Here is a 128,896-nt window from a genome sequence, read left to right as displayed (position 1 = left end):
GTAAATAGGGATATCAAATAGAATACATAAGTTAATTGATTCATACAAGATTTTCCCCTGTACATTAGTGTTTTGACTACCTCTTAAAGCATCTGAACTCTAGCTCCATTAACAGAACGAAGTGCAGTAAACTGTGGATAAAACCAGTCCTATACACAGTGTCTATTTACTTCTCATTCTTCCTCTTGACTCAATTTGGCTATGTGTTCAGTCTTGAAAATGCACAATGCACAGTTCTTTCTGATCATTGTCCACTTGCCCTTGTTTTTCAAAACTCAACTTTTCCTTACATATTTTACATCATTTTTCTCAATTTTTTTAAAAAAGTTGTGAAATAAATTCTATGTATATTTTGATATATATATATATATACCATATATTTCTAACTGTGCTAGTATTTTCATTAGGGTTATTATTTTTATAGTGCTCTGGTTGTAAAATTGCACTGCTTTTACATTGCTTTCTTCCCATCACTAATTTTCCCTAAATTCTGCAAGTTGTATTTATCTAACTATTTATTTATTTTAAAGATTTTATGTTTGTTAGTTTTAAAGATTTTATTTATTTCTCCTCACTTCCTACTTGTTTGCTCTCTGTGTCCATTTGCTGTGCGTTCTTCTATGACTGCTTATATTCTCATTAGGTGGTTCCGGGAACTGATCTTGGGACCTTCTGGAGTGGCAGAGAGGCTATCATTCTCTTGCGCCACCTCAGCTCCCTGGTCTGATATGTCTCTTATTATCTCTTCTCTGTGTCTCTTTTTGTTGCATCATCTTGCTGCGGCAGCTCTCTGTGTTGGTCCAGCACTCCTGTGTGAGGCAGCACTCCCATGCAGGCCAGCACTCCACATGGGCGAGCACTCTGTGTGGGTGAGCTCACCACACAGTCCAGCTTGCTTTCACCAGGAGGCTCTGAGTCTCGAACCTGGCCCTCTATATGGTAGATGGGAGCCCAATTGCTTAAGCTACATCTGTTTCCCTGCAAGTTATATTTAGTGCATGATTTTGCAGAATATGAATTTTTTCAGGACTATGTACATTGTTAAAAATAAACAACTGCATACTTGATATTAGATTTCTAAAATTAAACTACTAAAATAAAACACACATCATTCATATCTGAAGCAAAGACAAACTGAGTGAATATTTATCTAGGAAGATACAAACCCATTCTGGACAACTATAGAAGAAAATTGGAAAGGCCTAAGAAGTCTTTTCTTCTAATGCTACCTAAAAAGTCAGTGTGAAATAAGATTTATTGGCTATTGTTTAAAGATATGCTTAAAATATGAAGATTTTAAGGATAAAGTATAAACCTAATGTTTTGAGGACTGATCCATTTTACTGATTTTTATATAATATTGTATATTCACAATACCTCTTGTGTGACTGTCCCCAAGACTTGAGATGATATTCAATGACACTAGTTTCGAAAAATATTAAGATTCCAGATACAAAATTCTAGGTTGAAATTAACTGACACTTCTGCAAGCTCCACTTCCTCAGTGGCATTGGGACTGTCCTGCCCTGATATTATTGCCATGTAGCCTTCTGAGTTATCTGACTGATAGCTCAGAAAACTCAGCCTTGACATTTTGCTAATGGAGTCAAGAGAATAGCATAAGTTACAAGTGTTTTACGTATTTATCTTATGTAGAGGTGCAGTCATTTCTAAATTTAAAAGATACAATGAATAAAAGAGTGAATAAAGGAATTAGTGCTCTCCTTTGTATTTTGGGACCTCAGAAAGTAAGCTAAGTGGCTCAGAAACCATGCCAAAATATTACCTGTTGATACTCAGCATCATCCTTTCCCTTTTAAGTTTCTGCTTGCAGGAGGCATTTTCTCAGATTCTTTTTTTAGCAGTACTACAACTTAAATTCTACCAATGGGAGGCACAGGTGCAATAGTTGGGAGAAGAGAGGAAAGGAAAAACCATTAACCTCAGCAGTAGCTGCAAAGGACCTTGCAAAGGGCAGATATGATGTTTTGCCACAGCAGTGTCTGAGAGTCAGGTAGTCCTGAGACTTACTTTGGTGCCACAGGTAAAGGAGTTCAATGGTGATGGTTTCTGTGATTCCTACTCTTCCTAACACTTTGAAATATATCAGTTGCTCTTAGACCTTTCCTTCCCCAGCCTTACTGATGATTGTGTAAACCTCTAAGTCTTTGTCTATTAAATCCTTTCTATTTGAAATACCTAGTTCTTTTTACTCAATCAAAGCTTTAATTCTGTTCCTGACTGCCTGCTGAATATACTTAGAAATGAAAATCATGGAAATACAACTTAGCAAAGTTATACACATGCGTGCGCACGCACGCACACACACATCTATCCACCTACTTTTAAAGTATGTTTAAAAAAGTAGTTTGTTAATTGAAATATAATGACATGATATAAAATCTGTCTCAATAATCTACCATACTGTAACAAACCACGAAAAACCTTGAAAAACAATTGTTTCTGACAAAGGTCTAACCACACCATGTGGAATGGTGTGAACCATGTTGAGAAAGGCTGTAATGGAATAAAAGCTCTTATTTTGGATTGTGTTCATTTTCACGAACCTGACAATCAGTAACTCAATGGCAAATGCCCTTGTTTGGGGCAGTTTTCCCAAAACAAGAAGTTTGGATGCAGACAGACCAGGGTTCGTATGATTTTGTGAGGTCATTCATGTTTCAATCTTTTATCTTTCTGTCTGCCATCCTTTGTCCTAATGCCCACCGTCTCATGGCTGAAGATGGATATTTTACCCATTAGCCTCCAGGAAGGAAAGAAGGCTTACAATTTATCAGGAAGGCAAAGATTCTCCCAGAATCCCTATCACATTTCTCCTAGCAACTCATTAGGTGGAACTGTGTCTCATGGCCACTTCCAGGATTTTAGCTTATACTTTGTTTGGTACCCTAAAAAAATCATGGTTCTGTCATTAAAGAAGGGGAGAATGGATATCAGGCACACAACTTGTGGTGTTTTACAGCATAAAGTATAAGAACAAACAAAAAAAATGTAAATGATACCTTCAGAAAAACATTTTAAAAAATAGTGCTTGTATGCCCACAGTGTAGTAGAAACAATGAAAGCAAATCCATCACTTCAATGAAAAAGTAATGATCATCAGGATTACATTCAACTGTACATAATAGGAAAATCCCAAATAGCTGCAATTTAATCAAGTTAACATTCATGTTCATTTCTTCCTCTCGAAAAGAAGTCTGGGGGTAGGAATTTCAGGACTATTATTGTGGTTTCATGATGTCACCAGGGACCTTGATTTTATCTTCCTGATCCTCTATCCTCAGCACTCAGCTTCTGAACACAAGATCACTTCTTATTCCAATATGACTGCTGGTGCTAAAGACATCATTTCTCTATTCCAAGCCAGGAGCAGTAGGAGGGAAGAGGACAAAAGGGCCCTTCTCTTGCAAAATCAGTTCCTTCTAAGGAAACTCCTACAAGTTGCTCACAATACTTCTTATATTTTATTGGCCATAACATAGCTACATGGCCATTCCCAGCTGCAAGTCAGGCTAGGAAAAGGGGGCTTCTGGTGGTAAACATAACTACCATAAAGTGAGCTTGGTTTCTATTACCATATAAGAAGAGGAAGGTGGATTGTTTCAGTTAATGTATCTGTCATCACCATTTATAGGATTATCTTCAAATACATAGGATTGCATGTGGATTGAACCTTATAATATATTGCTCTAAGAAATTTATTCTTGCTTAATGTGCAGTTTCTACCTAAATTATCCAGTTAATTGCCTGAATTCTAAACATCACTTGGCTGGTGGAGATCTTTCTACAGAATGCATTTTTGGAACGATAAATGCTAGAACAAAAGACTCCTAAATTAAGCAGAGCAATAGAAAGTAGAAAGAGGAAGAAAGAGAAAAAGGGAAAAAAGGAGGTGGATTGGAAATAGTAAATAGATGGCACTAGTTGATTGTCAGAATAAGATTATATTTTTCTTTCAAGTGACAATAACATACTTTTTTCATCATAGAATGAACATCTTAAAATAAATAGGGAAAACATATATGGATTTCAAATATAATCCATAGTTTTTCCAGAAGTTTTAAATTTCTTTTTAAGCATCAACTCTCAAAAGTTAGGAAACATATTGGCTCCAAATCCAGCCATTTAATGTAAATAAAATCAAGCTTAATGTTTTAAAAATCATATTATACATTTTGTTTTTCTCCATATTATTGGCCTTTTTCTTTTAATTCTTAAAGTAAAAATATGATGATATCCTAGTTGCCACTCAACATCCATTCTCTTGAACAGAAACCCAGACTGTGTCCCCAGCTAGAAAACTATTTGCTAACTTCCCTTTTGGCTAGGTGTGTCGTGTAACTAAGTTCTGGTCCACAAAGGGAAGTGCTGTGTGAGACAGCTGAATACAGCCCTTTTTTCTTATTCCTCAAGTCTACAATGCAGCTAGGATCCCTAGATCTCCAGGAGTCATCTTGGGCCATGGGGTGACTTTAAGAATGGAAGCCTTGCACAAGGCTGATGAAAGATTAAGATAGAAGGAACCTGTGGAAACATTTTATATGCTTTGGGCTGCTTTCTTCTGAACTTCTTAGAGAGAAGAGTAACTTCTATTTTAAGACTTTGTTATTTCCACTCTCTGTTACTAGCAGCTGAACATAATTCCTAAATGATATATCCATTGAGTTATTAATTGAAAACATTTTAAAATTTTAGGGTTAAATTTCTAGATATGTATAATGGTCTCTCTCAGTGTGTCTCTGTCTCTGTCTCACTCTCTCACCCTCATAAACCACTTCAATCTGTAAGAAAGAAAACAAAGAGTTATGTGAAGTTGTGCCAGTAATACATTATCTTCCAATTGCAATTGTAAGGGCTAATGCTTTTGTAGTGGGAACTGTGGGAAGATTAAAACTAGAGCATTACTAAAGAATTTTTGAGCGTGTGCATATGGAGTACAAAAACACAGTAAAGGAAAGGAAGGGAAGATATTATAGAAATGAAATGCAACAATAGAATGTTAGCTATTTTTTTCTTTATTTTTTGCAGATTTAGTTAAGTGCAAAATTGATAGCAAGAGAAGAATGAAAGATTAAAGCAAAGAACAGTGGAGATAGAATAGTTAAGGAAAAATAATTTTTTGCTCTTCAGAAGATGTCCAATTCTCCCCATCTTTTAAGATTCAGTTCTTCTATGATGCCCTCACCCATTCCCTTGTAGGGATTAATCTCTGTCTTTTATGCATCTATCAGGGTTATCACTGGGATACAGCCAGTGAGGTGTTTGCCTCAGGTGCAAAACTTAAAAGGCCATCAACAAACTCAATAATCAAAATAAATAATATTTTAACACAAGAATTTAAAAAATGAAATTGACACACTAGGGCATGTGGACCGGTCTCCAAGTATAAACCTTTAAATACACTTAGCTTTTATTTCCATTAAGGCACTCAAATAGTGCTTTGTATGAAATTCCTCTCCCAACAGGACCAGACTCATTTTTGTGTCCCCCATGCTCCTACTTCCCTGTTTTAAGCATTAAGTCCTTTGTATTAGGGTTCTCCAGGGAAATAGAACTGACAAGATACACACACACACACACACCCAAAAGCATGCATATGCACATATGTATGTATGTAAATATGAGATTTATTACAGGAAGTAGCTCATGTTACTTTGGAGATTGATCAGTCTGAATTCCACAAGGCAGACTACAAGTTGTGATCTCCCATGAGGCTTTCAGTGAATTCCCTAGGAGAATATGACTGGCTGAAGTAGTGACAGAAATTCTTCTGAATGCTGAAATCATTCGTTCTTCCTTTTAAGTCTTCAAATGATTGGCTGAAACTTCTCTCATTGCTGATGGCAATTATCTTTATTGATTATAGATGTAATCAGCCATAGATGCAATCAACTGACTAATGATTTAAATCCATGAAATACCCTCACAGTAACAACCAGGCCATTACTTGCTTTACTAAACAACTGGACACCATAACCTAACCAAGTTGACACAGTAATTTAACCATCATAGCTTCTTAATAAATATTCAGTTGAATCTCATGAAGAACTTTGCAATTGTTTATACTGTACTAGGGACGGTGGGATTAAGTGGTCATCATTGAATCAACTTTAGCAAAAGAATAACAGAGTGATGAATGTTTTGAAGGTACTTATAATCCAGTACTATAGGAAAATCACCTGGCTTCTCTTTGACTAAAATCCTGGCTGGCTTGGAGAGTTAGGGAACTCTAAACTACTTTATAGTCATATAACACTTTGCCCTATGTAAAGTTCTGTCATTTAATCCTCACCTTAATCCAGCAAGGTATGTATTATTTTCCTTATTTACTGTGGAGGGATTGAGAAATTAAATGATTTGCCCAAGAAATTATGGGTAGAAAGTGTCAGAGTTGGGGCTCTAATGCAGGTTTTCTGTCTCAAAATCTAATGCCCTTTCTGCTACTCCAAATACTGTCTCAGGTTGACTAAGGAGAAACCATTTATACAGCAACTATAATAGCATCTGTAGTAACTACAAAAAAGAATGTAGGTAGCACTCTAGCAGCAGTATATTTTAGTAAATGTACACTTCATGATTAAAATCTGATTTTTATGTCTCATGAAGTAGCCTGACTTCAGAAATAGGATGGGACGTTTTATGGTATTTTGTGGTAGAGACCAGGGCACTGCATACTGAAATCCCAAGGACATGGGAAATTGAGGAAATTGCTTATTTTTTTTAGTTGAGTGTTAGTTTCTAATTACAACTTTACCACTAATGTGTGTGTGATATTCTGCAAAGCACATAAATCATTCCTTTGCTTCTTTAAGAAACATTTGGGAAAGTCTTTGAATGCTTCAACTGGAAAAGATATTTCAATGTGCAATATTATTACAGTTCTCAAGAGTTAGAAGTTTATTAAGGTTAACAGGCTTCTTTCTCATATTTGGAGAAAAAATATAGTATAAAGTATATGGCTATACTTTAAAACTCCACACCATAAATTTGAGAGACTATAACTGCTTCAAATATAATTTCCATCAGCAAATAACAAACACATAATCAAAACCCAAAATATCCATTATTAGCCAATCTAGTCGATTTCCTATGAAAATTATAGATGCCACCCATTGATTACTGCCCAGAGGATTAAAAACGTCATCTTTTTCTAGGCTAATAGCTGAGTTCCAAGGAAAGCCTCAACTTGATCTTAAAGAAATTCAAAGTCATTTATTCTGGTGAATCGCAACCACTCGTTAATAACTATTGAATATCCACAGGGTGCTTAGGCATCTGAATCAGAAAAGGTGATTTATTTGCATCATTCGAAGGATTTTTAAGGGAAGACTAAAGAGGTGCTCAAGTCTTAAAGATGCAAAGTGGAATGTGCTTCTCTTACTTAAATTGCCCCAACCTAGAAGAAATTGAGTTCTGGTTTTCAAAGCTTCAGAGGTTTCTAACCCTCAGAGCCGACTTTTGAAAGCGAAGACCCCATTGGGTGCCAAGCGACAGGAGGGCAGGTGGTCAGAACATGGCCCCAGTGCGGGCCTCAGTTTGGGTCAAGCCGTCCCTGGGCTGAAGCAAGGCCGACTGCAGCAACGGCAGCCCTGACCCGCCAACCCTCTTTCCTCCCCTCCCCCCCTCACCCCCACCCCTAACACCCGGCTCGCACCACGTCCCGGTCGCCCAGCCCCGACCGGTTCTCGCGAGATCCGGGCAGCTGAGCGCTCGGGGCCTTTTCAAATCGGGATCCGTTACCGCTTCCCCGGCCGCCGCCATTGTCGGGCTCGGAGCCCCTCAGCTTAGGCTGCAGAGGCAGCGGCTGCGGGATGGCGGACGCCGACAAGCCGGTGGTTCCTGGGACCGCTGGCGAAGACAGCCCGCATCAGCAGCTCGCGGAGCCTCCGGGCGAGCTGCGGCGAGGACCGCACCCGCCGGAGTCCGAGAAGCAGCAGCAGCACAGCAGCAGCTCCAATGGCGTTAAAATGTATTGTCTTTTCCTCTGGGGACCGGGGCGACTGTGGGGCGGGCGTCGGACCGGAGGGCCGGGGTGGGCCTCGGTGGGGCACTACTAGCTCCTCAGGCCCCGGCCCGCCTTCGGGCCGTTGGCGGCTGGAGGAGCAGGTGCAGCCGGGCCGATCCCAGGCCCTGGTGGCTTCGGGCCCGGCAGCCTGCGGGCCAGGGGTGGGGGCCGGGGGTCCTGCGCAGCTACCTGATTTCTAACCCCATTTCCCTGACATCGTCAGTAGAACCTTTGAGGAAAGCTCTGCGACCGCCTCGGTTTGTAGGAAAATGGCCCCCCTTTTAAAGGACAGTACTTAGTGTTCATCACTAGGGAGTATCTAGGGATGACATCATCGGACATTGCTTCTTATCACTGAGAATGTATTTAAAAAGAATATTCCCTCACCCCCATCTTAACGGCCTTATTCTGAGCTTTATGGATTCAGTGTTTTTTGTTGTTTTCTAAAGTGAATATTCATTTCTGTAATTTATTTACCTTGAAGGAAGTTTAATAATATGCCGTTAGAAGGGATCTGTTTTGTTATCTTTGAATTAGCTAGAGGTATTTTTAAAAAGGGAATGTGTTGTGCATTGCTTTTTCTTTTTTCTCCCTAATGTTTGTCAGCTGTACAGGCTGGTTTAAAAACTCATGTGATGGTAGGTTCTTAATTTTGGTATAATGGTAAAATAAGAAAACCACTGCTTTAAAGGCTGCAGCTGCCGTCATTGGCAATAAAGAGTTTAGTTGACTCGAATCCGTAATAATTTCTAGTTATAAGCATACATTATGAAAATTGTTTCCCTTTGTTCTTGTCATGTGGGGGACATGAAATCAAGCATTTGTTTTCATATGCCCAACCCTTTTAACCTGAAATTGAAAATACATTAATAATTTAGTGAAAGCATTCTTTTCTTTATGCCTCAAAATAGAAAGCAGTAAACAAAATGTCATTTTGGCTTTTCTCTCATATAAAAATGTTTGAAACGATATCATAAGCCCTGGACCAGTTGTTGTAAAGGTAGTTGATTGCAAATGAGATGGGGTAGCTCTCCTCAGCTGGGTTGACACTCTTATTATCGAGTGGGTTAGAACAGGATAGGCAGCATCTTCTAGGCAGAATATTGGTGTAGGTATAAAAGATCGGATCTCAGTGGCTATTTTTCCCAGATGGAAAACACCTTAATAACTGAGGAACCAGAAAGTGAGTCAAACACTTTCTACCTGTCAAAATGTGGGGGCTTTTAGGGGTTTGGCATCATAAGTAGCAATGAAGAATAGTGGGATGATAAAATATATGCTTTTAGTTTATAACTAAACATGGTCATGCCACCCCTTTTCTCCTGGTAACATTAATGAAAGGGACAGCCTTTAATTACAGACAGAAGCTGCACTAAATTTGGGTATGATTAGTGTGATAGCGTCTGTACTGTGTGAAGCTAGTTATCTGAACCTCCATCAGATCTAAAGTTCTCCTATAATCCCTTTTAATGTTCCACCGTGGTTTAGCAGACAGGAGAGGTGGGAAAATAATCTTTTCCACATCTAATTGAGGAAAATGTAAGGTGAAGAAATTAAGAAATGCTATGAATAAATACAAATGCATGCTCTTTCCATTGCTTATAATTCATCTCCTTTTCTCAAAAGTTGACTAAATCAGGGCTTTCTTGTACTGTCTCTTCCATAGGAACATATGCTAGTCCATAATGAGTCACTTAAATTGAATAACTAGAGACATTACACATATCATCCTAAACAATCTTTTTTGATCCTATCAACCAGTAGGAGTAGTTAACAACCCACACGTAAATTTGAGTTGATAGATATGTTTTTTAATGATAAGAATTTATAGTTGATGATAAAAGTGATGACCAGATTATTGCCTTAAAATATATATAACTTAGAAATTAATGGAATGCTGCTTGTCATGAAGACTGAAATGATTTTGAGGTTATTCCCTAGTCATTTTGGACAGAGATCATGCTTTTGTCTTTGTGTATCCACAGCCTAACATTTAAAGGGCCTGGTAAATATTTTTCAGAGAAATAGTGGTGAACTTTTATGATCATGAAACACAAATGCAGAGGATTTAGTTGGCACATTCACATCATTAGTTGAAAAATTAAAGATCTTTTTTCTTAAGTCTATTCCTTTCCTTTACATCAAAATAGTGTAACAGCTCCCCTTTTCTTAAAAATGAATAGGAGAAAAGAGTTGTTACTATTCATGTGTGATTCAGTAACATCTCAGAGTATATGAAGATTGAGAGTTATATTAGGGTATTTGTATAAAATATTAAGCATTGGAGCAGGGTTCACTAGCAGAATAGTAATTTTAATCATATTAGGACAAAGGAGTGGAACTTAGCCTAATTTTGGAACTGGACTAATGTTTCATACTATTATAGCACTACACTTCTAAAATCACATCTTAAAACTATGCTTCTTCATTTGATGTTTGATTTTGTTTTTTTTTTCCCCAGAAATTTATGTTATAATTTGGGCAGGCATAATTCAGTCTTAAAAGTAGATAACATTTTTGTGACTATTTTAGAAACCTCAAGTATGTTAAGAGGGAATTTGCCTAGATGCTTTGGGAATCGGTTCATGGAATTCTGAATATAGTGCCAATAATTTGGAATTATGTAGTATCATTTCCTTAGGTGTTTTCATATATATATATTTAACTTATTTTCTGTAGTATACTTGTGACATAGAAAGAGGTCAGCAATTAATTATAGATTAGGTTCTTAACAGACCATACTTCTAGCCACAAAATTAATCTGCCTTCCATAGATTATCTTAATTTGCTCATTGTAGGTGAGCAGTGTAGCTGTATTTTTAAATTATCGCTAATTGGGGAAGACTTGAAGACATCCTTCACTCTCATTCTTTGAGAAAATGTTTTAAAAAGGATTTACGAAGAATTTATGTTGGTGTCTGTTGTGCTGAGAACCCAGAAAAAAGATAGCTGTGCTTTTTGGGTCCTTGCTGCCATTTTCAGAAGTGTAATTCATTACTTCACACTGAGGAGAGCTTGGTAGGTTGGATAGTGAGAACAAAGCAAATTTGGCCCTCATGTCTCTTCCTTGATTTTAGCAGGGTTTTTTTTTTGTTTTTTGTTTTGGCAGACAGCAGCACCATCTGTGCTCAGATGAGTATGGGGTCTTAATTGATTGTTCATTCAAAAATTAATATTTATGAAGCATATGTTAAGTATAGTCACCATTTTAGAGTCTGCTGATACCAAAACAGATAGTTTTTGTTCTCACAGAGCGTACAGTTTATATTTATGGCTCTGTTGCTACTTGCTTAGAAGAATAGTGTCTAAAAAGTTCAGTATGCTATTAAAAAGTGATAACATAAATATGAGGTGCCTGTGGAACCCTGAAATGTATAGAATTCCACAATGCTTGACTTGGAAGATAATTTAGAACCTGGGTTTCTAAGTCTGGTTAGTTGCCAGAATAATCTAATAAGCTTTTAAAATTTTAGATTTCTTGGTATCATTCCCAGAGAATTTTATTAGTATATGTTTTTGAAATATTTCTTTAAAACTGAAGTTTAAAAAATTTAGTTTTAAATTCATTAGAGTAATTAGGAATATAAAAGAAACCTGTTATTACTTCCATTAAACAGAGATTCCTTTTGAAAAGTAAGTTGCATTATTCTTACATAAATCCAGAGTTTTATCTATAAGATTTGCTTTAAATGCATGCCTTTGTCTTATGGAGGGCTGGTGGATAGCATCATATAGTTACACTGAGATTACAATTTGGTAAATTATTTTTTTCCAGTTAAGGCAACATTTAAAATGTTGATTTATGAAGTTTTTATTCAGATTGTATTAAAGCATTGCTCACCCCCCATATAGGTTGTCTACTAATAAAAATAGCATAATTCTAGGAGACCCCATCCTTGTTTATAGCTAAAACCCAGAAAACAATCAGCATGTTCATCAAAATTGAAAATAGAAAGAATTTGAGTCTTATTTGAGTGGATGCATTTATAGCCATATCTGTATATTTTAATCATTTTTTAAGCAGGGAAGAAGAAATAGTTCTGGGAAGAAAATGTTGGGCAAGATGAATGAATTTTTTCAGGGTCTCATTATGTAAATTAGTGTTTACATACTGAGGCCTAGAAATTTAATTCTCCTCCGTGAAAGGTAGCAGTGTCACATATTCTAAAAGTAAAATCACCTATTTCCCCTGCCCCCCAAGGTCCAATAACATTTAAGTAGAATGATTATTTACAGCAAGTATTTGCAACATGGAAAAAATGGTGATTGTTATTTGAGTTTGATAATGTTCCCAAACCCTTGTTTTAAAATGGGCTTCTGCTTTGCTGATGTCTAACTTGGGATTTGTGGAGGGATTTATGAAGTAAGGTGATAAATTTTTAGAAGCACACTGAATTTTTTTTTTTCTAATTTATAGGGAGAATGATGAATCAGTGAAAGAAGAGAAATCTGACTTAAAGGAAAAATCTACAGGAAATAAGAAAGCAAATAGATTTCATCCTTATTCAAAGGACAAGCATTCAGGCACTGGAGAAAAGAAGGGTCCAAATCGTAACAGAGTTTTCATTAGCAACATCCCATATGACATGAAATGGCAAGCTATTAAAGATCTAATGAGAGAAAAAGGTAACTATCTCTGAAATAACCCACTGTTGGATAGTCTTCATATAAGAGGAGGGGGAGGGAACTAGCAAACTTTAAAAATTCCTCTGAGCCACACGGACTCAAAATTATTTCTTGACACCTGAATTAATCTTTTCCACTTCTTTCACTTGACACAATTTCACTACAAGGTAGTATGGATAAATGAAGTATTTTTCTTTTTGCCATTTTAGAGGGATTGTAGTGAGCCAGCATATGCATGCCACCAAGAATTTTGTTAAAGGGATTGCTTTGTCTAGTTGCAGTTTTTATAGATTTTTAAAGGACTATTGCATTAGTTAAGCAATACATTTAGCTTGTTAAAGTATGAATAATAAGGCCTGCTTTTATTTATTTTTTCCCAAAAGCTGATTTGTTATTACCTTGGTGGAATCTGGAATCTGGCTGTGGAATTCATTTTGTTTGCATTGTCATGACTGCCATGATGCTGTCTTTGCAGTTCTATATTAAAATTGCTTTACTGCTGTTGCAGTTTTGTTTTCAGAAGAATCTGAAAACCTTCATCTTACATATATATATATATATATATATGGTTGGTTTTGGGGAAAATAATTTTAATACTTGATCTTGTAAAAGTTAGTTTTGTTATCTCTTGAAAAATTGAGTTTCAACAGTCCTGCAAACTCTGTACTTGGCTTTGAGGCTGTTCTCTTCCAATCAATCAAAAAAAATTGTATTGGTGTATCTGTTGTAAGGTGACAACTATTTGATTGGTTTTATTTATTGACTTTATTTAGAAAGTGTGTGGCTTGCTGTGAAGCATGACTTGTAAATTTAGTTTACTGATGGCAAACATGATTGAAGACATTCAGGTAGAAAGTCACCTTAAAACAGCTGTTGTGTGTAGGCTGACCAAAGTTATTTGAAAAGAGCTAATGTTGATGTTTTTAATATGATAGGCTAAGGGACCATTTGTATGTATATGTGCATTTGTTCACCAACTATATCATGCTGGCCAAAATATGATCTGTAGTATGAATTTGGTTAATATGGTTGTTAGCTTTTTTAGAGAATGTGGATGATGTACATTTCTGAAAATTAGTTAAATTTACATAGCCATTGACAGGAGGTATGTTGGTCTGGTTTTGATTGTTGGTGAATAATAGGTGCTTTTCTGTAGAGTTGTGCACAGGTGTGCAGTAAAGCAAGATATTGGTGTTTAAATGTATTGTTTCTTGGTATCTTCCTTTTGTATGTCTTATGTAGTTGGTGAGGTTACATACGTGGAGCTCTTTAAGGATGCGGAAGGAAAATCAAGGGTAAGTGCTGTGGGCAATAATCTGCTAGAGGTTTAAAAGTTCCTCAGCAGTTTACCTTTTGTATACTTCTGTACCAGTTTTTGGAAACTTAAGTTTCATTTTGTTTTACTTTATTATGTAAGATTTGAGGCTTTACTAGCAAGTCTGACACTTACTCAAACCAAACTAGCTGCCTGGAAGGGCTGGGTTTTGTAAATGCTTATAAAGAACATTCACTTTTCTAATGCTCTAAGGTAATGCTTCTCCTTAGCCAATAGATTTTAACATGAGTTTTTTTTTTTGTTGTGTTTTGATGTCTTCAGGATAATTTAAAAGTCACTGAATTGATAATATCCCCTAAGAGGAAGTTCTATTAGAGGCCTATAGCTTAAAGGTGTTCATTCACAATGTATTTTTTACTGAAGAGCTTAATTGGTAGCCTGCAGGACTACATAAGAGGCAGTGCTCTGATAAATTGGTATGAATGGCATCAATAATTAAATTGATGTAGAAGGAATTGGTTGATAGATTTTGATTTTCAGCAACAAGAATGAAATATACTGAGGAAAACAATAGAAAGTTTTAAAAAATGTTTGCAGCAAAGACCAGTGGATGAATGAGAAATAAAACCTTTGTCAGTACATTCATATGGCATTTTAAACAATAATAATTACAAGGAATTATTTAAAAATGATACTACAAATTTATTTCTTTAGCATAGGTGATTTTTTACAAACATAACACTGGTTGCTGTTGAATTATGTGTAGCCGGTTTCCTCTAATAGAGAACTTTGTTAAAAATGAAATTGACATTTTTTTTCTACTTGGATTTTAAGAGAATTGAATGTACATTAAAACATTTTTGTGCATAATACATTTTGAAATTAATTGTAAAGATAGGTGTTTCGGAGCCTTGAATTATTTTTTTGAATTACTTTCAATTGAATTTGTGCATTTACTTTGGTTTTGATTGAAAGAAAAGTCATCTAAAAGTAAAAACATGCTCCAAGCTTGTTAATTGCTTGGTTATACTATCTTAAATATTAAAATAGATTCACTTTTTAAATTTACAGAAAATTTGTGGTCACTTGCCTGTTATGTTCTGGAGGCATAAAAGATTTAAAATATTATTGATTGCCTTTCAATGACTTAAATGTTAGATACTGCTGTTAACTTCGTCTACTGATCTAAAACTTTTTTCTTTTGCATATTTTGACAAATCTACCTGGATATAGGGTTGTGGGTAAGAATTTTTTTTAAAGTATCTTAAGTCAAATTTAAACTTCTGATTGGGGAAAAAAAATCAGTACTTAACATTTCTTATAAATTTTTGTCTCTATTTTAAGTGTGGTTGAATTCAAAGATGAAGAATTTGTAAAGAAAGCTCTAGAAACTATGAACAAATATGACCTTAGTGGAAGACCCCTGAATATTAAAGAGGTAAGATTTCTTATATTTGGAATAATTTAAAACATTTGAATATCAGAACATGTTTTCTTTGGACTTTCATTTTGGTAAATTTGTCTGACTTTTATAGCATACATACTTATATTGATGCTGATATTGCTTGTACATGATTTCCTACTTGCCCTTAGGCAGTCTCTTATATATTTGACTTACTCTAAGTTGTTATAAGCAGAGGTGCCTAATTTTAAAAATCTCAGGATCCAGAAATTTAATGATGGCGAACTTTAGATGCTGACTGTATTTGGTATAGACCTTTTCAATTTTTAGATTGTGTTGTTTAATTTGAGAAATATAATAGGTATTTTTTTGATAATTGTGTTGCTTAATATTGCAAATAATTACTTTATGAATTTGAATAAAATTGATGCTCATTTTTAATGTATTTATCCTGGAAACCATGCCAAAATAAAATTTAAGAAAAGTTATAGGGGAATGGATGTAGCTCAAGTGGTTGAGTGCCTGCTTCCCATGTATGGGGTCCCGGGTTTGATTCTCAGTATCTCCTAAAAACAAACAAATGACACAACCAAATCATTGGGGAACAGATGTAGCTAAGTGGTTGAGTGCCTACTTCCCATGTAAGAGGTCCTGGGTTCAATCCCTCGTACCATCTGAAAAAAAAATTACAAATTTCTTAGTGAAGTTTATGACTAGACTTTGGAAACCCCTAAAATGAAAATGTTCCCTGTGTATGGAATTGTAGCAGTATAAATATGTTGACAAAAGATACTTAAAAAGATCAGAAGATACATAAAAATATATTTATGGTTAGGTGCAGTTGACCTAGGAAATGACAGATAGCAGTCATTTTCATGGATTCCTTTATTTCATATTGTTAAGTCTCTCTGAATAATTTGAACACAGCCCAGTTCTGCACTGATCCTTGCTAAAGTCTATGTTAAAAGGAATACAGAAAGCAACTTTGCCATTCTGAAGAGTCCCCACCAACATCTTTTCAGGTCTCTGATCCATTTTGAGTTGAGAGTTACAGGGGTCTGTGTCTAGATTCCCTTTCTTGCCATGTGGATGTCCAGATATCCCAGTACCATTTATTGAAAAGACCTTTCTAATAGGATTTTTATTAATATGAAGATTAAATAAAAGACATGGTAAAGAACTCAGGATCTGGTATCAGAGAACCTGTGTGACCAAGTACAAGCTACTTAAACACTCTGTTCTTTGTTTCCTTATCAGTACAATGGAGATAAAAACAGGTTCTACCTAATAGTGTTATAAGGATTCAAAAAGTTAATACATGTGAACTACTTAATAAATGTTAGCTATTTATTATAATCATAATATATAAATCACTTAACACAGTTATAAAAATATTGTAACTATATAATAAATGTTAGCTATAATAATAATGATTGTTGTTATTATTCCTGTACATGGTAAGAATTTTACTGGTAATTATTCTCTTGTTCCGAAATGTGAAGTGGTAATAGTTTAAAATTAAAGGCCATGCTACCAACAAATACAAGCATCTCAGATCCCTTTATTGGAGTTAACTCCCCAATTCCTCCAACTTTTATTTCCTGTTTCAGCCTGGGATTTATTTATTTTTTTTAAATTTTGACAGGGAAATGGAGAATTAGCAGGGAAGGAGTAGACTGCTATCGTCTATGCCAGCTCATTTATTTGGTGTCTTTTATGCATAGGCAGAACCAGTATTTCAAAAATGGGTTGGTATCCTAAATGATTTCCCATAAGAATGGTGTTTTTGTAGACTAGCCACCACTGTGGGAAATTACTGTTTTGATGATTTCACTTTTCTGTTTTATGGTTTCTCCTATTCCTCTTCATAGGACAAGTATTATAGATTCTCGGCGTCTTTTTTCTTTTTCTTTTCCTTTTTTTTAATTGGAAAAACGTTTATTGGATATTAAAGACCAAGACCATGTTGTTTGTGTTCTTTTAAGTTTTAGCACTTTGTGATCCTTAGTAATATTTCCTAGTCCCAAGAATAGAGTTATATGATATGTAGTTGATATAGTATGCCTCTATTTTTTACTTTTTTTAAAGGAAAAAAATAGTGTTTTTTTTTCCCTGTAAGAAAAGTGAAAAATAGGTGAAGGATGAGGCATTCTTTATTCAGTGAATTTTTCAGTTTTGACATCAGTAAAGGTGCAGTCCCTTTCCTAGGAATATCTGACTTAATATGTGTGGCCAGAGGCAATGCTTAGAATTACTAGTGAGATGGAAGTCTAAGGAACGGTATATTTCCAATGTTTTTAAGAAATCTTAGAATTACTTTTTTTTGTTGTTGTTACATTGAATGGGGGTTTGCAGCGGTTGTAATATAGGACCTTTAATAGCCGTAATAGTGACTTGCAGACTGAAGTCAGAGAGGGTGTTAGATAGTGATGTATTATATATGATATACACACATAAAAATTAAAACATAGTATTATGTTTTATTAATAAGGACAAACGATCCTACATAATGCTTCAAGAAATATTTTGTCCTACTTTGTCTTACTCCACAGTCAACTACTATTTTAAATTTTATGTTTGTGCAAGTTTTTGAAACTTCAGACCTAAAGCACTTAATATTTGTTAACCTAACATTTTATAGTGTTCTTCAAAACACTTATTTTCTTCAATATTTTATTTCTTTTTGCTGAGGCACTACCTTGGAAGCCAGAATATCTTTATTCTGTCATTACTTTTTCTTTCTGTTTTCTTCTTCCAGCTGTCTTAGAGAATTTATTACAGTCATCCAACTTTGTTTTTGTGTTCTCAGACTGAAGCCAGCAGAGTAGATTTGATAGTTAAATTTACTATAATCATTTGGCATTGCAGGACAGTCCTGGTATTTGTGTGTTTTTTGTTTATTTTTTGCATTCTACCTAATGGGATGAGTGAGAAGTACATTTCAACTTCCTTTTTTGGCTTTGCTTAAAGGGTAGAATATTTCGCTTATAAACTTACGGTACCTTTTTTTTAATTCACCCCCCTTGTGTCTTGCTTGCTGTCTGTTCTCTGTGTCTGTTTGCTGTGTGTTCTTCTGTGTGTCTGTATTTATTTATTATTTATTTCCCCCCACCTTGCAGCTTGCTTGTTTTTGCTCTGTGTGTCCATTTGCTGTGTGTTCTTTTGTGTTTTTTTTGTTTTTGTTTTTTTTAAACTTGTCTCCCTTTTTGTTGGGTCACCTTGCTGAGTTGGCTCTCCATGGCCCGTACCCCATGGCACCTGCAGGCCGGTGGCTGTCTGCGGCGTGTGGGTGAGCCTGCCCTCAGCAAGGAGACCCTGGGACGTGAACCCAGGGCCTCCCATATGGTAGATGGGAGCCCAACTGATTGATCCACAGCCACTACCCAACTTAAGGTACTTTAACATCCTACATAATACTTCAAGAAATAGTTCCCCTGCTATGTCTTACTCCACAGTCAACTGCTATTGGACACTTAGCCTTCCTTTATCTTTTCTTCCTATCTTAGATCATGATCATTTTTGAGGAAGGAAAGAGGTTAGAAGATAGATAATTTTATTTCAGTCATGAATAAAATTTATGGATTAGAATTGTTTGCTGTTTCCCCCATTCATGGGTCTTATAAAAGTCTGTTCCACTATTGAAAAGTTTTGAATTAGTCTGAATTTGGCATTGCATTGGGGGCATTCAGTGGTAAGAATTCATTATTGCATTTTGGAAAGAAAAGAGTCACAGTAAGTTCTCTGCCTCTCTTTGAGTTATGTGTATTTATGTTGTGCCATATACTTGTATACTAGTGTGAGGACAAAATTAAATTTGTTTCAAGTTCATAAGTGACTTTAGTGATTGGTAGTTGACGTCTTTGGAGACCAAAATCTTTATCTACAAGTTTTTATGGGACTCAGTTTTCTGGGTGAAAAAAACAAAACTCACTTTTTAAGAGGGTCAGTTATTTGAGTCAAATGGGCATAGCTACTATAGAATTTGAAGTTGTTTTAATTATAAATAAACTGATGTATCTAGTGGCATTTAACATTCCTTATGTTTTATAGGATCCTGATGGAGAAAATGCTCGTAGGGCACTGCAACGAACAGGAGGATCATTTCCAGGAGGACATGTCCCTGATATGGGATCGGGGTTGATGAATTTACCACCTTCCATTCTCAATAATCCAAACATTCCTCCTGAAGTTATCAGTAATTTGCAGGCTGGTAGACTTGGTTCCACAATTTTTGTTGCTAATGTAAGTTTAAGCTTTACTTTAAAATTTTGTCATTCAGATATATAATTGTAATCAGTAGTTTATTTCATTAGAAGAATGGGTTATAGGTTTATGGAACGTTCTGCTTGTTTTTAACTGAAGTTAGTGAAATAGTAAGTACTGTAAACACAAACCTAATTTAAGTGTCTATATCTCAAGTTAGAGTGTAAATACAGCTATTGACAATTTTTAAAAGTGAGAACTGTGGAATTTATAAACATTTAAGCAGTTCTTGAAATTATTTACTTTTGTTGTGTGTTTTTGTTCATATTGGTGGATAGACTTATTGTGGTTTTGATATTTGATATTTCTGAATATGCATGTTGTAGTTGGGCTTGCCATTTGTTCTAAGTTTTTGAAAGTTAGTGAAATCAAAGGTATTCTCCAAAATTTCTCTCAGTGAAAGATGTTCAAGTTTCAAATGTACAAATGAGGATTGAGTAGTTGAGAGACTATTTTGAGAATTAAAAAATTAAGGATAACATAAGTATAGCTTAACTCATTTTAAGCATATTTTTAATTTGAGCATTACTGATAAACATACAACAAAAATTATAATTTTCTATAGGTTTGAGAATTTAGAAGAGATTCTTTTGTATCATTTATAAATGTGGGGAGAGGGATTTATCAGGTATGTAATTTTATGTTAAGCTTGACTTCAAAGTTGGTTGGAAGAAACTAAAGGAAGTATTCAGCATAGCTGGAACTGTAAAGCGGGCGGATATTAAAGAAGACAAAGATGGCAAGAGCAGAGGAATGGGCACAGTCACTTTTGAACAAGCGATTGAAGCAGTTCAAGCAATTTGTATCCTGATTTACATTTTAGCATTATTTAAGGAGTTTAAAGAAGCTTGGTAACATTTTGTAGGGGCCATGGAATTTAAGATTGCTGGACTTAAAAAACTTATGTTTGATTAGCTGCCAGCTCATAAAACCCCTACTATGTCCAGGTACTAAAGTCACTCTTAAAGCTTGAATTAGCTGTATTAAACAAGCCTAGTAAGAACTTTTTTCTACCGTGCTTGTCTGCCACAGCTAATTGTATGTATACATGCTTTTGACAGTTATATAATCTATCGTATATTAATGCAGTTCCTTTAAATGAAGCATTGTTAATTTTTTTCAGTGGTTGAATTTAAAATATTTTATTTATAAAATAAAATTATAAAGCAAGAAATGGTTTTTTTGAGTAGACAATACTAGATAAATGAAATATATTAGATGTTAATTAAGACTGATAGTCTGACTCTTTTTAAGATTATTAAAACTTAGTGTATGTTAAATATAGTTCTTAACTGGCTTTCCTTGACTTAACCAACAGCTATGTTTAATGGGCAGTTTTTATTTGATAGACCAATGCATGTGAAAATGGTGAGTTTCCTATATATCACTTTAACCTTCCATCCTGTTTAAATCTTTTATTTGCTCTCCTCTACATTACAGTTCTTTTTAGTTACATCTTAATAACTTTTTTGCAATTAGGATGACAAGTCTGTCCCTCATGAAGACTACCGTTCACATGATAGTAAGACACCACAATTACCACGTAAGTAAAAGCTATTTTTAGAAATAATGGAGATGCTTCTTCTTTGCCTTTTTATATGCTAAGTAAAATTCTTAGTGCTAACATCCGAAGTTGCCCACAGTTTGGGGTTAGTTTCAAATGATGGAGATAGTTTGGTGTGGTTTATTAGGAAGACTGAGAAGAAAAATGTTAGGTGCCATTTTTTTCTGTAAGGTAGTTTTACGTGTGTGTTGATTATAAAGCAACACGTATCAAAAAATGTGGCAAGTTATATAAAAGGGGGGAAAACTCCTGTAATTTTACCATCCATATTTTAACATTTTTGTGTATTTTCTTCCAGTCTTTTCTTCCATGTATATTTTTTTATGTAGTTGTAAACTACCATATAAATGATTTTGTGTTGTTTAACCTTAAAGGATAAACATTTTTTTATGTTAAAAATTCTTTCCAAATATTTTTATTACCTGTGTGGTAATCTAGCATATGGATTTTCCACAATTGTTTAACTTTCACTATTACATACGTTCAGGTGTTTCAACTTTATTTTTTTAAACCAACAGAGTAAGGCATATCTTTTTGTATACAAACCTTTGTTATGTTTTTTAGTTGTTTGCTTTAAATATTCTGAGGTAGATTTGCAGGTTCTTAATGGGTGCCCATTTAATCAGTATTATCAAATTGTTTTCCAAAGAATTATAGAACAGCATTATAATGTATTTAACATCAGTGTCTTGATTCCCCATTTGCAAAATGGGGATAATGATGGCACCAACTTCATGAGCTTAGCCTGAATTTCTGGCATAATGTAAACATTCAGTGGGCAGATTTTATTTGATAGACCTAAGCATGTATTATTTTACTGTACCTTTTTCTGGTTATTATATTGTAAAGTATTGTAATATATTTCAAATGTATGGATGGAAAAATAAAATAATGATGAGTCATGTAGCTATCGTGCCATATTTGTTTTAGAAATTTTCTCTTTAAAAATCTAAAATTTAACAGTAAAATTTAAGATCCCCTCTCCTTCCTACTGCCACCTTCCACGATATACCTAACCCAGAGAAAACTTAAGAATTCAGTGTTGGTCACTAAGGTTTTTATAATTTTACTACCCATTTATATATTCATGATTTATGGAAACACATAATATTGTTTACATGGAATTGTTTTTCTGGCTTTAAAACTTGTTGAGAATGACATCATATTGTACATATTCAGCAACTTGGTATTTTGGGTTTAATATTGTTTTTGAGATTCATCTGTGTTAATTGATGTAGCTCTGGTTCCTTCATTTTAACTGCTAATGCCACATTTTCTCAATTTTCCTGATTTCTGCAGGTTATTCTTATTTTTATTACAATACTGCAATGAATATTCTTGTTTATATATATGTGTGAGAGTTTCTTAGTTATATATACCTGGAAGTGGAAATCTTGGCTCATAGGTAATGGACACCTAAACTTTACTTGGTATTGCCAGATGCTCCTTGAAATGGTTGTATAGATTTATGCCACACACAGTGATTTTTGATATTTTTCCATTTCTTTAAATCCTCAGGAATCTTTGAGTTAAATGTTGTCATTCCATTTGTTTTTTTTTTTTAAAGATTTTTAAAAATTTCTCTTCCCTTCCCCTCCCCCACCCCAGTTGTCTGTTCTCTGTGTCCATTTGCTGCGTGTTCTTTTTGTCCACTTCTGTCAGCAGCACAGGAATCTGTGTTTTTTTGTGTGTGTGTCATCTTGCTGTGTCACCTCTCTGTGTGTGCGGCGCCATTCCTGGGCAGGCTGAACTTCTTTTGCGCTGGGCGGCCCTCCTTACGGGGCTCCCTCCTTGCGCGTGGGGCTCCCCTACATGGCACGGCACTCCTTGCGCACATCAGCGCTGTGCGTGGGCCAGCTCCACATGGGTCAAGGAGGCCTGGGGTTTGAACTGTGGACCTCCCATGTGGTAGACGGACACCCTCCGCTTCCCTTGTCATTCCATTTGAATTTGGATTTTCTGGGTCAGTTTTCTGGTTATTTGTGAGATTTAACAACTTTTCATATGATTATTTGCTTAATATTAATATATGTATAACAGTTTATTTGGTTTAATATTTGCCTGTTACATTTTTCCCAATCCTTTTATTATATTAAAAGTTTTATATATAGAATTAGATTTTTAAAAAATCAGTCTGACATTCTTTTCCATGAAATTGAGTTTAGTTTATTCACATTTATTGGTTTGTTTTGATTATCATTCTATTTGTGTTTTAATTTTCTATTTTTTAAAAATACTTTCGTCTTTTCTTTTTAGTGATTATCCTGGATATTTTAATATGTCTACTTAGAAGTTTGAAGTTAATATAATTATTCTCTTAGTGAATAGTAAAGTGACCTTCATATACTTTAATTCTGATCACCTCCCTCCTTAATTATATGCTAATTCCCATTACGTAGTTTAGCTCTATGTTGTTTGTTATTAATCCTGTAAGTTAGACATTCTTTACCATTTTTTTGACTTAGCATTTTTCTGTATTTGCAGGCTCTGGCATAAATTTTTTCCCCCTGAAGTATATCTTTCAGAAGATCTTTTAATGAAAGTCTTTTTGTTAGTAAATTCTTTCAATTTTGGTTCATCTATAAATGTCTTGAGAGCTAGTTTCAGCAGTTATGTAGTTTAAGATAGTTATTTTCTCTCAGCACTTTAAGAATATTCCATAGTCTTTTGTCTACCATTGGTGATCTTAAGTCAGATGTCAGTCAAAATGTCTTTTCTTTATGTGTAATCTATGTTTTTTGCGTAGCTGATTTTAAGAGCTTTTTCTTTGGCATGCAGTTTTACTGTTTATTGGACTTTCACAATCTGAGAGTTCAGTTATTTTTTTAACATGAATTCTGGGGAATTCTAAGCCATATGTCTTTGGATATTGTCCATATATTTTTTTCCTTTGTAGGCTTCTCTCCTTCCCACAAGTTAGCCTTCTCACTCAGTATCATCTTTCGAGGTGCTGGCTTTATGCAAGGGATTCCAATCTACTTTTCCCCTATTAATACTCTTAATATTTATTTAGATAAAAATAAGCATCCTATTATATTGCATATCCATTCTTTTCAGAATGTACATTTTAATATATTATTCTCTAAATATGAACTTATATAATAAGACTTGACAGAATTAGACTTTGATAGAATTAGTTTGTTTCAGTGAAGTTAATCATAATAGCCCTTCCACTCCTTTCTATTTTTCCCTCTTTTTCTTCTTCCCTTTGCTCAAATTATTATAACTTGACAAGTGGAAACCTTCTCATTTCCTATTAAAAATGCCTTAGATATTCTTACTTTTTTGTAAAAATAAGATTTCCCAGATATATTCTGATTTTTCCTGACCTAAGGAAACAGTCTGCCTTCAAGGAGTCCTGGTTCCTTTTAGTAACCACTTACATCAGATGAAAACATGGGTGCTACATGTACACGTGAGCCTTGGTGAAGGTGAGAAGTGCTATTGTTTCTAGTTAGACCATATTTAGGGACTGAGTTGAAAAATATATTTCCCTTAAAGTTAGGAAGTCATGATGTACTTTCCAATTTAATATAACATACTGCTGTGCTTGTTTTAAAGAAATATATTAGTAATATATGGTTTTCTCAGCCCTTAAGATGTTCTCATACATTGACTAGCAAGAACTTTAAAACCATATTCAGATGTTGTAGAGTAAAAAAAATCATACTCATATGTTATACCATTTTAAAGTTATCAGATTTTCTCTCACAGTCTGTTTTCCACTAACTTAAGCATTTTAAGAAAAGTAGTAAGAATTTTGGATTTAAAGACAGAAGGCATCAATACTGGTGTTAGAGACAAGGCATCAGTACTAGTCAGAACTTAATTATATAGGAAAATGACATTGAGCTTGTAACTTTGAGGTCTCAAAAATGTCCTCATCTTGTGGATAAATAGTTGTGAAATCACTTATGGTATCATATGAATGTTAAGAAATACTTAGTACGATGTTAAAACTAGGTAATGTCACATTTGCTTCATTATGTTTTCATGGTTGTTGATTTTTCATATTGATTTGAACCATCTTAAAAGTAATTCCTAAAATTTTAATTAGTTCTACAGATTTGGGCAAAATGCTCATTTTCAGATATGTATGCCATCTATGAGGTGATATAATAAAAGTTTCTCTTGGTGCTTCATTAGGCCTTTTTGGTGTGCCTTTAAGTAGGGTATGAGATGGACCTGCTTCCATGAACACTTTTCATTAATAACAGTATTGTAGTGGGGTTTCACCGTGCTATTTTCTCAATGAAAATGAGAGTAAGTGCTCTTATTTACAACAGACATAATAGCTTTTTTTATTTTAGTGCCAGTTAGCAATATATGGTCTTGATAATCTTTTTCATATATATAATTTTATTTTTTTAAAAGATACTTCGATTACACAGAATGTTACACAAAAAAATATAAGGGATTCCCTTAAGCCCCACTCCCCACACTTCCTACCCTTCCTCACATTAACAACTTCTTTCATTAGTATGGTACATTCATTGCAATCAATGAACACATTTGGAGCATTGCCACTAAGCATGGATTATAGTTTACACTCTCTCCCACTCAATTCTTTTTTAGTTTTTTTTCCTCCTGTTCTTTTCCTCTCCCACTTAATTCTGTAGGTTATGGCATGATATATAATGGCCTGTATCTGTCATTGCAATGTCACTCAGAACAATCCCAAGTCCTGAAAATGTCCCCATATTAACTTCTTTTTCCCTCTCCCTGCCTTGGACACCTCCAGTGACCCTCTCCACATCAATGATAACATTTCTTCCATTGCTAGAATCCCAATAAGTCTATAGTAGAATACTAGTAAGTCTACTCTAATCTCTATTTTATTCCCCAATCCTGAGGATTCTGGGATGTTGATTCCTACTCTACCTCTAATTAAGGGGAAACCTTCATCCCATTATGGATGATGGATGGGACTCCCTTGCTTGCAGTTGTAGACTCTCTCGGTTCCTTGGTATGGTGGTTGTCCATCCTCACATCCTTGTTAGTTGTCCTGGGTGGGTCCAGTGAACTGGAGGGTAGGTGTTGCAACTCTGCTGAGGCTCAGGGCCCAGCTGGCACATGGACAGCTCAAAGATTCAAGTCTCTTGAGTATACACTTACCAACTCTAGCACCAACTATAGGTTCAAATGGAAGGGTCAGAAGAGGCACCTGTAGAGATGTCACAGCTGACCCCAACTCTGTCACACTTGTGAACACAGACTCCAAAGTAGGGCCTACTGGTGAGGCACCAAACTCCAGAGCTATCTTCCATGACTGTAGGTATCTCCAGAACCCTCAGGAGTCCCACTATTTGGGGTAGTATCTACTTTGGCAGACTGTGAGATCCTGCTGAGACATAGCTCATAAGCGTTACCTCTAGGATGACCTCCTGACTCACTTTGAACTCTCTTAGCCATATAAACTCATTTGTCTTTACCTTTCGCCCCTTTTATTCAAGGTCTTTTTCCAGTTGCATTGCTTGTTGGTGTTTGGTAGTAATCCCTCGGTGCCAGGGAAGCTCATCCCTGGGAGTCATGTCCTTCCCTGTGGGGAAGGTAATGCATTTATATGCTGAATTTGGCTTAGAGAGGGGCCACATTTGAGCAATATGGAGGCTCTCAGGAGGTAACTCTTAGGCAGGCTACAGCACTAGGTTAAGCTGCAATTTCAAAGCAAAGGCTCAAAAGTATAATTATCAATATCAAGGGCCCACCAATGGACCATCCTCCTTCACTAGTCATTACCCTGCACTTGAAGGATTGTTGCTATTCCATTGGAGAAAGCAGCAGAGCTCCCCAGGATGGGAATTCAGTATTCTTTTTGGTATTGTGTGAATCTCCACCCACTGTGACAATGCCCCATGAACATTTGGACACATTTATATACCTTATATGTATGCCTTGGTGAACTTCCTCCCATGTTTGAAAATGTTATTTGTGTTTTAGGTGGTCTTGGAGGCATTGGAATGGGACTTGGTCCAGGTGGACAGCCTATTAGTGCCAGCCAGTTAAACATAGGTGGTGTAATGGGAAGTTTAGGTCCAAGCGGTGAGTATGCTTACTTTCTTAGTTTATTTTTAAATGATTCATTTGCTAAATAGTAAAGCTTGCATTCAGTAGTCTAAAGTGCCTTTTAAAGGACTCTATTATAGTTAGATATTTAGGTCTTCACTTTATCTGAAAAAGAAAGGAAACCTTGAGAGCAAAGTTTATGTGAGAGAAGGTGGGCAAAGGCCAGGTTTCCTTTGAGTCCAGCTGTGCTGTAGCAGGCTTTTTAGCACTGTGGATTTTTTTTTTTAATCATTTTATTTTTTTCTTCCTCTTCTCCCTCTCCCCCACCCTGCTGTTTTTTTTTTAAGATTTATTTTATTTATTTCTCTCCCCTGTCCCTCCTCCCACCACCAGTTATCTGTTCTCTGTGTCCATTTGCTGTGTGTTCTTCTTTGTCCGCTTCTGTTGTTGTCAGTGGCACGGGAATCTGTGTTTCTTTTTGTTGCGTCATCTTGTCGTGTCAGCTCTCCATGTGTGCAGCACCATTCCTGGGCAGGCTGCACTTTTCTTTCGCGCTGGGCGACTCTCCTTACGGGGCGCACTCCTTGTGCGTAGGGCTCCCCTACGTGGGGGACACCCCTGCGTGGCAGGCACTCCTTGCGCACATCAGCACTGCACATAGGCCAGCTCCACACGGGTCAAGGAGGCCCGGGGTTTGAACTGTGGACCTCCCATGTGGTAGACGGATGCCCTAACCACTAGGCCAAGTCCGCTTCCCAAGCACTGTGGATTTTGAGATGTCTTTAAGGCAAGAGGAGACTACTTATCATATTGCCCTTGTATTTCATAGATATATCATATTTGTGGAATGACTGAGGTGTAACCATTATCACAATCAACTTACATTTTTCTGTCCGATTAGGAAGGTAGCTTTTCATGTCATTTGGCTTCTTACCTGGACTTGTAGTTTATCTTTGAATGTCAGTTTTCAAGCTTTTTGTTCCCAGTGCCCACTTATACCCTTAAAAATTGTTGAGGGTTCCACAGTTTCACTGTTTAGGTGATTTTATCAATATTTACTATATTACTAATTAAAACTGAGAAAAACATTATAAATATATTAAAGAGTAACAATAAATTACATACATGTTAACATAAATATCACTAAGAAAAAATAAGCTGTATTTAAAAAAAAAATTTGTGAGATGTGGCACTGTTTTACCTTTTTGCAAATCTCTTTGATATTTGTCTTAATAGTCATGTTACTATATCTGCTTCTGAGTTTAGTTTGTTGCAGTATCACACAGCATGTAGTCTCTTAAAAATGCCACCTTACACTCAATGAGAAAATGAGAATAAAGTAGTCAAATTATGTCTTGTTATGAAAATAGTTTTGGACTTTTGGACACTTAATCTCTGGATACATGTACTGAGAACTGGTGTTTTAACTGATGCACTATTAAATACTATCAGATTTCTGCTTTTGTTGAGATGCTATTGCCACATTTTTAATTATGAGAATGTTTATGGTAATCATGCTGATCCAAACAGATGGAGATTTCCTTCCTTACTCCTAGGCCGGCATATCCCTCCAGTCCCCTAAACAGATCTCTCTTTTTTTGAGGTACTGGGGATTAAACCTGGACCTTGTGTATAGAAAGCAGGTGCTCAACCATTGAGCTATACCTGTTCCTGACTTTTTTTTTTTTTTAACTGCTCCTTAGCTTCCATGTTTAGAGTACTTCATACTTACTGGCTTGATCTCTAAATATGCTATAGATATGTTTCTATGTCTGTGCTGTGAATAAAGAAACCTGTGGTAGTTTTGTGTTCTGCCAAAAAAATAAAAATAATGATTATCTAGTCCTAGATATTCTCTCATGGAATATTGTAGGAGTAACCAGTGCCTTTTGTTTTCTTATGTAATACATGTTCAAAGAGGCCATTTTGAAGTTTTGCAGCTAGACAGCTGCCGTGCATGGCACTTTAAACCATCCCTCCTGCACCTTGCTTCTACTCTGTGTTGGTTAGACTATTGGTATCTATTTTGCTGTACTGCATAACGTCATTCATTAATCATGATAATAAGGTTTACTGAAAGTACATACTATGTATTTTATTTGAGGTATGGGAATGGATGGTCCAGGTTTTGGAGGAATGAATAGAATTGGAGGAGGTATGTATAAGCATTTTATTTTTTTGTGTGTACCATCACCATTTTTTAATAAACTAGAAATCATGTGGAGGAATTCCAAGGGAAAAATGTCATGGTATGTTTCCTAAAGACTGATAGCAAAATTGAGTCTGGTTTATACTTAAGGAAATATGGAAAAAGATGTTTAAAGAAGTAACTGTGCAAGGTAGGGTGGATAAAAAGCTTACCGGTGACTCTTAACATTCACAAAATGTAACATTCCATTATAAAACTATCAGATCTCATAATTAAACTTTATTCCATAGGAATTGGGTTCGGTGGCCTGGAAGCAATGAGTACCATGGGAGGATTTGGGGGAGTTGGCCGAATGGGAGGTAGGTAAATATACACAATGGAATCTTTAAACTACGTTTAGTTTTCCCTATTATTAAAATTTTCTCCCCTTCCTGTAGGAAATGGGTGCTGTAGAAATTTTGAGAGGGCATATGGGCACTAGAGGGATAGGGACTGGTATGGCAGGAGTGGGAATGATATGTGTGGCATATGAGGTAAGTTAGGTAAATCACAATTTTCTTTGTATGTGTGACTTTTGCCTTTCAGCTTAGTTGTATTCCTAAATGATTTCTCTTTTATCAGTATACTTTAAAAAGGTTTACTTTATTGTAATCTTTTCAGAGCTATACCGTGGTGCGATGACTAGTAGCATGGAGAGAGATTTTGGACGTGGTGATATTGGAATAAATCGAGGCTTTGGAGATTCCTTTGGTAGACTTGGTAGGGCTGCATACTTCTCCTTTTCTTGCAGGTTATATTGCTTAAAGTTTATTTTTCTCTCTTTTCGTGAGAAATTTGAATTTTATATTGGCTTCCTCAGTTTATTACCTGATGAAAACACCCTAGGGATTTTAATGTACTAACTCTCCTTTTCAGTATCTTACATATTTGAACCTTACTTCCAGAAGACTGTGATCTTTTTAGTTACTATACAACTTCTGAGTGTAGTGTCTTGGGAATTTTAAAGTATGATTATTTAAATTAATTAGTATGTTATTTTTCCGTCCTTGTTTAGGCAGTGCAATGATTGGAGGGTTTGCAGGAAGAATAGGAGCTTCTAACATGGGTCCAGTAGGATCTGGAATAAGTAGGTTTAAATTTTACTAGAATTTATTCAGTAATATTTCAGTGCTTGCAAAAAACTGCAGGAATAGCTTTTGTAGTGTAGTAATACCTTGTTCTTATATATTAATATGTCTTGTAATAATTCAGAGAAACTTTGATAGTTCTTGAGTTACGCTTTCTGTTTGAGCACTGAAATTTCTGAACTGTTATAATTTTATTTCTTTGACATTTCTAAACTAACATACGAGGGTTAACTATCAGCATATCCAAGAACATCCTTTCTAACTAAGCAATCTGAGGTTTTCTTTGATTATATGTCAGGAACAACTTTGACTCTAGCACCAACTTTGTTTCTTTCTTTAGTCTCTGTAACTGGCTGTTGGTGACTAGCTTATTTCATCTATGAATTACCACAGCTGTAACACTTTTAAACCACTGAGAATGAAGGCTAAGGATAAAAGAAGTGCTTATTTCCTCTCAAACATTTTTTCTTAAAAGAATAAAGAGTAGTTGAAACACTGGGGAATGTGGAATCTTTCCCATCTGTTTCTACTATCATATTTTTAAGCCTTATATTCTTCCCCCTTCCCCCCTCCCCCATCCTCGCACCCCCAAAACATGGTTTAGTTTTTGGCTTCTATTGCTTACTGAACAATGTCTCAATGAGCTCTTCCTACTTTATTGACATCTTTTAATTGATAAATTCCCACAAATAAAAAATACAGCATATGTGATCTAAGAGTAAATTCTAAAATTATGTCAGCTGAAGACATCTGCTTCCATTGTGCCTTGCTCCCCATTTTATTCCCTATCTCATTTTTTTTAGCCATGGCCATTTTCCTACTAATCCTAGTTTTCCTACCTTCCTCTGTTGCCTCATTATTTACACTTCTGTTTCCCTAAGTTTACATTTGTTACCCTATGTTAATTTTTAGAAGTTCTGTGTTTGGCAGTAGTAGGTATAAGAAAAAAGGGTAAGTTTTGAGAGTGGGTGGGATTGGTGTAAAGAGGTAGGATATAGGGTCAAAGCATAAGAAGGAAGCTGTGTTGAGCTAGGAGATAAATTCTTAAGCTCTGTGGCTAATGGCAAGTGACTCCATTTCTTCTTCCCTCCACAAATTCTGTATAGTATCAAGATAAGTTGTGTTTTTCCATGGTTATTGAATATTGAATTGATAAGAGAAGAAAAATTTTAAGGGAAACAGAAGTGAAGATTTTGAGGTAGAAGGTAAGGTAGGAAAGGAATATTACACTAGAGAGTATAAGAATAAAAACAATTGTAACATTAATGGATAAAATGATTGGTAGAGAATTTATGTAATTTATACGTGTTTTATTAATAGAGTTATAGAGATTTATATGTATGATATAGGGGTTGCAGTTAATGTTTCCCAGTTAACCAGATGAATACCAAATTAAATTTGGTCTTGGAAAATTCTTACATTGTCTATATGGAATTAATTTTGTTTATATATTATCTAATTACATGAATCAAGTAATTTTCTCTCCTCAGAACTGATTCTCTCCTTCCTCTTTCTCTCCTTTCTCCTCCTCTTTCTCCTTGTTTTTGAAACAAAAACACAAATCTCCCTAATTCTCCCTTCCCTCCCTGAAAATCCAGGTGGTGGAATGGGTGGCATGAACAGTATGACTGGAGGAATAGGGATGGGACTTGACCGGATGAGTTCCAGTTTTGATAGAATGGGACCAGGTATAGGAGCTGTACTGGAAAGAAGCATCGATATGGATCGAGGATTTTTATCGGGTCCAATGGGAAGTGGAATGAGAGAAAGAATAGGCTCCAAAGGCAACCAGATATTTGTCAGAAATGTAAGCAAATAAATGTAATGGATACCTAAAATTATTATTTTTTCTCGTATTCTGTGTTACTAATACCTCTTTTCATTCTAGCTGCCTTTTGACTTGACTTGGCAGAAACTAAAAGAGAAATTCAGTCAGTGTGGTAAGTATGCCAATGACAATGATATGTCGGCACTTATTTTGGAGAAAAAATTGGTTTAAAAATTTTTAAACACTGTGTTGAGACCTTTATTTTTCTAGATGCTTATTCCTGGATGGTGTGCCAGGTCTAAATCTGCTTCAAATAATTGAATGATTTTGTCATCCTCTCATTTAGTACAGTGCAAATTACTACTATATTATAAGGGTTGGGGTAGAGTCTGTGGTTGTCTTCTATGGATAAAGAAAGTGCTTATTTTATTGCCTGATTGTTAAGTTAATGTATTGTCAAGGTTTGTATTTATAAAGGTTTTTTTCTCATGAGAAATAGTAATGAATGGTATATTTACTTCCTTGTTTGTAGTATAGTGCAGGGCTTTATCAGTATGATTCACCAACATGCTGACATCCAAATGATGTGGAATTAATAGAGGAAATACAATATATTCTGTATTGCCTGAACAACACAGGAAACCCACTGCCAGGAATGCTTTAAATATATTTACATTGTGGTGGCCCTTCTAGTTTTTTTATAAACTTCTTTTGTAACCTTAATATATTTATCAGGTCTGTAGAAGATTAGGTAGTGTATTAGAGAACTTAACAAACTTATTTATTTTTACTATAAAATACCTAAAATTAGTAGGTGTCTCACCACTTTTCCGTGTGTGTGTGTGTGTGAGAGAGAGAGAGAGAGACATACATACATACATACATTGGGGCAATTACCATGGGTGGTACAATATAGATTTCCTGCTAGTGGTTTTCTGCTATTACAGAGAATCTCAGAGACTGTGTTCATAATAGTAAATTATGGAGGTAGCATATAATGACTGAAAGAAAGGGCTCAACCTTATAGAGTTAATGGCAAGCTAAGACTATTTGGAATATGTATTTAATATTTGAGTAAATGAAATGGCTAAGTTTAGTGTTTTCCCACAAAAATAGCCATTGTGGCCACTATTAGTTAATATTAGTATATCTACTTTTTTTTTTTTTTTAAAGATTTATTTATTTCTCTCCCCTTCCTCCTCACCCCCCCCCCCCCCCCAGTTGTCTGCTCTCTGTGTCTATTCTCTTTGTATTCTTCTGTGACCGCTTCTATCCTTAGCAGCAGCACCGGAAATCTGTGTTTCTTTTTGGTGCATCATCTTGCTGCATCAGCTTTCCGTGTGTGCTGCGCCATTCTTGGGCAGGCTGCGCTTTCTTTCGCACTGGGCAGCTCTCCTTACGGGGCACACATGGGGCTCCCCTACACGGGGGACACCCCTGCATGGCAGGGCACTCCTTGTGTGCATCAGTGCTGCATATGGACCGCTCCACATGGGTCAAGGAGGCCTGGGGTTTGAACTGCGGACCTCCCATATGGTAGGCAGACGCCATATCCATTGGGCCAAGTCCGCTTCCCAGTATATCTATTATGTTTTCCCCATACTTTGTACCCAACTCTAGTTTACCTTTTACTATCTTTTCATGTGTCATTTGGCCATTTGTATTTCCACTTTGGAAAAATGTCTATTTAGTTCTCTTATTTTTTAATTGGGTCGTTTGTTACTTTGTCATTAAGATTTATGATCTCTTTATATAACATGGCGCTCAATCCCTTAACAGATGCATGGTTTCCGACGATTTTTTTCCCATTTGGATAGGCTGCCTTTTTACTTTCTTGACAGTCTTTTGATGAACAAAATTGTTTAATTTTGAGGCAGTCCCGTTTATCTATTTTTTCCTTTTATTGCTCATGCTTTGGGTTTAAAGTCCAAGAAACCACCACCAACCACAGCATCTTGAAGATGTTTCCCTACATTTTCTTTTAGGAGTTTTATGGTTCTAGTTTTTATATTTATGTTCTTGATTTATTTTGAATTAATTTTCATATAAGGTATGAGATTAGGGTCCTATTTCTTTCTTTTAATATGGATATCTAGTTTTCCCAGCACCATTTTTTAAAGAGGTATTCTGACCCAGCTGAGTGGGTTTGACAGCCTTGTGAAGAATTGCTTGGCCATAGATGTGAGGGTCTGTTTCTGAACTCTCAGTTTGATTCATGTTGGTCGATCTGTCTTATCTTTCTTTTTTTTTCCTTCTATTTTTTTTTTAATGTTACATTCAAAAGATATAATAGGTCCCCACATAGCCCCCACCCCCCTCACCCCACTCCTCCCAAATCAACAACCTCTCATCATCATGGGACATTTGTTGCATTCGGTGAATACATTTTGGAGCACTGCTGCACCACATGGATAGTGGTTTACATTGTAGTGTACACTCTGCCCCATTCCACCCAGTGGGCCGTGGCAGGACTTACACTGTCCAGCATCTTTCCCTGCAGTACCACCCAGGACAACTCAAAGTCCTGAAAATGCCTCCACATATCTCTCCTTCCCTCTCCCTACCCTCAGCAGCTGCCGTGGCCACTTTCTCCACATCAGTGATACAGTTTCTTCCATTACTAATCAAAATAGTTCCATAGTAGAATATCAGTAAGTCCATTCTCATCCATACTCTCTTCCTCCATCCTGTGGACCCTGCCATGGTTATGTCCACTCCACCTCTTTATCGAGAGGGGGCTTAGATTCCACATGGATGATGGATGCAATTCTCCTACTTGCAGTTGTAGGCACTCTTGGCTCCCTGGTGTGGTGGGTGACCAGTACCATACTGTTTTTACTGCTGTAGCTGGATAATATTGCTTTAATGTCTGGAAGTGAGAGTCCTCCAACTTCTTTCTTCTTTTTAAATGTATTTTTGGCTATTCGAGGGTCCTTACCCTTCCAGATAAATTTGCTAATTGACTTTTCCAATTCTAAAAAGGGATATTGAAATTTTTTATTGGGATTGTGTTAAATCTGTATATCAGTTTGGATAGAATTTGATATCTTACTATTTCACTTACCACCCATGAATATGAAATACCCTTCCATTTATTATGATTATCATTGTTTTCTTTCAGCAGTGCTTTTATTGTTTTCTGAATACGGGTCCTTTATGCCCTTGGTTAAATTTACTCCTCAATGTTTCATTCTTTTAGTTGTTAATATAAGTGGAAATTTTTTTCTTCCTCCTCAGATTGCTCATTAGTAGTGTATAGAAACCCTATTGATTTTTGTTATCCTCCCACTTTGCTGAAATCATCTATGAGTTCTAATAGTTTCATTGTGGATTTTCTAAGTATAGGATCATATCATCAGCAAATAATGAAAATTTTGCTTTTTCCTTTCTTATTTGGGAGCGATTTATTTATTTCTGAGGTACCAGGGATTGACCCTGGTGCTTAACCAGTGACCTACACCTGCTCCCTTGGATGCCTTTTAATTCTTTTTCTTTCCTAATTGCTCTAGCTAGAACTTCTAGCACAGCATTGAATAACAGTGGGGAGAGTGGGCATCCTTGACTTGTTCCTGGTCTTAGTGGGGAAGCTTTCAGTTTTTGTCCATTGAGTACAATGTTAGCTATGGGTTTTTTATATATGGACTTTATACTATTGAAAGTTTCCTTTTATTCTTATCTTAGAGTGTTTTTTGTGAAGAAAGTTGTTGTATTTTGTTAAATCCCTTTTCTGCAGTAATCGAGGGACTCATGGTTTTTTTTCATTTTATTAATGTGGTGTTTTATACTTACTTTCTTATGTTGAACCATACGTGCATACCTGGTATAAAGCCCACTTTATTGTGATGTATAATTTTTTTAAGTGTTTTTTGGATTTGATTAGCAGATATTTTTTTGAGGATTTTTGCATCATACTCATTGATGAAATTGGTTTATGATTTTTTTTGTGCTCTCTTTATTTGGCTTTGTTATTAGAGTGATGCTAGCTTCATAGAATGAGTTTGGTAGCATTCATCCTGTTCAGTTTTTTTGAAGAATATGAGCAAGATTGGTATTAGATATTTAAATGATTGGTAGACTTCATCTGTGAAGTTGTCTGGTCCAGGACTTTTCATTTTTGGAAAGTTGTTGATGACTGTGTCAGATTCTTTACTTGTGATTAGTTTGTTGAGATATTCTGTTTCTTCTAGGGTTAGTGTGATATGGTCATGTGTTTCTAGAAATTTGTCCATTTCATTAATGTTGTCTAGTTTGTTGGCATACAGTTGTTCATAGTATCCTCTAATGATCTCTTTTATTTCTGCTGGGTAGGTGAATTTCACCTTTCTCATTTTTTATTTTATTTGCATTTCTCTTTTTTCTTTGTTAATCTAGCTAAGAGTTTTATCAGTTTTGTTGATCTTCTCAAACCACCTTTGGTTCTGTTGGTTTCACTGTTTTTATTTTCTCCATTTCATTATTTCTGCTATAGTCTTTATTATTTCTTTACTTCTGCTTGCTTTGGGATTGGTTTGAAGTTCTTTTTCTAATTCCTTCACATGTGCAGTTAGGTCTATGATTTTAGCTTGCTCTTCTTAATACAAGCATTGAGGGCTGCAAATTTCCCTCTTAACACTGCCATTGTTGTATCCCATAATTTTTTGTATGTTGTATTCTTGTTTTCTTTTGTCTTGAGGTATTTAATGATTTCTCTTGTAATGTCTTCTTTAACCCACTGATTATTTAAGTGTATTGTTTAATCTTCATATATTTGTGAATTTTCCCTTTTTCTGCATGTTATTTCCAACTTTATTCCACTACGATCAGAGAAGGTGTTTTGTGTAATGTCTGAGATCTGACTTATGTCACAACATATGGTCTATTCAGAAGAACGATCCATGAGCATTTGAGGAGAATGTATATCCTGCTGTTTTGAGATGTAATGCTCTGTAAATGTCTATTAGATCTAGTTTATCGTATTATTCAAGGGCATGTATCTTTAAAAAGGCTGATGATTTGATTAGAGAATCCCAAATATATAAATAAACTGACCCATTCAGAGCTGGACCTCACATTAGTTCACCTTGTGCTAATAAAGTCAAATGGGCATCGTCTTTGAACCTTGCTCCCATATTATTTATATAATCCAGCTGTATTCTGGCTTTCTGCTGCAGAATAATGCAAGTCTATTACATTTTAGAATTGCAGCCGAAAGAAAGCCCCTTCTCAACTATTCCTGCTATAAACCATGTAAACAAATACAACTTTGTTTCATAAATTTCCATTAAATAATATTCCTATGTCAGTGTACATATCAGCTGTGTTGAAAATAGCCACCTGTAGTAGATTTTTTAAATTAAAGCATTTGCTGCATCAAGCATGACGAATGGACTTTAACTCTAGAATAACTTCAGGAAAAATAAAGTAGTAACAGTGTAATATATGAGGAACATTCATTGATAGTCATTCATTTTCTTTTGTTTGTAAAGAAACACCAGAACTGCTTTTGTCCCTTAAGTCATATCTGCTTTTTCATGATAGAATATCTGGTCTTCCTTTTTCTCCTGGGGTTATTTTAACTTTTCTCTTAGGCAATTGATGTTATTGAACTATTTATTAATACCTGAATTTGGTCTGTTTTTAGAAATGCTTTTATATTAGCACTTCCAAATTATATCCCACAAAATATTAATAACTTATATTAAGTGAAGTCAAAAGGTTTCTTTTACTGTGGGATAAGTCATTTTTATTACTAGTATAGATAACACCTATTAGGAGTTAATAGGAAGGTAGTTGAAGTCAGAGCTCTTTTTTTTTTTATATTACATAGAAGTAATGTATTACAAAGAAGTAAATTTAATGTTATGAAGTATATCTTAACACATGAAGTAAAAGCCTTACTGATAAGTACCCAGCTCTCACGTAAAAGAAGATTTTATATGTGATACTCTTTTGATTGTTAGTATAAAATAAGAAACTAGGAAAAGTTTCAATCTTCAGTTAAACCTTACATAAAGTCACAGAACTATGGGACTAGAAAAGAGAGGAAAATAGAAATTTACCATCTCATCTACACATTTGGAAGTAATTTTGGAAGGCCACTGAGTACAGCTGAGAAAATCATACCTAAGAGATAATGAAACAGTCTTAGTTAAATATTTAAACGAGTAAGAAAAGCAAACGGAGTAACATTTCTAAAACTAACCACCTAATTTCTGAAAGGCTATTGATGACATTACTGTTCTGTTTTTTAATTTATTGAAGTATATCACTCATACATAAACAATAATTGTATAGTAAAAGTTGTGAACTTACAAAACAAATAGGCATAACATCATACAGGGCTTTCATACCTCACCCTACCATCAATAATTTGCATTGTTCTAAAACATTTCTAACAAATGGTGAAAGATCACCCTCAAAATATTACTACTAACAAAAGTATCTTTCGTTTGGTGTATTTTCCCCTCAACCCACCCTAATATTGTTATTATTTGTCATCCATACATGAACATACATAAGCAATAAGTGTATAGTAAACGTTGTGAACTTACAACACAAACATGCACAACATCATACAGGAATCTCAAACATCAAACCCACCACCAACACCTTGCATTGTTGTGAGACATTTGTTACAAATTATGAAAGAATATTGTCAAAATTTTACTATTGATTATAGTCCATATCTTAACTTAAATTTCCCCTCCAACCCACCCCATCATTTTTAAAAAATATACTTTATTACAGAAGTTGTGAACTTAAACAATCATGCACATGTGCAGAATTCCCATATAACCTCCCTCCATTAACACACCACACCATGGTGGAACATTTCTTATAGATTATGAGATATCATCAAACTGTTACCACTAACCATGGTCCATAGTGTACATTTGGCACACTCTTTCCATACTCCCCTATTATCAACACAGTGCATCTTTGGCATAGAAGCGTGAATATTATGGTATTGCTGTTAACCATGGTTAATAGGTCACTCCAGTTGTATTTTTCCCATGCTTCTCCACATTCCCACCACCCTGCAGTAGTGATGTATATCTGCTCTAGCTCACAAAGGACACTCTTGCATCTGTACCATCAATCACAATTCTCATCCGCCTCTAGGTTCACTGTGTTATTCAGTCCCTGGATTATTCTCTAGCTTTCTTTGAATTGACACTTACATCCCTAGGCTAACCTTTCTAGCCACATTCCCATTTATAAACCAGCTGTTACTGTAATGTTACCATGAACTCTATACATTTCCACACTTTTGCAGTAAAGTTAATTAAAACTTCTACATGCATTAAGCTTCAGTAGTCCATCTTAGTTTTCCTCCTATCTCCTTAAAGAATCCCACACTTACTACCAGGTCTTGAAGCTATTTTCCTATATTTTCTTCTGGAAGTTTTATGTTTCTTGCTTTTATATTTAGGTTTTTGATCCATTTTGAGTTAATTTTTGTATATGGTGTGAGATAGGGGCCTTCTTTCCTCCTTTTGGCTATAGATATCCAGTTCTCTCTGCATAATTTGTTGAATGGACTATTCTGCCTGAGCTGGGTTTGACAGGCTACTTAAAGATCACTTAACCATACATGTGAGGGTCTGTTTTTGAACCGTCAGTTTGGGTCCATTGATCTCTGTGTCTTTCTTTATGCCAATACCATGCTGTTTTTACCACTGTAGCTAGGTAATATGCTTTAAAGTCTGGAATTGAGAGTCCTCCAACTTGGCTTTTCCCTTTTAAGGTATTTCTGACTATTCAGGATGCCTTACCCTTCCAAATAAATTTGATAATCATATTTTCCATTTATTTAAAAAATGCTGGTGGAATTTTACTGGGATTGCATTGAATCTGTATATCAATTTGAGTAGAATTGACATCTTATTATATTTAGTCTTCCAATCTGTGAGCATGGAATAGTCTTCCAATCATTCAGGCATTTTTAAAATTTCTTTTAACATTGAGTTGTAGTTTTCTGAATAGAAGTGCTTTACATCTTTGGTTAAGTTTATTAACAAATATTTGGGTTTTATCTGCCATATTTTATTTTCACCACTCTTCTGAGACTTTTAATTTTATAAATATAATCTTCATTTCTAAACTCTCTTCCAGGCTTCTCTCTCCTGTCTTTTCTTTTCGGGCTATAGCACACTCTTTAGTATTTCTTGCAAATACAGTCTCTTTGTTAAAAACCCTCTGTTTCTGTTTATCTGTGAATATTCTAAACTCACCCTTATTTTTGAAAGACAGTCTTCTGGATATAAGATTCTTGACTGGAAGTTTTTCTCTTGCAGTATCTTATATATATCCTACCACTGTCTTCTTGCTTCCAGGGTTACTGATGAGAAATTGGCACTTAATCTTATTGGGTATCCCTTATATGTGATGCATTGCCTTTCTCTTACTGCTCTCAGAATTCTCTTTTTGTCTTTGGCATTTGATATTCTGATAGTATGTATCTTGGAATTGGTCTGCTCGTATTTATTTGGTTGGGAGTACGCTGTGCTTCTTGGACACGGATATCTGTGTCCTTCAATAGGGTTGGGAAATTTTCTACCATTATTTCTTCAAATATTCCTTCTGCCTCTTTTTCCTTCTTTTCTCCTTCTGGAACACCCATGACACGTATGTGTTCATGTCTTTTGCTGTTGTTTAGTTCCTGATACTTTGTTCAATTTTTTTCATTCTTTTGTCTGTTCTTTATGTTTGCTTTTGGAGGCCATGTCTTCAATCCTTTCTTCTGCCTCCTCAAAGCTGTTATGTGACTCCATTGTATTTTTTTTTAAAGATTTATTTATTTATTTATTTCTCTCCCATCTCCCCCCCCCACCCCGGTTGTCTGTTCTCTGTGTCTATTTCCTGTGTCTTCTTCGTCCACTTCTGTTGTTGTCAGCGGCATGGGAATCTGTGTTTCTTTTTGTTGCGTCATCTTGTTGTGTCAGCTCTCTGTGTGTGCAGCACCATTCCTGGGCAGGCTGCACTTTCTTTCACGCTGGGCGGCTCTCCTACGGGGCACACTCCTTGCACGTGGGGCTCCCCTACGTGGGGGACACCCCTGTGTGGCACAGCACTCCTTGCGTGTTTCAGCACTGCATGTGAGCCAGCTCCACATGGGTCTAGGAGGCCCGGGGTTTGAACCTTGGACCTCCCATGTCGTAGGCGGATGCCCTATCCATTGGGCCAAGTCTCCTTCCTCAGTTTCTCTCTTTAGCTTAGTGCTTTCTTACCCTTTCTCCCTTGCTGTTTGTGTAATAGGACCCAAGGATGTAGTTGGTTCTCTAATCTATGGAGCCTCAACTGCCCATATTGCCCGAGGGAAGCTTCTCCCACCTTTCTTCTTTGCCAGGGATAGGGACAGAGCCACAGCCATGTGTAAAAATCCAAGTCATGCAGGCTTAGACTGTAGTTGTCTGAAGAGATTGATGAAATGTCATGCCCCTTTCTCGCCTGCTTGGGGTGGGGATGGAGCTGCAGGTGTGGGCAGAAGTCCATACTGCATGGGTCCAAGATGACCGCCATTGACCCAGTAGACTTCCAACTATTAAGTCTGTGCCAGCCAAATGTACTTGCAATTTCCTAGAGAGGTTGATGCAGGTCCTGCCAGTTTCCTCCATGCCAGAGGTGGGGTTGGAGATTAGGCTAGGGCTGCATACAATCTGGGTGGAAAAAAGCAGAGTCCCTATGATAGCTGTGATCTTCAGTCAGTCTGGCTTCCCCTCATGTGCGGGGAGGGGGGAGTCTAAGTGGTGGCTACCACACCCTTTCCGGCTGTTATTAGGGGTATATATTAGCCAGCCGGATTTACTATTCAGTAGCTGAAATCAATGCCCAGCTGTCTCTTCCTCCCATGTTTTTGGGAAATGGAGCTTCCAACTCCATCTACAGACTAGCTACTGAGTTGGCTTGCACTGCCAGAGTAGGATAATCAATGGTCTCAGCGGTATGGCCTATAGTTTCCTGGAGAGGCTAGTGTAGGTTCCCCTAGCCTCTTCCCTGCAGGAGGTGGGGCTGGGACTTAATCTAGACCTTCAATTTGATCTAGATGGAAAGAAGCTGGTCCCTACCAGTACTGTGATTTTCAGTCAGTTCTTCCCTTCATGCCATAGGTAGAGTTAAAATGGTTGCTATTGGCCTCATTCTGATTTGACAGTTTCAAATGTTAGCTGTTCTTTGGATTATACTTTAGCCTGTCGAATTTACTGATCAGTAGCTGAAGTTGATGCCCAACCGTCCCTCCTTCCCCATTTTTGGGAAATAGTTCTTCCAGTTCCAGCCATGGCCTAGCGCCCAAGGTGGCTTGTGCTGCCGGTCACCAGTCTCCGTGGCAACGAGTACTTACGAATCTTCTCTGCAGATGGGCAGTCCCCTCCTTCCTTTATTTCAAGGATGTTGCAGGATGCTCTTCTGGTCTTCTGGAGCCCCCAAACAGGTGCTTTCGAAAGCTCTGCGTGATTAATAACTTCCCTGGGGAAGCAGATGTGGCTCAACTGATAGAGTGTCCGCCTACCATATGGAGGGTCCAGGGTTCGATACCCAGGACCTCCTGACCTGTGCGGTGAGCTGACCCATGCACAGTGTTGCCACGCACAAGGAGTGCCATGCCATGCAGGGGTGCCCTGCATAGGGGTGCCCTGCATAGGGGTACCCCATGTGCAAGAAGTGTGCCCCGCAAGGAGAGCTGCCCCGTGTGGGAAAAAAAAAGCGCAGCCTGCTCAGGAGTGGCGCCACACACACGGAGAACTGATGCAGCAAGATGACGCAAACAAAAAGAGATGCAGTTTTCCGGTGTTGCCTAACAGTGCAAGTGGATGCAGAAGAAGACAACAGGCAGGGGGCAAGGGGAGAGAAATAAATAAAACAAATCTTTAAAAAAAAAAACAAATAACAAAAAGCAAATAACTGCCCTGTAGCAGGAGCTGCCTCTAGGAGCTCCTTTTGCTTTGAAGGTTCTAAGAAGTTTCCTTGTTTGAGTGAATCCTACTTTTGCTAATAAACCTGTGGTGGGATACTTAACATTAAGAAAAATCTTGAGTTTTTAGGTAAAATTAGAATAAGGAAGAGTCTTTAACCTTAAAAACCCTTGAAAAGTCTCTGCAGTCCCATTTAGAATCACTCTAAGTGCTGTCATTTACCTGGGTATGATTTTTTCTAGTCACCAGCATGCAGGATATTAAGAGGACTCTAGTAATTGCTCTGAATCTATTTTTCAAGGTTTTTTTTGGGTATAATCTTCAGTTTCCTTTTATGATGCTTATTAGAAAGTGTGATTCCTATGTTTTTTTACCAGTTATGGGTTAAGTGTGGCTTGAATCTACTTTAACCGTTAAAGACTGCCTGGTTTGGGTTATAAGATCATGGTTTTTGCTCAGTATGGCATTTATTATCTCATACTATTTAATTAGTATTGAGTAGGTAAGGAATTGACTTCGTTGGTTTTTTCACTTTTTAATTTTTTTATTTTTAAAAGCAGCAATAAGGTGGGGATGAAAAGAGAAAAGTAGAAAGGTAGTCCAGGTTGTTAAAGTCAGAAGTCATTTAGATCAACACTTGAAACAGGAGCAAAAAAAATCTTCCTCATGCATTGTGATTAAAAATAGATCCCATCATTTGGGGGCTTATGTATTGAGAGACTCTAGTTTTACCTTTTCCCGTCTTCCTTTTTTCCCCTTTGTATAGCTTGTTCTCTGATTTGGTTGCCAGGCTAAAATTATTCCCATAGTGATCTGGCAACTATGTTACTTGAAGTCCTCTAGCTTGATTTGTTTTGACATGTGCATCTAAAGGGAAGGGAAATATTAAATAGTTATATACCATAATGTATGACCGGCTTGAATTGGGTAATCAGGTATCTTAGTTTGCTTGGAAATACTTTACACCTGTTATTTCTATGTAATTATTAATAGCTCCCTCTTTTAATAGTGTTCTGATTTGGATGATAAATTTTATGGCCACCTTGTATATTGATAAATGACATTGATTTTCTTCAAATACCAGTCTCTAGAGTCATCAGTGATATTAACTGTATGAGGAACATTTGTCTGGTTTTCCTCCTGGGAGCTTCTCTCTTTTTAGCTTTATTGATTTAAATCTACTGTTTCTCTTCCATGACTAATTTTCATAACATATTTGTGTCACTCATCTTTTAATTCAAATTGTGATATTGAATAAATGGTTTTGGCTTTCTGGTTGGTAGAAATTCAGATTTCTGGCTAGTTCCTACTGTTTGCAGGGATGAAAGAGTGAAGAGATAGATGGGAAGGAAAGTGAAATTGGTGAGACAGAAAGCAACTACATATATTCTAAAAATACTTTAATTCTGTTTAAATTTGTAAGGCATGGTGATTTGAAGTGATTTTTTGTGCTAGCTTGCTCTGTTGCAATAAAGTTAACTTGAGAAATAAGGGATTTAACAAACAAACTAAAATACATTCAATACTAAGCAAATTTACCCTGATTCCAATTTTGTATATTCTAACGTGTAAGTCTATTTCCTTATATTAATTGCATTATATTCAGAAAATAGTGATGTGAATAATACTATATATGTTATTTCTAAATCATTAATGTTAATATTTTTAACCAAATTTACTTAACACTTCATTGACTATAAATAAACTCAAACCTGTAGAGTGAATTGGAACCAACTAGTAATAATTCTGTAATTTTTCTTTTACAGGTCATGTAATGTTTGCAGAAATAAAAATGGAGAATGGAAAGTCAAAAGGCTGTGGGACAGTCAGATTTGACTCACCAGAATCAGCTGAAAAAGCCTGCAGAATAATGAATGGCATAAAAATCAGTGGCAGAGAAATTGATGTTCGCCTGGATCGTAATGCATAATTTCAAGCCACAGTTGGAACATTCCTCCATCTGTTTTGCTGAATCTCCAAGTAAAAGTAATTTTTTAAGAAATACTGTATGCTTACAAAAGCTGTAAAAATGAACTTTTAAAACTCCCACCAGCTTTTAACAGTATAGTGTTAAAAATATACTGTAATTTTTGTTAATCTCAAGTTTGGGTTTTTAAAAACAGCAAGTCTGGTCATTCAGTTTAAATGAATGGTTATACTGTTTTTAATCAAATAAGCCATTTTCTTGTTATTGTCATAGTGGGATTTGTTTGTTCAAGTTTCCCTAACTTTTATCAATTTATTGTAAGGTAAAACATGTATTTTTCTTCCCCCCAGAACTTCTGTTTTTTTTATATATGTAGATATCCTTGAAAAGAAAGGGTCCAGACAAATTAGAATGTGATTTCAGTTAGTTTTTAATTACTTTTCTTTGGTCATAAAGAATTACTGTATCTTTTAGATCTTTACGTTTAGGATTTTTTTATTTGACTTAATGAAAAAATGGATTTTGCCTTTCTCTATCTGCCCATCACTCACATTTGCCATATAACACTACTAATATCAGTCTCCACAGCCCATTTTATTATTTCCAATAATTCCAAGTTCATATAGAATTGATAATGTAGTAAGCCCCAAATATAATAATAGGCAGACTATTCCCAACTTTCTGTCTAGTTTCCAGCCATTGAAATGAACTGCTGAAAAAAGAAAAATAATTGAAACATTTAGAGAGATGGTTATGTAAGTCAGTCCTTTGCTCTTTACTTCTATAGGAGTTGATACGTTTATAAATGCAGTTTTAATAAACCATGGAACACCTAGGCATAGCATATCAAACACGTTGGATCCCACGATGTTAGACATAGCCATATCTCCTTTGCCTGCAGAAGAAAAGCATATTGTTAAAATGTGCATAAAGATACTGTATTTTATTAATAAGTTCCATAAAAATATACACTGGATCCTTTTTTAGGTTTATTCATTTTGGAATATTGTACTAGAGCAAAAGTCTTACTGAATTTGTATTTTTTTTACTTTTTTGGGTTAGTATTTAAAGTCTGAACATTTATTTATCTAATAATCTTTATTTATTAAAGTTTTTTTCAATAAGGTATGTAGATAACTCGTTGCTTTTCATTCTGATTTAACATGGTTAGGATTTTTTCCCCTTCATTAGAGAACTTATGGGTTTTCAGAACCATCACTCACAAAACACAGGATTCCCATATACTGTCCTACCACCAACACCTTGCTTTGGTGTGGAACATTTGTTAAAATTGGTAACAGCACTTTTCTACAATTGTACTATTAATGTCCATGGTTTAACTTAGAGTTCACTGTTTGTGTAGTATAGTTCCTTGAATTAAAAAAATTTTTGTTATATATATAATTTCACATTTTCCCTTTTAATCATATTAGATACATTTTCAGTGCTGTTAATTACTTTCACAATATTGTGCTATCATCGTTACCATCCATTACCTAAACATTTCCAATATTTGAAATAGGAACCCTGTACGTTTTAAGCCGTAAGTTCCCATTCCCTATCCCTACCCTGTCCCCTATTAACCTATATGCTGAATTCTGACTCAGAGTTTTCTTATTCTGATTGTTTCAAATCACTGAGATGATACGTTATTTGTCCTTTTGTGTCTGGTTTATTTCACTCAACATGATGTCTTCAAGGTTCATCCATGTTGCATGTATTGGGACGTCAATTCCTTTTTGTGGATGAATAATATTCTGTTGTATGTATATACCACATTTTATTTATCCATTCATCGTTGATGGACATTTGGGTTATTTCCATCTTTTGGCAATTGTGAATAATGCTGCTATGTACATCAGTGTGCAGTTATCTGTTCAGGCCCCTGCTTTCAATACGTTTGGATATATACCTTGTAGGGCATTGCTAGTCATATGGTAGTTTTATACTTAGCTTTCTGAGGAACTGCCAAACTCCCTTCCATGGTAGCTGCACCATTTTACATTACCACCAGCAGTGAATGTGTCTTTCTGTTTCTCTGTATCCTCTCCAACATTTGTGATTTTCCAAATTTTAAAAGTTAATTTTTTGGTCTTTTTTTAAAAAAGATTAATGGATCACACAAAATGGTTTTCCAGTTTTTTAGTACCAGCCATTCTAATGGGTATGAAATGGTATCTCATTGTGGTTTTGATTTGCATTTCCCTGATTCTAATGACATTGAACATCTTTTCATGTGCTTTTTGACCATTTGTATATATTATTTGGTGAGATGTCTGTGTAACTCTTCGCCCATTTTTAAATTGGGTTATCTTTTTGTTATTAAGTTGAAGGATTTCTTTATAAATACTGGATATTAATCCTTTATTGGATATGTGGTTTCCAAATATTTTCTCCCATTGTGTAGGTTATCTTTTTACTTTCATGATAAAGTCCTATGAGGAAAAAAGTTTTTTATTTTAATGAAATCCCATTAATCTCTTTTTTCTTTTTTTACTTATGTTTTGGGTGTAAAGTCTAAAGAAACCATTGCCTGACACAAGGTCCTGAATACGCTTCCCTGCTGTTTTTTGTTTTTGTTTTGTTTTGTTTTGTTGTACTGGGGCCTGAGATTGAACCTGGGACCTTGTATGTAGGAAGCTGGCACTCAACCACTGAGCCACATTGGCTTCCCTGAGTTAGTTTTTTCATTTGTTTTGCGTATTGTTTTCTTCCCCCCACCCTCCCCAGGAGGCACCAAGAACCAAACCTGGGACCTCCCCGGGAGGCAGACACTCAGCTACTTGAGCCACATCTGCTCCCACTATGTTTTCTTCTAGGAGTTTTATAGCTCTGGTTCTTATATTTAGGTCTTTGATCCATTTTGAGATGGTTTTTGTTTATGGTATGAAGTGTAAGGGTCCTTTCTTTTTCTTTGCAAATGGGGATCCAATTTTCCCAGCAACATTTGTTGAAGAGACTATTCCTTCCCAGTTGAGTAGTCTTTGCTGCTACCTCAAAAATCAGTTGGCCATAAATGTGTAAGTTGATTTCTGAGCTCTCAGTTCTAGTCCATTGGTCAATATGTATGTCCTTTTGTCGGTACTATGCTGTTTGGATTACTGTGGTTTTGTAATAAGTTGTTTTTTTTTTTTTCGGCTCCCCTGTAATAAGTTTTAAGATTGGGAAGTATGTGTCTTCTAAATTCATTCTATTTCAAGAAGGCTTTAGCTCTTTGGGTTATACATTTAATAATAGACTTTTCCATTTCTGCAAAGGAGATTGTTAGACATTTGATTGAGGTTGTTTTGAATGTATAAATTGCTTTGGGTAGTATTGATAGCTTAGAGATAATTTAGTTTTCTAAATTATGAACAAGGAATATCTTTCCATTTATTTAGGTCTTCTTTAATTTCTTTAGCAATTTTCTGTAGTAGTCTACGTACAAGTCCTTTATATCCTTGTGTTAGATTTATTCCTGGATATTTGATTCCTTAAGTTGCTCTTGTTTATGGAATTTTTTTCTTGATTTTTTTATTGTTTGTATATAGAAAAAACGATGGATATTTGAGTATTAATCTTGTACCACCCACTTTGCTCAATTCATTTATTAACTCTTGGAGCTTTTTATTGTGAATTTTTCAGAATTTTCCATATATAGTATTATATCATCTGCAAACTGCAAAAATAGTTTTACTTCTTCCTTTCCAGCTTGGATGCCTTCTTTTTCTTTTTCTTGCCTAATTGTTCTGGAATGGACTTGCAGTACAGTGTTGAATAACAGTGGTGACAGTGGACCTCTTTGTCTTGTTTTTGATCTTAGAAGGAAAACTCATTCTTTCACTATTAAGTAGGATGTTAGCTGTGGGCTTTTCGTATATACTCCATATCATATTGAGGAAGTTACCTTCTATTCCTAGTTTTCTAAGTCTTTTTATCAAGATTTTGTTAAAAATGTCTTTTCTGTGTCAGTTGAGATGATTGTGTGGTTTGTTTTCTTCATTCTGTTAATGTGTTTGAGTACATTAATTTTCTTATATTGAACTAACATTGCATATCAGGGATATATCTTACTTGATTGTGGTGTATAATTTAAATATGCTGTTGGATTTGGTTTACTTGTATTTTACTGAGAATTTTTGTATTTATAGTCAGAAGAAACATTGCTGTGTAGTTTTCTTATCTTGTGGTATGTCTGTCCAGTTTTGGTTTGAGGGTGGTGGTGGCCTCATAGGGAGTGTTCCCTCCTTTTTAATTTTTTGGACGTGTCTGAGCAGAATTGGAGTTAAATCTTCTTAGAATGTTTGATATAATTCCCCTGTAAAATGGTTTGGTCCTGGGCTTTTCTTTGTTGGGATGATTTTGATTACTGATTTAGGCTGTTTAGTAGTAATTGGTTTGTTGAGTCTTCTCTTCTTGAATCAAGGTGTTGTTACTTTGAGTGTTTCTGAAAATTTGTCCATTTCATCTAGTTTGTCTGATTTATTGGCATACAGTTGTTCATAGTATCCACTTTATAGTCCTTTTTATTTCAATGGGGTTGGTAGTAATGTCCCCCTTTTCATTTCTGATTTTTGTTATTTGTATCCTCTTTTTTGTCAGTCTAGCAGATTCTATTGTGTAATTGTTTTCTGTTTTATTTATCTCCAATCTTTGATATTTCCTTCCTTCTGCTTGCTTTGAGTTTAGTTTCTTCTTTTTCTGGATTTTTAAGTTTGAGGTTAGGTCTCTGATTTGAAGTTGTTCTTTTGTAATGTAAGCATCTAGAGCTATAAATTTCCCTCTTAGTTCTGCCTTCACTGCATCCCATAAGTTTTGGTATGTTGTATGTTCATTGTCATTGGCCTCAAGATATTTCCTAATTACACTTCTGATTGCCTCTTTAACTCATTGGTTGTTTAAGAGTATGTTTAATTTTTACATATTCATGAATTTTCCCTTTCTCTGTCTGTTACTGATTTCTATCTTCATTCTTTTGTGGTCAGGGAATATAGATTTTAGGATTTCAGTAGTTTTGAGTTTTTACTGAGACTTGTTTTGTGACCCAACATGGTGTATCCTGGAGAATGATCTTTGTGTACTCAAGAAGAATGTGTATTTTGTTTTCATTGGGTTTATTATTCTATATATGTCTGTTAGGTCTAACTGGTTTATATGTAACATTCAAGTCCTATACATCCTTATTGATCTTCTGGCTAGATGTTTTATCCATTATTGAGAGTGGTATATTAAAGTCTCCTACTGTTAATGTAGAACTCTCAATTTCTCCCTTGAAATCTGTCAACATTTGCCTCATGTATTTTGGGGCTGTGCTGGTAGTTGTATATATATTTATAATTTTTATATCTACCTGTTGAATTGTCCCCTCTGTCAGTATGTAATGACCTTTATTGTTCATTGTCTCTAATAACTTTTTTACTTCAAGTCTTTTTTATCTGATATTAATGTAGCCACCCCAGCTCTCTTTTGAATACTACTCGCATGGTATATTTTTTCCATCCTTTCACCATCAACTTATGTTCTTTGACTTTAAGGTGAGTCTCTTGCAGACTGCATATAGTTGAGTCATGCTTTTTTTTTTCTTTTTATCAGTTCTGCCAATATTCGCCTTTGGACTAGGGAGTTTAATTATTTACATTTTAGCAACATTATTGATAATACAGGACTTTCTTCTTCCATTTTGCTCACCTTTTTAGTCCCTCACTTCCTTTAAATCCTACTTTAATATATGCTTGCTTTTTTGTGTTGTACCATTGAGTACCTTCTTATTTTTTATTTAGATATATTTTTCATCTGTTTTCTTTCTGGTTGCCATGGGGTTACAATTTAACATTCTACATATATAACAATTACATTTGGTTTGATAACAACTTACCTTCAGTAACATGCATATATGCTTTCCCTGCACCTCGCTGTATCCCCACCCATTTTCTTGTACTTGTTACTGCTTATATCTTAATATATTGTTTGTCCAAAACCTAGATTCATCATTGCTTTGAATGCATTTGAATTTTAGTACCTGTAGGAAATAAGAAATGATGTACCAAACATTACAGTACAATAATACTGGCGTTTATAATTACCCAAATGCTTACCTTTACTGCAGGTCTGTTTCTATGCTGTTTGCAACCACTGCCTAGTGTTCTTTGTTTCAGTTTGATGAACTCCCTTTTGCATTGCAAGAAGGTCAGGTCTAGTGGTGATGTTTTTGTTTATTTGAGGATCTCTTAATCTCTCCCTCATGTTTTGAAAGAGTCTCATTGAATATACTATCCTTGGCTGGCAGTTTTCCTTTAGCACTTCTTGTATTTCAGCCTACTGTTGTCTTGCCTCCATAGTTTCTTATGAGAAATCTGCATTCAATCTTACTGGGATTCTCTTGCATGTAACCTGTTGCTTTTCTCTTGCAACTTTCAGAACTTTCTTGTCTTTTGCATTTGGTAGTATAATCAATATATGATGGCATGTATTTTTCCTCATGTCTTTACTGTTTGGTGTGCATATTCACATCTTTTGCTAGGATTGGAAAGTTCCCTGTCATTATTTCTGTGATTATTCCTCCTGCCCCTTTCTTTTTTCTCCTTCTGAGACTCCCATAGTGCATATATTGGTGCATTTGATGGTGTCCCATGACTAGTTTTGGCTATTTTTGCTGTAGTATTTTTTCTTTCTGCTCCTTAGCCTGACTCATTTCAAACGTCTTGTCTTCTAGTTTACTGATTCTTTCTTTTGCTAGCTCCATTCTGCACTTGTAACCCTCCTGGGCTTTTTTCAGTTCATTTTTTTTGGCCTTCAACTCCCAAAAGTCTTTTTTGGTTCCTTTTTAAAATTTCTGTCTCTTTACTTAGAGTATCATATTGTTCATTCTTTGTTTTTCTCATATCCTGTAGTTCTTTCTCTGTACTTTCCTTAAGCATTTTTTAAGATCAGTAAAACCATTATGTCTGCTTTCTCTTCTTCATTGGTGTTTTCTGTATTTTTATCCTTTTCCTTTGGCTGGATCATCATTTCCTGTTTCTTTGTATTGTACTCTTATTGCACCCTGTACATTTTAATATTTTAAAGTATTATCTCTGGAGTTTCTCTCTGGGATGTCTGTTTCTTGGTGTTGTAAACAGCTGGTAATTAGATAGAGATTTTTTCAAGGTTCAACCTCTCTATCAAGAAGATCTGGACAGGGCTGAAACAGTGCCTGCCTTTGCCTTTGCCTAGGGCGGGTGGAAACAACAGCAGACCTTAGAACTGGGACCCAGCAAACTGAATTCACTCATTAAAAAATGTGATCAGAGATTGGCCTTGCACACCCTTGTTCTTGGGGAAGACGGTCTTTACATCCCTTTCTGGAACCAGCTCTTTGGCAGGGACTGAACACTGTGGTGGCCTGCCGCAGCAGTGTAGTATGGATTTTGGTAGACACTTCTTAGAGCAATTTATACTTCTTTACTGAAAATTTTCAGCCTTTTCCTTCTGCTCTTTCTTGGACAAAATAGTTGTTTCAGACAGTTCCTGCCTGTTTAATTGTTGTTTTGGTGAAAGGGCTGCATCTTGGAACTCCCTACACTGTCATCTTCTCTAGAAGTCCCCATTGGTTAAGCAAGATTTAATGCACATTTCAGATGAATATTATTTGGAGGATCAGATTTAGTGAAAATAATCTACTATTAAATAGTAAACTCCTCCTCTTGAATTACTCCTCTTTTTCCTTCAAAGTAAGTTACTGAGGAAATAATTATTTTTAAAGCTACCTTTGCTGAGGACATGTCTTCCAGGCTTGAATAATTTCCATGTGACTTCAGGAACCTGGTTCTTACCTTTCCTTGTAACCAACACACTTGTAATCGTGTCAGGTATGCTTGTTCCTGCTGCTAATAAAGTAAGGCCCATTATTGTATCTGGTATTTCTAGTGTTTCCCCTGTAATAAACACAGATATGATATGTTACAAATCTTATAGGTTCACTGAGGATTCTCTGCAGATACTTCCTCAAGTAAAAAGAAGTAATGTACATTTAGATTCCACATTCCTAGTGTGCTTATTTACATAGTTTTTAGCTAGCAAGATATTAGAAAAGATTGCTAGACACATTTATATGTATATATATACACACACACATATGTATGTGTGTGTATATATATATAAAGTAAACTTTAAAGAGATTTTAGATTACAGAAAAGTTACATTGAAAATATAAGGGATTCCCATGTACTCCATTCCTCTCACTCTGCCACATCTTCCCCTATTCATTAGATCTTAAAATAGGGTGGAACGGTTTTAATGACAGATACCTAAAGCTGCTTTTAACAGCTGCAGTTTTACCAGTGAGCAGTTTCCTTATCTGGAAGTGTGACTGTCTACTGTTAACTAATTAGGGCTATTGCTTAAGGTATTTTAATGAGGCTGACTATTCTGTCTTTAAATTTTTTTTTCTTAAAGTGGTGAGAGTTCAATGAATTATTAGCTACTTTTAAGCTGTAAATTTGTTCAGATAGTATACATTTTAAGTCCTAATTACTGATGTCCCTTAATTTAATGTGTTTTTTTGGGGGGGAGGGGATGGGGAAGCACCATAAATCTCTAAGGAAAACAAAATAGTGTTCTCATTGAGTCTAACTAGGACTCTTTATTAATAATTCTGTTAAGTTTGATGTCACTCCAACATCAAATACAATTTTGGGAAATGTATTCATTCTGGGAAACAGAACCAGAGGGATGGTAATAAAAAAAAAAAGGACTATATGTAACTGCTTTTAATGTTGTAATTGAAAGCTTGCTTTAGAATCTTTTTTCTTTTTTTGCTTAAAATGCCAATTAGAACTTAATTAGAAGATGGAATATTGATTGTTAACTTTTGTAATTTGCCTTTTCCTTGCTAGAGTTCATATATACATATATAACACTAATTTTTTCCATCTTGGGCCTGTGCTATGATCTGTTATTTGATTTTGTCCTTTTCCTATTTTTCTCCTATCAAATGTGTTCTGACTGAGAAAATATGGAGAGATTAATGTGCAAGCTAATTTGACCTTTTCATCTTCCTCACTGAAAAAAGAAACATCCTGCTTTTTGCTAGCATACTATTCTAAATCTTGCATATCAATTTGGAAAAGGCTCATGTAAGTCAGGGGTAAGCAACCTTTTTTAATAAAGGACCAGATAGACATTATTTTAGACTTTCAGGCCATAAAGTCCCTCTTACTCTGCCAGTGTAGTCTGGAAGCAGCCATAAATAATATATAAATGAATGGGCATGACTGTGTCCAGTAAAACTTTATTAAGAAAAATAGGAGGTAGGTGATTTTAGTATGCAGGCAGTGGTTTGTTGACTCCTGATAAAAGTCAATTCAGGGAAACCTTTTTTGGGAGAAATTCTTAATTTTTTGCTCTATGTTTATATTCCATTTTTTCCTTTTGGATTTAGGGTACTTTGAGACTAGAGCTGATCTGCCAAGTGATAACAGTTAAATCTTAATCATGAAGGTAGTAGAAACCTACAATGAAACTTTATATTTATTTCATTGTATGCTTGTATTGTCATATTAAAAAGCAAAGTATAGTCCAGTTGAACCGTATCCATTGTTTTCCCAAAACACTGGCTCCTTGCTCTAATAGTTTTCATTATGGAATGGAATTCAATATAAAGGGTTTATTATGGACCCCTATTCAACATGATTATTATAGTATTATAAAAAGACATCCTGTGATTTTAATTTCATTTATAAAATGATCCCTTGATCTGTACGCCTGGACTATATAATAGCAAGACTATAGTTGACATGTAATATGCTACTCAAAACTTGAATGATCTTGTTGTTTTATTGTCTTTTTGTAAAAAGCACTAATCTTTATAGTCTTGCTGAAAATGAAATTTGCTTCCTAGCTAATTCATTTTTAGTGAACATTTGCAAGAATTTGTTCTGAAATATTTCTTTTTAAATTGTGTCCTTTTTTTTTTTTTTTTAGGAGGTATGGGGGGTTGACCCAGGACCTCATACATGGGAAGCAGGCGCTTAACCTCTGAGCTATAGCCACTCCCCACTTTCTGTTTTCTTAAGATACATACCAGTTATCGTGACCATCCAAACCAAGATATATGTAAATGCAGATATCCATACTGCAGACATGAAAAATGTTAACACAAAATAGTTTTTCCAAAATTTTCTTCTACAATCTGGTGTGGTTAGAAAGAGTAATGTAATAATAGGAAGAGATAACACCCAAAAAATTATTTTTAAATCTGCTTCAGGCATGTTGAAAACACTTGGTGGATCTGTTGAGGAAAAGTTAAACAATTTTGAGTTTCCACAAATGGTGGATTAAACCATAAATGTCCATTTAGAAAGCTATATTGAAATAAATTAGCTCTGTCAGTTTTTAAAAGGCTGTTTAAAACATATGGACACCTTATTACTGACATTGCTGGCAAAAAAAATTGAGGCTGATTCAGGGCAGAAAATGTAAAATATGATACACAGCATTTCTTTGGCCTTTATATTCTTCTTGGGTCATTCACTGACTTTGTTAGAGATAACATTCATGATGTGTCAGTTTAGACATTTCTTGATTTTCTAAAATGTGGATTGTCTGCGGTAACTAACTACTTTTGGTTTTGATCTGGCTTTTATCCCTGTTATTCCAGTTGCCTGTATGTCCCAGTATTGATGATGCCTCTGACCTGCCCTTTGTGTCCATGCTTAGGGACTATAACAATTATAGCATAATCTTTTTATTAAGTTGCATAGTACATTCTAATTCTCAATGTAAGTGGTTTTTTGGTCTGTTTCATTACTTTTATTAATTCACTGAATTCAGAATTCACTACAATTTTTAGAAAGAACTTTAAGAAAATAGGAACTGAGGATATGCTCTACAATGTACAATGTAACTAACAAAACTTGAGTGTGTTCCTTTATTCAGTTTATTTTATTAACTTATTGGAAGACAAAGATAATGACAATATATTAGATAAAAATGGGAGTTCACTTTAAAATTGTTTAAAATTGCATGACATTTACAAAATAATGGGCCCCATATATTGGCTCAAGTCACATTACACCTAATTTTAGTAAGATAACTTGTAAAATAGTTTGTGAGGCCTTAGCCAGGGCCTCTAAATAATATTAGATATAATTTTAGCATAATAAAAGAATTAGGCCCAATTCTTTTGATTTTTAAAAAATAAAATCTGACTTAGAGATGCATACCTGTGGGCATCCAGTTTTTTTAAGGAGAGTCATGCTTTAATTTTAAAAAATTATTATATTAAAATTAGTTCCCTTTCTAATATTCTTAATTTAAAATTAGAATTCATTTCATACAATCATTTTATAAAATTTTTATTTTTGGCCATAGCTGAATTTGACTTCCTGCTGAACACATTTACCTATATACTTGCTACTGCTTCAAACTTGTTTGAAACGGGGCTGTTTCCTTCTTTGCTTTCCTGCAAACCAACCCTTTTCTTAAATTCCCAATTCTTACAAGTAGTATCACTATTTTCTCAGGCATGTGTGCTCAAAATCTTGGAGTTGACTTTGCCGGTTCCCTCTTTTGGTCCCAAATTGTCCCTCAGTTGCCAGCTCTTAATGATATAGGACACATTGCCTCACATCTGTTCTCTTTCATTCCCACTGTCTTTACTCTAAGCATCTACTAAATGCATCAGCTCTTGTGATAGCCTCTTACAGGCCTTCTTATCTCATCCCTTATTTCAACTCTACTATGAACATCATTTCAGGTTAATATTCCTAAAGTACAGTTCTAAGCATTTCTCTGCTCACAAACCTCAGTGACTCTTACCCTAACATTTAACTCTTCCTATCCCTTACCTTTTTTGTGCTTCCTTACTGTGTACATATTGTGCTCCAGCTGTTGTTAGTACTTCCACAGAATTTTTGTTCATATTTTCTTGGCCTTGATCCTTGAAATATACTTTACTCTTATGTCTGCAAGCTGTTATGAATTGGTCATTAACATCATTTAATCAATTAAAATCTCACCTATCATAAGATAGCTAATGCTCCCTTCTGCATGATCTTTCCTTTCTAACCATCCTCGCCAAAATTTATAAAATGTCTTTTTTATGAACCACAGTAACACTTTTTTTTATATCTTTATGGTAATTATAACTTCATATTTTGGCTGTCTTCCCTACAGTGATAAAAACCCTTAACAGTAGGAGTTGCCTCAATATCTCTGAATTTTCATGGTGCCTTCTATGTAATAAATGCATAATTAATACTTGCTGAATTAGATTCATAAGTTTTTCTAGTGAATAGAAATAGTAAGCAGGATGTAGTTATTACCTTCAGAAACCTGACTAAGACCATGTACAGTTAGAGATAGCTGGGAGTAGCCAGAATCTTCATGAAATATTCCACTGTCAGTTCTTGGTTGTCGTTGGACAGATGGTTGACCCTCATCTTCCCATCCTGCCAGTGGCTGTTGTTCAGTTCTCTCTTCCATTTCTTTGACAAGACAAGTACAGCAAGGACTGCATTTCTTTATGATATATTGGCTAATTTTAATGTCAAAACACAGCACCAAAACATATAATCCATATATCAAAAGCAGTAAAGTTCCTTCATACCTATAAATTAGAGAATTTTGTGTTTTTAAATTAAAGAAGATGAAAATCAGTTTAGAGTTGATAGGTTTTTGCAGTGACTTTCATAATTTTCTAAGAAAGCAACTAACATTTCTAGATTTTTTTTGTTGTAGATTTGTCAAAACTTGTTAAAGCATTATAAATTCACTGATAAAAGCATGACCCTGTTTTTTCTATATTTCAAAGGAAAAAAAAAGGATTATAAACTCATTGTTTTTGTTTTGTTTTGTTTTGTTATTTTGAGAAGGAAAAATGATTTATTGACGGCTGGCCGGACTTGGGAGCTTTCTGTTTCAAACCCGAGCCCATAACCTCATTGTTAATAGCAGATAACCTTACAAATGGTAGAGAGAAAAAATGCCTAGAAAATAATAGTTGGAGATTTAAAAAATAAAAGTAAAATGAATGGATGGTGTTGAGCATTTTCTACCTCAGTTTTCATCGCCAGAATACATTCTCCCCCCAAAATAATAATAGAATATAGTATTTGTTAATTTATTTCAACTGTATCTATTCACATGATCCTGTTAAATTCTCTACTACAGGTATATTCTGAATATGTTAGGCTTTGGGACTTTTGGTTCACTATACAGAGTTTTGTTTAATGATTTTAATGTAGTTGAATTTGGCTTGTATTCACAAGAAAAGGATATTCTCAAAAATAAAATTATACCTTAGGCATGAAAAACTGTTTCCAAATACTCTGATTTCCTGTTTGAAGAATTATGAAATTAGCTAATGCCATCACATTTGAACCTTGCGTTTGAATACCTTCTTAAATTTCATAGCCATTGAATCTCTGTGCCATAGCTGAAAGAATAGAGCTCTTGTTTTCCCTAGTGGAGCATTGGGTTGGATACTCAAAACTACTGCTACCCTTACCAACAGCTGATGAATCCCACAAGGATTCCTACTTTACCAAGACAGCCTATCTTTGGGGGACAGACTTAATTTCAGGATGATTCTTTTAGAAACTCTGCTCTTTGCTAGATTTTAAGTTCACTGATAGCAGGTATTATGCAGAGCTTCTGCATGGTAGTACTCCTGAGAAATGCCATTTACATTCCTTTTTTTTTTTTTTAAGATTTATTTATTTATTTAATTTCCCCCCCTACCCCCTGGTTGTCTGTTCTCGGTGTCTATTTGCTGCCTCTTGTTTCTTTGTCCGCTTCTGTTGTCGTCAGCGGCTCGGGAAGTGTGGGCGGCGCCATTCCTGGGCAGGCTGCACTTTCCCTCACACTGGGCGGCTCTCCTCACGGGCGCATTCCTTTTGCGTGGGGCTCCCCTACGCGGGGGACACCCCTGCATGGCGCGGCACTCCTCGCACGCATTAGCACTGCGCATGGGCCAGCCCCACACGGGTCAAGGAGGCCCGGGGTCTGAACCGCGGACCTCCCATGTGGTAAACGGACGCCCTAACCACTGGGCCAAGTCCGCTTCCTGCCATTTACATTTCCTTCTTTTGCAATGCACAACCTGCAAGGCTGTGTGTTTCACATTTCTTTATCCTGTAGGATGCCTGGCATAGTGATACACCTCGTAGATACCTAGTGCTTATTACTTGGAAAAAAATATCTGCCCACTCATTTTCTTGCATCATCTAGGCACAGAGATTACAAAGAAAGCAATTTAAAATATTGTACCCTGAACATTTTTCCTTAGAGCAAGAAGGCTTTAATTCCTTCTGCTAAAAGAATGTTAGCAATTTGGAGGAATTTAAAGGGGATTCCTTTATTTCCTCCATCATCTCCCCAATCTTTTGTGACTATTACCCTTTTTGACTGAGGCATGGTAATCACTAACCCAAAAGGGAAAAAAAGCTCTCAACAGGCAGCCAGAGGGAAGAAGGAAGAGTGGTGGTCTTCAGTGATAGTGAGGGGAAAAAGAAACTATGAATTGACTAAAAAGAAATTGCTAAATAGGTAGAAAAAACTATGTGGCAGTTGTGATGAAGAAGTTAGCTCAGAGACTCACTAGAAAATGGGGCAGAAGTGGCACATAACTGAGAATGACAAGTAACATTTCTGAACAAAAAATTTCTGAACCATCAGAATTTAATAAAGTCCTTCGTAGAATGGCGTCTTACATAAAAGTAGTGATTATTTCAATCTTACCAGTAAACTTGGTTGTCATATATTATGCCAAGGACTGCTGCTACACTAATTGCATATGCCACGCAATCTCTGAATAGGGGCCAACAAGATAGCCTTGAAACCTGTGAAATGATAGTTAATTTACTGTTTCCATTACAGTTTAATTTTTTTCTTCAAGTACAATGCTTAGTATAATACTAAAATTGTTTGTATATTTGTAGCTAAATATTGTTATCTTTTGCATATTGCTTAGAGAAAAGTAAAGGAATTTTAAAGAAAGGTTGTGTTTCTAAACTTACAGTCACTTTCATAAATTTGACCAAGAGCTATTTGTGGGTTAACTTTAAATTGAATACATGTTGTTTTCCTACTGATTAATAAATTTGACTGAACATATTACTACTGCCTTGCTTTTTGTTCTTGGCTATAAAAATTATATTTGTCAAGACAGTAAATTTTGTTGAATAAAATTTCCTTACCATGTTACATAGCAAGCCACAGGCTGCACAGATGCCAAGGAGATTATAAATTGCGGATCCAAGAATGGTGCTAATGCCAATATCTCCCTTTGTAATAAATACACCTACAAGCAATATAGAAGCTAAGTAAGTATTGACTTGAATATATAAAGTCACATTGAGTAAGTAAAAAGTATAATGAGCAATATTTACCTAGGAAAGCAGTAACTAATTCAGGAGCTGAACTACCCGCTGCCATAAAAGTTGCACCTGCAACATCCTGAGACAATCCAAGGGCTAAGGATAAATGAAATTACTGTTAAGCCTGGTGAAGTGACAAATGAAAGAGTAGATCTTCATAACAATACAATATTCAGAGCTACAGCTTCACATAAAAATATACTTCACATAAAAATAATATTGACTAAAGAAAAAAAATGCAGGTTAAAAAATAAGGGAGTCATTACTTAATGCTTCTGTAGAAAAGGCAACCAGAAGTCCCTCATTGGTAACCTGAGTTCCAAAATAGGAGATATTTGGAACCCATTTAAGACACCTTTCTGTTGTATGACTTGTAGATGAGTAGTAACACAGGACTTCTTTAAAATTGCACTGCCAACAGTGCTCCAGTAGGAGCTAAGAAAACAAAGTAATTTGGGAATCCTAACCCAAGTTGAAAATAAATACTAGTCTTAAAATCTATAAAAGAAGCTGCATTGAGCATTTTGTTAACAGAGCATTTTAAGTTAGCGTCTATACACACACATCAGTTGACTAAAAACCAAATAAGATTTATATTTTATAAATACAGTATTGATTTAAAATATGTAGCCATAAAACTTCACAGTAGAGTAGGACATAACAAGAAAATATCACTATCCAAACCGTTTGTGTATCTCCTTCAGACTTTAGAAGCATGCAAATCCAGTGACTTCTGTTATTGATAGGATGAGAGTTCTTTCAGTATTAACGCTGAGGGGCCTACTTTAGGAATAAAAAGAGAAAACCATTCTGAAAAGAGTAATTAACCTTGCTGTAGAAAGACTGAGACTGCATAGGAATTCTTCAGCCAAGGTTTATTGGTAGACTAAAAGTTAAGTGTTAGAGGTAGCATATACTAGACCTTAAGTTTTCTACCCTAGATCACAAAGCAGATGTCAAAGTTAGAACTAGAATTCAGGTTTTCCAAGACTTAATGGTTTTCTATGACTCAATACCAACCCTTAGTTGATGTTTATTATTTATTTCCTATTGATTCTTGACACTGCAGTCTTTCCAGACTCAAACTGGTGTGCTTGGCCAAATCCTTGTCACCTGTGGTCAAAATTTCCTTATTCTTGCCTGTGGGGACCATTAACAGTTGCATATCTTGGGTTCAAGTTATGCTCTATTTCTTGGAACATCTGCTTTCGACCTTACTGATTCCTTTTTTTCTTGGTTTGGCAGATTGTATTTTATAAAAATGGCTGCAGTATTTGTTAAATATGCTTTTCCAGAACCTTGCTATTCTCTTTTAGGAAAAATAAATATAAAAAGGCAGAGTCTGTCTTCCTCATAAATCTGGGTGAGTCTTTATGACTGCCTTGACTAGTAAAATATGGCATAAGTGACAATGTGATTTTCAAGGCATGGACATAAAAAGTGATACAACTTCGATTTGTCTCTCCCTCTTGGGGCCTTAAAGCCCTGAGCTGCCATGTAAAAAGTCCAGTTACCCTGAAACCATCGTACTGTTGAGAAGACCTCACAAAGAGACCATGTATATAAGGAGATGCTTGAGGAGCCCTGCTGTTTCAGTCTTATTTTGATGCTTCCCAGTTCAGGTGCCAGACAAGTGAGAGACTGAACTTCAAGATGATTTCAGCTTCATCCTCTCTGACTGTAACTGCATGAGAGACCCTGAGTTAGAACCAGCCCTGAAAACCCTCAAAGCTGTGAGAGATAATAAAATGATTGTTGTTTTAAGCCAGTTTGGGGATGATTTGTTAAGTGGTGATAGATAATTGGATCACCTGGCTATTGTTCATTTCCTATATTTATTGATTACCCTCTATGCCAGACATTTTTATGTGCTAGAAATATGGCAGTGAACAAAACAGACAAATGTTTCTGCTCTCATGGAGCTTTTAATTCCAGTAGGGAAGAGGGATGGCAAGATAAATGAGCAAAGTGTTTATTATGTTAGAGATAGGTAGCAAGACTTAAAAGCAGAGAGAGGATATATTTTTTAACGTCATGGAGGAAAGACCAAAGTTTTAGATTAGGTAACCAGAAAAGACTTCACTGGGAAGGTATCTTTATTAAAGACCTTGAAGTGAGGGAGCTAGCTACCCATGTATCTGATTTAAGAATACTAGAATTAATGAGTACAAAGACCCTGAGATAGAAGCTAGGCTGTGTGTTCAAGAAACAGCCAAAAGGGCCAGCATGTTGAATGAAATGTGTGAAGGGAGAGCAGTAGGCAAAGAGAATGATCTAATCCAGAACCTCTGTTCTTTTCTTCACTATACTTTTGCCTTTGGTCATCCCCGCTTCACAGTGACTAATGAAGGGTGAGAAGTAATTTGTGTAGCTTACATTTCATAGCTTTTCATTGCTGTTTAGAGTGATTTATACTTCTTATTTCATTAAAACTGATTTGTTGTAGGACCAACTGGCCATGAAATTTAAAAATAGAGCACAATAAAGCAGACTGTTCTGCGATTAATTTATTTTTTCATTTTTGGTATGAAATATTTTTCATTATTGGTATACATTTCACTTTCATATCCTCAGATATGATGGTCTTATTCCCATTTTACAGAGAAGGAAACTGGCCCAGGCAGTTAAATGGATATCCAAACCACATGGATAGTGAGCACCTTAAATGAGAGTTATTGTGTGTAAACTCTGAATCTATTGAGTCTAAATCCACACTACTGTAGTCCCACCCAGAAGTTTACTGTCTCTTTCAAAAGGAAAGGGGATTTCTAGTTTACCACAGAACCCCGAACTATGAGTGGCATTTAAACTATTTATGACCCTGGTGGGTGACTGAATTATTTTCTTCCCTTCCTTGTGGCACTGGAACACAACCAACCCCATTTCATGCCTACTTAGGGGAAAAAAAGTTACTGGAAGTCAGGAGTATTTTGCAAGTTTTCTAGTATATTCTGGAGAATTTATACATTTAGTGATATTGGCTACCATGAATTCTCTTTCCAAATCAGGATGAGATAATATGTGGAAGAAATGACAAAAAAGAAGAAAATGCTTTATCTTGAAGCAACTGTCCATACTTGGTTAAGTTGAAGACTGAATGACCAATTCATTTAATGCTAACTAAAGAATGCTTCATTAGAGAAATTCAGTCTCAAGAGTGAGAAAAGGTGATGTGTTGTTGCAAGGTAGGAAAATAATGTGCTCCTTTAGAACACTTTCACTCTTTGAAAACAAGAAAAATAAAGCTTGTTGCTAGTGACTGAGTTCTAATTGAGTGGAAAAGGAAAGATTCTGAATAGATGGAACTGTAAAACTTTAAAGATATTTTAACAAGTTATATCTTAAGATTCTAAGCATATTTTGTAAAATGGTTTATACCTTTGAACTTTAGAATAGATTGGTTTTGTCTTTCCTGACCTTTGAGTAGCATTTCTCTCTGCTATGGTTTATTATTAAAGATAAATTGTTCTGGTTTTTCACCCTAGCTGTTATTCTATTACTGTTTTTTTTTCTTATTCTATAAAGGAATAATGATATTTCCTTCCAAAAATAGCAGAAATGTTCAAGGTGAGTTTTCTTTTTGGTTTAGGTTTGAGTACATTATGTGTATAAAGTGCAACTTCAGGGTAATGAACTGATTATTAAAATTCATCAGGCTTTTTCTTAAATGTAAGTTTTCTTTTATGATGCCATGTTGGAAAGTGTTTAACAGTTTTTGAAAATCCCTGCTGGAATATAATAAAGTAGGAAGAATATTAAACTGAGACCTAGATTCTGGCTCTGCCATTAACTTGATATAAGATTTTAGACATGTCATTGTGTTTTGCCTCATATTTTGCCACCTGTATTAAATGTCATATTTTTCCATCTGTAAAATAGAGGGTTGGACTACATAATACCTAATGAATCTTCTAGTTTTATCAGACTTTATTCAAAGTGTAAATGGTTAAAATAGATTCCTTTTATAATTTAAAAAACAAATTATTGAAAATTTAGAAAATAGAGGGGAATAGGTGCACTCATGCTGTTACTATTGCATTTTAACCACCACTACCATTTTAATGTGTTTCCACTTCTTTTTCCATTGCACATTTTAGTAAAGTTACAACCATTGGCTTTATACTTCTTATTTCTCCTCTGGCAAAATTTTGAAAAGTTTTCAGTGACAACAGATTTTCATGCTTTGTAAGTGGATTAGAGTTTGAGAAACAATCAAAAATCATTCAGACCCAATGCTAGTGACTAAAGTGAGTAGTAATGTTGAGTACTTTTATGTAGGGTCCAAAATGAAGTGTGACAACAAACCAATGGGCCATATAGTCTTTTATGATTTACAAATCTGGCTCTGAAATTAATTTCAAATGTATTTCTAGAAATATTTTAAGTAAAATTAGAATCAGTGGAATAAACACAAATCCTTGCTGCATGTACATTTTACCTGAGCTATGAATGAGTGAATTCTGAAATCCTATATAATTTTTTTTTTAGGAGGTACTGGGGGTTGACCCTGAGGCCTCATATATGGGAAGCAGGTGCTCAAGCACTGAGCTATACCCATCCCCCAAGTATAATGTTTTAAAGTCCTGATCCCAATAAAAAATAAGGATCCCCCCCACAGGTATAATATTACAATGTACTGCCACTTTGTTCCTAGCCTGTCATATCTCCAGACCTCAAGATTACCTGAACTCTGGCTTTGTAACTTGCCCAAGGTCACGTAGATAGTAATTTCAGAGGTAGTACTGAAACCTAGATCTTTTTTATTACCAAAGCTGCTCTTTCAGTTATCCACATAGATAAAGTAAAGAAATTAATACATAGATTTATTATTATTACTATTATTAGCCTGCTCATGCAATAGCATTGTGGTAATATCAGGACTATTTAGTACTTATTTATATTCATATGCCTGATGTAGATTTAGATGCATTCCAAAGGAACCACAATTTAGATCAGAGAGAAAAGAAAAACAAAGAGACAAAAATGGTCTTAAGAGGAGGATGAGTGCCAATGTGGCAGGGAGGAAACACTATTCTTAGGTTCTTTGTTCTTTGTGAAGGCTTTTGCCTCTGTAAATTTCATGAGGATTAGGAATCAAACAATCCTCTGAAACTGTAGGCTATCTAAATGCCATATTCACAGAATTATTTGACTCCCTTCCAATTTTATCAACTTAGGGTCAATTCTACCTGGAATTAAATCTTGTGTTTCTTTCTTACTGTCTATCTCTGAAACAAATTTGAATGTGGACAAATATTAGTTCAAAGCAGAGTGAGTGAAAATTTTTTAATGAAAAAATAAATATTTAAGCATTTCTTTCCCAAAACCTTATTAAGGTCTTTTTCACTTAAGATATGTTGTAACTGAAAGATTAGAATTTCTAATTGAATAGTATACTGTGTAACCTTTAAAAAGAAAAGTTTCATAAGTAGGTCATTGTGGGCTTTGGGCTGTATCAAGTGACCAATCTTAAGGGATTCTCAGAGTTGGGAAATTTTAAAGAAAACTTCTCCACACAGTAGTTCAATAACTCAACAAGATCCCCATTATTTATCAAGAGGATATTTTGATTAGTTTTATCCTGAACTTTTTTGCTTCTAAAAATGAACTGCTTATACAATGAAAGATACTAGTCCTCTTTGGACTATGTCAATTTATAATGAGTTAAGTCCTTTTTAAAGGTTTCACTTTTCAAACCAATAAAATACTGGAATAAAAAGGTTTGTATATTATAAGAGAAATAAAAGAAACTTTAAACAGAATATTCCAGTTTAAGGTGTTTATTTGTCCTAAACTTCACTTTCAAGCTCAGCATGTATGCCCTATATTTGATATTTGCCCCAAACACATTTATATTGAGTTTGATCATTCATCTCCACTTTCCACTTTTTGCCCTGAAGCATTCTACTCTTTGTAGTCTGTCTTTATACAATAAGGAACATGTAGTAGAATGTTTACTATGAGTTAGGTACTCGTGTAAGCATTTCACTTTTCTTTCCTTATGTAATTGACAAAACAGCACTATGAACTAAGAACTATTAATATCCTCATTTTATAGCTGAAGTAACTGAAACAGAGAATTTAAGCAATTTGCCAAAGATCAGAGAATTAGTGAGTGGTGGAGCCAGGATTTGAACCTAATGTTGAGTCTGGTTGCAGGGCTGGCACTTCTCAGCCATCTCATTATAGCTTATAATGACAATGTTCTTCCCTTCCAGCCCTTCATGGATTTTCAACATTGTCATAGACCATTCAACAAGTATATCAACATAGAGTTAGAGAAAAAGCAAAGAAAACCCCAAGCAAACATTACCAAATATGACTACAAGGAATGGCACTAACTTCACAATCCAGCCTGAGATTTTTAGGTAAAGGTTCTTAAGCCAGGCTGACATAAATGACTAGAGATTAAACATAGGCTCCGCTTTCTTCCTTGTAATCATTTGGAAACCCCCTCTTCTCTTATCTCGCTCTCTCTCTCTCTCTCTCTCTCTCACACACACATACACACACACACACACAAACGTATACACATACACAGAGTTCAGAGGATCCACCCAAGTAAGGATCTAGAATAAGAAAACTGGTGAGAATGAGGAAGATTGCCTTAGGTTTATTCTTTGCCATATTACCTTTAACTCCTTTAGCTCTAACTTGGTCTCAGACAATATTCCCACTCTGGTCACATCTTTAACCCCTTTTCTTGAATTCCTACCCTGTTTTTCACCACAGAAGCTGAGTCTTATTTCCAAAGATAAAATGCCCTGGACAACTAAAATGTGATTTACGTTCTGCATTGATTTTACTTCAGTCCTCATTAACCTCTTACCCTACAGAAGCTAAATGGAAAAAAGAAGATAGGATTGAAGGAAGGGGGTGGGGGGAATAACATTTTCTCCTATTGGTTCTACACAGTTAAGATGATAGCAAAATGCCACAGGGAGTCTAATAAAAGTATGTGTTTTCTTTTCCAGTGTTGAAGGTGGAGGACAGACTGTATGATTTTGATCATTAGTATAGCAAGGAAAAGGGAAAATCCTTGCTGTAAGCCTGAGGTAGTGGAAGCTCTCAGGGAAATAAAGATCGGCTGGTCTTTATTGCTGCAGAAAGAAACAGAATTGACTTGAATCAGAATTGATTGGTGGTCTAGCCAAGGTTTGGGCACAAGGCTCAGCCCTCTAACTCCTTTAATACGTCCATTGTCTGGAGACTCCAATCCTGAGCCTTCTCTCTTTTTTTTTTTTTGAAGGTACTAGGGATTGAACCCCAGAAACTCATACATGGGAAGCAGGCCCTCAGCCACTGAGCTACATCTGTTCCCCAATCTAAGTTTTTTGTTTTTGTTGTTTTGTTTTATTTTTAGGAGGTACTGGGGATCAGACCTGGGACCTCCTATATGGAATGCAGGTGCTCAACTACTTGATCTATATCTGCTCCCCTCCTCTGGTCTTGCTGAAGATCCTGCTGCTGAACAGTAAGCTATGGCAGGGGATTTGAGGAAGGGATAATAGAATAGAGTAAGGTAGGACAAAAGCCTGCCAATTCTACTATCTTATTCTAGGTTGGAACTCAGAACCTGTCCCTCATGGTGTTGTTGCATTCATATGTGATGTTTAGGTTCCACAGTATTGCACTATGATCTCAGGGATATTTTAGACAATGGTGTAGCACGTTGAGATGTTGGATTCCACTCATTACGTGTAACTGTTTACAACACAAATTTCCAAACCCTCATAGCTTGCCAACAGTCTAAACTGATTTTTTAAAGTTACTCAGTGAATTCTCTTTATTTTGTAATGTATTTCCTCCATAGTTTCAATGGATATTTGATATACTTTTTGTGAAAAAAAATTCAGTGCCTTTGGGGATGAAAATGCCTTCTATGATTGTCCAACATAGAATATTTCTTCTGAAATAACCATATTAATGATGTTAATCTCAAATAAGTTTGTATAAAATTACATTATATAGCAGTTAAGAACATGCTTGGGTTTAGGCATTAGAAAGACCAGGGCTCTGCCATATATTGGCTGTATGGGTTTGGGAAATCTCCTACCCTCTCAGACTCAGTTTCCTCATTGGTATAAATATAGTAGTTCCTATTCTGTAATTTTTTTTGTAAAGACATTATAAATATATGTGTTTATAGTAGATTCTTGTTAGTCATGGTAGTTATATAAAATTGCCATGGATACTGAATTAGCAAATACTGAACCAGTGCTCCTAAGGTGAAATATAGGGTTAGATTCCTTGCCAGCATCTGGTCACAACGTTTTGCCAACCAATCAATACATAATCTTCTTTAATATGCGCCTCTGTTTAAAGACAACTTATTTAATATATATTGTTGATTCCTTAACATTGACCTCGTGGCCACAACAGCACTATGACTCACACCTGAATAAAGCTTAAAAATGTGCATATTTTCTCTGTAAGGCACATCACTGCCTATTTGCACTTAAGAACATGAGACACCATTTCAGCACTACACATTGGAGCCATCTGAAAGAGTAAAATCATCAACAGAAAGCAAAAAATGCAAAAAATGTGGCACTAGGTATACCATGAATGAAAAATTTGTTTACAGTGTGAGAGCTGAAACAAGAAAGCAGAGCATTGCTTTGTTTGACCTCAGCAAGGAAAATACACATTGGATAACTCAATTTTTTTGCTACTCTGCATGTCCACAAATGACTGCAAAAACATCATGAGCATTGATTTCACCAAGTAGGCAAATTTGCAAATATGGTATTTGTGAATAATGAGGATCAACCATACAACATTTCGTACCATGCTTGGTCTTCTAAAATCGTTTCATGACAAAAATGATATATAAATAATAACACTCCAAGCACATTGTAGAATGCTCCAGTTAACTGTTTTGAAGATTGTATTAATAATTGACAAAGTGGATATAATTATTACAACTCAGTATTCATCAAGGAACCAGGGAGAAATGCGAAGCATCTGCAGACTCTTTTAAAGCCAATTTCTGTGGAAATAAACAAATTGCAGGGGAATTTATTTCTTTTCTTTTTTTTTTTTGCTGATGTTATAATTTGGGTGAGACCATGGCTAGATCTTGAAAGGATAAATGACAGAGTTAATTTATAGGCATTCAAAAATGAATTAGGCTAGCACTATTTCTATCTTATTTGTTGCCAGTATTTTTGATACTCAAGATCAGGATCAATTCTTAATGGCAGAAGATGATTTGGCAGTGGCATGAGCGTCTATCAATCACACATCCATAATAGCTACTGTATTATATTTCAGAGCAAAGAATGGTCCATTTGAAAAATGTACATTTGCTGATGATATTTCAAAGTAATTCCACAAGTGGTATGGTGAAAGCCATTATTAAAGACATATGATGTCACTTCATGAAGTTTATTACAAAGCCATAACCTAAACTTTAATACAGGAGCTTTTTTTTCTGTAAGGTCAGGAAAAGGTTTTCTTTACTACACTTAACCATGACTTTTTTAATAAACAGAAGTCTCGATGGGTTTATTCTTTCTGTTGTGTTGAATCATTGTTCAGTCAAGTCATTGGAAATGATGAATGAAAAAAAAAACTTATTGTCCAAGAAGAAAAGATGGTAGGTGGGATACGGTATGTTAAATTTTAAATTTCTTGGTTTTATATGATTAACATGATCTATTTGGCTTTATCTTTTCTAGTTAAAAGTATAGAACTGATTCAAGAATGCACAAATAGATGATTAGAACAGAGTTGAGATATAGAAACAGACACACATAAGAATTCAGTATATAAAAATTGGTCATTGTGGAAAACAAATCCAAAAGCAAAACAAACTCTTAGGGGAAGAAATAGTTAAAAGTGAAAAAAAAAAACATCAATATTACAAGTAGAAGAAAGCATGACAATTTATCTGACCCAAGTATAGAAAGGTCTTTGTAAGCATAAAACCAAAGGGAGAATTATAAAGAAAATATTTAAAACTTTAGTTAAAAAATATAAACCTTGATATGATAAGTATACAAAATAAACATTTGATATTAAAATTAGATGAAGGGTTAATATCCTTATATTTTAAATGTCTCAAAAATCAATGAGAAAAAGTTATCTCCAACAGAGTATGGACAAAACGCTGTATAGATAAAATATACAAAAGCAAGACCACAAATGCCAAAAAAGATAAGCTATTCAACCTCACAAAAATAAATACAAATTTTGTAAAATGAAGTACCATTTTGCAACAATTAACAAAAATATTTAAAATGACCTAAATGATAACTATAAAAGTAATCTCAAGAAATAGTGTCAATGTCATGGTAAAATGTAATGTCATATACAAATAAACATTTGCATTTACTTAAGTTATGTAATAGTGGTTGCATGAAATAGGAAACTGAAAACTGGTCCACTCTAAACTTTTTCATTAAACAAATAGTTGTAGAGTGCCTCCTGTTCTATTGCCAGGTACTGCTTTAGGACCTGGGTATACTGCTATACTGCAGTGAACAAGAGGAAATTACTTGCCTTGCATTTCAGCGAGAGTGGGGAGTGGAGAATGAGAAAAGGGAAAGTTTACATTCATGCTATTTCCTTCTTTGAACAAATGCTAATGTATGTGGTGTTTGTATGTGTGTACTGGGGTGTAGAATGCTATTTCTGTTCAGTCTTGTGAGTGCAATGAGAACGCTGAATTAATTCTGACCTTGCTCTAAAGTGTAGGCTCAATTAATTAAACTGAGCAGGAGACAGACACTGGAAATGCTGGCACTTTTGCTTACATGTCATAAAACATCACTGATACCTGATTTTTGGGACCAGTGCACCAGTGTAAGGTCTATGTTTAGGATCCTGTGCAGTGTACATGACCCAAGGGTTAAAGCTGAGGAGACTGAATTGGATGATCTTATTTTCAGAAACTAGGAACTAAACTTATGTTGAATAATTGACTTTATAATTAACAGATGCCTGATGTCACTTTACATAGGATGCAAAACTATTTATTTGTTTAGTCATTCATTCATTTTAATTTTCTGGTTCATAAACATCCATTAGCTTTATTAATGACAGAATACTGGAAAGGAAGAGGGAAAGGATTGCCCTTAATTGCATTTGTTTTATCATCTATCTCTAACAAATATGAGTAGTGATTTTTGAGAAAAATGAAATGATTATTTTAAAGTATAAAATTTGAAGTATTAGTATTGTATTAGGAGTATACTCTAAGAACATACACGTGAAATCTTGGAAAGTTCTTATAACAAACAACCTGGTAGCAGAGTGTACGAAAGGGAAGATTCTGGGAGTGGGCTGTTTAATAATACCTGAGGGGTACTCATTTAAAGATGCTCAGCTTCATATTAAGTACCAAGAGAAATCACACTCCAGCCAGTTCCCTAAGTCAAAGGAGCCACAACACAGACATCAGTGCTCTGTGGCCACCACTCAAGATGGACAGAATTGCTGAGCTCTTTCACAGAGAGTGATGTCTGTGTGATACAACTATTCTTGAAGGTTATAAGGGAGGTTTCTAGCCACTTACATTCACTGATGATTTCCAGGGAGGGTAGGAAGTACTCATTACAGACAATAGATATAGCCATGAACATGTAAAGGATAATTAGGAAGTAGATGATGATTCCTCCAGCTGTTCGTTCCTGTTTCGTGAAAAACCCTTCAGGAAACTCTGATGATGGAGAAATAACACATTGGGTGGTATTTCCTGGTAAGAGAAAGGAGGTGAAAATTTGAACAATGTTGGTATCACCCATTCCAAACCCACAAAAAAGAGATTCCTTAGAAAACTGTAAAGGGGGGAATTCTGGGTGGAATTTTAAAAACTCTGGTGAAAATTTATAAACCACTTCTGAATGTGACGAAGTTGTAAAGCCTTAAACATTGTTTTGGGGGATAAGAAAGTTGTACTTTAATGAAATAAACTGATGATGGTAGAAGAATTAAAAGGGAAATCACAGCAGGACTCCCCAGGATGAGATTTCAACACCTTCCCACTCATTATGTGAGTCTCTACCCACTGATACAACCCATTATGACAAGATGAACACTCACACACTCCTTAGAGGCCTGCTCCTGGTGCTCTCTGTCCCACATCCAACACCCTAAACCAGTAGCCCTCCCATGCCGTATTTGCCCAAAGAACATTCCCGACATTGATTTCAACCACATACCTGCAAATCCCCAGAATGCACCTGCTCCCTCCCTTAACACCCTCCCCCCCCCAGTTCCGTGGACAGCCCAACCCACCCTACTCACAAACCAGCACCGCCCAACTCAATAGCATCACTGCACCACTGTCATGCCCACTCACTGCACAACTACATCCTTCCATCTTAGCAGATTTTGCCCATATGGGCATTGGCTCACAACATTCTTCTCCCTTTATGTCTCCTGTGAACCTGTCTTCTAGACTCTAGCTCTGTGAGTCTGCTCAGTTTCCTTAATTCATATCAGTGAGGTGATGTAGTATTTGTCCCTTCAGTACCTGGCTTGCTTCAGTCAACATATAGCCGTCATTCATGTGTTAACACTGCATTCCTTCTTACAGCTGAGTGATATTCCATTGTATATACCACAATTTGATTTTCCATTTATCTGTTGATGGACATTTGGGTGGTTTCCAACTTTTGGCAATAGTGAATAATGCTGCAGTGAACATTGGTGTGCATTTATCTGTTCGTGTCCCTGCTTTCTGTTCTTCTGGATATATACTCAGCAGTGGGATTGCTGGATCCTATGGCAGTTCTATAGTTAGCTTCCTGAGGAACTGCCAAATTGAATCCTCAGGATTGGGAAATGAATGACAGACTACAGTAGATTTATAGTTATTCTAGTAATATCACTGATGTGGAGGCAGTGCCCACTGGAGATTCTGAGGGGAGGGAGAGGGTAATCTGGGGACATTTTTGGGACTTGGTTATTGTCCTGAATCACATTGCAATGACAGATACAGTCCATTGTATGTTTTGCCATAACTTACAAAATTGTGGGGAAGAGAGGGTAAACTACAATGTAAACTATAATCCACGCTTAGTGGCAGTGCTCCAAAATGTGTTCATCATTTGTAACAAATGTACCACACTATGAAGGATGTTGTTACTGCGGGAAAATGTGGGAGAGGTAGGGAGTGGGGGATAGGGGAATCCCATACATTTTAAATATTATATTTATATAATCTAAGTATCTTTAAAACGTATATTAAAATAAATAAATTTTAAAAAAAGATATCATGAAATCACTCTTCCTTGTCTGCTTCACTTCTGAAAGGGCATTCTGAATCTCTTGCCCTCCCCAAGCAGAAATTGTATTTCTAATGAATAAAAATTTTTTATTGTCTGTTCAGTATCATTTTCCTATTTTAGAACCCAGGTTATCTATAGGCCTGCAAAAAGTCATTGCCTTGCTGAGAGAATTTCTAGGGTGTATTTTTTTCCTGATGAAGCCTCCAGCAGTAAAAACTGGAGCCTTCCTTGCTTCATGATCTCTGTGAATTCCTTTGGCACTATCTCTGAGAACCTTTTTGAGGAATGAAAACTGATGCCCTGCCCAAAGCAAAAAATCAGAGCAAGTACAGCAGAAGAAAATTCCCTTTCTTCATCCCTTCACATACAGGTGGTAGCAGGAGCAGCAGGGGTGGCTGCACCCTTTATTGACCTACCTGTGGCCCTTGGGAGACGTCGGGACAGAGTGGCACCATGGGGAAACAGGTATGCAGTGGTCCAGATGATCCCAAACAGCAGGGCTCCTCTCACCCTCCTCAGGCCTCTGTTTGTCTGCATGTTGGCTGAGCTCTTGCTTCTTGCAGATTTGCAAGAGAGAAAAGGAGGATAAGCTGGATCTTGTGAGGAGGCTCCTTCCTGCCCAATGTCTTGCCTGGGGCACTTTTCATCAAGGCCAGCCCAGGAGGGAGAGTTATTGGAGCATGACTAGAGCCAGCCAAGCTTCTCTGATCAGGCGATCCTAAGCCCCAGGGAATTTGGAAGAGCAATCTTTGTCTATAGCTGTTCCCCGTGACTGACTGTTAGTACTTTAGAGAAATGAGTGGTTACTTTTAATGTGCTCCTATTCATGCTGCATTTGACTATCCCTAGTTTTTCGGGCCCAAGTTTGCAGTTTCCTCCATCTGTGTAGCTCTTGCTCCTAAAAGTTGTTGGGGCTGGTTTATGCATATTCTTTGGGTAGCTTGGCTTCCTTTTATATTTCTGTTTCGGCTTTTCATCCCCATCTCCAGATAGGGCTAGAGGAAGGAAGATCAATAAGAAGACTACAATAATTTAGAGGAGAAATAGTGGTGGCTTGAACCAAGGCAATGGCATTGGGGATGGAGAGAAGCCAATAGTTCCAAGAACTGTTAAGGAAGTAGATTGGATGATATTTGGTGATAAACTGATTGTGCTCTCTGCCAGAGGGAGCTATCTAAAATGCAAATTTGACAAGCCAGGAATGTTCAAATGTAGGTCACTATGTTCACTACCCTAGCATTTACTAGGCTTGCTCAGATGTTAAGACTTTGTGGCAGTATAGCATTGCAGTTAATAGCACAGACTCTGAAGCCAGACCACCATTTGACAATTTGTAATGGGGATATTTTAGTACCACTTTTATATTGGATTCTAGTAAGGATTACATAAGTGGAGAGATGTAAACTGCTTAGAACAGCATCTGCCACATGGTCAATTTTAATTATTCACCATCACCATTATTAATATTTTTATTATATTATTACTCTTGATTGAGATAGAAGCTGCTTGGTCATTAAACAATTTTGTAGTTCACCTGAAACTCTCATGCTTCCTTTGCTGTGCAGGAAATGCATAAAAATTGATGTGCTAAGTTTCAGATTTAGAAACTGGGTTTTTCTTAAGAGAAGGAATAAATTCCTTCTAGAATGTTTGTGATATCAGGTTGGTAAAAATTCTCAAACACACTTGTTTTGCTGGGAATTGCTGTGCCTTGTAAATCACTGTGAAGTTGTCATTTCTAGGAAATGGATATCCAGATGTGTGGTATGGTATGAGACTGCAATGGTGAGTCACCAAAGAGCAGCCCAGTAACAGAGTGTACGCTTAACAGGCAGAGTTCTGGCTGTTGATACCCGCAGGAGGCTGCACCCTGGACCACTGGCCAGCAGTGGCTAAGACTAGGGAGCAAGACCACTTAGTTTTGTACTGAGTGGAAGTATATCATGACTCTCTTCTCTTCACATGACAGAAGTTATAGTTCAATCAGGTAATAAAACTAAACCATCTATACAAACAAAATACCAGCAATAGCACAAAAACTCAAACCTACAGTGAATGCTTGCAAGGAATGGGAGCTACATGCTAATTACAATGGAATAGGGGTGACTCACACGTTAGGTAGGTATTCAGTAATCATTGTTGTTTGATTACATTGTAATGATTCTTGAAAACACATTCCCAGAACATACATGTACTTGATCTAAACAAACTGTATGATAAAATATGGATTTACAAATAAAAGGTAAACTTAGAAGGCTAATTATATTTGCTTTAATATTCAGTCTTCATTTTATAAATGGATTTTGAAAACTTTTTTGTTGTAAAATAAAGCACAGATACAGAAAACCATGCAAAATAAATGTATGTGTATCATTATTACATTGCATTGCAATTATTGTTTTTATAAGAAGGACAGCTTGTAATTACCCCTAGATAAAGAAATGAAAATTTGTCAGCCACTCTAGAAAGTTCTTCATGGAACTTAATATCAATCTCTCCTTTCCATCAAAGTAAACGCTTTCTTGATTTCTATAGTAATCATTTCCTTATGTGAGTCAGTTTAGATAACTTGTGCATTTCTAGAAAATTGTTCATGTCATCTAGATTATCTAATTTGCTGGTACACAGTTGTCATTGTGTTCTCTAATTTTTTTATTTCTGAAAGGTTGGCAGCATGTTCCCTCATTAATTTATTATTTTAATTATTTGAGGCTTCCCTTTTCATTGGTCACTCTAGCTAAAGATCTGTCAATTTCATTGATCTTTTCAAGGAACTTACTTTAGTTTTGTTGGTTCTCTCTCTTCTGTTTTCTATTTCATTTATCTCTGCTCTAATTTTTATTTTCTTCCTTTTGCTGGCTTTGGGTTTACTTTGCTCTTATTTTTACTAGTTTTTGAAGGTGTGAAGTTAGGTTATTGATTTGTCATCTTTTTTTAAAATGTAGGTGTTTATAGCATAAATTTCCCTCTGAGCTCTGTCCTCATTGTATCTCATAAATTTTGGTAAGTTGTTTTTCATTTTCATTCATCTTTAAGTATTTTCTAATATCCCCTATGATTTTTTCTTTGACCCATTGATTGTTTGAATTTGTTCTATAGTACCCACGTATTTGTGATTTTTCCAGATTTCCTGTTTTTTATTTTTACTCATTTCATTATTGTGTTTTTTTTCAAAGATTTATTTATTTATTTCTCTCCCCTACCCCTCTTCTGCCCCAGTTGTCTGTTCTCTGTGTCTAGTTGCTGCGTGTTCTTCTTTGTCCGCTTCTGTTGTTGTCAGCGGCATGGGAATCTGTGTTTCTTTCTGTTGCATCATCTTGTTTTGTCATCTCTCCGTGTGGGTGGTGCCATTCTTAGGCAGGCTGCACTTCCTTTTGCGCTGGGCAGCTCTCCTTACGGGGCACACTCCTTGTGCGTGGGGCTCCCGATGGAGGGGACACCCCTGTGTGGCATGGCACACCTTGTGCGCATCAGCACTGTGCATGGGCCAGCTCCACAGGGGTCAAGGAGGCCCGGGGTTTGAACCGCGAACCTCCCATGTAGTAGACGAACACCCTAACCACTGGGCCAAGTCCGCTTTCCATTTCATTATTGTTAGGGAAGGTATTTTATATGACTTCAACCTTTTAAATTTTTGAGATTTGTTTTAAATTTTTTGAGATTTGTTTAATGACATATACTGGAGAATGATCCGTGAGTACTTAAGAAGAATGTGTATTCTTCTTTTGTTGGGTGGAGTGTTATGTATGTCAGGTCTAGAGTTGGTTACAGTACTGTTGTAGTTCTCTTTGTCCATGCTGATTTTCTGTCTAGATGTTATATTCATTATTGAAAGTGGTGTATTGTAGTTTCCAAGTATTATTGTAGAATTGTCTATTTCTCTCTTCGATTTGGTCAATGTTTGCTTCATGTATGTTGGGGATCTGTTGTTAGGTGTATATATATTTATAATTGTTATATCTTCTCAATGAATTGACCCTCCTATTAATATAGCATGTCCTTCTTTATCTCTTGTAATCGATGTTGTTTCTTAAGGTCTATTTTGTCTGATAACAGTATAGCCATCGCAAATCTCTTTTGACTATTATTTGCATGAAATATTTTTTTTACATCCTATCACTTTCAACATGTTTGTGTCTTTGAATTTAAGGTAATTCTCTTATAAACTGCATATAAGCTGAAATATGCTTTTTAAAATTCATTCTGTCAAATCTCTGCTTTTTGACTGCTGGGTTCAATATATTTTTATTTAAAATTTAAAATGATAAGACATCTGCCATTTTGCTATTTGTTTTCTGTATGTCTTATACTCTTTTTGTCCCTCACTTCCTCCATTATTTTTAAATACGTTTTTTAACATATTTTTAAATATGTTTTTTATTTTTTTAAAAGATACTTAGATTATACAAAATGTACACAAAACAATATAATGGATTCCCATATGCCCCACTCCCCACACCTCCCACCCTTCCCCACATTAACAACTTCTTTCATTAGTGTAGCACATTCATTGCAATCGATGAATACATTTGGAGCACTGCCACTAAGCATATATTATAGTTTACATTGTAGTTTACACTCTCTGTCACTCAATTCTGTAGGTTATGGCAGGATATATAACGGACTGTATCTGTTGTTGCATTGTCATTCAGGACAATTCCAAGTCCTAAAATGCCCCCATGTTACACTTTTTTTTTCCCTCTTCCTGCTTTCAGCACCTTCAGTGACCACTGTCACCACATCAGTGATATCAATTCTTCTACTGCTAGAATCCCAGTAAGTCTATACTAGAATACGAGTAAGTTCACTCTGGTTCCTATTTTTATTCCCCAATCCTGATTCTGGGATAGTGATGCCCACTCCACCTCTAATTGAGAGGGGTCCTTGATCCTATACAACTGATGCATGTGACTCTCTTGCTTGCAGTTGTAGACTCTCTTGGTTCCTTGGTATGGTGGTTGTCCATCCTCACCTCCTTGTGAGTTGTCCTGGGTGAGTCCAGTGAACTGGAGAGTAGGAGTTGCAACTCTGCTGAGGCTCAGGGCACAGCTGGCACATGGACAGCCCAAAGATTCAAGTCTCTTGAGTGTACACCTACCAACTCTAGTACCAACTATAGGTTCAAAGAGAAGGGCTGGAAGAGACACCTGTAGAGATGTCACAGCTGACCCCAACTCTGTCACACTTGTGAACACAAACTCCAAAGTAGGGCCCACTGGCAAGGCACCAGACTCCAGAGCTACCTGCCATCACTGTAGGACCTGGGTGTCTCCAGAGCTCTCAGGAGTCCCACTATTTGGGGTAGTATCTACTTTGGCAGACTGTGAGATCCTGCTGAGTCATAGTACATAAGCATTATGTCTGGGATGACCTCCTGATTCACTTTGAAGTCTCTTAGCCATATAAACTCATTTGCCTTTACCTTTTCCCCCTTTTATTCAAGGTCTTTTTCCAGTTGCATTGCTTGTTGGTGTTTTGTAGTAAATCCTCAGTGCCAGGGAGGCTCATCCCCAGGAGTCATGTCCCAGGTTGGGGGGAAGGTAATGTATTATATGCTGAGTTTGGCTTAGAGTGGATCTATATTTGAGCAATGTGGAGGCTCCCAGGAAGTAACTCAGGTATTCTACAGCACTAGGCTACATTGCAATTTCAAGAGCAAAGGCTCATAAGCACAATTGTCCCTATCAAGGGCCCATCAATTGACCATTCTTCTTCATTAGTCATTGCCCTGCACTTGGGGGATTTTGCTGTTCCATTAGAGAATGTGGCAGAGCTCCCCAGGATGGGAATTCAATATTCTTTTGGTTATTGTGCTGTGACAATGCCCCATGAACATTTGAACACATTTATATACCTTATATGTATGCCCAGGTGAACTTTCTCCCATGTATCCCCTATCACTGTCACCCCACACCAGCGATCCTCCCCTGCCACAGTTGTCACCCTTCTGTGGTCCAAAACTTTCTCAAAAATGAAGCCAAGAATATCACCAAATACAATTAATAGGATAATGAAATAACAATGATAGGTTTAAAAATAAAATACATAATAATTTAGAAAGCTGAAATTAAAATATGAAACAAAAAATTGAGGATATTAAAAAATAGTGGAAAATATTTTTAAAAGTTTTTTTTTAATGTTTTACCTTTCATCACTGTAATATCTGTTGTTCTGTATGTACAGTGACATTTTCTTCCATTTCTTCCCCAGTATCTTTTTTTCATTTTGTCTTCAAAGAAGTTTTAGGTTACAGTAAAGTCACATACAGAACACATGGAACTCCCATATACCCAACATCTTCCCCCTTTCCATATATATAACCTTTTTATATGTGGATGGTATATTTGTTATAACTGATGTACAAATATTGAAACATAGTCATTAACCATGGTCAATAGTTTACATTATGGTCTATACTCTAGACCACATACACTTTTATAAATTTTTGATGAAATTCAACATGGTCTGTATCCATCCTTGCAAGATCATGCAAAACACTTCCATTGCCCCCTAAATACCCCTTCTTCCATCTACTCTATTCGTCTCTCCCCTCCCCTTGGAGCCAGTGGTGATCACCAGGCTTCACTCCTTGAAGGACAAGATTCATAGTTACTTGCAACAACATAGAGAGCCTGACACACTGGTCTGCCCTGTCCGATTAGGAACTGCCCATGCTCTTGAGAGACACCCACCCCTCTGTTTGAGAACATATCAGGCCTCTGTAGGATGGGAGTCCAACTCATTTCCACTTATTTTGTGAGACTCCACGCACTGATAAAACATATTGACAAAATTATTACTCGCATGTTCTCTAGAAGACTGCCCCAAGTACACCCTGTCCCAAATGCTGCTCCCCCATCCAACATCCTAAACCAGTAACCTTCTTTGTCATATTGCCAAAAGAACTTGCCCAGTATTTCCAGTCCTCAGTGTTCACCTCCTCTCTCCCCCAACCTTAACCCAGTTCCATGGACCATTCAACCCACCCCTCCACCCTACCCTCCTGTCAAACAGGCACCACCCAACCCAAAGTATCACTACACCCCTGTCATATCTCTTCACTACACACTTCTCACTTCAACCTTATCATAGATTTTTCCCATATGGGCATTGGTTCACAAACTTTTCCCTTTCTATTTCCTGTTAACCTATCTTCCAGACTCTAGCTCTCTGAGTCAGCTCAATTTGCTTAATTCATATCAAAGAGGTCATGTAGTATTTGCCCTTCAGTGTTCTGGCTTGCTTCACTCAACATAAGGTTCTCAAGATTCATCCATATTATCCCACATGTTAGTACTGTATTCCTTCTTATAGTAATATTCCATTCTATGTATATACCACCTTATATTTATCCATTCATCTGTTGATGGGTATTTGGGTTGATTCCAACTTTTGGCAAAAGTGAATAATGCTGCAATGAACATCGGTGTGCGTATATCTGTTCGTGTCCTTGCTTTCAATTCTTCTGTGTATATACCCAGCAGTGGAATTGCTAGATCATATGGCAGATTAGTTTTTTGACGAACCACCAAAATGTCCTCCACAATGGCTGTACCATTCTACATTCCCACCAGCAGTGGATGAGGGTTTCCATTCCTCCACATCCTCTCCAACACTTGTAGTCCTCTTGTTTTTTTAATGGCCGCCAGTCTAATGGGTGTAAGTTGATATCTCATTGTAGTTTTGACTTGCATTTCACTAATAGCTAGAGATGTTGAGCATTTTCATGTGCTTTTTAGCCATTTGTATTTCTTCTTTGGAGAGGTGTCTGTTCAAATCACTTGTCCATTTTTTAAATGGGTTATTTCATTTTCAAGATATAGGATTTCTTTATATGTGCTGGATATTAGGCTCCTATCAAATATATGGTTACCAAATATTTTCTCACGTTGGGTAGGCTATCTTTTCAGTTGACAAACTCCTTTGAGGTGCAAAAGGCTTTAATTTTGAGGAAGTTCCATTTATCTATTTTTTCTTTTGCTGCTTGTGCTTTGGGTGTGAAGGTCATGAACCCATTTCCTATTACAAGGTCCTGTAAATGCTTCCCTACATTATCTTCCAAGGTCTTTATGGTCTTAGCTCTTATATTTAGATCTTTCATCCATTTTGAGTTGATTTTTGTGTAAGGTGTGAGATGGTGTTTCTCTTTCATTCTTTTCTATATGGATATCCAGTTCTCCAGGTATCATTTGTTGAAGAGGCTATTCTCTTCCAGTTGAGTGGGCTTGGTGGCCTTTTTGAATACAGGTGACTGTATATGCAAGCATCTATTTCAGAACTCTCAACTTGGTTCCATTGGTTGGTATATCTATCCTTGTGCCAATACCATGCATTTTTAACCACTGTAGCTTTATAGTATGTTTTAAAGTAATGTAATACCTACAATTTCATTTTTCTTTTTCAATATGTCTTTGGCTGTTTGGGACCTCTTGCCCTTCCAAATAAATTTCATTTGGTAAAAAATGCTGTGTTGATTTTTATTGGGATTGCATTAAACCTGTAGATTAGTTTGGGTAGGATAGACATCTTAATGATGCTTAGTCTTCCCATCCATGAACAGAGAATATTCTTCCATTTATTTAAGTCTTCTTTGATTTACTGTAACAGTGTTGTGTAGTGTTCTTTGTATAAGTTGTTTACATCTTTAGTTAAATTTATTCCCAGGTATTTGATTCTTATAGTTGCTATTGTAAATGGGATTTTTTTTCTTGATTTCCTCCTCAGGTTGCTCATTATTGGTGTACAGAAATGCTACTGATTTTTGTGCATTGATCTTATAACCTGCGACTTTACTGAATTCTATTATAAGCCTTAGAAGCTTTGTTGTAGATTTCTCAGGGCTTTCTATGTATAGGATCATGTTGTCTGTGAATAGTGAAATTTTGAATCTTCTTTTCCAGTTTAAATGCCTTTTATATCTTTTTCTTGCCTACATGTTCAAACAAGTACTTCTAACAGAATTTTAAATAGGAGTGGTGATAGTGGGCATCTTTGTCTTGTTCCTGATCTTAGATAGAAAGTTTTTAGGATTTCTCCATTGTATATGATGTTAGCTGTGGGCTTTTCATATATACCCTTTATCATGTTCAGGAAGTTTCCTTGTATTCCTATTCTTTGCTGTGTTTTTATCAGGAAAGTTTGCTGTATTTTGTCAAATGCTTTTTTCTATGTCTATAGAGATGATCATGTGATTTTTTTCTTCTGATCTTTTTATGTGGTGTACTACATTGATTGATTTTCTTATGTTGAAACATCTTTGCATACCTGGGTGGAACCCACTTGGTCATGGTGTGTAATTCGTTTGATGTGTTGTTGAATACAATTAGCAAGTATTTTCTTGAGGATTTTAGCATCTAGGTTCATTAGAGAGATTGATCTGTAATTTTCCTTTCTTGTGGCTTCTTTGTTTGGCTTTGTTATTAGGGTAATGTTGGCATCATAGAATGAGTTAGGCAATGTTCCTTCTCTTCTATTTTTTGGAAGAGTTTAAGCAGGATTAGTGTTAGTTCTTTCTGTAATCTTGGGCACAATTCACCTGTGAAGCCATCTGATCCTGGGCTCTTAGTTGGGAGGTTTGTGATGACTGATTCAATCTCGTTACTTGTGGTTGGTCTGTTGAGTTCATCAGTCTCTTCTTTTGTCAATGTAGGCTGCTTATGTGTTTCTAGGAATTTGTCCATTTCCTCTAAATTATTCTTCTTGTTGGCATTTAATCTTTCAAAGTATCCTCTTATGATACTCTTTATTTCTGTGCAGTGGTGATATCCCCTTCCTCATTTCTTATTTTGTGTATTTGTGCCTGCTGTCTTTTTTTCTTTTGTTAGTCTAGCTAAGGGTTTGTCAGTTTTATTGATCTTCTTGAAGAACCAGTTTATTTTTTCTAGTGCTTTTTAATTTTCTATTTCATTTAATTCTGCTCTAATCTTTGTTACTTCCTTCTTTCTACTTCCTTTGAGGTTAGTTTGCTGTTCTTTTTCTAATTCCTCTAGGTGTACAGTTAGGCACTCCTTAATGTCCCAGTTTCCCATAGAAATTCTCCTTATAGCCTTTCCTACCAGGTCCTCGGCTGTCTATTCTATGTCTCAGCTGTAATCTTTCAACTCAAGTGGCTCAGTTTGATCATTCCCTTACAATGTTTTCATGGCAATGCCTGCTGCTTCTCTGCCTCAAGTGAATTCTGGGATAGGCAAAAAGAAATTAGCCCCCTAGGTCTGTCCTTCAGGTTGCCACCAGATAGAGTGTAACAGATATACATACACATTAATTTGTGAATAAGATATGCTCTACTTCCTGTCGAACCAGGGACCAGGGACTTATCCTGGGAACATGGGCGCCCATCTTACCTACTACCACCAAGTCAGGCAATGGTGGGGTATGGGCTAGTAAAAGTGCAAGAGACTTTCTTACCATTTTAAAGTTGCCTTTCTCTTGATTCAGTGTTTGGTGTTTATAAACCTCTGATGACTTTCCAGAGTTTTGAGAAAGTTGGTTCTAACATTTCTGCTTTTTTTTTTTTAAGGAGGTACTGGGGATTGAACCCATGACCTTGTGTACATGGGAAGCAGGCACTCAACCACTGAACTATATCTGCTCCCCAATGAGAGTGCTTTTTTCATTTGTTTGTTTTTGTTTTCAGGAGGTACCAGGGATCGAACCTGGGACCCTGCACATGGAAAGCAGGTACTCAACCACTTGAGCTATACATTTTCCCCTCTGCTTATTTTTTTATGTTTCTCTGGGGGTATGAGAGTTTGGAGGTTCCTACTCCACCATCTTTGCTGATGTCAGTCCTGACATGATATTTTGATATGATCTTTGACATTTTCTTCTTTTGGTAATTTCCTCACTACCTGATATAAAAAAAATGTCCAAGTCTCATCTTATATATGAAATCAACAATTTCTCCAAAATCTCTTTTTTCTAAGCAGAAAGTATTTCAAGACCATATTTTGAGAATCTGGGTTTCCAGTTATGCTGATTTCTACTGGTTTAACCATTATTTCTAAGCATCTCCACTCCCTCCCCCCGATCTCTTTCTCTTGTAATAAAATACCTCATAATTTCATATGATACTTCTTACCCAAATTCAGAAGAGCAAGTTTTTTATTTTAAAATTGAACTTTTTCTGTATTACTTCTGTATCCCCTTTCTTCTTTGGCATGGATATGGGGTCTTGGTTCTCCAGGACACAGAGTGATGGAATTAGAATATCTAATAGTTAATAGTTACTCATTTATCAGTCCCATTTTACACGTATGTATTAGTCAGCCAAAGAGGTGCTGATGCTAAGTAGCAGAAATCTGTTGGCTGTTATAAAGGGTATTTTTTGGGGGAGGGTTAGAAACCCTCAATTACCAGGCCATAAAACATAAGTTACTTTCCTCACCAAGTTCTGTTGCCATGTGTTGGAGCAAGATAGCTTCCAACATCTGCAAGGATTTAGGCTTCCTGGGTTCCTCTCTTCCCAATACATTGAACATATGTATTTGTATTACTTGGTCAAAAGGGGTGTTGATACAAAGTACCAGAAATCTGTTGGCTTTTATAAAGGGTATTTATTTAGAATAGGAGCTTACAGTCAGAAGGGCCTAAAGAGTCCAACTCAAAAATACTTCCTCACCATAATCTGTTGCCATATGTGGAAGCAAGATGGTGGGCAATGTTTGCGAGGGTTCGGCCTTCCTCTTCCTCTTAAGGCTCCATGGGCCCAACCTCTGATCTCATCTGTAGGCTGGAGGGCTTTTCTCTCTTCCTAGGACTCATTTTTTTCCAGGCTCAGCTGCTCTGGGCTCGTCACAAGGCCAGCTGTAGACTATCAGGCTCATCTCTTCCCGGGGCCTCTGCCGTGTCTATGAAGCTGTCTCTCTTCCTCTGTGTATCTTCTCTGTGTATCTACTTCCATGTTCTTAATTGAGTGTCCATTTATATAGCCCACCAAGGGGGCAGGAACGCAACCCTGCGTGCCCTAATGACATGGTTGAATCAAAGCCCTAATCTTGATTTAATAAAGTAAAAGTGAAACCTCTGAATTTAATACAGTTGAAGGGGTATCATGCCAATTTACAAGCATAATCAGCATTTCTTTTTGGAATTTATAAATAATACCAAACAGTCACAGTATTAAAATTTAATATTTACATACAACCACCAGGAAACCCATCTATTATGTAAGGCTGCATACACCTGAATTGTCATATAAATTTATGCTGAAACTGAACAAAACTGTGAACCCACTGTTGTTTGATCTTGGGAAAATCACTTCACCTGTCATGGATTCCTTGTTCTCATTCGTAAAATGAAAGGTCCAGGTTAGATAAGGTTCTAAGTTCTTTGTTCTTAGTTCTCCTTATTTACCACTTGCCAACATTAAACATTATTAAGCTCTGAGTCATTTGTATCCAAAATGGAAATAGAAAGAGTGAAAGAGTGGGAGGGAGGGAGGAAAGAAGGAAGGAAGGAAGGAAGGGAGGGAGGAAGGAAGGAAGGAATTCCTAAAACAAGCTGTCTCTCAAGTAAACTAAGCATTAAAATCAGGGTGGAAGTGGTTATTGAGGTGTGATCAAATTACAGACTGGTAGTTATTCTTTCTTAAAAGAACAAAACCACCAGAATGATCTTTAGCTTTTCCTTACTTATTCACTAACATCAGGTTAACAGGTTTCTCCCAGATAACCTTGCCTTAGCTGAGTTAGGCAGCACCTGCTATTCTTGTGCTCAAAGCTACCAGATAATTGTTTACTAAGCACAGGATTTTCAGGTCCATTATTCAGTGCTGATAACTCAAACACAGATTAGGTGTCTCTAACTTCCTGTTGGAGAGAGTACTGGAAAATCTGTTATTAGCAGCTCTGTCATCTGTGATTTGAAAATATATTTTGACCCTCTTCCATGGAAAGAGAGCCAAGAGAGCCAGGAATGTTAGCCATCTCCTGCCCTTTATTTTCTGCATCCCCATGCTTGAAATTAGTGTTTTCATACTCTGCCCTGATTACTGTGAAGGTTGAGGAAGGGATAGGAGGCAGACAGCTAGAGCAGTTCCCATTTCTGACTCCAGTTTAATATTATCTTTTATTTTTAACTTTTATTTAAATATCCATACAGAAAAGTGCACATCTTTTGTCATTGCCTTTGTAATTTAAACATGCAGAGTCAAGCCACGTGGGTAACCATTAATATAAAGATTTACTGTTTATATTAAGGTAATACATATAATAAAGTTAACTTGTTAACTTGTTAATTGCTAACAAGTTAAGAACAATCTGAGAAGGCTGGGGTAGAGTGAGTGTTGAATGTAAATGCTTTCGTTCATGGAGCTTTCAGTGTCTCAGTTGCAGCTGCCTCACTAATGGTTCTCTCCCAGGCAGCTGGAGTAGAGTGGCCTGGGAATTGTCATATCTAGGGACTTTCAGTTCATTCTACTGAAAGCCTTCATTTTTTGTATCTACGCATCACATTAGTTAACTTGTGCCACAGCCATGGCTCAATAGCCCTTTACTTAACAGTTCTTATATCCACAAGGTGCCTACCAAGTTCCCCACACCCTCATCCTTAGTGAGTTTATCAGCAAAAAATAAGGTCAAACACCTGTTTAGAGTATAAGTGAACAATCCCAATTTTCAGTTCAGTTCACATTGGCCTCATTCCATTGTTGTATGGATCTAACTCAGTAAAAATTATTTAAAATGCTTTCAATTCATAGCAGGCCTTCCCAGTCTTTTCAAAGTTTGTACTTTTTTTTCTTTTACTAGAGGGCATATGCCAGTTCTTTCAACACTAAAGGCAAGTTATTTGGTTGTAGTCAACTTTTCTGGTTAAATATTATTTAAAATAAGAAACATTTTAGAGTGGAAAGAATTTTAGAATTTGCCAAACCTGAGTTAAATCCTACTTCCTTCATTCTTTCTAAAACTCAATAAATGGAGATAATACTACATACTTTTTAGACCATCTGATTAGAGACCTAGAACAAAAATATTCACTGTCTTTTCCTCTGTGCTCTAATTTTGTGAGAGCACATCTTAGGTTACCAGAACCTGGCAGCATCCTTAGCTCTCAATGAGTTTGAATTTACTGGGCAGGCCATCAGCTGGGAGAGTTTTTAATAGGTATTTTCATTTGCTATATTTAAGAAAAATAGAATTAGACTTTTAGCCTTCTTTTTGATACTTGTTACTCCCACTTCATTTGTGTTAGCCTTACTTGGTTCTAGCTAAACTCTTAATTTTCTGAATTTAAATGAAAGCCTTCCCTAAGTGTTTCAGTGCTGGATGGCTTAATGAATGATCTGGAAAAATCCCTGCCTCTGGATTAGCTTTTCCATTTCCTTCTCCACCCTCCTTCTCTGGGATGTTATAAAGGGATGGTGAATGAGAAAAAGAAGTAGAGCAGCCCTGACTCAGACATTAGAGAGTATGGAGATTTTTTTTTTTTTTTGACTTAATATAATAAACCCTTCAGGGTCTGAGTTAGCATCATCATTTTTCCTAATTCTGCTATGTGAAGGCTGCCATCCCCTATGTAGGGAGATCAATGCCTTCTTTGGTCTGAATAACCGGGTTGAAGGCATTCATCAGGGATTCTTCAAAATTCGCTCTCCTTAGAAGTTCTCCCCTGGGCTTGGAACTCAAGAGACTCCTCATAAGTACTGAGCATATGAGAATCTGGGCCTGAAGAGAGAAAGCTTTGTAATTCTTCTCCATGTGCTGATGGGTTATACAAATGACTGGGCTTTAAAGCTGGTCAGTAGCAATCAGTGATGGAGGTTATCACACCTATGTTGATGTTGTTGCAGGGGAGCTAGAAAAGAAGAAGGGGAATTGACCCAAAAGATTGACTGCTATAGCATGAATAGCTTGTATGCCATGCCCATGCATTTGAAGATTGTTCTTTGGTTTGTGATTGTGGTCACTCGTCATAAATCAACCTCTTGAATGCACAGCCTGCAGAAGTCTTCGTGAAAGGGGCCTCTGCATTTCTGACTGCCAGGCTACACAGTTTGTTTTGTCTCTGGTTAGATATTCCCAAAGAACTAGGACTATATTATTTTTTTCTAAGACCTAAGAACAAACATATCTCACTTTTTGCCCTTTTTTTCTCCTTTTTTTTCCAGTTATTTGTAAAACTGGAAGAACACTCTGCTAAAAATGATGATGTACCTTTGAGAGAGGACCTGTTCCTCCCCTGGTTGCTGAATGTGTTGTCAGCAGACAGTCTCCAGCTGTCAGCCCCTTCAGGGATTGCCTCATCCTTAGCGAGTTGCCTCCCCCAGTCAGGGCATTCACAGGGTAGCCCTCATAGGGTTACTAAGTAAGGCAGGGACAGAAAAGCTCAGCCATTTCAGTGTGAAACAGACAACGCTGGTGGGCAAAACTCATTTCAGGGCCCCCCACTGGTTTGGTGGAGTCTTCATTGGTCCGGAATCACAGTTCAACTTCTCCCTTTCCCAATCCTGCTTTCTCTCTGTTTCTTTCACAGATGCTGAGCTCCAGTAAAATCTTGCACCCCAAACTCTTATCTCAGTATCTGCTTCTGAAGAACCCTACCTGTGATAGGTTCTGGCTTCCTAGTTGCTTAACTGAGTTCTATGCTCAGACCTTCTAACTTTACTCTTGATTTGTCAACAGTGAGTTCTGGGTTTTAGAAAACTATTTTCTCCCTCACCAAATCTTAGCTTTCACAAGTGCTGTCCCTGATGGATAGAAAAAGGAAATTAAATTTGCAGAAGGACTTTGTTCTAGGTTGTGTCTGCCCTTTACTAGAGGCAATGATTGCCATTGATTTACTGGGTGGGTAGCCAGTCACAAGGCAAGGCTATAAAGAGAATATGAAGAAAAAAAATGTTGGAAAATATTTCAAAAACATATGCCTATTATATCTTTCTTAAAAATCTTTATAAATCCTAGAGAAGCCTGCAGACCTTGCTTGTTATAGACTTTTGTATGGAAAAGTGCTGTCTTTCTGTCCTATTGTAGTTAACTGAACAACCGGGCTGGCCTTGTTTTAGTCTCTTCTTCAACAGAACCTACTGCTCAGGGTAATTTTGGAGCTGAGATGTGTGGACTAGATGAAGCAGCAGCCATGATGGTGGGAATGGTTTTAATCTATTTACTGTATTTTCATTTAGCCCCTATCTCTACTTTACATCATGCTTTCTGCCCATCTTTTCAATTTTCTAATTAACTTACTAGATACAAAGTGAACAAGAAACTCAGTTTCAAAAGGAAGCCTCTCTTTCTGTGCCTTCTGTGCTTACTTTTTCAGTGTGATTGGGCAGTGCAGTCATTAATTTCTCCTGCATCTGGACTCACACTTATGCCACCGGAGGGTGTGATACCTGGAGAACATGCAAATGACCAGAGGCTTTGGATTCCTTCTAAAAATGTATGGTTTATCTGTAATATTTAATATTCACACAGTACTTCCTGTGTGGCTTCCTCTGTGGAGGGATTGCAAAAAAAAAACTGGAATGGGGTTGCTATGTGGGTAGAGTCTCTCAGCTCATTGTTCTTTATCAAATCTAGGTCTATATCTTGCTGGGCTACTGAAGCAGAGCTCAGAAGTTCTAGTCAAGTCTCAGGTTTCTTACTATCTTTTTTTAAGATCCACTGTTTTCTTTTAAAAAATATCATAAAACTTATTTGGCCCTTCCATATGGTAGAATAGAAATTTTCTTAAAAAATAATAAAAATAACTTTACAACATAAAATTTCTCATTTTAATAATTTTTTAAAAAGATTTATTTTATTTGTTTCTCCCCTGCCTTTCCCCCTCATTTCCCCCGTTCTCTGCTCTCTTTGTCCATTCGCTGTGTGTTCTGTGTCTGCTTGTATTCTCATTAGGTGACTCCGGGAACTGATCCCAAGACCTTCCAGAGTGGGAGGAGGCGATTACTCTCTTGTGCCACCTCAACTCCCTGTTCTACAACGTCTTATTTTCTCTCCTCTGTGTCTCTTGTTGCGTCATCTTGCTGTGCCAGATCTCAGCGTCAGCCAGCATTCCTGTGTGGGGGTGGCTTTCCCACATTGGGCAGCATTCTCATGCAGGGAGGCACTCCTGCACGGGGTGGCATTCCAGCATGGGCTGGCATTCCACGTGGGCCAACTTGCCACACAGGCCAGCTTGCCCTCACCAGGAGGCCCTGGGCATCGAACCCTTGACTTCCTATATGGTAGACAGAAGCCCAATTGGTAGAGCCATGTCTGTTTCCTGCATTTTAATAATTTTAAGTGTACAGTTCAGTGGTTTTGATTACGTTTTCAATGCTGTGCTAACATCATTGCTATCTATTACTGAGATATTTTTCATTAACCCGAACAGAAATTCCATACCTATTAAGCAAAAAAAAAAAAAAATTCCTATTTCCCTTAATCCAGCCTCTTGCAACCTCTAATCCACTTTCTGTCTCTAAAAATTTTCTTATTATAGATATTTCATATACGCGAAATTACAAAATATTTGTTCTATTGTTAATTTTCCTTACCATGATGTTTTCGAGGTTCATCCATGTTGTAGCATGCAGCAGAACTTCATTCCTTTTTATGGCTAAATGTTTCATTGTACATATAGTTCACATTTGGCTTATCATCTGTTGATGGACACTTGGGCTGTTTCTACCTTTTGGCTATTTTGAATAATACTGCTTTGAACATTGGTGTATAACTATTTGTGAGTTCCTGCTTTCAACTCTTTTGGGTATATACCTAGGGATGGTTTTGCTGGGTCATATCATAATTCTATGTTTAACTTTTTGAGGAACTGCCAAGTTGTCTTCCACAGTGCCTGGACCATATTACATTCCTACCAAAAATGTATGAGTTTCCCAATTTCTCTGCATCCTCATCAACACTTATTTACTTTTAAAATAATAGCCACCCAAGTCGTGAGAAGTGATGTCTCATGGTTTGTTTTTTTCCATTCTAAACAACAAAAATTAAGTTCTTTTTTTCTTAAAAAATGTATTTTTTATTTTCAAAGAAGCTTTAGATGACATAAATGTTACATAATAAAATAAGGGATTCCTATATGCCCCACTCCCTCTTCCTCTCACACTTTCTCACATCAACAACATCCTTCATTAGTGTGGTACATTTGTTACAATTGATGAACACATATTGAAGCATTGCTACTAATCATGGAGTACAGTTAACATTATAGTTTATACTTTGTCCTGCACAATTTTGCAGGTTATGACAAAATATACAATGGTCTTTATCTGTCTCTGCAATGTCATGCAGGACAATGCCTATGTCCTGAAAATACCCCCATATTACACCTATTTTTCCCTCTCCCATCCCTCAGAACCTTTGGTGGCCACTACCTTTATATCAATAAGAGATCTTCCATTACTGGAATAAGTCTATAGTAGAAAAATAATAAGTCTACTTTAGTTCATTCCCCAATCTTGAGGATTTGGGAATGTTAATGCCCACTCTGCTTCTAATTGAGAGGGAGCTTAGATTCCATGGGACAGATGTATGGAACTGTCTTTGGTTTTGATTTGTATTTCTTTAGTAGTAAGTCACTTTGAGTATCTTTTCATGTGCTTGTTGGCCATTTATATACTTTCTTTGGAAAAGTTTCTGTTGAAGTCCTTTGCCCATTTTTAAAATTGGGTTATTTGTCTTTTTGTTGTTGAGTTGGATAAAAATGGCTTTTTTGAACATTATTATGAGCCATACACTGTTCTAATTAAATACTTTGGGTATTTAATTATCATAATAGATCTAAGAGAAAGTTGCTACTAATATTCCTACTTTATACATGAGGAAAGAGAGACAGAGAAGTTAAATTACATGCACCCATTTTGTCCAGTCATTAACTGCTCATAAGGAGTTGCTAACTATGTTTTCTTTTCAGTTATTCAGAATTTATTCATTATGCACCTGTTTTTTTTTCCATTTGCAATACTAGCACAGGGGGACAGAATGCTGAACAAGACAGACATGGTCTGTACTTTTGGAAGTGAATGATGCCCAAAGCATATGGCTCTTGATGGGCAAAACCTGCAAAACAGGTTTCTTGCTGGGGAATAAGCCCAAAACTTCCTGCTACCTAATTTTTAAAGGCCCATTTGGGAGAAACCAAGTTCATGGAAAATCTCTAAAGAATGTATTATATGTAGCCCATCCTGGGTCCAGATCCCAGTAAGTGATACCACCTCACTTGTTACCTGTCACTCTCCCTTCTCCTAACCTCAGATATCTATCCATCACTGAGTCCTGATATAACTCTAACTCCTAAACATCTCTTGAGTCAATTCACTCCTTTCCATGGCAATGGTGCCACCATCATCTCTTGCTCAGATAGCAATGCCTGATTTGTCCCTAACTGTTTCTTGAACCACCCTACAGCCCATTGTTCACCAAACAACACCAAACATCAAACAAGTCACAGTTGAATACAGGAGTATATAGCTAAGAGCTCAGCCTGGTAGAAAAGGAGGAGCCAGCACATGAAAACCAGTAAAAAGGTCACTGAGACAGAAGGAAAACCAGAGGAATGAGATATGACCAGAGTAGAAATATGGGAGATTAAAAGGAGATAGTGGTCAGAAATGTATATAGAGGTTAAGATGAAATACAGAATAGTCCATGACATTTGGCAGAATACAGATCATGGTGACCTTAATAAGAGCATTTTCAATGGAGTTCTTCAGGTAGAAGTAAGATCAGAGAAAACTGTTGGAATGAAGTGTTTTTTTTTTACTGCATGTGAAAGAATATATTGGGTAAAGAAGTTGGGTTTTCGCTTGTTTTTATCATGGAAAATTCTATAGCACATTTTTCTATTTATGCAAATGATCCAATAACCAGAAAAAGATTGAAAATGCAGCAGGGAGAGGGGAATCCTTGAGATGGTGTCAAGGAATCAAGGTTCCAGAGCTCAGGAAGGGAGACAGCCTTTGCTGGAGGAACTCTGATTCCTCCATTGAAATTAGAGAAATGGAGAAGGTGGATATAAAGGAGATTTACAGATATGATTGGGAGGAAAATGTGTAAGTTCTTATCTAATGGTCTCTAGTTTTTTTTATCCCCCCCCTTTGTGGCTTACCTGCTGCTGTCTGCTCTCTGTGTCCATTTGCTGTGTATTTCTCTGTGTGTCTGTATTTATCTCTATTTATTTCCCCCCCACCATGTGGCTTGCTTGTTGCTTGCTCTCTGTGTCCATTCATGGCGCACTCTTCTGTGTGCCGGCGAGGCCCGCCCCCACAAGGAGGCCCCAGGACATGCACCCAGGGCCTCCCATATGGTAGACAGGAGCCCAACTGATTGAGCCACAGCTGCTTCCCTCTATTTTTTAATAATGTCTGAGGAAGGTTTGAAAAGAGGGAATGTAGTAAGTAAAAAATAACCATCATTTGAGATCGGAAAAGCTAGTTTTCTAGTGAAGCATAGAGGGGTATTGAGTGTTATATTTAGATTTTTGACCATGAATTCAAAGTGAAATTGGTCAGTCATAGTGTATGTGCTTTTTTTTTTTCTGGTAATAGTCCGGTATTCAATTGCAGATGTGGATAAACTGGACTCAACAGGTTTCTTTGCTTATGCTAGTGTCACAGAAAAGAGGGTACAGGAGGAGAAGAAATTTTCCAGGAGAGGATAATCTATAATTATAGATCATGTGATCTAAATGAATTAGGAGGAAAATAAAAGATAAAAGGGGACTGGTGGATAATGAAAAAGTTACTCAGTTATTACTTATAGCAGTTTGATATGGTTATGAATTCCAAAAATAGATATTGGATTATGTTTGTAATCTGGTCTGTACCTGGGCATGATTGAGTTATGATTGGGGTTTTGACTGGGTAACATCATTAGGGCATTGAGTCCCTACCCACCAAGGCATGGTAAAGGACAGTGTTGAAAGTTTTTGATGTTGGAGTTTTTAACGTTAGAGTTTTGATGTTGGAGACTTAAGCTGGAGCCCCAGGAAGTAAGCTCAGAGAGGAAGGAGAAGCCAGTCTCAGGAAGAAAGGAACCTTGACCCAGAGAGAAACAAGACCCTGGAAAGCAGGAATCCAGAAAGCCTGAACCCTCACAGCCATTGGCAGCCATCTTGCTCCAACACATGAAAATAGACTTTGATGAGGGAAGTAATTTATGCTTTATGGCCTGGCATCTGTAAGCTCCTACTCCAAATAAATACCCTTTATAAAAACCAACCAATTTCTGGTACTTTGCATCAGTACACTTTTGGCTGACTGATACGTTACTGAAGTGAGAGCTGTACACTAGGACACCATTGTCTTGACTCTTTATGGACCACTTTTTATGAATTGCCTTGTGAGTAATGACATTTAATACTGTGGTGGGATGCTGTAAGAAAGAAACACTTGTGTTTAACTCTCCATAGTATTTAATATAAAGGGTTGCTAAGGAAATAGTCTACTCCTTTATACAGACTTCATTAGGACCCAAAAGACAAATTTTTTCTCAGATTGCATTGCTAGGAACATCTGTCGTCTCCTAAGTGAGCTAATACCTTTATGTGGGTCTCATAAGTAAACATGTTTTTCTCTTTGTTTGCCCATTACAACCAAATTTGTGACTCAGTTTTAGCAATTATGAAGCACAATATAATATCTACTTCTTATAAATGATTTTGTCCTTGGCTTTAACTATTTTTATCCTGATTTCCCCATTTTAATGATGTCTTCTGTTTCTCTTTTGATTCTTGAATCTTTCTTGATTATTAATGATGAAGTATGTATTCCCAAGGTTCATCTGGCTGAGTTTGTCTCTTGATGACTTTGGATGGTGCAAGTTGCTGTTGACCCTGTGAAAAGCAAACCTGTTATTTAATAAATAATGATAGTGAAAGGTTCATATTATAATAGTTTTAAGCACTTTTTGCTTGAGGACTTAGCTAATCTTTTAGAATGAAGCTTAGAATTTCTACAACATATGAGGGTAAACATGGCACCTATTTGAACTTAATGCTGGGCACAAAATTGCTTACAAGAAGTGAAAGCAGTCTGGTTGACCAAGATGATGGCATATGACATCCCAGGGGCCATTCCCCCACAGAAGCTTTGAACAACTAGCAAAAAACTGTCAAAGCCATCTTTCTCAAAACTCCTGAAAACAGTTTAAGGGTTGCAGTAACTGGGAAAGTGCAGGATCAAGAAAACACAGCTTTAAAAGAGGGAGGAGAAGTTTGCGGCATCCTTGTTGGCCACTCCCCAAATTCCTTCCTAAAGCAGTGTGGATTCAGCCTCTGCTTCGATTGTGGGTCCCTGGTCCTATTTTGGTTGGAGGAGAGTAATCTCTATGCACATACTAAGGTGTTTGTATGTGGGTGCCAGTTAACTGGTAGACTGAAAGACTGACCTAGAAAACTCATCCTGGATTAGCCTATTCAGAACTTGCCTTGCAGGCAGATGCCGCTTTCAACAGCTAAAGCAATGCAAGAAACAATTAAGTTAAAGCATCCTGGGGTATATATGATAGCCTATCTCCCCAATGTATCAGAATTAGACTAATTTATAATTTTCCTACATATGGTTCTGCCCCTTTTACTTGAACATGTAATTAACAATATATTCATTAAATATATGTCCCAGAGACTTAAATATTTTCGCGTTCAGATGCCAGTGGAACCCTGAATCTCAGCAGAGTTGCAGCAAACACCTACTCTTCAGTTCATCGGACTCACCCAGGACAACTAACAAAAGAATGATGATGGACAATGCCCATCCCCCCAAAATAGAGTATCTACAGTGGTAAGCAAGACACTTCCATCCATCTACCCCATTGGGTCTAAGCCCCCTCTCAGTTGGAAGTAGAGTGGGGTCACCATCACCGAATCCTCAAGATTAAGGAATGAACAAATATAAGGGGAATGCAACTATGGACTAAAATAGACTTATCATTATTCTAGTAATCGAAGAACTTGTAACACTGATATAAAGACAGTGGTCACCAGAGGTTCTGAGGAGAAGGAGAGGGAAGAATAGGTGTAAGGTGGACATTTTTTTGATGTTGTAATTTTTCTGCATGATATTGCAATGATGGATACAAGCCATTGTAAATTTTGCAAAAACCTATAAATTTGTGTGGTGCAAAGTGTTAACTGTAATTGTAAACTATAGACCATGATTGGTAGCAGTGCTTCAATATATATTCATCAATTTTAACAGATGGGGTTCACTGCCATGTCAGATGGCCCTTCTTTGGAGCTGGTGTTTCTGCGTGGTGAAATCGGACTCAGATGGGATCTCTTTTCACAAGACTTTCATGCTACTTTACTGGAATTGTAGATGGTGTTGGGGTTTAAGATATATTTAGGGGATTTGAATCTCTGGACTGACAATATGATAGCCAGGCCCTGAGCCTCAACAGACTTCAGCTCCTACAATCTGATTTATTGGACTCACCTCACTCAGCTAAGATGGAGTTGAAGAATGTCAACCACCACACCATGGAGCCTAGAGTGCCTACAACTGAAAGCAGGAGGATTACGTCCAGTATCCATGTGGAATCTGAGCCTCCTCTTGACATAGAGGTGCAACGGACACAACCAATCCAAGGTCCACAGAGAAAAGGTGGCATTGGAGTGGGAAAAGTGGACATGGTGGCTGATGGGTATGGGGAATGGCAGGAAGAGATGAGATGTCGAGGGCGCCTTTGGGACTTAGAGTTGCCCTGGATGGTGCTTCAGGGGCAATCACCGGACATTGTAAATCCTCCCAGGGCCCACTGGATGGAATGTGGGAGAGTATGGGCCATGATGTGGACCATTGACCATGAGGTGCAGAGATGCCCAGAGATGTACTTACCAAATGCAATGGATGTGTCATGGTGATGGGAGTGAGTGTTTTTTGGGGGGGGGGAGTGGTGGGGTAAGGGTGGTGGGGTTGAATGGGACCTTATATATTTTTTTAATGTAATATTTTTACAAAATCAATAAAAAAATAAAAATAATATATATTAATCAATTTTAACAAATGTACCACACTAATGAAAGATGTTGTTAATGGGAGAATGTGTGGGAGAGAAAGGGGGTAAGGTTTATGGTAATCTCCTATATTTTGATGTAACTTTTATGTAATCTAAAGCTTCTCTAAAAAAAAAAGTCAATACTAAAAAGAAAAAAAAATCCTGGCTGGGGCAAAGGATTATGTGCTTTAAGTTATACAATAGAATACCCAGGAGGGAGGGAAATCTATTTCATAGGGAGTAGAGAGGACATTTGAATTACCATAAACAGAGGAATCCTAAGGCCACAAGCAAGCGCAGACCTAGCACAAGACATAGGCTAAGAAAAGATGGAGAGGTTCTGCACTTTGCATTTGCCTTGGGACGATCTTCTTGATAGGAGGGCTAAATGCTTAGAAAAAGCACTGGCCAATGCAGAACCAATTTTCAGAGACTGGGAAAGGTGTGGTTTTGCATTGGCTTGTTAGTTCCTGGCATCAAGGAACTCTCTGCCATATCAATAACTGGATATAAACTTAAAGAAAAGAATTCAGGGACTAAACCCCAGAATTAACAGTTCAAAATATTAAAGTGTACAGCTTGCAACAAAAGATTATAAGACAAAGAACAGGAAATGATTCCTATCCAAAGGAACAGGATAAAAATCCAGAAACCATCAATAAAGAAGATAAGACTTTGGACATATTGGAGAAAGACTTTAAAAAATGATCCTCAATATGCTCAAGAAGATAAAGGATAACAGCTAGAAAGAGCTAAAGGATATCAGGAAAACAATGAATGAAAAATATGAGAACCTTGATAAAGAGAAATTTTGAAAAAGAACCAGATACTGGAGTTGAAGACCACAGTAAATGAAATGAAAAATTCCCTAGAGTGTTTCAACTACAGATTGGAGCTAGCAGAATAAAATATGAATGAACTTGAAGTCAAGACAATTTAAATAATTCAGGCTGAGGAGAAGAAAGAAAAAAGAATAAAAAGAATCTAAGAGACATTCCCCCAGCTTGGGACAAGACTCCCAGGGATGAGCCTCCCTGGCACTGAGGGATACTATCAATCACTAACAGGTGACTGAATTAGAAAAATACCTTGAATAAAAGGGGGAAAAGATAAAGACAAATGAGTTTATATGGCTAAGAGTCTTCAAAAATGAGTCGGGAGGTCATCAGAGGGGTCACGCTTACACACACCTCAACAGGATCCCAGAGATAGTCAAAGTAGTTGCAGCCCCAGGTACTAATGCTCCTGAGGGCTACAGAGGCACACAGGTTCTATGGCCATGGCACGTGGCTCTGGAGATCAGTGCTTTGTCAATGGGCCCTACTTTGTAATTTCTATTCCTGAGTGTGATGGAGTTGGACTCAGATGTGACCTTTCTACACATGCTTCTCCTGAGCCTGTGGTTGGTGCTAGGGATGGTGTATACTCAGGGGACTTGAATCTCTGGGCTGCCCATGTACCAGCTAGGTCCTGAGCCTCAGCAGAGTTGCAACTTCTACTATCCAGTTTGTTGGACTTACCAAGGTCAGCTAACAAGGAGGTGAGGATGGTCAACCACCACCACACCAGGGAACTGAGAGTGCCTACGACTCCAAGCAGGAGAATCATATCCATTAACCATGTGAGATCTAAGCCCCCTCTTAATATAGAGGTGGAGTGGACTTCACCATCCCAGGGTCCACAGGATGGAGGAATAAAATATGGATTAGAGTGGACCTACTGGTATTCTAAATAGAGCTATTGTGACTAGTAATGGAAGAAACTGTAACATTGATGTGGAGAAAGTGGCCATGGTAGTTGTTGAGGGCAGGCAGAGGGAAGAAGAGATGTGATGTGGGGGCATTTTTGGGACTTGGAGTTGTCCTAAATGATATTGCAAGGACAGATGCTGGACATTATATATCCTGCCATAACCCACTGAAAGTACTGGGGGAGGATGTAAACTACAATCCATGCAGTGCAGCAGTGCTTCAAAATGTATTCACCAAATGCAATGAATGTGCCACAATGATGAAAGAAGTTGTTGATGTGGGAGGAGTGGGGTGGGGTGTGGGGTATATGGGAACCTCTTGTATTTTTTAATGTAACATTTTTTTGTGATCTATGTATCTTCAAAAAAAAAAGAATCTAAGAGACATGTGAGACTTCATCAAGCAAGCACACCAATATATACATTATAAGAGTCCCAGAAGTGGAAGAAATAAAAAATTTGGCAGAAGGAATAGTCAAATAATGGCAGAAAACTTCCCAAATTTAATCAAAGACATGAATATGTACATTCAGGAATCCCAGTGAATGCCAAAGAGGATAAACTCAAAAAGAAACACTCCCAGACACATAGTAGTCAAACTGTTAAATGCCAAGGACAAGGGGAGAGATCTGAAAGCTACAAGATAAAAGCAATGTGTTATGTACAAGGGAGTCCCAATGAAATTGTGTGGATTTCTCATCAGAAACCATGGAGGCAATACAAAGCAGGGGTACACAATATTTAAAGCGCTTAAAGAAAACAATTGCCAACCAAGAATTTTGTATCCAGTGAGAATGTCTTTCAAAAATGGGGGAGAGATTAAGAAATTCCCAGATAAACAAAAGCTAACAGAATTCTCATGACTAGACCCTCTCTATAAACAATGGTAAAGGAAATTCTTCAGACTGAAAGGAAAGGACATTAGACAATAGATCAAAGTGGCAGAAATAAATAAATAACTCCAGTAAAGGTAACTATATTGATTATTATAAATGCCTGAACTGGTGTACTGTGTTTTTTTCAGTAGGCAGCTCCACTTTTTTACTTCTTACAGGTGCTAAAGTGAAAATGTATAAAAATAATAATAAATTTATGGTTAGGGACATACAATTCATGAAGGTAAAATTTGTAACAGGTACAATAAAAGGTGGGCAGAAGGGTGTAGGAACAGTGTAGGTATATGGTATTGAAGTTAAGTTGGTATCAGATAAAATGTGATTTGAAAATACATGAAAACAGAAAGAAATGAGAAGGATTCAAAATGACAAGATAAAAATCAAATACATTTGAAAGTAGGAATTAATGTAAGAATTGAATGGCAGCAAAGGTATAAGACTTAAAAACACCATATAAGAAAATGGGAGAAGAAATTCTTGCATAATCAGTACTTACCTTAAATATAATTAAATTCTCCAGGCCGAAGGCAGAGATTGGCAGAATGGCTAAAAAAGCATGACCCAACTATATGCTATATATAAGAGACTCACCATAAATTCAAAGACAAAATTTAGGGTGAAAGCAAAAACATGGAAAAATATACCATGCAGATAGAAAATGAAAGAGAGCTGGGGTAACAATGCTAATATCAGATAAAATAAACTTTAAGTAAAAAGTGTTACAAAGGAAAAAGGAGGTCATTATATACTGATAAAATGGTCAATCCAATAAGAAGATAGAACAAATATAAATATATGTGCACCTAATGGCAGAGCCACAAATATACGAAGCAAATATTGATGGATTTGAAGGGAGAAATAGATAGTTCGACATTAATAGTAGGAGACTTTAATACACTATTTTCAATATTGGATAAAACATTTAAATATAAGATCAATATGGAAAGAGAAGACTCTAAACCAACCAGACCTAGCATATATATAGATTTCACCCAACATAAGCAGAATACACATTCAACTCTATCGTACATGGATTATTCTCCAGGATAGACCATATGTTAGGTCACAAATCAAGTCTCAATAAATTTAAATATTGAAATTTTACAATGTATCTTCTCCAACCACAATGGGATGAAGCTGGAAATCAATAACAGGGAGAACTAAAAAATTCTAAAATATGTGAATATTAGACAACACAATACTAAACAACCAATGGGCTAAAGAAGAAATTACAAGAGAAATTAGGGAATACCTTGTGGAAATAATGCTGAAAACACAACATACCGAAAACTTATGAGATACTGTGAAGGCAGTGCTGAAAGGGAAGTTTATAGCTCTAAATGCTTACATTTAAAAAGAAGAAATATCAAATCAGAGGCCCAACCTCACAACTGTAGAATCTAGGCAAAATAAGCAAACTATTACTAAGGAGAAGGAAGGAAATAGCAAAGTTAAAAGAAATAGAGAATAAAAAACAATGGGATCAACAAACCCAAAATTTGGTTCTTTGAAAAGATCAATAAAATTGACAAATTTTTAGCTAGATTGACAAAAAAAAATTATAGAGGGACACAAATATCTAAAATCTAAAATAAAATGAGGAACATTATTACCAAACTTACAGAAATAAAATAAGATTAAAGAGAATACTATCAATAACTGTACACCACAACAAGATGACTCACCAAAGAGAAACACAGATTCCCATGCCACTGACAACAACAGAAGCGGACAAAGAAGACGCAGCAAATAGACACAGAGAACAGACAACTGGGGGGGGGGAGGGGAGAAGGAAAAAAAATAACTGTACACCAACAAATTAGAAAATCTAGATGAAATGGAAAAATTCTTAGGAACATACATATTACCTACACTGATACAAATAGAACTAGACTATATCAACTGACCAATAACAAGTAAAGAGATTGAATCAGTAGTCCAAAACCTCCCAAAAAAGAAAAGTTCAGAACCAGATGGATTCCCTGGTGGATTTTACCAAACACTCCAAGGAAAATTAACACCAATCCTGCTCAAACTCTCCCAAAACTTGAAGAAGAGAGAACACTACTTAACTCATTCTATGAGGCCAATATCACTGTAATGCCAAAGCCAGAAAAAATATACCACAAGGAAAAAAAAAATTATAGACCAATATCCTTTATAAGTGCAAAAATTCTCATCAGAATATTTGCAAATCGAATCCAAAAGCACAAAGAATTAAACACCTTGAACAAGAATTAAACATCTTGAACATATTCCAGGTATATAAATACGATTCACCATAAGAAAATCCATTAATGTAATATACCACATTAATAGGATGAAAGAAAAACACACCCGGTCATCTCAATTGCTGCAGAAAAGGCATTTGACAAAACCCAGCACTGCTTCTTGATAAAAAACACTTAGGAAACCAGGAATAGAAAGAGGTTTCCTCAACATGATAAAAGGCATTACGAAAAAATCCACAGCTGTCATCATATTCAATAGTAAAAGTATTCCCTCTAAGATCAGGAACATAACAAGGATATCCACTGTTACTATAAAGCACAACATTGTACTGGAAGTTCTTGCCAGAGCAATTAGGCAATAAAAAGAAATAAAATGCCTGCAAGTTGGAAAGGAAGAAGTTAAACTTTCCCTATTTGGAGATGACATGGCCCTATATATAGAATATCCTGAAAAATCCATAACAAAGCTGCTCAAGTACATAAATGAATTCAGGAAAGTGGCGGGGTGCAATATGCAAAAATCAACAGTGAGCGTTTCTGTACACTTAAAATGAATAACCTGAAGAAGAAATTAAGAAAAATTTTTATATACAATAACAATGAAAAGAATAAAATATCTAGGTATAAATTTAGCCAAGGATGTAAAAGACTTATACATGGAAAACTATAAAATACAGCTAAAAGAAATCAAAGAAGACCAAAACAAATGGAAAGACATTCCATGTTCATGGATTGAAGGACTAAATATTGTTAAGATGTTTATTCTATCCAAATAAATTTACAGATCCAATGCACTCACAGTTCAAAATTGTAACAGTGTTTTTTTGCAGAAATGGAAAAGCCAAACTTCAAATTATAAGGGAGGGTAATGGGTCCTGAATAGACAAAACTATCTTGAAAAGGAAGAGCAATATTGGAGGATTTACACTTCCAATTTTAAAAACCTATAAAAAGTTAGAGTAATCAAAACAGAAAGTTACCATCACAAGGACAGGGATATAGGTCAATGGAACTGAATTGAGAGTTCAGAAATAGACCCTCATATCTATGCCCAATTGACCTATGACAAGGGTATCCAGTTCACTAAATTGGGAAAGAATGGTCTCTTCAACAATGGTGCTAGAAAACTGGATATACATAGGCAAAAAATGAAGGTGGATCCCTACCTTACACCATCTATAAAAATTCAAAGTGTATCAAATCCTCAAATATAAGAACCGGGACGATAAAGTACCTAGAAGAAAGCATAGGGAAGCGTCTTTAGGACCTTGTGTTAGACCTTGATTTCCTAGACTTTACACCAAAAGCATAAAAAACAGCAACAAAATACATAAATGGGGTCTTCATCAAAATTAAAAACAATTGTGCATCAAAGGATTCATTACAAAACTAAAAACTATTTAAAGAATAGGAGAAAATTTTGGGAACCATATATCTGATAAGGTTTTAATATCTAGAATATATAAATAAATCTTACAACTCCACAACAAAAAGACAAACAACCAAATTCTAAAGTGTGAAAATACTTGAATAGACCTTCCTCCATAGAAGATATACAAATGGTCAAAAAGCACACAAAAAGATGCTCAGTATTATTAGCCATTAGGAAATGCAAATCAAAACCCCAATGAGACAACACTTTACACCCACTAGAATGGTTACTATTAAAAAATTGATAAATAACAAGTCTTGGAGAGGATATAGAGAAATAGGACACATGTTCATTGTTTTTGGAAATTTAAAAGCATGCAGCTGCTGTGGAAACAGTTTGGTGGTTCCTCAGAAAGTTAAATATAAAATTACCATATGACTTGGCAATTCCACGCCTAGGTATAGACCCAAAATGATTGAAAGCAGGGACTTAAACAGATATTTGCACACTGATTGCAATAGTGGTATTATTTACAGGAACCTAAAAAAAGGGAAGCATCCCAAGTGTCTATCAACAGATGAATGATTTAAAAAAAGTGGTATATACATACAATGAAATATTATTTAGCTGTGGAAAGGAATGAAGTTCTGATACAGGCTACACACAGATGAACCTTGAAGACACCATATTTAGTGAAATAAGCCAGACACCAAAGGACAAATATTGTATGGTCTCACTAATATGAACTAAATACTATGAATAAACTCATGGAGGTAAACTCTAGAGTATAGGTAACTAACAAATAGAATATGGGTTGATAATGGGAACTGATGCTTAATGTATATACGGTAAATTGTAAAAGTATGGAAATGAATATAGCCGATAGTAACACATTTAGGAAGTATAACTAACACTGCTTATATATAAATGTGATTATGGCTGAAAGGGGTAATCTGTGGATATAAATGTCAATTGAAAGCAAACTAGACAATAATCTAGGGAATGTATAACAGTGATTTCTGTGGTGGATGAAGATTGGGGTTAATGGTATAAATATAAGAATGTTTTTCTTTTACAGAGCACTAAGAATATGGTGATACATGGGAAAATGACAACTAATGTAACTTTTGGGTAATAGTTAACAGTAATGTAATACTTTTCAGCAATGGCAAGAAGATATTTCAATTCTAAGAGATGACAATAAGAGGGGTATAAGGGGGTATGGGAATTTTCCTTTTGAATTAATGAAAACATTCTAAAATTGAGGTGATGACAGCACAACTCTGTGATGAAAATGAGAGCCACTGAGTGAACACTTTGAATGGATTGTAAAAAGCATGGACCTGTATAACCAGGAATCCAGTGGTAGACTCTCTGGATTCGTTATGGACTGTGATTAACAGGACAAATATGAGAATGTTCTCTCATGAACGATAACAAATATGTAATATTAATATAGGGTATTAATAATGTGGTGGCTTGGGGGAAAATATACCAAATTCAAGATATGGGCTCTAGTTAGTAATATTTTGACGATGCTTTTTCATAAGCATGTTTGTTTTGTAAATTAACAACTTTTACTATACATATATTGTTTATGTATGTTCATGTTTGAATGATATGCTTCAATAAAATTTTATTTAAAAAAAAGACCCAGCTAGGGCTACTCCTTTCTGAAGTAATCTAATCAAAAGGACCTTAACTGAATACAATCAAAAGGTCCCACCTACTATGGGTTTACACCCGAAGGAATGGATTAATTTAACAACATTATTTTTGAGGGTGCATGAAAGCCTCACTATCACACTACCTGTTCTTTAAAATCTCCCACCTCTTACTATATACGAGTTTCTCCTCAAATGTCACCTGTTCAGAGAAGCACTCCCAGAAAACCTTGTCTAAAATGCTACTTCCTACCACTCTCCATCTCCTTGAATAGCTTTGCTTTTCCTCCTAGCATTTATCATCACCAATATTCTATAATATTATTTTGTCATTATCTCCCATTATTATTAAAATCTCCCTATATAAATATATACATAAATATATATTGTTCAGTTATTGTGTCCCATTACTAGATAAGCTCCAAGAAAGCAAGGTCTTTGTCTCATTTACTCTTGTATCCCCAGTCCCTAGAACAATGGCCAGCATACATTAAGAACTTAATATTTGTTGAATGAATGGATGAGTATAGTATTTATCATTGGATTATGATATGAGGATTAAATTAACAATGCATAAAAATGTTGAGCATGTCGTTTAGTGTATTAGATACAAACTATATGTGGTAGTTAGTAGTTATAATAATAGTAATAATAAACATCCCCCATTAAGTCATTTTAAAAAATCCGGTAGTGAAAATGTGACTTGGTATAGTCTTGTTTTATGTTTTTAAATAAATAATTCAGCATCTCCCAAGAAATAATTTGAGGTGGTTTACAATAATTTATAAAACTAGCTGCACCAACATAGCTTATACCATTCTAGAAGATGTTTATAGTTGTTGATAAAATTTTAATGTTTTATTTACTTATTCACGTATTTCATGGCAAACACAATTAACAAATACATTCTTTTCATAGACAACAGAAGTCCACTGATCAACCTTTGGAGAAAGAAGCACGCAGGGAAGTGGATTTGCCCCAATGGATAGGGCACCCACCTACCATATGGGAAGTCCGAGGTTCAAACCCAGGGCCTCCTGACCTGTGTGATGAGATGGCCCATGCACAGTGCTGATGCATGTAAGGAGTGCCATGCCATGCAGGGGTGTCCCTGGCCACGCAGGGGTGTCCCCTGCATAGGGGAGCCCCACGCACAAGGAGTGCACCCCGTAAGGATTGCCGCCCAGCATGAAAAAAGTGCAGCCTGCCCAGAAATGGTGCTGCACACACGGAGAGCTGACACAGCAAGATGACGCAACAAAACGAGACACAGATTCCAGGTGCCGCTGACACAAACAGACACAGAAGAACACACAGCGAATGGACACAGCAGACAGGAGGGGAGGGGGCAGGGAAAGGGAGAGAAATAAATAAAAAATAAATCTTAAAAAAAAAAAAGAAGCATGCAGATGGCCCGATAAAATCACAGACAGAGGTCTGGTGTCAGCCCCACTGGTGCTGATTGCCATTGCTGAGCTGTACTCGTGTGTTATTCTCCCTCCTTGTGGGCTTTGCATTTGTATCTGCAGGAAAGAACCTCTTACAAATTATGGAAGTTGCCTCAATTCCTGGTATGAAATAAATGTTTCCATCATAAACTTTATAATGGCTCTTCAATATCATGCTCATAGCTGTAACACATGCTCCCTGCTCCCCCGTGTAGATTTTTACTTCTGTAATTTCATTAATTAACAGGAGCTGGGATAAGAGTCATTGATTAAATTAAAAAATTTCAGAAGTGCTTTTTTGTTAGAGAAAATGTAGATTTACTGGAAAATCATGCAGAAATACAGTCCCTGTATACTCCCCCATTATTAACATTTTGCATTAGGGTGATACTGTTTTAGTTTGCTAAATCTTGTGCTGACACGCACAGAAATGGGTTGGTTTTTAAAATGGGGATTTAATAACTTATAGGCTTACAGTTTTGAGGCTGAGAAAAATGTCTAAATCATTTGTGATCATGGACTTCTGTCACATGGCAGGGCACAATGGTGGCATCTGCTGTCTCTCCCTTCTCCTCTGGATCTCATTGCTTTGTTTCTGGTTTTCTCCAGTTTTCTCTCTGCTCCTGTGACTTTCTCTCTCCCACGTCCATTGATTTCAGCTTCTGGCTTCCGGGACTTTCATTTTTAGCTTCTGGGGGTTTCTCTCTGAACTCCTGGGTCTTTTCTCTCTGTTTCTCTGAATTCATCCCTTTTATTTTATTTTATTTTTCTATTTATTTCTCTCTCCTCTTCCCCCTCCACCCTGGTTGTCTGTTCTCTGTGTCTATTTGCTGCTGCTTCTTCTCTGTCTACTTCTGTTGTTGTCAGTGGCACGGGAATCAATCTGTGTTTCTTTTTTTGTTGCGTCATCTTGTTGTGTCAGCTCTCCTGTGTGCGGTGCCATTCCTGGGCAGGCTGCACTCTCCTTCACGCTGGGTGGCTCTCCCTATGGGGCGCACTTCCTGCACGTGGGGCTCAGCACTCCTTGAGGGCATCAGCACTGCGCATGGGCCAGCTCCACACAGGTCAAGGAGGCCCGGGGTTTGAACCGCGGACATCCCATGTGGTAGATGGACGCCCTAACCACTGGGCCAAGTCTGCTGCCTCATCCCTTTTATAAAGGACTCCAATAAGCATCTTGGCCACACCTTACCAAAGTAATCTAATCAAAGGCATTTAACTGAAATAATCTAATCAAAGGGTCCCACCTACAATAGGTTCACAGCCACAGGAATGGATTAGCTCTAAGGACATGACCTTTTCTAGGGTACATACAGTCTCAAAGTACCACAGGTACCTTGCTACAATTAATGAAAAAATGTTATTGCAATTGTACTATTAATTATAGTCCTTTGTTTATATTATGGCTCACTGTGTTGAATAGTTCTATTTTTTAGAAATTTATTCTAGTAACATATTTGTTACCTAAAAATTTCTCCTTTTAACCACATTCTAATATGTAATTCAGTGGTGTAAATGACATTCACAATGTTACCATAATCACCATCCATTATCAAATTTTTTCTTTCACCCCAAACAGAAGCTCTGTACCAGTTAAACATTAACCCCCACCATGGTTCCTTGGTAACCTGCATTCTAATTTCTGACTCCATGAATTTACTTACTCATATAAGTGACATCATATCAAGGTGATATCAAATCCTTATTGGACAAGTGATTTCCAAATATTTTCTCCCATTGAGTAGGCTGCCTTTTCGTTTCTTGTCAAAGTCTTTTGAAGAACAAAAGTGTTTAAATTAGAGGAGTTCCCAATTACTTATTTTTTCGTTCATGGTTGAGTACAACATTAGCTGTGGGTTTTTCATACATGAACTTTACCAGGTTGTAAAAGCTTCCTCCTCTTCCTTTATTTTGGAGTCTTCATTATTAAGAAAGGATGCTCTATTTTGCCAATGCCTTTTTAGCATTAATCAAGAGGATCATGTGATTTTTCTTCAATTAATTGTACTAATTGATTTTCTTGTGTTGAAAATCCCTTGCATACCTGGGGTAAAGCCCACTTGATCATTATGTATAATTCTCTTAATATGCTTTTGGATTTGGTTTGCAAGTATCTGTTGAGGATCTTTGCATCTATATTCATTAAAGATATTGATCTGTAACTTTCTTTTTTCATAGTATCTTCATCTGATTTTGGTATTTAGGGTAATGTTGGCTTTATAGAATGAGTTTGGTAGCATTCCTTCCTGTGCAATTTTTTTGGAAGAGCTTGAGCAGATTGGTATTAGATTGTCTTTGAATGATTGATAGAAGTCACCTGTGAAGCTATCTGGTCCTGGACGTTTCATCTTAGGAGGTTTTTGATGACAGTTTCTATCTCTTGTGATTGGTTTGTTGAGATCTTCTCTTTCTTCTAGAGTCTGTATAGGTTGTTCTTGTGTTCCTAGGAATTTGTCCATTTTGTCTAAGTTGTCTAGTTTTTTGGTGTACAGTTTTTCATAGTATCCTCTTGCAAATGCTTTTATTTCCGTGGTGTCAGTAGTAATGTGCCCATTTTCACATTTGATTTCATTAATTTGCATCTTCTTTCTTCTTTCTTCATCAGTCTAGCTAAGGGTTTGTCAATTTTGTTGATCTTCTCAAAGAACCAACTTTTGGATTTGTTGGTTCTCTGTAAAATTTTTTTTGTTTTTGTTGTTACTGTTTTCAATTTCATTTATTTCTGCTCTGATCTTTATTATTTATTTTCTTTGTTTTTTGGGGCGGGGAATAGTTTGCTGATCTTTTTCTAGTTCCTCCAGGTATACTGGTAGGTCTTTGATTTTACCTCTTCTTTTTTTAATGTAAGCATTGAGGGCTATAAATTTCCCTCTCAACACTGCCTTTGCTGTGTCCCATAGGTTTTGTTCTTGATATGTTGTGTTCTTGTTTTCACTCATCTCAAGATATTTATTGAGTTCTCTTAGAATTTCTTCTTTGACCCACTGATTATTTAAGAGTTTGTTGTCTGATACCCATTTATTTGTGGATTTTCTCTTTTTCCATCCATTAGTGATTTCCAGTGTCATTCTGTTATTATCAGAGGTAGTGTTTTGTATAATTTCAATCTTTTTAAATTTATTGAGACCTGTCTTGTGACTCAACACTTGGTCTATCCAGGAGGTGATCCATGAATGTTTGAAAAGAATGCATGTCCTACTGTTTGGAGGTGTAATGCTCTAAAAATGTCTGTTAGGTCTAGTTCATTTATCATGTCATTCACACTCTCCATTTCCTTATTTGTCCTCTGTCCAGATATTCTATCCAATGCTGAGAGTGGTGTATTGAAGTCTCCAATTATTATTGTACAGATGTATATTTCTCCCTTCAGTTTGCCAGTGTGTGCCTCATATATCTTGGGGCACCCAGGCTCGGTGCATAAATATTTATTACAGTTATTTCTTCTTGGTGAATTGCCCCCTTTATTAATATATAATGACATTCATCATCTCTTATAACAGTTTTGCATTTAAAATCTATTTTGTCCAATATTAGTATTGCTACTCCAGATCTTTTTTGGTTACTATTTGCATGGAATATCTTTTACCAGCCTTTCACTTGCAACCTGGTTGAGCCCTTACATCTGATCTGAGTCTCTTGTAGACAGCATATAGATAGCTCATGTTTTTATCCATTCTATCAGTCTATGTCTTTTGATTGGAGAGTTCAAGTCAATAACACTCAATGTTGTTACTATAAAGTCAATAACACTCAATGTTGTTACTATAAAACACTCAATGTTGTTACTTACATCGTCCATTTTATCCCTTGGCTTGCTATCGTCATATAATACTGTTGTCTGTCTTTTTTACCCTTTAATCTACCTTTCCACATAATCTTCATTTCTGCACTCTTCTTCAAGTCTCTCTCTTTGTTTTTTTTTCCTTTCAGGCTGCAGCATTCTTTAGTATCTCTTGTAGATCTGGTCTTTTGGTATACTTTCGCAGTTTTTGTTTGTATGTGAAGACTTTAAATTCACCCTCATTTTTGAAGGGCAGTTTTGCTGGATACAGTATTCTTGGCTGGCAGTTTTTGTCTTCAGTATCTTAGATACATCATACCACTTTCTTCTTGCATCCATGGCTTCTAATCTTGTCACTTAATCTTATTCTTTGCTCTTGCTTCTTTCAGAATCCTCTTTATCCCTGATATTTGTCATTCTGAATAGTAGGTCTCTTGGAGTAGGTCTCTTTAGATTTATTCTCTTTGGGATGCATTGTCCTTCTTGGATATTGATATTTATTTCTTTAATATGGGCTAGGAAGTTTTCAGTCATTAGTTCCTCAGATGTTCTTTCTGCCCCTTTTCCATTCTCTTCTACTTCTTGGACACCAACAACACATATGTTTTTGTGTTTTGATGTCATTCAATTCCTAAGACTCTGCTCCTTTTTTTTTTTTTTTCTCTATTCTTTTCTCTTTCTATTCTCATGTCTTTTCAAGTTCAGATATTCTATCCCCAGTATTACTAATTCTGCCTTCCATCAGTTAAAATCTGCTGTTCTATGCCTCTATTGTATTTTTTCTTCCCCTTCCTCCTCCCCCACCCTGCTGTTTTTTTGTTTCTGTGTCCATTTGCTGTGTGATCTTCTGTATCTATTTCACTTTTTGTCTTCTCTGCTTGTCTTTCTATGTTGGGATGCACTGGGCTTTGATCCTGGGGACTTCCGATTTGGAGAAAATTTCCCTGTCAATTGTGGCACCTCAGTTCTTATTCTCTGCTGCACTTCACCTCATCTCTCTCCTTCATCTCTCTTTTGTTGCATCATCATCTTGCTGTGTGACTCACTTGGCATAGGCACTGACTCACTGTGTGAGCACTTGGCTTGCTGCACAGGTACTCGGCTTGCTATGAGGGCACTGGCTCACTGCATGGGCACTGGCTCACCATGCAGGCACTCATGTGGACACTCGGCTCACCACATGGGCACTCATGTGGGCACTTGGCTCACCACATGGGCACTTGGCTTGCTGTGCAAGCACTTGGCTCACCATGTAGGAACTGGCTCACTGCACAAGCATGCTCTCTTTTCTTCTTTTTCAGCAGGAGGCCCCAGGGATTGAACCTATGTCTTCCCATATGGTAGGTGGAGGCCTTTTCACTTGAACCACATCTGCTTCCCTCTAATGTATTTTTTTAAAAAGATTTATTTATTTCTCCCCCGCCCCCCCCCCCCCCCCCCCCGCTTTGCCTGCTCTCTGTGTCCATTCGCTGTGTGTTCTTCTGAGTCTGCTTGTATTCTCCTTAGGCGGCTCCGAGATCTGATCCTGGGGCATTCCAGAGTGGGAGAGAGGTGATCATTCTCTTGTGCCACCTCAGCTCCTCATCTGCTGAGTCTCTTGTTATGTCTCCTCTGTGTCTCTTTTTGTTGCGTCATCTTGCTGCACCAGCTCTCTGTGTGGGCCAGCACTCCTGTGGAGGGCAGTATTCTGTGTGGACCAGCACTCCCTCCAGGCCAGCACTCCATGTGGGCCAGCTTGCCACACGGCCAGTTTGTCTTCACCAGGAGTCCCTGGGCATTGAACCCTGGACCTCCTATAGATAGGAGTCCAATTGCTTGAGCCACATCCACTTCCCTAACGTATTTTTAATCTCATCTATTATGTCTTTCATTTCCATAAGCTCTATAACTTTTCTTTGCAGTCTTTCAAATTGTTCTTTATGCTCACTCACTTTATCTTTTCAGTCATATTTCCCTTCAACTGCTTGATTTTGTTTAGGAAATTTGTATGAGCATCATTGATTAATTGTCTTATATCCTATATCTTGTCAGGATATTAGGTTTGTTCCTTTGGCTGGGTCATCTCTTCCTGTTTTTTAGGGTGATTTGTAGTTTTTTGCTGATGTCTAGGCATCTGAATATGTTGGCGAATTAACAATGATGGTCAATTTCTCTCTCTTGCCTAGTAGTTTTGTTTCATGGCTCTTTTTTGATTTTTGGTGCAATTTTTTCTTTGTTTTTAAAATTTCCCAGCTTAAGTTATCAAGATCTGGCCAGGAATTCACTAATGGGATGCAGATGTTCTCCCAGGAGTTTGGGACAAGAGAGATCTAAAAGCAGTTTTTCTCCTTGTGGTTTCCTGGACGGCCAGCAGATGGTGCTTGTTAGTGAAACTTTCCCTGGTGATGTTGCTTTCAACCTTTGCTTGCCTATGATTCTGGCCTGGCCATATCTGAGATTCAAAGTGGGCTCTATTGGCCCAAACTTGCTGAAGAAGAATCACTCTCCTCCCAATCCCTTCCTCTTCTTAGGAAAGAAGATGTCTGTTCCTTTCTCAGTCAGTTGCACCGAGTTTTATCCAGGCCACTCACCTTGAGGGTGGAGGATGGGTGCCATTCCGAGCTACCACAGGGGTTTAATAACTCATGTTTGTCATTTTGGGTTGTCTCTTAGTCCCATACCCTCCTGGGGTTTGCACAGCACTGTCCTGGTCTGATGACCTCCAAAGCAGGTCCCTCAGCCAGTGTTTTTCCCTTACTCTGCTTTTTGTGTGAGAGAGCTGAGCCCTGCCTGCCTACTCCTATGCTATCTTCCTGGAAGTTTCTCCCAGACTGGGTCTTAATCCTCTTACTGGAGTCCTTTATAAATGTAACACAGAGAGAAACCCACAGAAGCTGAGAGAAGGTCATGAAGCCAGCAGCTGTAGGCAACAGAACCTGGGAAAGGCAGACTGGCAAATACCACCACATGTTTGCCATGTGAAAGAGAAGTCCAGGATCACCAGCTGCCAGTCTTTGGGGGAGAAAAGTTAACACCAAATGAAACCTTGGTTTGGACATTTTCATAGTCTCAGACTGTAAGTTTCTAAGTTAATACATTTCCACTCTAAAAACCCACCCATTTCTGGTATATTGCATTCCGGCAGCTTTTGGAAACTAAAACAAAAACTTAGGGCAGGTTAAGCAGCTTGACCAAATTCATACAGAGAAAAATGCTAGAAAGAGGCAGAGCCAGAATTCAAACCCAGGAGTATCAAACCATGGAAGAATCTTCCCTTTTTTAAAAAACAAAAACAAAAAAACAAAAGAACTCTTTATTGTGGTAATATATCTGCAACTAAAAATTTAGCACTTTTGCTACTTTCAAGAATACAATTTAGTGGTATTAATTATATTCATGATGTTGTGCTACCATCACCTCCATCCATTAGTGAACAATTTTAAATTATAACAACTCTGTACTCACTAAGCCCTAATTTCCCTTTCCCTCCTCCTCACTGGCCCCTGATAACCTGTAATATACTTTTTGTCTCCACAAATTGCATATTCTAGAGATTTCATATACATGGGATCATATAGTATTTGTCCTTTTGTGTCTGGCTTTTTTCACTCAACATTATATAGTTAAGGTTCATTCATGTTGTCACATATATCAGAACTCCATTCATTTTATAGCTGAGTAATATCCCATTGTATGTGAACCCCACATTTTGTTTATCCATCTGTTCATGGACACTGAGGTTGCTTCCAGTTTTTTGGCTATTGCATTAATAATGCTGCCATGAGCATTGATGTACAAGTTCTGTTTGAGTCCCTCCTCTTCAACATTATATTTCACTGCCTCAAAGTGCTGGGCTAATTCCTCTACAGGTCAAGAGAGCAGTTTGAATGAAGGATCCTAACTCCTGGAATGACACCTATCAGAGTTTGGACTTGCTACCCACAGAGGCTCTGTGGTGGTCCCACTATGGCCACTACAGTGTGGCTAGACAAGTCAGGCCATGGCTCAGTGGTGCTACAAGTTCACAGCAGTAAAATTAATTTTCTCTCTCATTTATTTTCCTTGTAATGCTGTAGTCCTTGTTGGAAGAGAATGCAAAGACCTGTCCTGTGTGTACTTATTGGCTCACCTTTGTTCAACCAGAAATTCCTGTAATCTTTTTTTCTTTCCCTTGATATTGCATTGTCCATTATTATGGCTGGCTGGAAATACAAGGATAGCGTCATGGCACATGTGTATGGATTCGGTTTTTCACCTTTCACCTTTCCTACTCCAGGTATGAGAACTGATAGTAGGTGCTCGTTCACCGAAAGGAAAGAAGAGTGTGCTAATGAGAGGAGCCTGGATCTGAGATAAGTCTATTCCAGAAGAGACCCTGGCCCCTAGATGTGCAAAGTGACAGTGTTTAAGGTGATGTAGGTTTGAGTTCCTGTCTCATGCTTTCGGGGATATCACAGAGGGACTCAGAAGAATTGTAGTCTGCACATTTATTCAATTGCTCATACATTTATCAAGTACTTACTAAGCAACATCAGTATGCACAACACAGTTCTTAACCCAGGAGAAACAGAAAGCACCTGGTCTCATGGAAGAGAGAGACGTGAACAAGATCATTGCATTTAGTTTTATAAGTTGCAGAAAAGGTATAAGCAGGGTGATGACGGAAAAAATGGAGAGTTTTTTCCTTTTTGTGAGAATCAGAAGGACTTCACAGAAATGGAGCTGTTGGGGGTGGCATCTTAAAGAATGAGTAGAATTTTCCAGATGAGGGGAAAAATGATGGTAGTATTATAACATGGAGGAGAAAGCAGTCCAAAGACAGAATTCAGGAATGATCTGGCTCACACAGGAAACAGCCAGCATGAAGTTGTCCCTGAAGGACAGTGGGAGAGGGATGGTTGGAGAAGGGGCTGGGCCAGACAAAAGACCTGCTCCTGGCCAAAGGGACTTAGGCCTTTTCCTTTCCATGTGAGGAGATTTTTGGAACAGGAAGGACCTTAAAGGGCATCTAGTAGATGAAGAACATGAGACTCAGATGGCGACTTGATTGAGCTAGATTTTTAAACATGATTTAGAAGTTATTGCTAAATGAGAACCTCTTGAGGGTTTTTTTGGGGTCAGTTTGGGGGTGGGGAGAGGAGAAACATACATAATTTTTATTAGCATAAGCATTTTGTTTTTTAGATTATTTGTGTGCAAAATGATAGACAAAATTTAAGGGCTTCAGATTCTTGCCAGTCACTTAATGGTTAGATCTGTCAGTTAGTTTATTGCACAGCATTAAGATGAATACTTTTGATACTCACTCACACTGTGCAGGTGGGAGTTTAAATTGGAACGGCTCTTCTGAAGGGCAATTTAGCAATATACATCAAAACAACCTATGAAATCTAAACAGCTTTGACCTCAAATTCCCTTTTAAGGAATTTGTCCTAAGGGCATGGTCAGCAACGCATTTAGATTATATTGGTTCATTGTAATACAGTTTATGACATTAAAAAACCCCACAAAAAACCGGAGATCACGTACATGGAGTAATAAGTATGGTACCATGGATTGCTACGAAGACATTAAAATTGTTAAATAAAATTTGTTTATATAAAAATATAGTCCTAAATGAAAAATCAGTTACAAAATAATATGTGCAATGCATCCTTTCTTGCACAACTTAGATATATATTCTACTTATGAATGTGTATGAAAAAAATCTGGAAAAATGTATACTAAAATGTTAATAGTGGTTATCAGGTGATAGGTTTATGGGCAATTCTTTTTTTTCTTTTTAAAGATTTATTTTTATTTATTTCTCTCCTCTTCCCCCCCACCCCAGTTGTCTGTTCTCTGTGTCCATTTGCTGTATGTTTTTCTTTGTTTGCTTCTGTTGTCATCAGCGGCATGGGAATCTGTGTCTCTTTTTTTGTTGCATCATCTTGCTGCGTCAGGTCTGTGTGTGCGGTGCCATTCCTGGGCAGGCTGAACTTTCTTTCCCACTGGGTGGCTCTCCTTATGGGGCACACTCCTTGCGCATGGGGCTCTCCTACGTCGGGGGCACAGGGCACCCCTGCATGGCAGGGCACTCCTTGTGCGCATCAGCACTGTGCGTGGCCAGCTCCACGCGGGTCAAGGAGGCCCAGGGTTTGAACCACGGACCTCCCATGTGGTAGACGGATGCCCTATCCTTTGGGCCAAGTCCACTTCCCAATGGGCAATTCTTAATTTCTATTATTAGCTTATCTATACAATTTCTAGGGCTTTTTGTTTGTTTAAAAATAAGCATATATTACTTGATTACTTGTGCATTATATAATTAAATATATTTTTCCCCTTGTGTGTATAGATTGGCTGGCTGCCTGTTTACCACACTTATTTAAGAGTCCTCTGTTGTTTCATTTATAACTGTTTGGCTGGCAAGTAGGAAAAAATAAAAATAAAACTTTAGGAACCATATATTATGGCTGGAAAATTTCTGCCTTGTGTAGAACTTGCCTATGATGGGAAAGATAAGCTTGTAGCCACTCCTTTTTGGAAAGCACAAATCTTTAGATTAGTTATGGCTGGCCAGCTTCCAGATTATCCATTTCCTTAGTAACCAAGTAGTAAAATAAATTGGATAAAAGTGCCTGCTAATTTCAAATCATCTATGCTGTGCAAAAGTTTCACAAGCACACCTGGATTCTCTTTTCATATTTTGCACAGCTAGATGGAAATAATGTCAGGTTAAGCATGTTCTCTTGGGAGATGCTTATCTGGTTTTGTCCACCATTTTGACTCTGGTGTTCAAGTGGATGCATCCAAACTGGGTGTCTATTTCTGATACTTTTGAAAGGGTTCTTTAAGTTGGGTTTTATGAGGATGACAAGTGTTATGGAGAATGAATTAAAATGTCATTCACTCTTCTTATGTATAGACTTTAAACCATTAAGGAAGGAAATGTGGTGGGTTCTGCCATTTTCCCTTTTCTCTTTCTCATTACTAAGAAACTTGGAGATAACGCTTGAGCCAAGTTCTTGTCCAAATTGGTTTCTTTGCAGCATGTCCATCTTGCTTTAATCTGATAAGGTCCTATGTGCCCTGGAATATCAACTTCCTGCTTATGCTTTTTTTTATAGAATCTTCAATTATGACAGATGAAGGAATTGAAATATTATTTGGTATGGATTTTCCCTGTTTTTCCTTCTACTTCCCTGTTTCATATGGGGAAACAAGATTATTTGCATTTCTTTACCTCGGGGACTTTTGCAGGGTGGAGAGGAGAAGCTGCTTGAGGGCAAAAGTTCCTCCAGTGTTTCATAAAATCTTAAACTCACTAAAGATATTGTGTTGGATGTTCTGGAAAGAAGTGGTTGAAGAGGGGACAGGTGAGTGTAGGGGAGTTCCAGATATTAAGAAATGTCTGAAGACTGTCTGGCCTATCCAGATAGCAACTGGATCCTAGCAGCGTCCTGAGAGAGGAAACGACTTTCAAGGGTAAAATAGCTGTTGGAACTCCTAGGCAAGATGGGCTTAAGCTCTCTGCTTTGGGGCAATCAGACTCCAAAGGAATATGTGGACTTCACAAAGGTATCAGAGGTAGCCATTAGAGAACTGAGGACCTGCCCCCATTTCTAGGGAGCCTACTAAATCTTACAGATATTGGAGCAGAAAGGAGCTAGAATAAAATGCAAGAGGCTATATCTCTTCAGTTCTGAAGGATATGATCTTTGGGGTAGATTTAAGTTAAAGAAAAGACAACAGAGAAGATGTTTCTGGCTCTGAGACCATCAGATACATTATTTGAAAGATCTTGTTCCCCTTCAGTATGCCTCCATCATGCTTCCTATGTTCCTATAGATTTCTGAATTTTGTGGCCTTAAGAAGAGATCAATTGGACCACTGTATAGCCTCTGTGAGGATTAGTATTTTGGGGTAAGAAGCTGGAGTTTTAAGGGCTGTGATCATTGATGGGGTTTGTAACCCTGTTGTCTGGGAAAAGTCACTTCCAGGTTGGAGCTAATAGACTATTCATTTCTGTAGCACATTATTAACCATCTCCACCCCCATAAGAGTTCCAGCTATAATTGTTTCCCCATGCCTAGAGACAGGTAATTCATTTTTATTTGTGCCATTAAAAACTATGCCATTGATTATTCAATGGGTTTATGTCATGGATTCTGAGGCTGAGATGATATAATGTCACCATGTCTAAGTCACTAAGTATGGCTCTCTACACAGCAAATGGGGCTATCACAACGTGGAATAATAAGGCTGGCACAACGTGAAAATGAACATTGATTGCAAGCTAAGGATGAGAAATGAAGACAGAAAAGGTAGGAGTCCTAATCTCTGGCTTCTAAAAGTCCAATGGCAAAATTACAGCGTAGTTAGCCAAAGCTGTAATACAAAAATAATCTTAAAACAAGGCAAGGATTAATAAGGGCTAGAATCAAGTTATAAAGCATCATGAGCCTTTAAAAAAGGAAGAGTTCATTTTGGATGGAATACTTGTAAATAGTCCTGACTGATGGGTAGGATTTGGGGAGGCAGAGGGGAAAAAAAGGTATTCCACATGTCTACCTTTTGGTGAAGTATTGAAACTAAAATCTGTGTGTTTTTTTTAATTAAAGATAACTCACAGGTATCCCAGTGCACCCTTTTCCATCACATCTTAAGCCCTAGTCTGAAGTAAATTAGAATAAATTATGGTCAGTTTTCATTTTTTTTTAGGAGAGTTTCCTTTCTTTCTTCTCTCTTTACCCGAAGATTTAACTGAACCAATGGCATTACCCAAAGATGAGAGATGATTGTGATAGATGAGGGAGGAGGTTTGGGCTTCCCTTACCCCTTGAATGATATCCACTGGCCCTCACTATTCTGCCTGAGCATAAGAGCAGTCTAATTGCAGCAGAGCAGAAAAGCAGAGGTGGTAAAAAGGGACAACATTTCCAGGTTTTTCAGACAGAAATTGCCAGATACCAAACATGCGGAAACCCCAAAGCATAATGAGGCAGAGAAATTTGAGGAAAAAAATCTCCACACATGGGTCCTCAACGAAGCAATGGGTTAATAAAGAACGTAACTGGATAGAGAAGGTCCAAGATTTAATAGCAGCAAGCCAGGCTGCCGTTTTATTAATATAGTCACAAAAACTACTATTATGGCGTGCTCACTCACTGTCAAGCTCTTTACAAGCATTTGCTTAGTTCCTTCACATAACTACCTCACAAGAGAGGTAAAACTGTTACCCCTATTTTACAGATGAGAAAACCGAGGCAGAAAAGTAAAAAAAATTGGTTAAGCTTATTAACTAGTACCTAGTGGAGCATTAAAATCTGATTCCAGAGCCCCAAAGCTTAATTCTTATGCCACACTGACAGTGCAGTTTCAGGAGGAAAGAGCAGAGATGTGTATTTTATAGGAAATTTCTTAGTCAGTGCTCTCCCTGCTCTGGGGACAATGGAGACATTGCTTAGTTTATGTGCATTGCAAGGGGTAATACAATGAATCGTATTCAAACAAAAGCAATGGTTGTACTTACTAAATTCATGTTTCCATTTCCCTAGATGTTTTCTCTTTTATTCTCTGACATCAATAGGGTGGTGGCTAGACAGATGCATTAAAAAAGCATCAATAATGAATTAAAATAGCTTTTTTGATGGGAAAAAACTATTGATAGTCTATAAAAGCGTAACACTCTTCTAAGTCATCTGAAGTTGACTGAAGAGAGCAAATGAAACAAATTTGCAGCATGTTGTATTTTGGTGGTTTCATTTTTGAAAAATAAATAAGCCAATAAAACCTACTATTGCAATATTGTTGGCTGTGTCTTGAATTACAGAACTGTAATATCCCCAATCAGGAAACAAGAGCTTGCCTTTCTAAATATGCCTTTGCTTCTCAGACACATATTGGATAATTCCCCAGCCCTCCCATGGGAGGAGTGATGCTGAATCTATATCCTTATGTTCAATTATTATTTACAAATTCACAATCAAGTCTAGATACCACCTCCAATAACAAGAAAGACAGAACATTTCGAAGAATTTCCTCAGCAATAAAGCTATGTCCCAAACACATTGGAATTAATGGGAATTTAAAAATTTGTACCTTCCTGGAGTTGATGTGCATGTTTTTTGGGTTCCTAGATGCCTGCAGTGCAAGGGTTCTGCTAAGAGCACCCATGATTGTAAAGAAAACTCCATATATGTTTTGGTGAAAAGGTACACAGCAATACAAAATACCAAAGGTGTAATTTGTATATAGTGAAAAGTAATGCTCCCTTCCACCTCATCCCCAAGCCATAGCAACTACTGTTTTCTTTTTTTTTTGGAATGTGACATCTTGATTTAGGTAATTTGACATGAGGATATATGTATTTTTTAAATTAAAAATAAACTATTAAACTTTCAGTTTAACAAAGCTATCAAATAATATCTATGCACAATTGCACACCTCACCTCATTTCTTATAACCAGGGCTTTCTTTATCAAACTCTGACATGTACTGTATTATAGATGAGATACGAGAGAAGGTGGAAGTAAGGAATATTGTGAGGTTCAGATATGGAGGCAATGATGGTGATGGGTCAGAGATGTGTGGGGATGAGAGATGGGGTAAGAATTAGGAATGCTTACAGATTAATTTTTTAAAAACCAATTTTTAAATCTCAAATTGGCCACTTCATAATGTCTTGTTATATGTAAACAAAGCTTTAGCGACAGCCCCCAGATCAGCTTGGAACCTAATGTAATATAATAGGAATCTGTGACTAAGTCTTGGTAGTGGCATATTGTGTGTTCCAGCTTCCATCACCAGTGGGATAAACCAGCAATCCCATTTTAAGCAGCGTGAAAAATGAGAAGATAGCAGGTGGTTGTAGGATGAGCTCCCAGACTCATGCCCACAAGGTAAGCATGTTTTTGAAACACTTGTCAAGGCTGGTTCCTATAAAAAGAAAATTTGTCTACAATGGCTTCCTGGTTCTGATTGATTGCAATGTGGTGCAGTGGTAATAGAGATATATTTGAAATCTGGTTTCCTGACAGGGCAATGGAAGATGGTGTACAGGTGGGGAAATAACATGAGCGAAAGCAGGGAAGAGTCACCACATCTATGTTTGGGTAATGGACAATAGAGTGGTAGGGTTGGGGCATGGGTGAGGAGCGTGGAGTGACCTATTTCTTTAGATGGAGTTTGATCTTGGATTATGCTTGTCCTTGTATGAATGGGAAGCCTTGGAATGTTTTGAATCAGTAGAGAGATGTGGTCAGAGTTCAGAATGAAATCTCTGGTCATAGTGTGGGGGATGGCTTGGAGAAAGAAGGCAGAATTATTTGTTTCCACCATGCTTACTGGCTAAGGGTCATAAATGTCACTGCACTAAGAATCCCAGAATATAGTGAAAGTAAGTCCTTCTTTGTCTCTCACCAGAGAAATAAAGAATGTAAGTGCAAGTTGTCTTTCTGCATGTGAGACTTCTTAAGAAATATATCTAGTCATCTGGCTGCCTCTTTGGAGACCACCTGGGTGCAGTAACCTCCACATGGGTTTTGGAACTCAGGCTTTTTGGGATTCTCTATCATGCCTTGATTGTCCATATTTTTTTTATCCCTGAGTTAAGAACTTAGTGAATCTCTGTGATCAGGCATGCCAAGATTTCCAGTTTATAGGTAGCTTTGCCACATCCCAATTGTGCTCATAATGTGCTTGTGCAATAATGTAGGTACAACTACAATGTCAAGAACCAAGATGAGAGTTCCAATTTGGAGGCCTGCAGTGTAGCTAACCCATTCTTTCAGAGTTGTGTTTTTGTGACCCAGACTCACTCAGCAGAGCATGTGAAGATAGTTGAGAAAGGTGTATGAATGGGTCTTTTATGGCAAGTGCAGGTGGGTGATCCAGATTGATGAGGAGAAAAGAGAACCTGCTCCAGAGGAATTTCAAGGAGTACAACACAAATAAACAAAAGATATGGGAAGCTGTGAAAGCACATATCAAGCTGGAAAATGCAGCAATCAAAACTGGTGTTGTCAGATCAGTTGGCTGTAAACACTTACTGATCACCTACTCTGTGCCTGATACACAAGAGAGGAATCAGAGGAAATAAGATAAACTTTCTACCTTCAATCAACTTTCCATCCTAGAGGGAATTGGATAAGTAATCAAGTAATTGTAAGATGGGGCAGAATAAAATAAGTACTAAATAAGTATATATATAAGTAAGTATAAATTAAGCTCTATGGAATTGTGAATAAAGAAAGAATTAAGGCATTGGTGTGGAAAAAGTGGCCATGGTGGCTGCTGGGGGCGGGGAATGGGAGGAAGAGATGAGATGTGGAGGCATTTTCGGGATTTAGAGTTGTCCTGAGTGGTGCTGCAGGGACAATTGCCGGACACTGTATGTCCTCCCATGGCCCACTGGATAGAACGTGGGAGAGTGTGGGCTATGGTGTGGACCACAGGCCATGGGGTGCAGCGATGCCCAGAGATGTATTCACCAGATGCAATGGATGTGTCATGATGATGGGGGAGAGTGTTGCTGTGGGGGGAGTGGTGGGGTGGGGGCGGTGGGCATTGTATGTCCTCCCATGGCCCACTGGATAGAACGTGGGAGAGTGTGGGCTATGGTGTGGACCACAGGCCATGGGGTGCAGCGATGCCCAGAGATGTATTCACCAGATGCAATGGATGTGTCATGATGATGGGGGAGAGTGTTGCTGTGGGGGGAGTGGTGGGGTGGGGGCGGTGGGGGTGAATGGAGACCTCATATTTTTTGAATGTAGTATTTTTTAAAAAATGAATAAATAAAATTTTAAAAAAAAGGAAGAATTAAGATGGGAGGGAATAGAAATGTATTACAATGGTGATGACATTCAAGTTAAGCCCTGAAAAATGAATAAATGAATAATAGGAGGGAGAAGAAGACAGATCGTGGCAAAGTGAGGAGAATGAACAAAAGCCCAGTGTTCTGACATGCATATTATGATTTGAAATTGTGAGTATTCAACTTCATAGGGTGTATGGAGTGGTATAGTAGGAGAAGAATTTGAAAAGGTAGTTTAAGGGATAGATCAGTGAGAACCTTCATTGCCAAACCAGGGGTACCATATACAAAATTCAGTGACAAATGACATACTAAAAATAAAACTGAGTTTAATTTTCTTATATATGAAGAGTTGCTACCTCCAAAAATCAATAAGAAAAGAATAAACAGCCCATGAGAAAAGTAGGCAAAGTCTAGAAACAATCAATGTACAAATGAAGGATGACAGCTGGCCAATAAACAGCCTAGGCTCACTGTGCATCCTCCCTCCCTTAAGTTCATACTCAAGATTTGCTCTTTCAGTTGCATCCTGAAGATGCCTGTCCAAGCCCTGGCCTATGAGGACCAGAGAGAAAGCCTATCTCAGGCCAGATAAAGCAAGAGGTGGGGGCTGCACAGCTTGCTCCCTCAGCAGGTAAGATGCTGCTGCTGTACAGAAATGGCTTCCCCAAACCCAGAACAAAAGATAATGTGAAGCATGAGAACCTAATCAATTGACTGATCAAGAAAGACGTGTTTGTTGAGGACCTATTGTGTCTCCAGCACTGCCATGCACTGGGGGAGTACAAGGTCCCCAGGACCCCCATGAAGGAGAAAAGACTCAGGTATAAGAAATAATAGGATCACAATCCAAGGGAGAATCAATTATTTGGCCTAGATGATCTCAATGGCTTCCAGTTCTGGCAGCACATTAGAATCCCTGGAGAGCTTTTTAAAACACTGATGCCTACTAGATTGTTCATAGCAGCACTATTGGTAAGAACTCCAAATTGGAAACTACCCAAAGCACATCAACAGTAGTATGGATAAAAAATTATGGATTGTCTACATAATAGGATACCATGCAGCAGGGGAATGAAAGCTTGACAGATACACACGATAATGTGGATATAACTCTTAAATGTAATGTTAAGTGAAAGAGACTGGTTGAAAGTGTCGTACTCAAATGTACCATAGTCATGTCTTCTGTGAGTGAACAATAGGGGAAACTAGGTACAGGGTATATGGAAACTTTCTGTACTATCTGCAATTTTTCTGTAAATAGAAAATTGTTCTAAAACAAAAAAAGTTTAAACATTAAAAGAGTCATAGTATATGATTCCATTTAAAGCAAATCAAAGATAGGCACACTTCAGGATAGTTGTGGCCCTCGGGGAGTAGTGGCTGGAAGGCAGCAGGAGTAGTTCCTGGGGCGCATGCCACGTTGTTTCTTGACCTGAGTGCTGGTGACGTGGATATGTTCCTCTGTGAAAATTCATGGCGCTGTACAAAGATGTGTACTTTTCTGTATGCATTTTTTTAAATTTTATTTTTTTTAATTCATTTTTAAAAAATATTACATTCAAAAAATATGAGGTCCCCATTCACCCCCCACCGCCCCAACCCCACCACTCCCCCCACAGCAACACTCTCCCCCATCATCATGACACATCCATTGCATCTGGTGAGTACATCTCTGGGCATCGCTGTACCCCATGGCCTGTGGTCCACACCATAGCCCACACTCTCCCACATTCCATCCAGTGGGCCATGGGAGGACATACAATGTCCGATAATTGTACCTGCAGCACCACCCAGGACAACTCCAAGTCCCGAAAATGTCTCCACATCTCATCTCTTCCTCCCATTCCCTGCACCCAGCAGCCACCATGGCCACTTTTTCCACACCAATGCCACATTTTCTTGATTACTAACCACAATAGTTCATGAATAGAATATCAGTAAGTCCACTCTAATCCTTACTGTATTCCTCCTTCCTGTGGAACTTGGCTTGGTTGTGTCCATTCCACATCTATGTCAAGAGGGGGCTTAGATTCCACATGGATATTGGATGCACTCCTCCTGCTTTCAACTGTAGTCACTCTAGGCTCCATGGTGTGTTGGTTGACATTCTTCAACTCCATGTTAGCTGAGTGGGGTAAGTCCAATAAACCAGAGTGTAGGAGCTGAAGTCTGTTGAGGCTCAGGGCCTGGCTATCATATTGTCAGTCCAGAGATTCAGATCCCCTAGATATATATTAAACCCCAGCACCAACTACAATTCTGGTAAAGTAACAGGAAAGCTTGTGAAAAGAGATCACCGGGAGCAATGGCAAGGACCAGGAAGGAATGAGGGTCCAACAGTGAGCCCCTGATACTAATGACTATGCTTGTGAGCCTATACACCTGAAATAAGAACAAAGCCTAGAGCAGCACTGTGCCTAAGAGTTCCCTCCTGAGAGCCTCCGTGTTACTCAAATGTGGCCAGTCTCGAAGCCAAATTCAGCATGTAAATGTACTGCCTTCCCCCCAGCATGGGACATGACACCTGGGGATGAGCCTCCCTGGCCCCGAGGGATCACTACCAAGTACCAGCTGATGACGTAACTAGAAAATGACCTTGAATAAAAGGTTCAACTCGGACCAGCAGAATATCCCTGTCTACATATAATAACAGGAGTTAAAAATGCTTTTTGACCTAAATCAAGGGGGAAATGGAAAGGACAAATGAGTTTATATGGCTATGAGTCTCTAAAAAAGAGTCTGGAGGTTATCAGAAGGATTGCCCTTATGCACACCTGAGCAGAGTCTCAGAGACAGATAAAGTAGATACAACCCCAGATATTGGTTCTTCTGAGGGCTAAAGAGACCCACAGGTTTTATGGTCATGGCAGATGGAGTTCACTGCCATGTCAGTTGGCCCTTCTTTGGAGTTAGTGTTTCTGCGTGATGGAGCTGGACTCAGATGTGATCTCTTTTCTGTATGCATTTTTATTTCAATAAAAAGTTAAAAAACAATTCTGATGTCCAGTCCTACTCAAACTAACTAAATCAGAACTTCCTGGGGAAGCCCGGGGCATTAGTATTTTTGGAAAGGTCCCTCGATTATTTAAATGCGCACCTGGGGCTGAGAGGCACAGCTTTCCATCCTGTAGGTCATGAGGGAAGCCAGAAGCCAGTAGAGGCAAACGTGTGGATCCTCAAAGACTGGGAAGGATTGATGAGAGCAGAAGGGTCTGGGAGAAGTGAGATTTAGAAGCCTGGAAACATTCAATATCCATTCTTATTTTTACATTTTCTTGTATTGGTTACATTTTTGCTTGGGAATTTGATTCCTCACCTTAAGTGCTCTTGTTTTATTTGACCCATTAAGGTCAAGAGCTGTGAACAAGGTCTCACTAGGCTTCATTCAAAAAGGAAAAAGTAAAAAGCAGTTAGTCTAGTATATCTTGATCATTATATTTTATCTAATTTGCACTCTTTCTTATATTTCTACTCACACCACAGTACATCCTTGACAAAGCTGTTTTGTTTTTTCTTTGTTTTTGCTTTTGTTTTAGATTTATTTATTGATTTATTTATTTATCTCCCCTCTGCCCCCCACCCTGGTTGTCTGTTCTCTGTGTCTATTTGCTGCATCTTCTTTGTCCATTTCTGTTGTTGTCAGCAGCACGGGAATCTGTGTTTCTTTTTGTAGCATCATCTTGTTGTGTCAGCTCTCCGTGTGGGCGGTACCATTCCTGGGCAGGCTGCACTTTCTTTCCCGCTGGGCGGCTTTCCTTATGGGATGCATTCCTTCCGTGTGGGGCTCCCCTAGGCAGGGACACCCCTGCGTGGCAGGGTACTCCTTTTGTGCATCAGCGCTGCACATGGGCCAGCTCCACATGGGTCAAGGAAGCCCGGGGTTTGAACCATGGACCTCCCATGTGGTAGACTGATGCCCTAACCACTGGGCCAAGTCCGCCACTGACAAAGCTATTTTGAAAAAATGATTAGAAATACAAGTCTCAGCAATACAGTTTGATTATAGACTATAGTATTTGTGATCAACTATCAACATATAATACCTTTAAGTTTATAAAGATGGGTAAAGGAGACTTCTTAGGGGCAAGAATTGATAGATTCCAGGTCAATTGAGGGGGCATATTCCATGTCTCTGTGTGTTACTGTTTACAATTCATTTCTTAGTCTGGGCAGTCCAGTGGACCCCCTGATAATATTTTTACTTGTAAGGGAGAGAAGAGCAATAGAATATCCACTAACTGCATTTGTGAAATTAGAGTTGGCATTTTCATTCTGATACCTTCTTTTTGAAATTCTTCCTAGGGCTTATTCTCAGTGATAACAATACAAACACAACAGAATCAGCTTACCTATATTGGGCATGCGCATCATGGTGGGCATTTTGCCAAGTCCTTTACTCATTTAATCTTTACTTCAATCTCATTAATTCCCACATGACAGGTAAAGAAACAGACCAGTTTTCATAATATCAAAGGTTCTACAGCTTATCTAAAGCAGAGCTAGTTACAGGCAAAGTATGCAAGGACTTTGACTTCTGAGATCATGCTCTTTTTTTCCTAATATTTATTTTATTTATTTCTCCTCCCCCACTCCCCATTGTTTGCACTCAGTTCATTGTGTGCTCATCTTTTTAGGAGACACTAGAAACTGAACCCAGAAACTACCATATCAGAGGGAGGCACCCAATCACTTCAGCCATTCCCACTCCCTGTTTGTTGTGTATCTCATTATGTCTCCTCGTTCTCTTCGCTGCGTCATCTCATTGCTTCAGCTCACCTTGCCAACCCATCATGTCAGCTCGCTGTCTGTTTGTCTTCTATTTAGGAGATACTGGGGACTGAACCAGGGACCTCCCATGTGGTAGGGGGGTGCCCATTTGCTTGAGCCACTTCTGTTTCCTGAGACCATGATTTTTAACCAGAGTGTGATATAGTTTAAAGTTGTCCTGTACTTTTGGGGCATTGTTACGGTATAAAAATTTGTTCTTAAAGTATGCCCCTTGTCTCCTGCTGCACTCCTCATTCTCACTCACGATTTTTGTAACCTTTCCCTCTCTTCTTCTCTCTCTGGCTTTCTTCTTCCATCTCCTGATATTCATATTTACTCTGAGGAGTTAATTCTCATTCTTTCCCTATTTCTCATCTCTAGGAGAACAGATGACAAATCAATTCAGACTAAGATGTTTGAGATTTTGCTGAGTAATATTTCAAGTGATTATATTTGAAGAGAAATTCCACAAAGAGGACAATGCTTACCACCCATGAGTGCTTAAGTAGGTAAGTTAACTCTGGGTTTGGCAAAAGTATGGCAAAACCCTGTTTTTGCAAATCAAGTTTTATGGGAACACAGTCACACCCATTCATATATTTGTTATCTGGGGCTGCTTTGATGCCGCAATGGCAAAGTAGAGTAGTTATGGCAAATACCTTATGGACCTC

The 128,896-nt window shown here is 37.0% G+C and overlaps 2 protein-coding genes across 2 annotated transcripts; one reads left to right on the top strand and one right to left on the bottom strand.

The window, feature by feature from the left end:
* Positions 1 to 7,721: 7,721 nt before the first annotated feature.
* MYEF2 (myelin expression factor 2) lies at positions 7,722 to 60,101 on the top strand. The gene is made up of 17 exons (XM_004448083.4): positions 7,722 to 7,990; positions 12,444 to 12,652; positions 13,895 to 13,947; positions 15,162 to 15,169; positions 15,273 to 15,366; positions 19,381 to 19,572; positions 20,242 to 20,395; positions 20,912 to 20,961; positions 21,073 to 21,136; positions 27,098 to 27,199; positions 29,268 to 29,318; positions 29,603 to 29,671; positions 29,973 to 30,071; positions 30,367 to 30,438; positions 32,038 to 32,246; positions 32,328 to 32,379; positions 44,866 to 60,101. The coding sequence occupies exons 1-17, from the start codon at positions 7,833 to 7,835 to the stop codon at positions 45,027 to 45,029; spliced, it is 1,800 nt and encodes a 599-aa protein (XP_004448140.1). The 5' UTR covers positions 7,722 to 7,832; the 3' UTR covers positions 45,030 to 60,101.
* Positions 45,602 to 74,244, bottom strand: SLC24A5 (solute carrier family 24 member 5). Its single transcript, XM_012527760.4, has 9 exons — positions 74,016 to 74,244; positions 71,883 to 72,062; positions 60,374 to 60,457; positions 60,182 to 60,285; positions 59,724 to 59,824; positions 57,308 to 57,591; positions 55,066 to 55,272; positions 52,817 to 52,918; positions 45,602 to 45,921 (listed from the first exon to the last, which is right to left on the bottom strand). The coding sequence occupies exons 1-9, from the start codon at positions 74,134 to 74,136 to the stop codon at positions 45,602 to 45,604; spliced, it is 1,503 nt and encodes a 500-aa protein (XP_012383214.3). The 5' UTR covers positions 74,137 to 74,244.
* Between the last annotated feature and the right edge of the window lie 54,652 nt (positions 74,245 to 128,896).

Source organism: Dasypus novemcinctus, chromosome 3 (genome assembly GCF_030445035.2).
Source record: "Dasypus novemcinctus isolate mDasNov1 chromosome 3, mDasNov1.1.hap2, whole genome shotgun sequence".
NCBI classification, from domain to species: domain Eukaryota; kingdom Metazoa; phylum Chordata; class Mammalia; order Cingulata; family Dasypodidae; genus Dasypus; species Dasypus novemcinctus.
Note: the sequence above shows the minus strand (reverse complement) of the source record. Positions and strands in the feature narration are given on the sequence as shown.

What these genes read in the sequence shown, in the direction of transcription:
- SLC24A5 (XM_012527760.4), bottom strand. Translation starts at nt 74,136, where the DNA reads ATGCAGACAAACAGAGGCCTGAGGAGGGTGAGAGGAGCCCTGCTGTTT. An exon ending in GTGGCTTGCTATGTAACATG is followed by an intron (nt 59,825 to 60,181) that starts GTAAGGAAATTT and finishes ATCATTTCACAG; the next exon opens with GTTTCAAGGCTATCTTGTTG. An exon ending in TTGGATGGTCACGATAACTG is followed by an intron (nt 52,919 to 55,065) that starts GTATGTATCTTA and finishes TGTTTATTACAG; the next exon opens with GGGAAACACTAGAAATACCA.
- MYEF2 (XM_004448083.4), top strand. Translation starts at nt 7,833, where the DNA reads ATGGCGGACGCCGACAAGCCGGTGGTTCCTGGGACCGCTGGCGAAGAC. An exon ending in AGCTCCAATGGCGTTAAAAT is followed by an intron (nt 7,991 to 12,443) that starts GTATTGTCTTTT and finishes TCTAATTTATAG; the next exon opens with GGAGAATGATGAATCAGTGA. An exon ending in TAAGACACCACAATTACCAC is followed by an intron (nt 21,137 to 27,097) that starts GTAAGTAAAAGC and finishes TTTGTGTTTTAG; the next exon opens with GTGGTCTTGGAGGCATTGGA.